The following is a 144179-nucleotide window of genomic DNA, read 5'->3' as shown; positions in this document are numbered from 1 at the left end:
AAATCTTTATGAGCTTTGCGTCACCGCTCACAATTCCCAGTACATGCCTATTAGTGAATGCATAGACTGCAGGGGTTGAAGTCACTTTAACTCTTCTTAATTACCCTCTGAAACCAATGAAAACACAGATGATATACTGTCTGGGCAGCAGAACCCAGATCAGCTAATAATGCTCTGTCGTTACTCATAAACAAGCATGACTGATCCTGGGACAGTTCAAAGACTCTACGTCAGTAACTGCTTTCTGATCCCTGATCTCTGTCAGGTTACACATTAAAGTGCATGAAAGAGTCCAGACTTGCCTTTAAAAGGCCTCTGGAGTTATAAGAGGCCTCGCACAGTTACTGCTTAAAAAACAGCTCATGTTCTTTTCTTTAATTGATTCTGGCCATCATATGGCTCTCATTGTAATGCATGTCACATGTAATGTAAAGTGCATGATAAGCAGAGGTTGGAACACAGTCAAAGTTATTTTTGTTTTAATATACCTCCTATGTGTATGTCTGTCTGTTGGTAAGAGTTGCCTTTTTACAAAGTACTTGACTTCCCTCTTCACTTATAAGAATTTAGTTCCATTGTTTGTTTGTTTGTTTTATTTGAGCCATCATTTCCATGTGACATTCTGTAGCCAGAGGAAATGACGTTCTAGAAACGGCTTTTGGCATCACAAATATGTCAAGAATGCAGTTTCATGCTTTTGAAGTGTCCAATTTTAGGTTACGAAAATGAATGTTGGTATTAAGCCACCACGAGGGGGCGACCTACTACATGTGTTTAACATTTATTTTACTTGACTCTGTTGGATATTTTAGACGTAAAAATGACTATTCATTTCCTTATCTGTAAAACGCTTTACAAAGAGAAATGTTCTTCTTTTTTTTAAGAAAAATACAAATACAACCAACTAAAATGTCACATTTGATCCAAAACACGCAATAGTAGTTTACACGCGTTGACTTAACTCAAGAAAAACGCATGGGTCTTCATTTTATAGCGTAATAGTGATATCTAGCGGTATGTTTAAGGTAGTTGTGATATCGCAGGCAAATATAAATATGTCTTTTACTGTCCACTGAAACGTTTGCCCGAGAAATTCCTGAAAAGACATTCCTGGACAGAGCAGCTGTCGGGTTTCGGCGCCTGAAAGCCGCTTCCCTGCAATGCTACACATCCGAACATTACGCATGAACGACATACAATTGATTTACGCATTTGCACGTTCTCTCCTGTGTCTAAACATGTCATGTCGTATTCCACTTACACATGGGATGAATTTGGCAGCCAAGTTACGAATCCTACTATGGCGAAAACTTAATTTAATGCGTTTGCTCTGGCGTTGCTGGGTAACCTGGGTACGTGACGTGGCCAATATGCATGAGCCACGCCTTCCACCCAAAATCAGCACGAAAAGAACCGCCCACATGTGGACTAAACCATAATTTCACATTCATTTCAAAATAGGGAAATACACATTAGAGGTATGGAAATCAAACCTTAACTCTGTTTTGTTCTCCCTGCTAAAACTTTTTTTTATTTATTTTTTACAAATATAAACATGTTCTACTGTTTGCCATTAAAACCATTACCAATTTCTTTATGTGGTGTGGTTTAAGCCTTCTTTCATTTCTTTTGGTTTCCATTCTAGGGAAAGCATACCACCCAATACATTGTTCTTTCACTTGCAAATCTTTGAAAATTACTTCTTATTTCGACGTTTGACTACCGCCCACTTACTAACGCTTTGAGTTTCATCCAATCAGTTACGCCTGCCGGGCGAACGTCATATTGCGTAATGAATATTCACAACCGACCCTTCATCATACTAGGATTATTAAACTCGGTTTTCGGGAGAGTCGAAAAGAGGGAGGGATGATGTCATTCGTGAAAACTCACCCCACTCCCCCCAGTGAGAGAGAGGCGCTGATTTGTCTTTCGCATATTTTTCTCCAGAAGTTTTGTGAAGTGATCGAGACACACTGCGACGACAATTTACGAAAAAGTGACATTCCGAAGACGGACTTTACCGCGTCTTGAACTCAAATACCGGACGTTTAATAAGGGGGGCGGATTTGTAAACCGAGCCCCTCATCCTGGACGGGCTAAAAACTTTAAACCGAGCGAAATGAACCGGAGCTTTAATAATAAATCGCAATCTTTGCGTACCTTGAACATGAATGCCGTGGAAGTGAAAAGCAAGGTAACTCCTAGATTAAAACCACGTACTTGTACGTTTTTGTGTAACGTTAGTTGTTTGATGTTTTACGATATGTACTTTGGGAAAAGTATGGATGGCTAACTCTGGTTAGCCCTTGTCAAGTTTTCCCAATGAAAACGTAATCTGATCTGCTCAATGAACAACTGAACCTACGTTTTAACATGTTGGTAACCGTGTTGCATTGCATTTGGTTTCATTTGCGTTTTATGTTCATTTTCATTTGAGTCTAGTATAACCGTCGTTTTGGCGCTTGAACTGTCATTGATATGGAAACCCCAAGAATTTGCTTAAATTATACATAGATTTGAAGATAAATGTTAAATGACTGTTTCAGTAGTGTGGTGTTGCTTGTCTGCTAATCTGATCATTCCTGTATTCTGCTTATTACTGTCTGAAGTTGTTTTTTAATATTCACACCAATTTAGGTACAATACGGTCTTATTATCAGAAAAAGTATCCAAACAGCACTGGGATATTTTTACACATTACGAGAACAAACGTGAGAACAAGCCCATTGGGATTGGCTTTCTTAATTTGTTTCAGTTGGACAAATTAATAGTTTTGTTGTGCTCTCTCTCTGGGTATGTGTACACCTCTTTAGAAGTTGTTTTAAATGGATACTTTCTTTTGATGCTACTTTATGTGATAAGGATAATTGCATTGATACATTTTAAGTATCAGTAAAGTGCCTTTCGTGAATTCATTCCCATTAGTAATTAATAGCAGGAGTTTCATTTAAAACACCATGGTAGGTTTACTATCATCATGCATATTGCACAGCTTGCCTGGTTTAACCAACCATCTCTATCGCTTTATATTTGACATTGCTTGAGCTTATGATACAATGGACTCTTAGAGTTGACTTATAGGAGACAGTATTCCAAGAGCTGTCAAAATGAATTGGATCTAGATGATGTAGTACACATCCTTTGAGTTCCGAAACCATAAACCAATTCACAGATTTAAACCTTTATACAAAACTGTGTGATAGTCAATTGTGAGATCTTGTACTAGGCATGGCCTAGACAGTTTTTATAATGTGGATGTGATGCTCTTAATTGCTGGAATGTGTGGGCGACGTTCCCAGATCCAGACTCCGTTGCCATTGTCTTATTATTCAACCTTGCTCTAATTCATAACAGCGTCTGAAAAGCCCCGCTACTGTTGTTAATGAAAGGATCCACTGTTTGGGATCTCTAAAGACAAGATGTGCCAATTACTTTTACACTCTCTTGAATGAGGCAGATACTTCTATACTTACCTACTAAAACCTAAAGACCCAATACTTGGAGTAATTGGAAAATACCCAACTCAAGTCTCAATGGACGAATGTGTGAAACTAAAACCTGTGTGGCGATAATGCTGACGGGTGGGTCTGGACAATCTCCACACCGGGATGGTCAGTACATTGCCTGTCAATCACAACACTGTATCACTTGGCTGTCATGCAATGAGTCATGCATTGTGATGTCACTAAAATCTCTAGATCGCATGTAGTGTTTTCATGATGTCATCGCTCAGTTCCTGTATGTCCCAATCAAGGAGCTGTTGTTTTTGGAGGAACTCTGTTGGTGATAAGAATGTGGGAGAGGGTTTCCTAAGTGAACCATGTCACCGTGTTCTTTTGTGAGAAACCGGTTTAGTCTCCAAACACTTTACATCTAAAGAAAGCACACTGATGTGTCTGGGGCTTTGTACGTCTTCCAGAAACACTCCCCCGACTGCTCCTCCACTGCCAGATTCTCTTGGATTTCAGTTGGAAATGTACTCGCATGGAACGCTTTGCTGACACTTGATAAGATTAGGTTTTGGGTACTGGTGAACGTCAGACAAGTATTTAACACAAAGAGCTGTGTATTTGGCTGTAGCACATTGTTTCGGCTTGCCTGAGCCTGCCTGGGTTAGTAGACCGATGAAAAGTTTTTTTTTATTCTCATATTACTCAGGATTCAATCATTGGACCAGTTTAGGCTCTGCTTAGGCCCGTACTCTCAATGATCTGATGTCATGTCACGGGTTTAGGACAGCAATGATCACAGGTGGTGCAAAAGTAATGTGACCGAGTGCACGATAAACTCCTGCGTGCCCAGAAACGTTTGGCACAGATTCAGGTCCAACTGAAACAGTTAGTATTTATTACAGGGGAATTCCTTTTGCTTGATCTTTTAAAATGAAACTGTTGAACGCCGCTGTATGGTGAAATCCTACTGTACGTTTTAGATTTCATCTGCAGTCCAAAAAGATGGATAGATGCTAAACATTCAGTTGACAGATTCATGAAATTCTGTACAGCCACTGTCCCTTGTTTGTTAGTATATTAGTATTTTTTTGGCATATCTAGTAATGCTTTCTGTTACCTTAAAGAGGGGTACTATCAGTTCTGTTTAACACATTTACCCACTCTTATATCAATCTGAGAGATTTTTTTGTAGTTTTACCTCCAAATCGGTGCAGAAAATGCAGTCCCACATAATGCCTGTGTCTGCATATAGCTAATAATAAGTAGGATATTGGGAAAGTCATCATAGTGTCCTGCTGTTTTTGGCACCCGGTGTTAAAAACAAGTGGCAAATGTTTATGTTTGACAAGGTCCCTGATAATTTCAGTTTGACCTTAACAGTTTCACTGATGCACTTATTGAAGGATAGGTTGGCACAAAGTGTGCAAGCTGTAAGCCCTGTGCAAGCCCTGATTGGTACATTGTCACTACATTGCACTTACTTACAGACAACATCACAAAGTTACGTTGCGGCAACGAATCCAGGAATTTCACTTTTCCAGTTGTCACGTTGCCACAATGAAAGTTTGGTCATCAGATTACGTGCAGTTACATAGCAATCACGTATTATGGTTAGCTAGCTGCGTTAATTTGTTTGTGATGGGTCACTGCTTGTCATCTGAAGGTGATGAACATATCACGCTTTCACACTTTAGGAGATGTGATCTTATTTGCTCGCGTTTAATTGTGCTTGTTTCACATATAGTCAACATGATCACACGCTTGCCCTTCAGAGACCCTCAGAGTATATTTCTGCTCCTGCGCTTTCATGTTTCGTGTGCTAATAACAGGTTGCCATTGGCTAATTTAGGACTCTTATCCAAGAGCCATAATTACAGAATACAGCAAACCCGTCCACAAATGACTGCTGGGATGTTGCACATGTACCGCTGTTGCAGAAGACAATGCGAGGCCTGTGTTTTTCAGACTGGATGGGACAGCCCACGCTTTCAAGAGTCAAAACTCATATCTGCACTGCAGTCACATGATCAGAGATGTAACCTCAGCCTGACCTCATAGTCTGTCAGATGCCCATGATACTGTATGTTGTTCTGAATCTTCATCACAACCTTTTCGTTCGTTTTGTTCTACTCATTTTTTATTTACTGAAGAACACATCCTACATGAAAGTTTTGTCATGCACAGTTCAGCTGCAGATGAGAATGTTGCGAACGTAATGGTGATTTCATCTGGTGTGTCGTTGTTGAGTTTTACTGTGCTTACTCATCATCCTGCATCGTGTTTCATGCTATTGTGTCTCAGGCCCTTGTTTGCCTCCGTTTCCTTATAACAACAAGCAGGGCAGCCAAGTTCATGACAGTAGAGCCGAGCGGTTCCTTTCCATCCACACAGTCTTTATCTTCCAAAGTCAGTGTTTTCTGATTCCTCATGCGTTTAAAGACAAAATAGATTAAGAGACTAAAAAGCAAAAACAACAAGGTTTTGTTTTGGTAAAGTGGTGTCACAGCCAGACATAATCAAGATATATTATGTCTACTGACAGTTTTCCCAGTCTTTATACAAGGTGCTTAAGTTGGTACCGTGATCATTGAAATCAAGGACCTATGGTGAGATTTTAACTTGTATTTTGACTTTGCTCTGAAATATTTAGTTGATTTGGTTTTGCTTTTGTGTAGGAGATAACATTTGCACTAGGGGTGTCCCAGACTAAGAATTTACATAGTCGAATCAGAATTGTCACGTCTTGCCTATAGTCGATTCAAGTCAAGTCACAATGTGCAAAATAAATGTGTTTAGGCAAAATGTCTGAAATGCAGGCGAACATAATTTTGAAAATACAAGCCACAAATACAAAAATAAATTTTCCTTAAACATCACGTAACAATGCTGTGCCATACAATACTAGACCAGATCTCGCCTCAAAACTATTTTTAAAACTACTCTATAATAATTAATAAATTTTTACAAACGAAATACAGCACATTCATTTCCAATGAACTACCAATAAAGTGACTTTATTTACCGCATGTAAAGGAGGAATGCAATAAAGCATCTTACCATTTAAACAGTCAAAAAATCCCTTTCACCTTTTTTCCTGCGCACTCTTTCTCCATCCCCCTGACACGCACGCTTGCTTTCAGTTCCAAAAGTCTGCGCCGTGCTTGCTATATATGGTGATTTTGGTTATTTTACTTTATTTTTTTATTGTTTATCATGCAGCGCAAAGTTCAGTCTAAGTAACGTACGTGCATTTAAAGAGAAGGTGTTAATTCATATTTAAATGCCCAGACATTCAGTAAGTGACAAATAGGGCTGTCACGATTATTAAATAATCGTCTCATCGCGATTGTTTGACCTCATCGCGATGATTTCGGATCATCGCAATTATCGCACATCTCTATAGAAGACACTAGTGGGAGCTGTAGTGCATCTGCATATTGCATATTTTAGTGTATATATTGTTACTAAAGCATGGTAATACTTGTAAAATGTACCACCACAACACAATCACTTAAAAAAAAAACTAAAACATATACAAATTACCTGCAGTACAATTTAATATTATTTAAGCAAATCTCAGTGTGAAAACCAGTCTACCAAAATTTCATTAACACACAAGTAAAATTTTACTGTAGTCTTGCAAGTGAGAAAAAAACAGACTAGAAGCTTTTCTATGACTGATAGTATTTTAATGGTGGCTTCAATTCACACCTGATAAATTTACTTCATTTACAAGTATTTGGTGGTTGTATTATTGACAGGTAAAAGCCTAAACCTTAAATATATGATGACCCATTTTTTTCCGATGTATTTCCAAGAAAAAAACATAGTCTTGTATTCAGAACAATATGGTCATTTCAATCGCTGAATCAAAAATGAAAGAGAATTAAATGTCAAAGCTCAAAAACAGACAATTAATCGTCATAATCGCCAAAGCCCTAAAACAGACAATTAATCGCCATAATCGCAATGATTTATTAGACAATTAATCGTCAATCAAATTTCATAATCGTGACAGCCCTAGTGACAAATGTTTGGAAACGGTGTACACATTCATTTGCGAGTCATTTGCAGGTGCGTGCGGAACGTGCTGCTTCTCTATACCAGTCTCACAGCACAGAAGACACGGATAGACGCGATCCTGCGCTGGGTCATAGCCAGACCTCGCGCTCATATGCGCCAGGGGTTTCGGTACCCAACCCTAAAAATGTCCCATTTCTTTACATCATAAATAGCGCAGTGCATGCCATGCCCGTCTGCTACGCCATATGACCAAAATGACATGATCCCCATTTCATAACACCTCTGCGAAGATTCGACTGTGAGATTGGTAGTCGAATCAGGCTCCTCCGATCGAAGCATCGAATCGTCGACGATTCGGGGTCACCCCTAATTTGCACCAAGCATAATGATGTCAAACTTGTGAGAAAATCAATCTATTTAGTGAATCAGCTAAACTAGTGTAACAATCGTTTCAAATGGCGAAGTTGGCCTACAGTGTTTTATTTGTTTTAATATGTTTAAAATGAGTCTATTATTTATACTTAAATATTTCTAAAATGATCAAATAATCTCGAATGGTTAGAAAAATCTTAAAGATTTATTTGTGTGGCACCCCTCTAAACCACAAATACAGTACTTGTTCTGATGTGACTCAAGGACTATTCACACCAAGGATGATAATGATTACAATAACTACATTTATAATAAAGTATAAAAAATTCTTAATTTCACTTTTACAATGTGAAACTGCAATGCCTCGGCCTTTGAATAAACGTAACGTTATTGCCTGTTGGGATATTTCTCTTTCCAATAAAATTAATGCAGTCTTTAACTTTCTTAGTTCGAACAGATGCACTTGTTTGTAGCAACATACTGACTTCTGCTTTGACTTTGCAGTATGGGGCAGAGTTCCGGAGGTTTTCCGTGGATCGGCTAAAACCCGGCAAGTTTGAGGAATTCTACAGTCTTATTATGACCATCCACCGGATCGCAAACATGGAGGTGATGATCGGATACGCTGATGTCCACGGAGACCTGCTTCCCATCAACAACGACGAGAACTTTGGCAAGGCTGTCTCCACCGCACACCCCCTGCTGCGAATCTTCATACAGAGACAAGGTATGGCCTTTCTCTCTTTTCATATCCTTCCCGCCCACATCCTTTTGTGTCCCAGTTTTGCTTTCTTTTGTTTTCTTTCTTTCAAGGTGGATGTTTCACCTATATCTAAAGCATTGTTTGTTGTTTCTGCTCTGCATTTTTAGTTGTTAAAAGAATTGGCCACGAAAGTTAGTCATGTCAGTTAGTTAGGGATTAAAATGTAACCGAATGTAGAATTAACTACATATTTGCAAAGTGATCCAGTCAGATTTAGCCCAAAGTTTTTGCCTCATCCTGTGGTCGGCAGAAAAATACAGGGTAAACACAGCCATGTGATCTCTGATTGTATGCTTTTGAATCACACAGATACACGCAAACAAACACGCGGTCCTAAGTGCAGCTATTATGTTGTCGCATTTTCCCTCGCATGGGCCAGCACACACTGATCTGTGTGTGTATGTGTGTGTGATAGAGACGCTGTGGTCTGAAGATAACTTTCTACAGGAAAGGCTGCTGGTTTTGATGGTAGGGAAGAGAGTGACAGTTCTTTCCTGTGGAGAGACTCGGACTCTTCCTGTAAATACCAGCGCAAGACGAATCAGCATCCTGTAGCCAAACTGTTTGTGTGCTGTTAGATAATGTTTCACCAGTTTCAATGTCAGTCGAACAAACTGTTTGTTCAGGTAATGCTTCATCTTCAGTTGCTATCGTTGCTTTTCAGTCGTGGTTGTCAACCTTGACAATAGATTAAGGTACTTTTGTGATTTTCAAAAGTGGAGTGTCATTTACAATTAAAGGGGTCAAATGACAGGGCTAAAACGAATATTATTGTTTGTTTCAGATAAGGCAATGTGTATACACGATTTAAGGTTAAAAAACGCTGTATTTTCCACATGCCGTGCATGTTTGTATCTCCTCTTTGCCCCGCCTCTCTGAAACGCGCAGATTTTTTACAAATCTCATCGCTCTGAGGTGTGCTATGATTGGCCAGTTAACCAGTGCGTAGTGATTGGTGGAATACTGCAAGCGTGTGACGGAAATGTAACGCCTCTTACCATATTTGGAACATCAGCTTCCAAAGCAATTGTACTGACAGGTACGCCCACCTTACTTGCGTATACATTTGGGCGGTCTTAGTCAAATCATACCACGAACTGATGTAGATTTGTGGGGGTGTGGTTACACGAGGCGTTTCAGGCAGGTCTGGGTGAGCATTCGCTTTTAGATAGAATGCATCTTTTGTTTCAACACTTTCATTTTTGCAATTTTACGTGTCTAATACATGCATGGGAAACTTGTAACACACCAAAGACACAGAAAAGCACGTGTTCGCGCTAGGGATGGGCGATATGGCCCTAAAACTTTATCACGATAATTCCTGGTATTTCTTGCGATAACGATAAAAATGACGATATATCCATAACGCCATCCATCTCTGTTTTTTGCCTCAAGTGATAGTAGCTGCATGTAGTCTAGACCCTCAGAAAAACAAATATCAAAAAGTAAAATTTACCCCAAATCAAACAGCTCCTAAAATATACCTACAGTATTTTTGTAAATATAAAATATAATAGTGAGATTAGACTTCAAAAGGTTGTAGTAAAGAAAAGTTAAATAAACTAAAGCTCAATAAACACATCATGTCATACCTAAAACTGTATATATTCTATTGTTGGGTGGAAACGATCGATCGCATCACGCTGTCAATCACTCTCTCTTGATCTGTGTGAACCTTCTCTTCTCACAGCAACATACACTGAATCTGTCTATGACTCGCGCTACAGAAAGAGAACAGAAAATGCGGATAAAAGAAATCTAATGAAATAATCCATGCTTTTATACGCTCATAAACGTATTTAAAATAACGTAATACAAACTCGCATTCGTACTGTATGTAAACAGGCAGCAGTGCTGTGCGCGCTGTGTCGCTATGAGAGCACATGTGGGCGCGAGCTGCACACGGGACGCTCCGTTCATCCTGTATATAACAGGCAAGAAATCATACTAAACTATTTGCGCACGCGCGCATAACATCTAACGAATGTTTAAATAAATACTTTTAGCCAAACTAAATGTTGTGGTGTAACGCATTATGACTATCAACGAATACTTAACAAACGAATTAAATAAAACGAAAGTGAAACTAAACATGAACTCGGATGCATCTACAGTGCCAACCTAAACGAGATGTAGAGCTCGTCTTTTAGTGCAAACTCTTTCTCAGCTTCACGTCCGCCCTCCGCTATACCCGTTTTCGCTTCACATATGAGCTGTGAATGGGTCTCACAAAGAAATACGTCATCAACTAGAATTTATCGTTTATATCGCGGGAAGACTAATTCCTATCGTGTGGGGAATTTCTACCGGTATATCGCAAACGATATAATATCGCCCATCCCTAGTTCGCGCCATATGACCCCTTTAACACTTTTATTAAATGAAAAATTGTAACGGTTCTGTTCCACCAATTTGATTGGACAAGCATTTTGTTATTAGTGCATGGACCAAGCAGTTTTAGTTTGTGAAGCAAAACAAACAAAAAAAAATACATTTTCTCATCATTTAATCTCACGATGTCCCAGATGCATATGTCTTCCTTTAGTTTAACAAACAAACAATTTTAATTTAAAGTTGAAGCTCTAGAAAGCACATCCATCAATAAAGTAATCCAAACAACTCCAGTGGGTTAATAAAAGTCTTCTGAAGTGAAAATATATGTTTGTTTGTATAAAAATATTCTTGTTTTGAGCATATTTAGCAATTAAAATTCAACTTCTAATCTTATTGGGTCTTGCATGTCTCATGACAAAATATTATGTGACAACTAGTTCATTTTTGAGTGAACTATTCCTTTAAATAAGCATATTAAAAAAAACAATACTGAGAAACATGACTAGTTGCTAGAAAATTGTTGTGTGAACGTTATTGATTTTGATGATTTTAGTTGTCTTATTTTGGGTGAAATAAGCTTAGCTGTTCATTTGTGGGTTAGATCTCTTTTCTCAGAGGGACTTTAGCCTAAAGAAAACAAGTCACAGGTGACAATCATTCTGTCTGCTGGCATGGCATGGCATGGCAGGCATTTCACACAAACAAAAGAGCCACGTGAAAAGAGACAAAAACAGACTTCAGTAGGCCGAACTGAGCTCATCTCGACACGTCAACAGAACGTTTCTGTCACCACACATTTGAGGATGAACGCTACTCTGCAATATCTGCATACTTTGCATCTCTGCAGTTGCACAACTGGAGACCATTCATGCCTTAAGGAAGACACACAGTAAAACTTCAGAGAACAGCCTTTAAGCTGTTTTGTGTCTTGCTAAGGCAAACATGAGTATTATTTTTGCTCAAACTTAGACCTAGGGATTTGAACAAACCTCAAACCTTTCTGACCCCTTTTGTGTTACGAATATGAATGACATGACACCTCAAATTTTGGGGTGTGTTGAGGCGTGTTTTGAATAGTGGGCAATAAAACAGGTGAAAAAAAATGTATCTTGAAGGAAGGACCCTAGCAGCCATACAGAAATGTGATAAAAACACACCCTGGCAACCTTATAGCAACACCCTATAAAGTACCCCTGAAACATGTTGGTGCTAGGTTTGTCACGGGCAAACACCACTCAAAGTAAAATGTAAACATTTAGTCTAGTCTCAATAAGCTAATATTGGTTAAAACAAGATTTAATCACTGCCTAAACAAAGTTTATCCGACTTCATAAGGGTAGATTAAATATTGATCTGTTTCAGTGATGCTTCGGTGAAATGAGTGGAATGTAGTCAAACCGTTCAAGCACGTAATGTTCAGTTCTGGGCTTCAGCCGTGGATTACGTAAGTCGCGTTTTCTTGCGACAGCACAAGCTTTTAAGTGGTCAGTGGGGTTTGTACTATTATGCTAATTAGTTTCTTTGCTTGTGGCTGTGGCTGCCATTCAGCTCTCATAGTGACCATTGTGAACGTGGAACAATGAGGCGCTTTCTCACGCTTCGGCTTCTCTTAACCTGAGCGTGAGTAAGGCCGTAACAAGCAGCGCTCACTGGGCGGTACCAGCGAGTCTTAGCATTCCCATCACTCATGAGTTCCTAACTTATAGACATACTTGGAGAGATAGACGATGAGTCAGAAAAGTGTCAATGGAAGATTATACCAGAGCAGAGGTTTACACACACATTGACTTTAATTGTTGTGTTCGAGCTGTATTGGAGACCACCTGTAATGTTTTATATGGAAGCTGTAGGAATAGATTTCTTGTCTTTATGGTTAAAGAGCGCCATTGTGTTATAGAGACGTAACCAGACATCTCTTATCTTGCAATAGACACAAGGTGAAAAGACAGCATGCAACGTTCGGAGCTATTTATAATATCTTTACATTCATAACTAGGCATACTGGGGCCACAAAATAAAGACCGTGTGCTACCCATTGGCTGCCTGTTTAGCACTTTTGTTCTAATAAAATAGTCTTAATGTATGCAGACAAAACAATCATTTTATAAGCCCCCAAAGCCAACAAAGCTCTGTGAACTTCAGTCTTTTAGAGAGGTCACCAGTTGAGACTTCCTTCATTTAAATACACCATAAAGAACAGAAGGCAAAAGGGGCAGGCAGTCTGGCTTAATTTCCTTTCTTGGGGTTAGACAGACACAGACTTGATCAGACACTGACTCACGGGATTCTTGACTCGGGTTAGCTCAGTTAAGACCCTAAATCAGACCTTGCTCCTGCAGAGACAGACGCTGCACTTCCATTCCAGTTTTGTGGGAAAGACCCACTTGATGTGCACCTGTCCTGGCATGTGGTTGGGCAAAGGCACAGTGACGCTTTGTAGATTTCTGGGTAATGGATAATCAGGGGTCAGAACAAATGAATGCAGTGGATTCTTGCACCGACTTAATGTTGGCGAGTATCTAAATATAACCAATGCTACTAAATGATGTTATTTTTTAAGTAGACTGCAGAGAAACAACTCTGCTTTTTAGCGGCAAACTTTTTTTGTACAACAAATAGCATTGCTGTTTTTGCTGTCACATTGTGTGGCATACGCAGCCTTAGAATAGAGTGAACTCTGTAGTATCTTAAAATGCAAACATGAAGTCTGATTCATAACCCTTTTGTAATCAAAAATATTAGGAATTTGTGACACAAATAATCAGCTTTATGAAAACACTGCCGCCCTGTTGTGAAGTTCTCGGCTTCTCCAGCATCACCCGGTTCATCTTTCTCATGCAACATCTGTTTATTTGATTCAGGAGAGGGTTTGTTTTTTGACGTTACAGTGAAAGTTTTGTGGATGAAAACACAGACACATGTTCTTTGTTTATTCAAGCCCAAATTAGAAATGAAGCTGATTGAGAACACATGTCCTGTCTGAAGTTCTGGTGCGCTAGATGGGCGGCTTCCACTTTTAGGCCCGAAACATTAAGCAAGTACATAAATACAAGTGCTAGAAGGTATGCAAGCTCGATTTCATTTGTTGTTACCTTCTGAAATAAATTGTAAGTGAAAATACACCTTGCATTCTTGGCGTTGCCACAAGGGGTGCTATAGGGGCAGTTTCCGCTTTCAGGGCAGCTACTACATTTTGAAAACAATCTTGCTGGAAAAATTAAAGTTATTTTGACGTTGTTACTGAGAATGAACTGAAGTGTTAGGTCAGGCAGATCACTTACAGTATATTTAAATCTTGCAACAGTATCAAGGTTTTATTCAAATATATATGAAAACGGGCTGATTCGACCGACACAAAGGATTGTTTTGCTGTGATAGTTGCATGTCTTGGAAATCTGTATAAATGAGATTATTTGCATTCATAGTGACCTGCGGAAAATACCCAAGGGCAGAGACCAAATACAGGACACACTGAACATCAACAAACATAAAGGTTCCTTTCCTATTTTTGCTAGAAAAACTTCTCTCTCAAAGTGGAATTCATTTATATACTGAATTTCAGTAATGCCAACATAATCACTCCTGAGAAAATTGGGTTTTCTGAAGAAACCACTAAAATAGCATTCTGACTTGCTGTTAGCGTAAAAATATAAAACAATGAGCACATTGTGCTATTCTTTCATGCTCAAAAATGAATGGTATTTGACAGTTCACAAATGCAATTAATAAAAACGTCTTTGCATGCACTTGTAAATGTGCCTTATAATCTGTACAGCAATGATCTTCAAGGTCTGTCTGCCAAAACAGCAGGAAATTGCTTTTCAAGGCATTCTCTGGCATGGGGCGGTATGTGCACTTTTAAAGGCTAGTATCAGAAAAAAATCTATTAGTATTTTACACAGAGTGAGAAGTGAGAGAGAAATGGTCTGAAAACCATTCAGGAGGAATGGAGCTGTAGACAGTGCGTCGTAGAGAGGTGACAGGGAATGAACGACTGTGATAATAAAGAAGCGTGTGAGAAAAAGTTAGTATAAGGGTCTTTCTGATTCTTGGGTGGGTCTTTTACAGTAAGGGTGAGCATTCAAACACAATCTATGCTGGTCTCCTGGATTTGCTTCTGTAGGTGGTTTTGAAGTCGATGTGAAATTAGAATTAACTTCTTTAAAGAATGACTGGTTCTTTGTTAAATCAAAAATGGTTCTTCTATGGCATCACTGTGAAGAACCTTTTAAGCACCTTTATTTTTAAGAGTCTACCCTTCATAAATATCTTCTTTCTCTCGGAAATGTCACATCTAAGACTTAATGTATTTTTTATGTTCTGTGGCTGATAAATGTTGATTTTATTCACCATATGACGTGTCAAACTTCACCTTTCTTTGCTCTTCTCTGTGTTATTTTTGGAGGAGAATATCAGGCGTCCCACCACTAAATCTACTACTAAATCCTGTAGTATTTAGCTTTTGTTGTTCGTCCTAAATCTCAGCTGCAAAACATTTGTTTAATGTCTTTTACAATGCGTGTGCTTTTAAAGAAGTCTTTTTGGAAATGCTAACTTTAGCCTGTTAGCAGTGAAATCATACGGTCCCTCCCTACCTGCAAATCGCCATCCAAAGCCACGCCTCCTCCTAAACGTTGGCGAACACTTTTTTTGGTCCTACAGCATCCACAGACATTTACATTTATGCATTTGGCAGACGCTTTTATCCAAAGCGACTTACATTGCATTGTATTATACGTTTGTCTCTGACTATGTGCAACCCCCTGGGATCAAACCCATGACCTTGGCATTGCTAGGTGCCATGCTCTTACCACTGAGGTAAGAAGAGACTTGACCAGCGTGACAAAAACAAACATTTTGGAAAGAAATGCATATCCTGCCTTTAAATAAGTTAGTTCTCATAATGGTTCATAAGTAAATCACTGAAATAGCTGTGCTTTCTATAGTGTAAGGGTCATTCTATCCTTCTAGAAGATCCTGCTGTGTTTTTTCTTCCTCCGTCTGCTGCTGCAGCCAACTGCAGGGAACCGTTCGCACATCTGGCTGGACGATGCAGAGGAGCCCAGGGGCTTCTGGGAACTCTGTAATGAGAGTATGCCTGGCCTTCAGCGCACACAGCTCACCCACAGCTGTTTGTTCTCACCGTGTTGCCGCACCACCACAAGCAGGCTTTAAATCTATTTTGCTTTTGGGATCACAGAAGCAGAAACTAATCTCCCCTCGCTGTGAGATTATGTTTCATCCCTGACCGTTTTGATACTGAGTTTATTTGTGGAAAAAAAAATGCTGTTACGCAAGGACGTGTGTGGATTATGCAATTCACATGCTGTTAGTGATCAGAATTGGAGTCCCAGGTCCCTGCTGAGATTATTTTTGGCACTCATCGTCATCGTACCAGCAGGACCATGTGTTGAATATAAATGATGAAAAGCATCACTGGAGGTTGTTTTCCTTTTATTCTCACTGAGTTTAAAGTTGCAGTCACAGTAGCACGGCTTCACTCTCTTTTGTTAGCAGTTACTTGGATAACACGCTCCTTTTGTCTGCGCAGCCAGTGGAGCTCGAGGCCATGCCATTAACAGCAATGATTCTCTGAAACCTCATACAATAAAGGTTATTCATAGATTGCTGTTATTTATTTTTTGAAGCAGCTGTCAGGCCTCTTTTGATACAGCAGCTTTTCTGTCTCTTCTGAAAAAGTGCTGACCTTTTCACAACACTTAGGGGTCCCGTCCCCCCTGCTTTTAAGAATTTCTTTTTGTAGATAAGTGGTTTTCAAAGACCTGTGACTTCACCCAAAAATGAAAATTCTTTCTTTATTTACTCCTCACTTTATTTCAAACCTGTCCGACTCTTTCTTTTGCAGAACACTAAAGATGTTTTGAAGGACGTTGGTAATCAACCAGCACCGGCCCCCATTGACTTCCATTGTATGGACACAAAATCATACAATTTCTTAAAATATCCCAGTGGTCATGTACAGGTTTTGAACAACACAAGGATGAATAAATGCCTACCCTGTTGGTTTCTGTGCTAAACTATTGTTGTTTCGCCTTTCTTCAATTCTTTTGGATTAGTAAGTCTTCCATAACACTTCAGACAGACACCATTTGTTATCCATTCCCCCGGAGTGCCTGTTCAAAGTCAGTGAAGCCACAAAATTTTAAATATTAAAAGAGGAGTAAACTATTTGGTTAAACTGATGTCCAGCCGTGCCAGGCCACTCAAACAGGTTGCGATTCCAGTTGGTGTTGCTATAGGCAAAAAACAGTTACATCTGTTTTAAAGGTAAAACACTAAAATCTGTTCTGTGATGTTCTGCCAAACGTAGTCTGCACTGGACGACTGCTGTAAAATATGTCGCTGTTGTGTGGTCCAGCATGTGTGGTACAGTAAAAGATGCAGTAAAAGAAAGAGAGAGGGTGGTAGGTGGGGCACAAGCTGTGCGAGTTCTTTGTGTCGTGCAGGTGGATTGTAGCGGAAACTCTGACACACATTTTCCTTGTGCAGTTTTTGAACAGGCCAAGGAAGAATGAGATTTCAGATGCACCTATTGGTTCACAATTTTAAAGAATACTTTTTCCTTCTTTGGAATGTTTGTTCAAGAAGGCAGGGGCGTCGGAAGCGCAAAAATGAGGGTGGGTCATCACCCAGAAAAACCTCAAGTAAAAACAATGCCAGTTGACTACCAGCTTCAATAGTGTGGTGAGAAAAATACATGAATAGTAGTTTTGGTGCTATTTGATGCAGGTTTGAATCCCCCTTTTGCCAATCTCATCTCTCTCTCTCAATCTCTCTCTTCTTGATTTTCACATCACATATCAGACCGTATAGGCATTAAATTTCATAAAAATGAAAATAATATTTGAAAAATGGCTAGCAGGTGTTTAATAATAAAGTGTATGGTAAGGTTAGGGTAGTAGAGAGGTATTTTGTCCCAGTAAGCTTCAAATTTACACTCTATTATTATTGTATAATAATACTTTGTTAAAGGGGTCATATGGCGCGAATACGTATTTTTCTGTGTCTTTGGTGTGTTATAAGTTGCCCGTGCATGTATTAGACACGTAATATTGCAAAAATTTAAGTGTCGGAAGAAAAGATGCGTTCTATCTAAAAGCGAATGCTCACCCAGACCTGCCTGAAACGCCTCGTGTAACCACACCCCCACAAATCCACGTCAGTTCGTGGTATGATTTGACTAAGACCGCCCAAATGTACACGCAAGTAAGGTGGGCGTACCTGTCAGTACAATTGCTTTGGAAGCTGATGTTCCAAATATGGTAAGAGGCGTTACATTTCCGTCACACGTTTGCAGTATTCGACCAATCACTATGCACTGGTTAACTGGCCAATCATAGCACACCTCGCTTTTCAGAGCCATGAACTTTGTAAAAAATCTGCACGTTTCAGAGAGGCGGGGCAAAGAGGAGATACAAACATGCACGGTATGTGGAAAATTCAGCGTTTTTGAACCTTAAATCGTGTATACACATTGCCTTACATCTAAAACAAACCATAATATTCGTTTTAGCCGTGTCATATGACCCCTTTAATCTTCCTGTGTCGAAACGAAATGGAGTTTAATATATACGGACTCTGAATGAGCCAGGTGACATGGATTTAAGGAAACAGCAGCATGGAAGTCAGGCAGTAGCTAAACTGCGAAATGGAGTTTAATTTATCAAGCATTCCTCAAGGTGGAATGGATTTGACTGACGGCGATCTGCGCTAAATGAAAGACGCTAAAGGTGAGTGGGTCCTGTCCCACCCACATACAATGGTTGCTACGCCCATGCAAGAAGGCGCTGTTTGTAACTTTCTTCATGACGGTCATTGTCTGCATAATGGTCAGTCTATGGTTTGTCTAAATTTCCAAACAACTCCATGCCCTTCGGGTACTGGCAAAAGGAACCTTTTCCAGCTTTTAAAAGGTTGTTGTTCTTGGACATTCCGTTTGGTCAAAGTATTTATTTGATTTAGGAAATAATACACATGCCTGATACTATACACAATAAGAAACCATTTTTAGTTTAGTTCAGCCTCCCGAGAGCTTGAACTAGCGTCTAACTGACCTTTCAGCTTACATTGTTCATGCATATGGATCATTCTACACCACCCTATTGGAGACACACCGAGCCTTACAATCCATATCCCTGGAGCCCATTCGTCAAAACAGAAAGTGACTCAGAAAGAATGAATCTCACGAATGTCCAGCGTCTTGGTATTTTTGCAGAGGGGGAGGAAGTGGTCTTCCTCAGTATTCTGGAGGCTAGTTGTTTATAGCCTGAAGCGGAGCTTTGTGGCCTCTGGAGTCGGCCCAGTACCGTGCGGTTGAACTAAGATTTGAAGCCACAGCCCCATTCAGGGTGTGTTCACCCGAAGAGGTGCATTCTGGGTGACGGTGGTTTAACCACTCTACAGAACTTTTGCTGGAGGCGTCTTACAGAGCAAGAATAGCTGGTTTTTGCAAAGCTAAATCCAGTTGCTTGCCAATTAGGGCTGTTCTTCAAGACTTGACCAGACATGCGGAGCACATGAGCTGTTTATCCTAACAAGAGTACAGCTCTTCAAGGGATCTGCTCACTTTGATTCAGAGTTTAAAGGCATGTGTGTGCTTGTTTATCTGGGATTATGACTGTGCCGTTTAGGAAGCAACTGGGTCAGGCGAATAGAAAAACACACCTGACGTTTCTTTTAGACATGTGACTAACATGGAATTCTTTACCCTCACAATACCCTCACAAAGACGTCTTTGTATCATTTTGTGATTCTTATCAACAAGAAAAATTCCTGAATAATAACATGCATATCATTAGAGCATTTTTGCCTCATATACAAATCAAAATGTTCACGAACTTGACAACATGACATGAATTCTTTAGCAGTCTCATTTTGTAGACTGGGAGTCTGGGCCATTTCAGCCTATTTTTTTGGTAACCAGACAGCTTTCTTGTTTTTTTATGACAGTCTTCCCACCAAAACTATTCACCATTTTTCATTCAGAAAACTCCACATTTTGAAAAATACACAGAATATTCACATGCTGTGTGACTGCTATATAATGCTGTCTTTTTTACCAAAATTACCATTACGTGAAAGAAACTACTTTGTGCCAAGTCTTCTGGAACATATTTTTGCATCCAAAAACCATAAATTACATGTTTGTGGGCAGTTTGATTTGTTGTTCGACTCACAAGCTTGTTGAAATACAGGACCATTTTGTGGGAAGATTCTGCAGATTGTTTGGCCAAATGCTGGAGTCAGCAGCACTGACTTCATTGGCTGCTTCTTGTCCAATGGGATAAGGGATTACAGGTTTGCTGGGACCACCTTGGTTCTTTGTTTTTGGCCAATTTCAGTTCGCACATGCTGTTAGAAATAATTTTCAATAATCTGCCTTGTTTTAAGATAAAGCAGATTTGATATCTTTCATGTTTAACAAATACTGAAGTCCGTTATCTTTGAGGAACTCCACTAGATTCAGGAATATACCGGACCCTGTTGTTTTACCTTTGACAGAGGTTGCTATTTCAGTATTTGTTTCTCATGACCCTCAGATTTAAGGCAGTTTACTTTGTACTGATTTAGGCACTAAATTGCAGGGTCAGTTATTATTACAGGGACAATTCCAATGGAGCATCTTGAGGTTGAACTCTTTTTATGGAAACTGTAATGATAGCTTGCAAATTGTCCATTGTGGTGCTTGAAGGGAAAGTTCACCCAAAATGAAAATTCTGTCATCATTTACTCATCCTCTTGTCATTTCAAACCTCTATGACTTTGTTTCTTCGCAGAAAACAAAAGATTTTTTTTTGAAAAATGTTGTTAACTGGACCCCATTCACTTGCATTGGTTTTGTGTCCATACAATAGAAGTAAATGGGGTCCAGTGCTGTTCGGTTACCAACTTTCTTCAAAACATCTTTTTGTGTTCTGCGGAAGAAAAAAGGTGATAACGGTGTGAAATGACAGGAGGACGAGTAAATGTTGACAGAATTTTCATTTTTGGTGAACTATCACTTTAAACCTATGACTTTCTGTTTACCAGCACAGATTTTTAACCCCTGTGCCACACCATCCTCCGTGTCTATCATGTTCTCCATTAAAGGTCATTTTTGACCACTTGAGAACTGCAATATGCTGTCGTAGTACCTATGTTTACTAATCTCCAATTCTCTCGAATAAATCTGAAGTCTGAATGTCGGAGCCACATAAAGTCATGAGAACCGCAGGAGGGACCCTGCCTCCATCTCAGCCAACAAGCTCATTTAGGAAGACTTAATTACAAAGAAAACGCTACACCCCCACACTTACACAGACACACCCAGCCAGTGAGAGGGGTGTTTACCGACGGTTCACGGACCGTTCGGCTCACCCTGTCCTCCTCAGTTCTGGGTTTTGGGAGGCTCTGAGCCAAATCTATATTAATTGCTGACTGCAAAGTCTGGCTACATCCCAACCACAGCAGCTGCCTCTGAACCCCCCACAACCCCAGTCCTCAGTTTCTCTGTCTCTCTTCATCATTCCAGCACATGATGATTGCTCCTCATCATCCTGATGTCTGTGTCAGAGCAGCCGTGCGGATGTGAGTGAGTTCACAGAAGTTCACAACATCTGTTGGGGAAGCTACTTTGAAATTGTAGTTAGTAGGGATGCACCGATACTATTTTTAAAGACCGAGTACGAGTACCATTTTTTTTCTGGTACTCGCCGATACCGATACCTATAACCAATGCCTGTATAATGTACAATAATGTTAATAAACCAGTATCTTACTGGTACATTTTCTTTTTTTCTTTTGTTTTTAGGTCTACTTAAATTTAAGTACTACTTTTTATGATAAGTAGTACAATTTTACTAGCACATTTACTTCAGTTTACTAAAGTAAACAATATACTCTGTGGTCAAATTATAAAAAATTTAAGGGGGGTGGTGTGGTAAAATGTGAGTGTATTATAACTTGTTCAAGTCAACCGGACTTTTATTTTGATGGGACGCCACAAAGAGCATTTGTTTAAGTTAACCGGACTTTTATTTTGACAGATCGCCACAAATGGTGTTTGTTTATGTGTTCGTGTCCTCAAAAGCTCCACAAGCACAATGCGTTCAGTACACGCAACCGCACCACTCTTTCACACACGGTAACGCAAAACAAGCAGAATACATATTTAAACAGTATCTGAATATTTCGTTAACTGTTACGTTAGCTGTTCAGCGCTAATTTCTTGTTAGGAAATGCCTGGATTCCTCGATTCCGTCCACGTTTTCTGCATTGCGGAAATCATAGGGCTCTATGTATGTCACGTGAGGTATCGGTCTTTGGTGTCGGTGTGTCATTACGAGTACGAGTACGAGTACATGAGCTTGGTATCATCCCTAGTAGTTAGATAAGCTACAAGCTACTCATAAATAAAAGTAGCTAAGTTACAGCTTAGCTACCCATCTGAAAAAGTAGTTTACTATACTACAAGATACCATAAAAAAGTAGCTAGCTTCTTTGAAACTACTTTATTTTTTACAATCTCACATGAAAAAAATACAGGGTTACATGTTTACAATGTACAAAATACATATTTAAATATTTACCCACTCGTGTACGTCCTTTACGATCTCTTCTCAGTGAAGCTTAAAGCTGCAATACATAGTTACTGCAGTAGAGGGCGATAATGAACCACTTCAGTTTGTGATACAGTAAGAAGACGTTACACAGCACTGCTCTGAAAGCAGAACGGAATGTAGCTTTTGGTCGCGCTACACCGCTGCTTTCTTAAAAAAGTAATGAACTACTGGGAAAGCTACACTGTTTTAAAGGTAGTTGAGCTACCGCCAAGCTACTGAAAAATGTAGTTAGTTAGTTAGTAGCGTCGCTACTTGTGGTTAGCTACTCCCCAACACTGCATCTCACACACACAAAAGATGATGTTAAAGAATGACAATTTGGTGCCTCATTGACTTCCAGAGACATTTCTCAAAAAGATTTCTTCTGTGCTTCAGATGAAAGAATCACATACAGGTTTTGAACGACATGAGGGTGAATAAATGCTGACAATTTTTATTTTGGGGTGAACTGTCCCTTTAATAGATTGAAAGGAGTTTATAGCTGTCATACGAGAGCAACAAACTCTTGACTCGCAACAGATATATACACGCATACATATACAAGGGCTCAAAAGTACTCTAAAGCAGTGGTTCTCAAACTGGGGGCCCCAAGATGGATCCAGGGGGCCACAGATTTTGTGGCATTTTATGAAATATAGAAATTTATCATAGATTTTATGCAATAAAACATCAGAAAAATGACACCACCAACCAAACGAATTGAGGTTCCAGCATTGTATAACTGAATGTTTTTGGTTTAATTAAAATTCTAAGTTTAAGATTATACGTCTTTATATGGGGGGCCGCAAAGCGATGCACTTAACACAAAGGGGGCCTTACAACGAAAATGTTTGAGAACCACTGCTCTAAAGTAATGTTGTCTGCACGGTTCATGCCTCACAGACGGTAGCCCCCTTGTGAGCAATCAGGGGAAATGAATCTGAACTCATTGTTTTGTGTTTGGTTTGTCTTGGTGTGTAAGGGGGATGGGAAATGGCTTTAATCCTTTCATCTGTAGTGGTTCGACAGACCACTTTCCTTATACATTTTCTGTCGCTTTCTCTGCAGTCTCTTGTTTAAAGCTTCCTACAAGATGTAATTCTAAAGTTATAAAGACCTTATAAGTGATTTGCTGTTGGATTTTCTGTAAACCAATTTGGCTTAAGACTGTACAAAAAGGGGTGCCGGGGAGTGGACGCATTGTCGACGTTCGTTTAAAGAAACAATTAGACTCATGTGAATGGCGGGACACCAATGGAAGCCACGTATATGGGTCAAAGATCTTTAAAACAATGAGCTCCCCCTCACTGTGAGGGCACCTGACAAATAATGGCACCGGAACTCTGCTCGTATCTCATTGGTTGCTGGGAGACTGGTGAGCTGTCACTCAGGGTAATTTGATGGGTCCTGTTCCATTTCCTGTCACAGCTGCTGACAACCAAAAGTGACGTGGGAGTGAAATGTAAAGCTTCATCACTGTATATTAGCAATCATAAACACACTCTGTGTTCACAAATAACTTTATCTTAAAGGGATAGTTCACCCAAAAATGTAAATTCTGTCATCATGTACTCACCCTCATGTTATTTCATACCTGTATTAATTAATTAAATTTTCTGATGAACACAGAGAAAGATATTTGGAAGAATGTTAGCAATTTTCAGTTCTGGACCGTCATTGACTACCATAGTAGGAAAAATTAAATGGTAGGCAAAGGTGCCCCAAAACTGTTTGTTTTCCTAAACTCTTCAAAATATCTCATTTTGTGTTTAACAGAAAAAAAATATACAATATTTTTTAATATTTGTTTTCTACTATGGTAGTGGATGATGTCACAGAACTGAAAATTGCTAACATTCTTCCAAATATCTTTCTTTGTTTTTATATTTCTTTAACAGAACAAAGTTATTTATACAGATTTGAAACAACCTGAGGGTGAGTAAATGAGGACAGAATTTTCATTTTTGGGTGAACTAAAACCCGCTGAAACAGTTTAAAAGTAGCCCAGTTCTGCAGGAAAACAGTGGACCTGGCAACACCGAATAGAGGTGCAATTATAGCTACATTCATTTCAGATTAATTTCACCTTTACGTTTATGCATTTAAAATCTCCTCACAAACAACTCTTTTGTTGTGAACTGGGATGTGGGCAATAATACACAAGATATACAAAACATACACAAAAAAAGCAAAAACAGTTCAACATCTGGACAATTTCAGCATCCTGTTTACAAAGTACAATGATTTGGGACTAACTTATTCTAAGTTCGCATACCGTTTAGTATAGCGCAGACTGTAAGAAAAAACTGCTTTCAGAATTCCTGTCATGTGACTTATCACTAGCAAGAAAGTGTTTTTCCTCCATACTGCAGGATCTATAAAGCGTGAAGAGGGCCTGTTCAGTCATAAAGTCTAAAACACTGCCCACCCAAAATGTGTTAATTGTTGTCTGCCATTTAGCAAACACCTTTTTGTGATTTTACAGTCTACTGATTACAAGGGCGGTCTCACCAAAGCAACCTTAGGTTAAGTGATTTGCGTTAAAACAAAGACAGAGCACAATGGTGATGCTATTGCTAGCTCATTTTCTCATTTCTTCTCATTTTCACTTTTGTAGCCTTTGAGTTACTTGTCAAGATCGCTAATAATTGCTTTCAGCTAACTGTTTTGAGTATGAGTTTTTAGTATGTGTCAAAGCTATTTTAATTTGAAAATAGAGGATTTGGCACAGTTTATGTGGACTCCAGGGATTTTGAAATGGGCAGGGCTGTACAGTGCGACATATATGCCGCACATGCTACGAAAAAATCTGTCTGTGCTACGAATAAATTTACCAGCGAAGCACGCGTGCGATACAGTTTTGCACGTGTTTTAGACAGAGCCGCTTGTTTGTGTGAAGTGTGTTTGTCGCGGTGCTTGTTTGTGTGTGATGTAAATCAATGGTGCACCGCTATTTTAGTTGTTTATGCTTTAAAACTTGTTTTCCTGCTGCACTGAGTCCATATTTAGAGCCCTGTGATTTCCGCAAAGTGGAAACAGGGAAGGAATTGCGGAGGCGCTGTCTGGCTCTTTAAATATGTTACCTGGTTGTTTTGCGTGAATGTTTTTACAGTTTAACGCACGAGTGTGACACGAAGTGACTCGCCAGAGCTGATCTGAGAGTTTATTAAATAAGCATTTCACTGTTAGATAAAAGATATCGTCAACCACACACACTTTGCGACGACCCGTCAAAATAAACGTCTGGTAAATTTGAACATCCCGATTAAAAACCCTGTATTGTATTATAATATTTACTATAGTAAATTGTAGTGTTCTAGCAGTAAATTGATCAACTATAAACACCTAGATTATACTTATATTTACTCATCTAATTTTATTTATATATATATATATATATATAATATGTCAGAAACACCATTGTATCTTCAAAAGGATGAATTTTACTGCAGTTTACCATTTTAAATAAAATAATAGTATAGTAGCCTACATTATGTGGACTAATATATAATTATTGTATAGTAAAAGAATGGAAGACACAGAACTCAGAAAAATTCAAACAGAAAAAAGGCACTTGGGAAAAACTAAATTATATGGCCCTAATTTACCCAACTGTAACATTAATGTCCTTCGTCCGTTACCTGCCTATTTATGTGATAATCTACACAAATATTTTTATGTGTTTATTTTTTCTAATATAACAAGACACGGAGTGATGACATATGTCCGATAAAATGTCAGCCAGCTGTTACATCCGGCGCACGTAGCGCCCATAGGAAACAATGGCGTTTTTCACTCGGCCGCTTTAAGATGCACATAAGATAACGGTCAATGACTTGAGTCAAATTATTCAAACACTACGTCATACGCTTCAGGCTATCTGTTTCAAGCTACAAAATATGAAAAAAGTGAAGTAAACTTTTGCACTTACTTGAGGCTTGATCACAAAGGCATATAGCAATGTTCCGCCGTAGTGCTGTCGGTATGCTGAAATCTGAACCTTTTCTTACTAAACACATCTTTATCGCTTTATTAAAAATTACTCCCGCTTTTTTAGCTAAATTTAGTCATCGTCCCGTATGCATATACCCCATTGAAATGAATAAATAAATTAGTTTTTAATAAGAAATTGGACTTAATTAACCGTCTTCGAGGTTGAAGAATACATGACAAGTGCTCTTCGACTTCCTTTATACAGAATTTCCTCATATAGTTTAAATGCTGGTGCTCTCTTCTCTTCAGTTCACAAGTTCAGTATGTGCTATACGTGTGGACACGTCAGGGTCATCGCACCACACAGAACCAGTGAAGCGAGGTGCGATCTGAGATCTTGGCACACGTTTTTCAGCAGCTGTCATTCAGGAAGTGGGTTGTGAAAAGGTGTGTGTTTGAGTGCAGGTGTGGAAGACCAGCCCGAACCTGCCCCGACATTCAGTCTTTCTCAATAACTGACGAGACTGCCTCATGAGGCCAGTACTCCTGGCGTCAGCTATAAATCTATTTTACATGGTTTTACAAAAGTTGTCGTGTTTTTAAAGTAGAAGATTTCTGATGCTTTTACCTGCAGGCCTGCATTATCGGGTGGAAATGCGACCCCAGATTCCCGCCAAAAGTAAACCAAAGAAAACACTGATTCATCCATATGAGTTTTAACTTGCCATGGATGCAGTATTTTCTCATAATTTGTGTAAAGACTGCAGTGTCGTTTTCTCATAGACCGCAGTATAACTCAATGCTTACAGTCTCCAGATGAGCAGATCGCAGTGAAAGCATTTCTTACTGTGGTTTGGAGTCGACTCGTTTTTTGCCTGTGAATGTGAAGTGTGCCTTTAAGGTGCTGTGTGATATGTAGGAGGATAAGGCAATATAATGTGTTCAGAGGTGTATAAAGACCTTACATAATGAAGTGTTATGTTTTTATTATCGTAGAATGAGCTATAACTATCTACATACACCTTAGATCCCCTTACAAGGAATTCGCCATGTTGTTTCTACAGTAGCCCTAAACGGACAAACTGTTCCACAGAGCACGCTTCGTAAATTATGTTATCTCCTTTAGCAAAGAAGCAAAAACGCAATGGCATCTTAGTCCTGTGAGGGCCGCCGTAGTGCTTCTAAAGGGAGGGGTGGAGTGAGCCGTTGGTTGCAATTCGCAACCTCACCGCTAGAAGCCGCTAAATTCTCCTCATTGCTCCTTTAATGGAGGATGAAATTTAGTTAAGCCTCATTTTTTATTTGAATTAATGTATTTAAACCCAGTAGCCTGTAAATTCAATCCGCTCAGCGGATTCAAAGTTTATATCTTGAGCTGTCAGTTAGCTTGCCTTTGGTGCAAGAAATCTTTGCACCCTTGGTTATCTCCTTAGCTTAGTTTCTCTTTCCTCCACTAACAGCTTTTAATGGACAGATTGTAAGTGTCATTCACACCTTAATCCTCCCTCATTCCTGCATCCCCCCTAAACCCACTGCTGTTTGGTGTCACCCATGACAGTGAGAGATTAGAGAGCAGATCTGGAACATCTCACTTAGCAGCTTGTTGGGGGGTTGGGATCATCTGAAAACACAGGATGAGGTGAGAGCCAGATGAAGACGCATCTATTCGAACGCACATCGTGTGACCCCTATGGAAACACTGCAGAAGGACAGTAGCCTATTTTAAAACGTTTTGACATTGTATGATCAGCAAAGTAAAGCTCTCTTAAATATAAAAATTTGAAGTTGCATTGTCATAATTGTGTCAAATCATGGTCTTTGAATAATTTTGTATACATGTATTAAAATACAAAGAACAGATAATCAGTGGAGTCAACAAAACTTTAAGATTTCAGTTTCCAAAAAAAACAATACAAACCTGGACAGTCCCTCAGTTAGATTTTACTCGACAGTGCCATGTGGCTACAAACATGGTGCTTACATCACCAAGCATCTCTTTCCTTTGATTCCAAGCTTACCCACAAGCTCTATCAGGTTCAGACCCCAACACTAAAAATTAAATATGATCTTAATAGGCGAGCAATCTTCAACGTGGACATATTTTTGTGCATCAGTTTCCTCTTACTAGTGTGAACGGACCATAAAAAACCACCACAATGTAAGGAGGTCAACCAGTGCACCCTGAACCGTGTCCTATTTCCTGACATCCTCCAGTCACCCTCAGTTCCACAAGTCCTTTCCATCCTGTCTCTGTTGTTAACACACATTCTGCATAACCAAATATTTACTTTGATCCTCTGCTTTTAATAGCCTTTGTTCTTTTTGGAAGTTACATGCTGGCAACCACAGTGTTTATATTATGTTTATAAAATGATGGTTTATTGTTAGTTATTTGTTGGCCGTAAAGAAGGCTTGTTGCGATAGTCTGTCACCGGTGATACACGGTGTCCACCCAACATAAACGTTTTCCGTTTTGTATTCCTTTCTTATTACTCGTTTTGTTAATATATAGGAAACATATTTATTTTTTGCTTGATGTGTGAAGTGATTATTCGTTTTGTTAAAGGCAACCTATCTGATGTAAAGGTTTTTTATATTTGTTTCTTATTTTTTGCATGGTGTGTGCAGTGGTTATTCGTTTTGTAAGGTCTGTGTTTAATATAAGCAAAAGTCATTGTAATTTTTTGTAGTTTTGTGTGTTTTTATTAAGAAATGCATTGAACCCACCGTTAATTTTAAGCAATTGCCGTTCCCAAATTGCCGCTAATTCAAAACTGAAAGAAAAATCTGTCATGCGCACAGCTGCATCTTCGACCACCCCACAGCAAACCCCCACCCCCGGTGTCACTGGTACTACCGGTGTTTTTACACGTCTATTAACCGGTGGGAAAATTTCATCACCGCCTCATCCCTACCATAAAGACTGTTGGCAGACATGTCCTAAACTTGGCCACGCTTGCAGAACATATGGGGAGTGGAGAACAAGGTTAAACACCAACCATGTTGGTTTTTGCAAAGCATGCAAATTGGAATCAAGAGGTTGAATTGTGCTAACATTTGAGATGTTTCATGTTTAAGAAGTGTCTTGGATTCTAACTGTCTTAACAAATTCTGTAGTGTGTATACCTTTTATAAAATCCATCCTTATGCAACACTGCAAAACAATAGAGCTTAATAACAAAGTTTCCACCCTTCATCGCAGCCGTCTAACTTCTCCCAGATGTGTACGTCAGGGCACCATGGGTAACGTGAGTTAAAAACCGTAGGGGTGAGCAGGAGCCAGAATAGAGAGCTTTGCTGAGTATGCATTAGCAAAGGAGGGGCTTCCTTCTTTAATCTTACTCAGGGCTGCAGAGAGAAACCAAACGCCATCGCACCGCTCATCCAGGTAAGTTTGAGTGCGACGGTTTAAACCAACTAGAGAAAGAGCTCTGTCTGAGAGGACACTACCCTGATCCTGCACTTGAATTAACCTCAAAATACCTGTGTCTATGTGCATAATCAGATGATAATATATGCAGTTTCTTTTAATGCACCAGGCATCTTTAGCCTGGAGTTATGTAAATGAAATCTAATTGTGTGAGTTCTGTATAGTCTTCGCATTGTGAGACGGGTGGCCCTTTCGGCGACAGTGCAGGGTATTGTCATGCAGAAGTACGTTAGTGTTATCTGCCTCTCAATGCTACTGCTTGTCACTTTCTTCATGTCGTTCTGCACATGGTGTCAGTGGATGACTCCCACCAAGAGTACACTTCAGCAGCAACCCAGTGACACTGACAAAATAAATCCCAGAGAGGAATTTACCGAGGGTGATGTGCAAATAGAGAAGCTAACACTGAACAAATTGGTAGTTTCTCCAGAACACCGGAGAAAATGAGAAAATAAACTGTGTTGGGAGGTATAATGATCGGTTGTAAAAGTCTTTTGAGGCCCACTTTTATGAGCGTTTGTAAAAATCCACCAGAACTTGAAAAGGGTCCCATTCAGTGTGGAAGTTAACGAGAGGTGGGACGCAGTGAACAAAGGACCGAGTCCTTGCCCAGTGCACTTTCCCACACCCGGCCAACTGAGGGGAACCGTACAGTCACGGTCAACTGATGAATTATGCTGAAAATATGTCTCGGTTTGGATGTGAGGCAATTTATGCACTCCTAGTTGAGGCACCTTGTTGGTGGAACCCATCTCATCTCCAGTGACCCCTGACTCTGGAGCCGGGTCCCTTCCTAGTCAGATGACTGCAGGACCAGGCATCTTTAATCCTTTCTTTTTTATTTTGTTTTGTATCATGGACCACAACAAATGGAATAACCCTTCTCAATTGCAGTAATGGCTTGCTTTTAGCTTGTTGCTTTTTTGTTGTTGTCATATTACTCTGATGTTTAATAAAACATACTAGGACGGACGGTATTGCTGCTTTTCTTCCACCTGTAGACTTTATGTTCTGTCTGGTTGGCATCGAGCCATTCACCTTCCTCTAAAATGCCTGGAACAGCCAGCTGGCCCTTGATCAGAAAGCTGAATTTTTCCCATCATGCATCGGTGCACTGAGGATTACTTTGTCAGTAGTAGTTTGGGCTTGGTGACTGAGCCCTCACACTCAAGTCCTACTGAAGGAATCTACTTTGCAGATGTATGTCTGGATATGCTGTGTCCATGCCGATACCAGCCTGGACGGGTCACTAGCAGCCAGAATGACTGGAAAATCCAGTGGAGTCTGGTTTCTGCCATGCACCCTGAAAAAACATCTCTGTTGCTTGGCTCCAAACCTTTCCAGGTTTAGGATCAAGTTAAATAAATGTCTTCCGTTCAATTGGAGCTGAATTTTAAACTGAAAGTTCTGTTAGGTGTTCATGCTCTCAGAAGAAGAATTAAGGAGGGTGGACATTTGGGGAGAATAGTACACTAATGAAGGCCAGAAGCAGAAACACTGCAATGTGTTTTCTATCAAGAGACTTGCAGTTGTGGCTGAAATTCCAGGGCATAATAAAGGTCTGTCTGGACTCAATCAAAATAATCAGACTGCCACAGAGCTAAACTAAGAACAACTGCTTTGATGACCATTCAGAAGTTTTGTAAAAGCATTTCTAAAATAGTTTAACGAGTAATTGAACAGAAAGTGAGTATTTTTGCCAGATTTTTTTCCTGAGAACCCACACTGGGGAGTAGCTTGACCTGTACCGTATATCTGCAGCAAATGGACCATCTGTGGTTTGTAGTTTACTGATTCACGATAGAAAAGTGGTTGTTGTACCAAGTTGTGTACATTTTCAAGGAGTACCTTGAAATTCCATTATCATTCCAGGGGTAAGCATGCTCCCTGTTTGTCATTGAGGCCTTTGGGATATTTCAATAAATAACTTTTAAACCAAACCCAAACCTGCCTGTTTTGGGAGAAATGAATGCCTCTGCACTGCACTACCATGTTTAGGCATTTGATCTCCTTATCTACAACAGTAGCGTGAAGTTCTAGCAGTACTTATCGACGTATATATCAGAACACACAGCCACCTTCATTTCTGCTGCATACCTTCAACAGAGACTGAGGTTATGTTGTTTGTAATATAGTGTAATATAGTAAGGTGCCAGATAAAGCATGTCACGTCATAATCCGTTGAGAGAAGTTTGGATTCATCCCTTTCTGTGCCATGTTATCTATTCCCACAAAAAAATGATCCCTTGTTTGCTCTCATGAGTCATGCTATGTCATTAGATGATAAAACTTTCAGTTGTAATGAATCATAATTTCCTTCTTTAATCCACCCTTCAAATACAATATTTATACGTATTAATGTCTCTATTTGTGTTTATTTCTCTCGCAGAAGAGGTTGACTACAGCAGCTTTGGCACCAGCACTCTGACACGGAAAAAGAAGGCCGTGGTCACTCTTCGCAATGACCTGAACCGCAAGCGGCCCCACATCCGCATTGGCATGCCTCAGGACTTCCGCCCTGTGTCGTCCATCATTGACGTGGACATCCTTCCTGAGTCCCATCGGAGAGTCCGACTCTATCGACACGGCTCAGACAAGCCTCTGGGCTTCTACATCCGTGATGGCACTAGTGTCCGTGTTACACCCCACGGCTTGGAAAAAGTCCCGGGTATCTTCATATCCCGACTTGTACCCGGAGGCCTGGCGGAGAGCACGGGCCTGCTGGCTGTCAATGATGAGGTCCTGGAGGTCAACGGCATCGAGGTAACCGGGAAAACGCTGGACCAGGTCACTGACATGATGATCGCAAACAGCCATAACCTGATTGCGACAGTGAAGCCGGTGAACCAGCGCAACAACGTTGTAAGGAGCAGCCGCAGCTCGGGTCAGTCATCCGACAGCAGCGGTTCAGTGGGCTTCCCTGCCATGACCTTACCCACTGGTGCCACCGCCATCAGCCACGGTTACAGCCCAGAAGATCTTGAGAGCGACGAGGAGTCCGACATCGTTATCGAGAGCAACATCAAGCGGCCATCCCGACGCTCTAACGCCTCAGTAGCGTCGACAACATCCCGGACACACACGCAAACCGCCACGGTGACCCCGCCCAGTCCCCCTACACGGCCCCAAACGAGACCCCCGTCCACTGTGTCCACAGCCTCTTTCCACTCCCAGCCGAGCTTTAATGGCACAGTGCACAGTAGTTTGAGTTATAAGCTGAACAAAGACCTTAACCTCCAGCACCACCCCTACCACATCAGCAACCCCACCATGCGAGATAGCAATGGCAGCCTGCACAAAATCCTCAGCAGCCTGAGAACAGACCCCCGTCACAGCTTGGCGTTACCCAAGGGAGGGGTGGAGGAGGACGGCACGGTCATCACTTTATAGGACACACATTCACATATATGTACAGGCTATAAAATCTGGCATCCCAGAGACTTTGCTTTTCAGCCTGGCACATCAGACTCGACTTTGAACCTCACCGAATGGGTTTTGTAAAAGGAATAATTTAACAGAAACGTTATCTGGAAATTTTACTCTTTTTAAGTGTTCACTATCCATGTGTTACGATGTCTTTTCTGTCGAAATGCATTAGAATTAGTGGTGTGCATCTCTTCATTTCAAACCACTGATTTTAATGTGTCTCTTGAGGTTAATTTTAATCATGTTTTCTAAATGGGACCAGAAAATTTGTTTAGTCCTGTGTGTGACGCTTCATTGTGTTTACAGTTCACACCCGGGTGTAAAGGACAAACTCATTACATTTTACAAATTGACACTTAATCATGCACACAAACTTTTTGTTTGTCCTGCCCGAGATATGTCAATAGCCAAAAAGTACAAGTTGTTGTTATTATGAATTCCCAAATATTAATTTGTCTGTTGTATGTTTTCAGTGCTTTAATACAGTAAACAACTGTTTGGCATATTTTCTCAATCGACAGTTCACCGTGTCTACAAAATAAACTGATATCAGCATTGAAATAATATTGCAATTCCACAAATTATGGATTTTCATCATCTGCTGTAATCAAATGTAAACTAATGTTGACCTGGTAGGTTTGAGTTTGTTTATTTGACTGCAGTAGAGCGTAATGAGTCACCACATATAGGCATTTCACACTTTGATGTCTTCATAAAAGCCTCTGGGATCCAGTGGAATGCGACTGCCGGTTCTCTGTGTTTTAGTCCGTACACATATTTTCTGTCACCTCATTGTTAATGGACCCTCACCTCTGACCTCCACTTTTGTCCACACAGCTGAGCCCAGACTGTTGTCTCATAAGTAAGATGTTGGTGGCTCTCTGATAATGCAGTCACTGACCATACATAAACCCAGGCAAACCTACCAAAGGTATTAAATATGCAGTTAATTTGAGTCTTAAATCCTGCTGTTTGCATAGGGAGCAATTTATTTTTATATCACACCAGTTTACACCTATCAATGTTGTTTATAGACGTACTCCTTATTTGGTTTTCTCACTTGTCTTACTGAAATCAGTGGAGTTTAAAACCACTGTGGATATGCTTTTATTTTGCTTTAACGTTGACTACAATGTTTTTTGTTTATTGAACAAAGACATTTATTTCTAGCATTTTTGTGCCTTATTGCTCATTCTTCAGGCATTGTTAAACTCAAACACGCGGTTTTTGGATCTGACCACTGGAAATATAATATTATGACGTTTAAGTACAATAAGGGCATGGAGGAACACGCGCGCGTTTGACTTGAAATAGAGTTTGTCGCCATCTGCTGGACTTTCTCTCAACTGAGTCTCTCCCATTCTTTTTATATGTTGTGCATTAAATATTTGATTTATTTGTTTTTTGTATGTCTGTTTTAAAATCGCGTACATTTTATATAAATTCTAACCAAAACCATATTACTGAAGTAATAGGTACGTCAGTCGGGATAGAGCATCAAGGACAGTTTCAGGGTCACATTAGTGTTTTGACAGTTCAATTCATGTCAAATGTATGCATGTGATTGGATTTTTAATTCGGAAAGTTCTAAATCTGTCATGTTCAGTGTCTGAACATCCTCACGAGGGAGTTCGTGAGGTTTTAAGCCATTTTAATACTAAAAGACATGAAGCATGTGAATATTGTCTATATGTTTTTTACACTGATGTCGAACTTTTTATGAAAAAAATAATAAAATTCAGAGACAAAACCCACTGTTCTTTTTTCTTTTGCACGTACAAACCATGAAATGATATAAAATGCACTATGTTTTAATGTTATTAATAACAGATTATGTTATATTATATCATATATTTTAAATCTAAAGGACTTTTGTTTGCTCCTTAAAGTTTGTTGAATCTTAGTCACATGACCAAACACGCAGCGATGCGCTTCTCCGATTGGCTCTTAAGCCTGCGCATGCGCGCATGGAGAACTGCAATCACTTCCATACAAACAAATCCTTACGTTGAGTGAGGAGGAGAGAATATGGAGCATCGCTTTGACAGGGCACCGGCGGTGCTGTCACCGCTGGAGGAGTCCAGTGCGGAGGTGAGCAGAGACAGCGGTATCGTGTCACAGAGCGCCAGCAGCTTGTCTATGGTAAGTGAGGCCCTGAGCAGCGGTACAGTGTCTCAGAGCCCGAGCTTCGGTGCTGCTGTGGCCCAGAGCCCGAGCTCAGCCGCGGGGGAAGCCCGGGATCAGAGCGAGCAGGAGCAGCCGCAGTACGACGAGTTGCTGAGACACACGGCGATCGCGTACTCTTCTTATATCAGAGCCAACGCTGAAGAAGAGGTGAGGATTCATATATTCGCTCATTTATAGTCATGCGTCTCTGTACTCGTGCTGTTGATAAGCGTAACAGTTAAAGCGTGACGGGAGTCATATGTAGACTCGCTTTTTCGTATTCTACGTCATATTTCACCTTTCTAGACATGTCGTGTGTTTATATCACAGGTGCTGTGTTTAGAGAAAAGTCTGGAGGAAATGCTTACAAGAGTCGATGAGTTTGTTGGAATGCTTGATATGGTAAGATCAATGTGAATGGTAGTTTTGTTGCTGCATCATCAAATCATTTCATTGAACGTGCATTGGATCCACTTAACACACCAACATTATATGGGGCGCATATATGCACAAAGCAAGACAAAATAGTCAAAATACAAATAAGCCAACCTTCAGTTTTTTTCTCTCAAAATTTAGAAATTGCAACATTAACTTCTATTTTTTCTTTATTAAAACTCATTAACAAGTCATTCCAGTGCTGGTAAGCCACCAGCACTGGAATGACTTTTAGCTAAATCAGATAAAGGATAATTGTAAATTATAAACTACTGTTTTGTTTTGTTATATTCTACCTTTTCATCCTATAGCCTATCTATGCCAATGATTTTAATTGTAATACATTTAAATTGCTTATTGGTGCATCTTTACAACATACAGTTATAATTCTTTAACAGAAGTAACATTAACAGTTTTTGCTTAGTGTTTGTATATTTTGTATTCCTAATTTTGTAAACATTCAGGCCTTGTTTTCCAAGTCTGTGAATGAAGTATTCAAATATAAAGCCACAATGCTAAATTTGTTTTTTTGTTTTATCTGTACTTTGGAATGTAGTGCATTAATCTTTGATCCCGTGCAGAATCTGTTCAGCCGTCTATTTCTAGTATTAATATCTGTTCTATGCAATCTAGTCACAAGCGGGCAGTTGTGAACAGATTGTTATGGACAGTTTGTATATGAATGTGTTAACTGGCACAGAACAAGAATAGGAAAGAAGAAATGTATATTATCAGTAAATAAGCTATGCAAATGTGTAGTGTCATTTCAACTTGTGTACAGTATGTACGTATATACATGTATACTGATCCAATCTCAGGCCTGTTTCACACAGCTCATATAAGCAGCACTGCAGCGTATTTGCACCAGCAGTCTATCTTTCAAATTCCAAAGAGCAGAACTAACTACATCATTGTCTGGATTTGGTCAGACAGACTGAAATAATGGTGCCGTTTATGTGCCACTAACTGCATGTGATATTGCACTGAGCCTTACAGCCTCTTTTTATGGGTGTGTAGTTCTTTATTATTATATGTCGCTTCATTAAATCCTTTCTTTCCAAAAAAGTCCAAAGTGCATTTTCATTGTGTTCAATGCCGATTTCCTCATTGCTGTGCACTGCCTGTTAAAATAGGAAACGTACAGTAAATAACACCACATTTGCATGCTGCTTACATATGCAGTGCAGAACAAGACTGAGGGTGAAAGCTTTTTATCCCAAGATAGTTTAAGTCTGAGAATGTTTTGGCCAATTGAACTGGATTTTAAATGGTTTAGGTTATAATATCTTGTCCCTTTGACTATGCATGCGGAGGTGCAACTAAGGCCACGTTTACACAATGAAAAATGGAAACGTTTTTCCTTTGCGTTTTTGAAAAGTTCCACGTACACATGACAGCGTTATCAAAACGGTCTTCATTTACACGGATAAAAACGCTGTAGTGTGCACGCCAGGCCAGTGGATGGCGATGTTGTTGTGTAAAGAAACAGGACGTGCCTTGGCACATACACATGTTGGTCAACGTATGTGTGTTTAAAGTCTGGAAAATGTAAATAGTGTGTCTCCGCTGGTCTTATTGATGCAGCAAATCCAAATTTAGCTAGGGAAACGTTACTACATAGTCGAGCAGCGAGAGCTCACCGTATGGGAAGCCGCCATATTGTCTATAGAGTTTATGCATTGACGTCACTTTCCCACGTGAACACGCCGGGACACGCTCCCTTGAGTGGTAAAACTAAGGTAAAATGGCTGCATTCAATAGGACGAACAAAAACCGGAACTAAAACACGCAAGTATTTGCTGAAACTACAAGCAGGTGGACTCGACGGTGATCCGTACGACTACTTATGACATACAAAGGAATCAGGTGTACTTAGACACTCAAATGTTGCGCGGAATTGCGTTTCCTGATATTGTAACCATTCATTTTGCCCAGTGTTTTACCACTCAAGCAGGCGCGTTCCGGCGTGTTCACGTGGGAAAGTGAAGACACCTGCATACCCTCTATACTCGCGCGACCGAGCGCGTAATGCGCATGCGCCTGACGTCCTCGGTTTCAGAAAGTTCCGTCATGTTTACATGGAAACGAAAATGGCTGCGTTTTCAAAAAGTGGCACTTTGAGTTGCGTTTTCAAAAGTGTGCGTTTTCAGTCCCCAAAAACGCTGTTTCCATCTAAACGAACGGCTAAAACGCATAAAAAGTTTTCCATTTTCGTTTGAAAACGGCGTCGTATAAACGGCCTCTAACGTTGATACGTGTATGTGTGAAATATTTTAACAGATTCGAAATGACACCTCTCAGATTGTGAATGAGAACCTACCACAGATTCAAAGAAAATCCGAAGAGATGAGAGAGATTTACAGAAAAATCGACAAATTGGAGGTACTTCTGTAAACATTGGCTAAACCTCAATGTTAATTTACATTTCTCTAGACATTCTGAGTCTACCGTCTTATTTGCAGGTCTTCGTCAAAATGGTTGGAGCCAATGTTAGTGTGATGGAGGAACAAGTAACTCAAGTTGAAGGTGAAGTTGGAACCCTACCAGGTGCCTTCAAAAATATCTTTCGCACAATGAGCGTCCCAGGATTTTTAAATGTAAGCATAGGCATTATATGTCATCCTTCTATCATTAAAATAATACTGATAATTGCAATTTTGATCTTTTTTTTCAGAAACCTGCAAGAAGGCAATCACAAAGGCATCAAGACGTTCCCAGTGTATTTAGGACAGACGAATATTTTAAACCTCAGCCTGAGCAGTAAAAGCGAGACTCTGGTCTTGGTAAATGCTTTATGAAATCCATACAAGAGTTCTTCAACATCAGCAGTGCTGCCTGCTCTCAGACGCACCTACCTGGGATTGCTAACACAGCATTTCACAGTCGCTTCAAATTCTTGAAATGAATCCTGATCAAAGCCAAGTGTTATTTTAGTAGACCCTTTAATGGCAGCTAGTTTTATAACCAACAGAAGCTTTGGTTTTAAATAACTTGATTTCCTTTTTTCAAAGTGCCTCCAGTGAGTCTGACGCTGTTTCTTAAATGAGAAAGCATGCTTGCAAAATGTCAGAACTTTAGTTAAAATGTTTCTATGATTTTTATCAAACGTGTACATAGATTTACAACTTTACACATTTTGCCCCTAATCTGTTCTTCCAATGCTTGATATCTTTTTGCACTATATTCACTGTTGTTTTAATGATCCTTTTGTCTTGTAAAGGTCTTATATCAATGTCTGGGCACATGTTGACATTGGATATTTAGTTCTTCATGTAACCAGTGAAAATAACTGGGATACTCTGGGTTCTTATGTAGCATTCAGTGGCACACTTCTAGTCAAACAATATCACCACAACAAGTCAATTTAGTCTTGAATCATTTGCTTTTATATTTAATGTCCATAAACAACTGTATTCTATATGATTACATTTGTGACTAATGATTGTCAGTTTTTAATAAATTTCAAATTTACGGACTGCTTGGTTGAACTGAAACTGCTTACCGTAGCTTTTAAGGATATATTCGAGCAATGTTTGTCCAGTTAAGATGATCTTGAAGCCTTCAATGTCAAAGCACACAAACATTATCTGATTTGGGTTGAGCATCATGCATCTTGAAAGAAGCATCAACCTCCTTACCATCCCCTTTAGAAAAATGTTGTTATGAAGTTGTTATTTTACAAATAAACTCTACACATGAAAACTGATAAAAGGGTTATCACATAAATAAATAATTTTTGAACTTTTTCTTAATACACGCCACATATGACTGTTGAGTTACTTAAAGGCGCAGTTCTTAATTAACAGCGGCCACTAGCGTTGTATTATAGATTTGCTACAAATCGCTCAGTCCAAACACGACGGTGGCCACCACAGTACAAAAAGATGTCGTTCTCATGTTGACGAAGGGAAGAGATTTTGCGGGCATTAGAAAGACTGTAGAAAGAGCTATGTATTACATAAAATAAAAGGTTTGTGGATTTTAAGTTTAAAAAAGATAAAAGTCAGGCAGGAGCTAGGACCTGCGTTAATATTATAAAGACTTTCCAGCAGAGACACGTTAGGACCCGTGGCACTAAGGCTTTTAGCAGATATGTAACGTTACTCACAGATATCTATGGAAATACTTTCCAGCAGAGACACGTTAGGACCCGCGGCACTAAGGTTTTTATCAGATATGTAACGTTACTCACAGATATCTATGGACATACTTTCCAGCAGAGAGACGTTGGAGAGAAAGATCGTCTTAAAATCACCCCCGAGGAGGTTGCTTTGATTCGGGTCAGTATTTGAGTATTGTAACCAGGGGCGTAGCTACATGGTGGCCATGGGTGGCCACGGCTACCCCTGAATGATGGATGGCCACCTCTGTTGTGCGAAGCAGTTTTAAGATGCGTGTCGGAGTGCTGCGCAGATCATTTAGCGTATGCACTGAAAGTAACGCGAGAACATTACTCTTGCGTTAATATGATGTCATACGCTGACGCACTGACGCAAACAGTCTGAGCACTACAGCTGAACAGCTGCTAACCGCTTCCTGACAGTGACTGTCTGTGTACCATATAATTTCATCACGAGCAGAAGGATCAGGTCAGGTCTTGTTTAACTGGATTTCATTCATTAATTACATTTTCGCGAAAGTTTAAGTTGGGGTACTGCAATGTTTATTTTCTATAAAAAATGCTAACTTACTGTAGGGTTGTTCCGATAGACGATACTATCGTGTATCGACGATCCTGACCTATCGGCGATAGCTGATTCCCTAGACGATAGTTGGCTGTTTGCCAATATGTTGCAAATCAATATTACAAACGCACATTGCGCATTTCTTCATGCAAGAAAGCTTGCAATGCACGCGGCTTAGGCTTTTCCTCACACCAGAGAGAGTTTATAATGTGCTGGCTTTGAGTTTTCAGTGCACGAGAGAGCTTGTGATGCGCGCGGCTTTGGCTTTTCCTCGCAGGAATTGCTATGCGCGTTAGGGTTTAAATCCATTGCACGAGTTGTTCCCGTTTGGCAATCAAGTAATAACAGTGCACGCTGGCATCAATGACGCATTTGGATGAATGATATTGACTTATAGCAATAGTTTACTTTCTCTTGTTTAAAAGGTTGCGGTGGTAAGTAACAATGTTGCCAACTGCACTGAACTTAAACTCTGATAGAATGCTAATTGCAGTCACACATGAGCATTTTCTAGACACATAAGCTTCTGTTTTTGTCCACAAATCCAGCTTGTCATAGATAAATGCGTAATTGCCCCGCCCCTCGATACTATCGTGTATCGGCCACAGGCTGGCGATAGAACGATCTGACTATATTGAATATCGCCCAACACTAACTTACTGCAAATGATAGCTAGCAAATTATTTTAAAATAATGCTAGCACATGAAAGCATTGCAAATAAATTGTTTACTTTACATTCTTTGTGTATGTTTTTGACAAGCAAACTATGTGTAATGAAGAATTTGTGTAAATTACAGTAGAAGTTTAAAAAATTCTGTAAGGATTTTTTGGGCACCCTAATAAAATCACTGGGTCTTACCTGGCCACCTCTAAAAAAAGTTCTGGCTACCCCTCTGATTGTAACATACTAACATACCAAGATATGTTGTTGTTGTAATATTATCTGTGTGACGGAGTAGTTTTGAGCGTCATTGTTTATCTGGAACCGCTTTAATATTGTACTCGTCCAGATACTTGAGAGAGAGAGAGCGCGCTCGTTGGAGCCGAAACTGGAGAGCGAGCGAGAGTGCGTTATGATGAATAAACTTTCAGTTAATCCGCGGGTCACATGCGTTCCGCACCGGAGAGCACGATCCGTACGGATTATGGATCTTCCCGCGATCTGTTTCACCACGATACCGCAGCGGAGAGGAAGAGGAAACGCGCGTTGTAGAGTTGTTTGTCCCTTTAGGGCTGCTGTACAAAACATGGCGGCGAATTCAGTGTATGTCCGCTCTGTGTGTAGATATAAACAGCTTATTCTAAGGTTTTACAAACTTAATGGTTCATTACGTAAGGTCTTTATACACCTCTGAAGAAATAGTTTTGTATATTATATTGTATTTCTGTCAATAGATCCTCCTAAAAATGCCGTATTGTTTCTTTAAAAGTGAATATGAATTTGTTTTCTTTGCTGTATTTGAGGTCTGAAAAAACACAGAGCATCCTTTCTGTTATTTTGACCTGTTTCTGCAGTTTTCAATTTCTGCAAATAGAAGAAACGATATTTTTATTTGAAGTTTGGGAGAAATATTGTTAGTATAGTTCACAGATTGCAACAAAAATGTAAATTTGACCTAAACACATACCTATAAATAGTAAATTCAGAAAAACTTAAAATAATTCTGAAATGGTCTCTTAATTATTTCCGTGGCTGTATTTACTGTTATGTTTTGGTCATTACCATAGTTAAACACTGCGCATTCACTGAACATGATTAAACTCATTTCAGTTTTCTGACTGACCAAAATACAGTTCAGACTCATTCTTCGGTCTGAATCTTACAGTTTAGATTAATTGTTTTTTTCATTTGGAATGTTCTCACTCTGGAAAAAGTTGAGTAAACAAAGTACTGTACATATTTTGTATTTGATGCGACAGAAGTTCTGTTTGCATTAGGGTGTGAGTAATTAATAGTAATAAGTAAGTAGTTTTATGTAAAAAACAGTTTACAGTTATTACAGTTTACATTACAGTTAAAGTTTGGGTGTAGATACAATCTTTTGTAGGACGAAGTATTAGTAGCTCACAATTAAAAAGTTTTCATTGTACAGAACAAATAATAGTAGGATAGGATGTAGACATATTTATTTGTACACCAAAACAAATGAGGTTCTGGCTGAATATGAGAGTTCATTAGTAACTGCATATACAGTGGGGCAAAAAAGTATTTAGTCAGCCACCAATTGTGCAAGTTCTCCCACTTAAAAAGATGAGAGAGGCCTGTAATTTTCATCATAGGTACACTTCAACTATGAGAGACAGAAAATCACATTGTCTGATTTTTAAAGAATTTATTTGCAAATTATGGTGGAAAATAAGTATTTGGTCACCTACAAAAAAGCAAGATTTCTGGCTCTCAATTCTTCTTTAAGAGGCTCCTCTGTCCTCCACTGGTTACCTGTATTAATGGCACCTGTTTGAACTCGTTATCAGTATAAAAGACACCTGTCCACAACCTCAAACAGTCAGACTCCAAACTCCACTATGGCCAAGACCAAAGAGCTGTCAAAGGACACCAGAAACAAAATTGTAGACCTGCACCAGGCTGGGAAAACTGAATCTGCAATAGGTAAGCAGCTTGGTGTGAAGAAATCAACTGTGGAAGCAATTATTAGAAAATGGAAGACATACAAGACCACTGATAATCTCCCTCGATCTGGGGCTCCACGCAAGATCTCACCCCATGGGGTCAAAATGATCACAAGAACGGTGTGCAAAAATCCCAGAACCACACGGGGGGACCTAGTGAATGACCTGCAGAGAGCTGGGACCAAAGTAACAAAGGCTACCATCAGTAACACACTACGCCGCCAGGGACTCAAACCCTGCAGTGCCAGACGTGTCCCCCTGCTTAAGCCAGTACATGTCCGGGCCCGTCTGAAGTTTGCTAGAGAGCATTTGGATGACCCAGTAGAGGATTGGGAGAATGTCATATGGTCAGATGAAACCAAATTAGAACTTTTTGGTAAAAACTCAACTTGTCGTGTTTGGAGGAGAAAGAATGCTGAGTTGCATCCAAAGAACACCATACCTACTGTGAAGCATGGGGGTGGAAACATCATGCTTTGGGGCTGTTTTTCTGCAAAGGGTCCAGGACGACTGATCCGTGTAAAGGAAAGAATGAATGGGGCAATGTATCGTGAGATTTTGAGTAAAAACCTCCTTCCATCAGCAAGGGCATTGAAGATGAAACGTGGCTGGGTCTTTCAGCATGACAATTACTTGGAAAGGCTAAATCTCATTTATTCCGACCGTTTTCAATTTGTAGCAATAAACAATGAGGTGTCACGCAAATCGCAAGTCCAGTACGGTGTACCACAGGGCTCAGTCTTAGGGCCTCTGCTCTTCGCATTATACATGCTACCTCTAGGAGATATAATAAAGCGACACGGAGTTAGCTTTCACTGTTATGCTGATGATACTCAACTTTATATTTACTTAGGTTAATGCCTCATGACACACGTTACCTATCGTAAAAGGAATCATAGCGATATAAAAAACTGGATGAGTAACAACTTTTTATTACTGAACTCGGACAAAACGGAAGTGTTACTTATTGGACCGAAAACTGCTATAAGTAACAACCAAGAATACTGTTTAACTATTGACGGATGTTCCATAAAACCCTCGTCGTCAGCAAAGAATCTTGGCGTTCTATTCGATAGTAATCTGTCATTTGAGAGCCACGTCGCCAACACCTGTAAAATTGCGTTTTTCCATTTTAAGAATATATCTAAACTACGTCATATGCTGTCAATCTCAGATGCAGAGAAGTTAATTCATGCATTCATGACATCAAGACTAGATTACTGTAATGCACTGTTAGGTGGTTGCCCTGCAGGCTTATTACAAAAACTCCAATTGGTCCAAAACGCGGCAGCTCGAGTTCTTACACGTACAAAAAAGTATGAACATATTAGCCCGGTTCTGTCAACCTTGCACTGGTTACCTATAAAGCATCGCGTTAACTTTAAAATCTTGCTTATTACCTATAAAGCCCTACATGGTTTAGCTCCTCAGTACTTGAATGAACTCCTTTTGTATTACAGTCCTTCACGTGCATTACGCTCTCAGGCGTCCTGTCAGTTGGTAATACCTAGAATTTCAAAATCAAGTGCAGGTGGTAGATCCTTTTCCTATCTAGCGCCTAAACTTTGGAATAGTCTTCCCTGCACTGTCCGGGAGGCAGACACACTCTGTCAGTTTAAATCTAGACTAAAGACGCATCTTTTTAATCTTGCATACACTACTCTTCCATAATATAAATCTTCGAGGGTTTAGGCTGCATTAGTTAGATCAACCGGAACCAAAAACACAACTGATGTACTTGTTGCATCAAAGAGTACAGAACAGTACTCTACTCTCAGCCAGTCTTGTCTCATTGTTCCAAGGTTACCACAGCGAGCAGGATGCAGTTCATGGCCTGACCTGATGGTAGAGCGGAGAATGGGAAGTGGGGACCTGACAAGAGCTGAGATGATAGAGCTGGATAAAGAAGGACGCGGTCTCTTGACATGTCTTCACCACAAAATTCAAATGCTATTAGATTATTAATGATAATCTTAAAATATAATTTATTTTATTATTAAGTTTATTTATTTTATTTAGCCTTGTTGTGCAAGTTCTCTGGAGCTTGTGCAGAGGCAGCAGCTTTTGCCAGAGGGGAACTGGAATCCCCTGGTTGGGCCTGGGTTCTCCTGAGGTTTTTTTTCTCGATTAGAGTTTTGGGTTCCTCGCCACCGTTTGCATACTGTTTTTGCACTATCTGCCTGACCGGGGGGGCTGCTTTAGAATCTTAAAGTTTTACTTAATTAATATTGCATATAGGAATTTATTATCTGTTATATTTGACCTGTGCTTCTCTCTCCTTTATCCTAAATGTGTGCTCTCACTGAGCGTGTGTGTGTGTGCGTACTTGTCTGTGTACGTACTGTGTGTGTGTTGTGTGTGTGTGTGTGTGTGTGTGTGTGTCTGTGTCTGTGTGTGTCTGGTGTCGTGTGCGTGTTGTGTGTGTGGAGTGTTTTGTGTGTGGGTGTGTCTGTCTTCTGTGTTTTCAACCTTTTCTTGTTTTTGCAGGTACAACTTTGATTGTTTTGCTTGTAGTCAATGTGTCTCATGTCAGCTGCTTTGTAACAATGAAAATTGTAAAAGCGCTATATAAATAAGAAGTATGATTATTGATGAGAATGAAATAAATGTTAAATAAATTAATAATAAATAGTACCACACAAAAAGAACCCACAGGACCTCTGAAGGCATAAACGGTGGCTTATAAAAGACATTCAAGGGTCCTGGAGTGGCCTCGTAGCCAGGTCTCCAGATCATCAACCCGAGCATCAGAAAATCTTTGAAATTTGCCTGTGTGTGCCTACAGGGCGACAGATCACGGCCAAAACATCACTGCTCTAGAGGAGATCTGCATGGAGGAATGGGCCAAACTACCAGCAACAGTGTGTAAAAACCTTGTGGCGACTTACAGAAAACGTTTGACCTCTGTCATTGCCAACAAAGGGTATATAACAAAGTATTGAGATGAACTTTTGTTATTGACCAAATACTTATTTTCCACCATAACTTGCAAATAAATTCTTTAAAAATCAGACAATGTGATTTTCTGGATTTTTTTTCTCATTCTGTCTCTCATAGTTGAAGTGTACCTATGATGAAAATTACAGGCCTTTCTCATCTTTTTAAGTGGGAGAACTTGCACAATTGGTGGCTGACTAAATTTTTGACTTATATTTTTTCCTGTCTTAAAAAATCATTACAGAAGAAGTGAAGAAGCGTTAAATAAGACTCTTAAGGTCTTCTGTAATGGTCACTTAACCTTGTGGTGACGCAGTTTTATTCTTATGAAAAATAGGAATATTCGAATAGCATTTTTAATATTCGAATAGTTATTGCGGATTGAATATTCGAATTTTAGAATATTCGTGCACATCCCTAATATATATAATGCTGATCATACAATAATACATAATGTAAATGTTTTCTGTCAATGTGTAACATCGCCTTTTAAACATTTATTATCAGGATTCAAAATGCACTAAATAGTATGTCAGTGTGCAATACAAAACTATTGACTTAATATGGAACACTATATCTGCAGTTAATGTGCAATAATATACAAACCCGATTCCAAAAAAGTTGGGACACTGTACAAATTGTGAATAAAAAAGGAATGCAATAATTTACGAATCTCATAAACTTATATTTTATTCACAATAGAATATAGATAACATATCAAATGTTGAAAGTGAGACATTTTGAAATGTCATGCCAAATATTGGCTCATTTTGGATTTCATGAGAGCTACACATTCCAAAAAAGTTGGGACAGGTAGCAATAAGAGGCCGGAAAAGTTAAATGTACATATAAGGAACAGCTGGAGGACCAATTTGCAACTTATTAGGTCAATTGGCAACATGATTGGGTATAAAAAGAGCCTCTCAGAGTGGCAGTGTCTCTCAGAAGTCAAGATGGGCAGAGGATCACCAATTCCCCCAATGCTGCGGCGAAAAATAGTGGAGCAATATCAGAAAGGAGTTTCTCAGAGAAAAATTGCAAAGAGTTTGAAGTTATCATCATCTACAGTGCATAATATCATCCAAAGATTCAGAGAATCTGGAACAATCTCTGTGCGTAAGGGTCAAGGCCGGAAAACCATACTGGATGCCCGTGATCTTCGGGCCCTTAGACGGCACTGCATCACATACAGGAATGCTACTGTAATGGAAATCACAACATGGGCTCAGGAATACTTCCAGAAAACATTGTCGGTGAACACAATCCACCGTGCCATTCGCCGTTGCCGGCTAAAACTCTATAGGTCAAAAAAGAAGCCATATCTAAACATGATCCAGAAGCGCAGGCGTTTTCTCTGGGCCAAGGCTCATTTAAAATGGACTGTGGCAAAGTGGAAAACTGTTCTGTGGTCAGACGAATCAAAATTTGAAGTTCTTTTTGGAAAACTGGGACGCCATGTCATCCGGACTAAAGAGGACAAGGACAACCCAAGTTGTTATCAGCGCTCAGTTCAGAAGCCTGCATCTCTGATGGTATGGGGTTGCATGAGTGCGTGTGGCATGGGCAGCTTACACATCTGGAAAGGCACCATCAATGCTGAAAGGTATATCCAAGTTCTAGAACAACATATGCTCCCATCCAGACGTCGTCTCTTTCAGGGAAGACCTTGCATTTTCCAACATGACAATGCCAGACCACATACTGCATCAATTACAACATCACGGCTGCGTAGAAGAAGGATACGGGTACTGAAATGGCCAGCCTGCAGTCCAGATCTTTCACCCATAAAAAACAATTTGGCGCATCATAAAGAGGAAGATGCGACAAAGAAGACCTAAGACAGTTGAGCAACTAGAAGCCTGTATTAGACAAGAATGGGACAACATTCCTATTCCTAAACTTGAGCAACTTGTCTCCTCAGTCCCCAGACGTTTGCAGACTGTTATAAAAAGAAGAGGGGATGCCACACAGTGGTAAACATGGCCTTGTCCCAACTTTTTTGAGATGTGTTGATGCCATGAAATTTAAAATCAACTTGTTTTTCCCTTAAAATGATACATTTTCTCAGTTTAAACATTTGATATGTCATCTATGTTGTATTCTGAATAAAATATTGAAATTTGAAACTTCCACATCATTGCATTCTGTTTTTATTCACAATTTGTACAGTGTCCCAACTTTTTTGGAATCGGGTTTGTACATAAACAAGGTAAATTTAAAATGATTTCTAATTATTTCATTTTAAAACGTAAATTGTAAATGTGGATGTTTTAGCAAACATAAACTTAAATTTGCATTAATTTAATGTAATTTCATTTTTACTGCCACAACCTGCCATTTATAAAAAAATAATTTGTTCAGTGAACACATTATAATCTTTTTGTTAAATCCACCTTTATTATAGCGGACCCTTGCCTAAATATATCCCAGTGTTGTTTCATTGTCAAGTCAACTTTATTTGTAGCGCTTTTTAAAATTTTATTATAAAGCAGCTGTACATGAAACATATTGACTATAAGCCAAACATTAAAGTTATACAAGTTAAAACAACAAAAAAAGTGAACACACACAGAATACAGACACACACACAGGTTCATACACACCCACATGCATAAAACACAACTCCACACGCACAGAGCACAATATACACACGCACTGACACACACAAGCACACACGCACATGCACACACACACACACACGCACACACACACACACACACACACACACACACAGCGTGGTTATCTCAGAGAAGCACACGTTTAAGATATAAGAGAGAAACACAGGTCAAATAGTATACAGACTATAAATTCCTATATGTAATAATAAATAAATAAGCAGAATGTTACATTTTAAAGTTCTATTAATAAATACGAAATCTTTAAATTCTAAAGCTGATGTCAGCAGCCCCCGTGATGTCAGGCAAACAATGCAAAACAGTATGCAAACAGTGGCGAGGAACCCAAAACTCCAATGGAGAAAAAAAACCTCGGGAGAACCCAGGCCCAACCAGGGGAGCCAGTTCCCCTCTGGCAAAAACTGCAGCATCTCTACAAGCTCGACATTTCTTGCACAACTAGGCCAAATAAAAATAAATTGTGTCTCCTTGTTTATATAACAGAAATATTACAATATTGAAATTTTATGTTATTTTTTTAAGTAGGTGTTTAAAAACAATAGTCCAAACATTGGTAGAGAACACAAGAGTAATTGGCCTTTCAGTCAACAACTTAAAATGTTTTCTGTTTACTGTGAAACATGTAATGGGTCATTCTTCAATTGGGGTGGCAAATGAGAGGCAGAAATTGTAAAAATGCTTGCTTGTTTTCTTCTAATAAAATGTATTGCTATGCATTTAAAATTAGTTTAATATGCAATATCCATTAAAATCGAGTCTGTGGTGTTATCAGGGAAGAAAGTAACACCACAGGCAAATTAGCCTAAATCCAGACTTTTCTAAAATGGAGGCTGCCATCATGATGATTTCAAGATCAGGGGTCATTTTGGAAATATTAATAAGATATATAAAATATGCAAAACCTGCAAGTTACCAACAAAACACCACAGACACTAATAAAGTGTGACACATGAAATTGTCAGAAATTTTGCTAACTTTAAGAAAAATAATAAGAAAGAATGTACTCACCATGCACCCCTCAGATCAACCAGCACCTGCAATGACCTTTACACACAGGAACTCTTAGATATTACAAAATATTTATTTTTAAAAACAATTTCATAAAATTGTACATGTTAAATAAAATCTATATTCACAATATAAGCACTTTATTTGTGTTAAAAATTTTATATTGTTGCAATTACATTCCATGATACCTCTCTGAGGTATGGCGGAAACATGCATATTTTGTTACAAATGCAATCTCTCAAACTCAATTAAATATGTATTTGAAAACAAAAAGTAACCATTAATTATCTGTGACTTTGTTGTTGTTTTATTTTGTTAAGGGTTTTGTACAGCACATTGGTCGACGGTAGTTGTGTTTAATCGTGCTTTATAAATAAATTGAAATGAATAGTGCACAATTATCCTACAGAATACAAACATGCAAACATTTGATCATTTATTGGTATTTAAAGTTTATTTTAACTGTTGTAAAGTATAAGGGCACCAATTGCCACCACAAATGAAGAATGACTTCAGCTTTCAAAAGGATTCATAAACAGCATTTCTTGTTTGTTTGGCTATTTGTGGACAACTCAATGACTAGCACGTGGACAACAAAATGTGTTTTAACCCATTATGACCTCTCTCAGCTTCCCCTTGTGCTTACACACAAACACAAGGATTTTTCTTCATGGGGTTGTGAAATTGTGAGTACATTCCTGTAGTCATGTGTTCTGACTGAGCTGAGTCACACGCTGAGAGAGAAAAAGAAAGCACAAAACAAAGTGGAAGGGCAATAAGGGGGCGGGGCTAAAAGCTGGCATCACAGTTTTACATGCACATAAATAGGAAGAAGCACACTGCACAGAGAATGAAAGAGAAAGAGAGGGGTTTGCGAGAAAAGGTAAGTGTTAGAGAAAATAAGAAGAATGTTTGAACAAATAGCTGTGAAAAACATAACAGATTAATATTAAAACAGTGGGAGGGGCTTGACAGAGAGAAGAGCGAAGGTTGTTGCAATAGCCGGGGTGCTTTGGCTGAAGAAATGAAGAGATCGACATGCCACATGAAGATTCTGCCACGACACTTCAGTTCAATATCATGTGTTAGCAATATCATTTGGGAGGGGTTGGGTCTCTAAAGCTCTGCGTTTCTTTTGCCATTGCTGACCGATTGAAAAGGAGTCCACTGTGCAGGTTTGTTGAAATTGCTGTAAAACTAGCTTGATCTCTGGGACACAAGGGTAAAGCATTAACACTTCTCTGAAGCAGTAGGACAATATAACACATGCAAATGTTGATTGATGTTGATGTATATTGTGTGTATTTACAGAAATATCAGTTTGATATCACAATGACCAGAGAGGCCATAGAGACTTTATACAGAGCATTGTGAAACGGCTTAAGAAATACTTACAGTAACTGTTGAGAAACTAACGTCTTCCTCACTGTCTTGTACATGAAACTCTAAAACAAGAAGTTGTCTGAAAGCTTGCTGTTTCCTGTTCTTACGCAGATTGTGCCTTGCTGCAAGTATTGGGCCAAACCTCCTGTCTCCATCTGAAGTCTTCATGTGAGTTGTTATATTTTGTGTCTGTTCTGATCGCAAGATCTGTTTTGAATGAACCTCACATTTGTATTCACGGAATTACTGAATATGTTTACATAACACAATGAATTTGGCATTTCTTGAACTCTATTTTGATCATTTTAGACAGCGTTAGTTAGTCATTCTGGCTTAAAGCATCATTATTGCTCATCCACAGGGTAGTATGGGCATAATAGTAAAAGAATAAAACCATCTGGCAGCTTTTAGTAGAATTATTCTGTTATACGTAAACGATGCTGTGACGATCATGTTCTCACTTAGAATTAGGGGATTTGTACCAACCTTAAAGGGACAGTTCACCCAAAAATGAAAATTCTGCCATGAATTACTAAACCTCGAGTTGTTCCAACCCTGCATACATTTCTTAGTTCGGTTGAACACAAAGGAAGATATTTGGAAGAATGTGAGCATTGACTAGTAGGAATAATTAAAATGGTGGTGCCCCAGAACTGTCTGCTTTCCTAATTTCCTCAAAAGATTTTCTTTTGTGTTTAACAGAACAAAAAACTACACTTTTTTTTCCTACTATGGTAGTCAATGGTGCCTGTCAAGAAATGTCAGTTGCAAACATTCTTCCAAATATCTTTCTCTGTGTTCATCAGAACAAAGAAATGTATCCACAAGTTTCCACTTATAAACTACATCAGCATTCTGTCCACTAAAGTTACTTTATAGAGGAATGGGATGATGAATTTAATACTTGACGGTGGATGTTTAGCAACTTTATTGATTCAGTTGTTGTGACAGTAAACCAATGAGCAATTTTTACATGATGTCGGTTGTGTGCTATTTAAAGGTGTGGTAAATCATATTTGTTTAGTATTTAAAAGCGAACTGCAAGCGTTACACAGGCCGTGTGCACATATCATAAAGCTGCTGTATCGTCAGCTGGCCATTAATCTGATAAACATTCTACTAAAGATCATGTTCAAAAGTTGCCTTTTTACATTTTTAAACACTCTCTCTACGTTTTGTTTATAAAACCTATATACATACTTTTACATCAAGCATATCAGATGAGAAATGTAGTCCACATGATGTGATATATTTCAACATATTTTTGACAACAAGTCGGTAAAATACAGTAAAGAATCCTTTCCTTGTCAATCCAGTTTACTGTCTCGTGATTTTATCGAAGACCACACAGTGTCTTGATGATTACATGAATCTATTTGAACTCCCTTTTAAAACAGCTTTTTCAACTATGAGCACAGTCAGTCTAAGTGATGTTCAATATTTGTAATCTATTTGCTTGATATAAGCGGTCTTTATACAGTCCCTCACAGGAGCAGTCCGTCTTAACTTTAGATCTGTGAGTGTGTTAAGCGCACTTTTTTACGACGTGAAATAAGCTATGCCACCAACAGCAGGTGTTGCTCATCAGTTTCGAAATTATTTTTTAATAGATTCCCACATGAAAGTGGGACAGTATTACAATTCAAAACGTGAATCACAGTCTCATTTTCTGTCCTCAGAATAAGTTATTTGAGGTGCTATAGAGCTCCGGCAGTCACGTGTCCTTTTCTGTTTACACCGCCACCCTGGCAGGCAATGACAGCCGGGAGCGAATATGAAATGAATGGCGCCAGCATGAGTTTCAAGGCAACTGAGTTCACTGCGCACTTTAATTCAAAAGACATGTGCATAGCAAAACTTAATAGATCAAACATAACAGATCCCTATAATGCCCCAGGGTGCTTTTAACGTGTATCAATAAAGAAACGGATACATTTCCTGACCTGCAGGATCCTAATATCTACAACTTTTTATCGTCCTACTCCGGAGACTCTTTAAAAGCCTGAGTGGTAAAATTGATTGAATTTTGTAATGGATATTCAACTTTGGAGTCTGCAGGCTTTAACCTGCTTTGTCGTCATTGTAAGGGTAAGTCATTTGTGTTGTTAGCTAACGTAATCGACCCTAGCTGTCCTTGTTTGTAGGTAGCCAGCATAGCTATATCACTGATCTTGCAGGTTAAACATTCCCAAAAAAACGAAATGACCCTCCATTGAAGCCATGGGTGGTGGTCAGACACGATGGGGTTGTGTTAGGAGCCTACTGCGATTGTACAGCTGGACTAGGAGTGCTGCTCTCATGTGTCTTGTTTAGGATTTGGCAGCATAACGACAGAGAGCGAGAGATAGCGGTGACATGTGTTGGTTAGCACGTTTTCATGCAGTCAACCATTTAATCGTCTATCGGGGATTCGGGATCCTTGGGAATATGAAAAAATGATTTGCCCTTTGCTTTCCCCCAACATGTTAAAATTGTACGATTTGCCAAGTCTATACAGCCTGGTTTTAAATTATTCTTTGACCACTGCCAATACCAATGCTACCGCCGCTCTAGCGCTCTCCTGAATGCCTGCCAAAATGGCAGAATTCAGATTGCGTTAAGTCATCCTCCGGAGCTCTCACCGGACGTTCATTTTTACAGTAGCGCCCTCCTGAAACTTGTGGATAGACCTATAGGTTTGGTACAACTAGAGGATTAGTAATTCAGGACAGCATTTTCATTTTTGGGTGGACTATCCCTTTATTATTACATCAACCTTTTAAAAATGAAAGTCTAATTTTGGCTAAACTAATTATTCATAAATTACAGTAGGAATGTGTTAATAAAGCATTAATTAATACACTGAGTAACTATTATATTACTACATAATGAAATGCATAAATGTACATTGAAATAGTTAAAATAATAATAATTTACTAACACTTTCTAAATGCTCTTATGAACCACTGGAAACTTCTGAATAACTAGTTTGTAAATAATGTATTATTTAATTTAGAAATGATAAACTGAACATTTATAAAGTATGAAAATAACACCACTAAGCACTTTATAAATGAATAAATCAAGAAGTATTTATAGCTGTATTTATAAACTGCTTACTAATGTCTAGTAAGGTAGGGACAATGCTTTATAAAAGATAACCAATATAATTAATATATTTATTTTTTAATTCTTGGGCGAACTATTACTTCAGTCATTTAGTGTCTCTCCACAGCACCGGGATTTTGCACTGGATATACATGATGACTATTTATTTACTAATGTTAAACAGTTAAATACTAACCTAAATCGTTATTATAACTATTTACTAATGCTTAGTGATGCATAGCATGCAGTTATTATAAAATGTTACCAATTTTGCTTGTGCAACCTGTCTGTTTTACAGACGTATATCCCCTCACATCGCCTTGGATAAAGCATCTGCTAAATGAATAAATCAAAATGTAATGTAAATGTCATTAAAGGAGGACCTGATGAGGGCATTCTAACAACTGCATAGCAACAAACACAATTATAGCATCTTAGCAACCACATAGCAACCACCCACATTTTAACTATTTGATCAAAGGCATATTGTGTTTTTATATGCATCTTATTCTCTTAGGGTTTCCTAATATTTTGTGTGTGTGTGTGTGCGTGTTTTCTAGCAGGTTCAGACAACGTCTGTCTCCATGGAGGGGAGGGAGGGGCAGTATAATGGAGAGGAAAGAGGTGATGTCGAATCCCCCACAGGACATTCAGCCACAGCGGATGAAATAAGCGTAGCACCCACATGGACGAACGGTACATCTTTAAACAAACCATCAAATCCACATGAATCAAACACACACAATGTCACTGTTATTAAAGTGCACTGTGATTTTTACTGGTTTGAGGGTTTAGGCATGACATGATATTAATATCCTTGAAATGATGCCGTGATACAAGTGTCTCTCTGCAGTGGGTTATGAAATAGAAGCATGTGATTTCAACATTTCTTCTTCTTAATGAATTTTGATCAGTCGTGTACTGTATGTCCAGTGCAAATTCTCTGTGATGGGAATGGGTCACGCTGGGTTAATAAAGTGATCATTCACCCAAGGATAAAATTTATAATTTCATCATATAGTTCAAAACCCGTAAGACTCTTTTAAATGTAAAACACAAAAGATATTTTGAGAAATGTTATACAATAAAATATTCATATTAATTCATATTAATGCAAATTAAACCTTAAATAAATTGTTATATCAAAACCAGGTGTGTGCATCTGATGAAACCGTCTATACAACGGATCTGATCTTTTACCTCCAGGTCAATGTGTGGCTTTTGTGTCCACGTCCTCTGTGTTCGTTCCAACATTTGACTTGGCAGACTGCAGGACTCTGTTGGAGACAAAGGGCTTCCAGGCTAGCAACATATTTAACCTTATAAACATCACTCACTTTACACATTATTACAATATAAACAATAAACACGATGTATGTAAACATTATTTTTACACATTTCTTCATGAAGATACACTGTTTTTACTTGACAATAAAGTTAAAGGAGTAGTTCATCTTCAAATGACAGTTATCATGATGGATGTTATGTCAAACAAGTATGACTTTATGTCTTCCGTGAGACACAAAATATGTTTCAGGAAGAATGTTCACATCAAGTTTTGAATGCCATTATTAATGTGAGTGAACAATAAGCGAATTTCCATTTGTGCAATTTAACATTGATTCCAGATCCCATTAGAGGATTTTGAGGGTCCACTTCATTCAGCTCTGGACCACCCGTCCGTCAGAAGATATCTGCTTTTCAACTCATCCTGTTTTAATTGTATCATGGCGGCGGTAAGAAAAATCACATTCTGCTCGCAATACTGACCAATTCCAAAATGTTTTATTTTCTTTATTGAACTTTACTTTCTTGAAACTTGGATTCACATGCATTACCAGCATGACAGAATCACCTCAGCACTAAACAGCCAGGAAGGAATTTCCAGAAATCAGGTTCTGCTTGTTTTGTGTCAACCACAGCTTTTGTATCTGGTGGTTTGGTGCGCGCTGTTCTCAACCATTCACATGTACCTCAGAGAAGAAACGACAGACCTCTTAGTGCTCGGTCTGTCTGTCAGTGTGGTCTCTGTAATCCTCACCAGCACCATAATCCTCATCTTCCACTACAACAACAAAGAGGTGGGCTGTCACATGACATCATCGTTTGATGATGTCATTCACAGATCATTCACTCAAACATTCATTTCAGGTCACTTTTTATATTCTGTCTCATTTTATTCCCTTTTATTTGAAGTATCCTGCTATTCCAGGGTACCTTAAAGCCGAAGGCTCATGGGTGTTTGTGTTTTAGATAAACATGAACACAGATGTGCGGTTGGTGGCAGTAAATGAGCGGTTGGTTCGACACAGGCTGCTGTTGGGTGTGGCTGACTGGATGCAGAAATGCAGAGGAAAACTGAAAGTAATTTCTTTGATATTTTAAAAACCTTCATTTTTTTCTGTGAGGTTTATCTGTAATGTAAGTCAGGGTTGTATGCATTAGTTATCGTCTCAATTTAGTTTTCCTCCTTCTCTCTGACTTTGCTAATCAAACTGGACTTTTGTGCTGCTGGGCTTTTGAGACATATATATATATATATATATACATTTTGCGATTGGCCTACAAAAAGAGGAAAAGGTTTACTCAAGAGTTTTGCCATTATGTCCGTTATAGTTTACACGGCTGCATCCTTAAAGGGACAGTTCACCCAAAAAATAAAAGCCATTTATTCATCCTCATGTCGTTCAAAACCTGTATATCACGCTTTTTTCTGTGAAACGCAAGAGATACTGTAACACAAGATATTTTGAGAAATGTCTCAGTGGTTTTGTGTCCATACAATGGAAGTCAATGGCTGCCAATGTTGTTTGGTTACCAACAAACTTCAAAATATTTTCTTTTGTGTTCTGCAGAAGAAAGTCACACAGGTTTGACTGATGATGAAAAAACTGGGTGATTATTCTTAGAAAGAATATTCTTAGTACGAAAGGTAACAGCTTCTGAGAAAACCTTGCATTACATTTTCACACGCAAAATACAGTGGTTTCAATAGATGTTTTTGTTCTTTCAGTTCTTAAGTTAAAGGAACAGTTCACCCAAAATGAGTTGTTATAAATGTCTTTGTTCTGATGAACACAGAGAAAGATATTTGGAAGAATGGTTATATCCAAACAGTTCTTGGCCACCATTGACTACCATAGTATAAAAAATGCTCTCTCTCTCTCTCTCTCTCTCTCTCTCTCTCTCTCTCTCTCTATATATATATATATATATATATACACACAGTATATATACTGTATATATAAGAAGAATTTGGTTCCAAAATGAGATAACTCCGTTTTAAAATATTTTCGAAAAACATGTTTTTTATTGTGCATTCCAATTAATATCAGTCAAACTGCAGTTGGTTTGTTTTGATTTTAAACCATAATAACTAACACAATAAAACACAATAGAAACATGAGAACAATAAAAATATGATTTTTTTATCTCATTTTGGACCCAAACTCTTCAATATACAGTATATGTATATATATTTATATATAGTTCTGTTGAACACAGAAGAAGATAGCAAACAGTTCTGACTACCATTGATGTTTTTCCTACTATGGTAGTCAATGGTGGCCAAGAACTGTTTGGTTCCAATCATCAGAACAAAGACATTTATACAGGTTTGGAACAACTTGAGGTAATGATGACAGAACTTTTATTTTTGGGTGAACTGTTCATTTAAATGTTTAGTACATCAGTTCACTCAGTTTCATTAGAAAACATCCTTGAAGAAGGCAGCTCAATCCTAAAACTTGAAACCCACCCTCCCTTCCTGGATAAATTGTGGGTATATAAGAATAGAGGATTCAGGAGAATAGGCCGGAAATTTGTGACTGATAGGTATATGCTAGCATGACGACTGATAGAACAAGTAAAGAGACAGTCAGATATGCTCTTCGATCAGATAACTGAATATCTGTGTTTCACATCCTCATTTGCAGCTTATCTTATCATGTTCAGAGCAGTGAAACCTGCTTTAAAGCTGTCTCTTCCTCATACTCATTTACTTCAAGTTCTTGATGTGTTTTTCTTCAGCTCTTCTGTGTATACTGGGACCTGTCTCCATGTCTGAGATCTCTGACTGAAGCTCTGGAGGAGATGAGTTTTGTCAGGGATCAAGAACAGGTTTGCTTGACTTTGTTCATTCATTTATTCTAATGGGGTCGTATCCTGGTTCTAGTAGCTAGCTGGTGTTTGAAAACAATCAATACGGATCAAATGCTTTGTACTCTATATACAGTGGTACACCAAATAATGAAATGATATACAGTAAAACAAACGTTACTGCGCATGCATGCTTTTGTGGCCTCAACGTAACTTCCGGTACACATTCGCAAAGAAAAGACTCCCTGTAGATTATTTCTGAAAACAAGCAAAATAAATAATAAGTAAATGACATTAGCTAGCTAGTTCAAAGTATGTCTAGCCAGTATTATTTGGGGTTCCTAGTAGAAGAACCGTTACTTGGTTAAACTTGAATGCGATAAAGTTACCCAACCCATCCAATAAATTGTTTATTTCATAAAGTGAATGTACGATAAAATTCAACAAATTGTTTGTTTAATACAATTATTATACAATGAAATATTAATATCAATCGATTAAAATATAAATTGTTATTAGACACTAGCCAGACCAATAAACAAACACAGACCGGAAGTTAACTTCGGGCCAGGCGTGTGCGTCCGATCTATAGCACAGAATTAAAAGAATTTTTTGACGAATTGACAAAATTCTGCCAAATGTCTTGAGTGCTTATTAATTTTTTGAGCTTAATAGCCCCAATCCCCATTCACCTTTATTACATAGGGGAAACACAGAAAATTGTTCAATGAAGTATTTCTCTAAATAAAATTTAGACTGTAGTTTAATCTTACTCTGTTTTAAACTTCATAAAGTAGAAGGAAATGATTGCAACAGAATGACACCATGACAAAGTTCCCATTTTACCCTGCAGAACAGACTCAAGAAAAGAATGTCCCACCTAGTTCTGGTGACCGAAGTCAAGACGCTGGAACCTGAAGGTGGATTACAGGACGAGGAGGTCCCCGAGGAAGAGCGCCCCCTGCTTGTGGACAGAAGCGAACAAAGCGCATCGAAAACACAAAGAGATGACTCTAAACTTACAAAAAACGTCAGTTTGATGCCTGACACCACCCTTTCACATCAGGTAAAAATCAACATTTATACTTATTGGTCATTGTCCTGGCAGTCTGTATGTAAAATAATAATTTGACATAATTTGCTCAATCTTAAAGTTCATCTTTCGTTGTTCTTCCATTGATTTAAACTTGATGTGATAGTAAACCTTATTTTATTATCGCATATTATATGTAACTGAATACACACTAGTAAGAGAATAATAATGAAGCATAATTAAGTATTTTAATTTTTAAAAACACACAATTTAAAACTTTTAAGTATGTTTAATCGAAACATATGTAACTGTATTTCAGGTGATTGCTCACCAGCTCCTGATGTCCTACAGTGCACTTTATGTCCGACTGCTTGTATCAAACAAGCTCCCGACATCTTCACAGCTGCCTTTGGGTGCGGGGAAAAATCATTCCGCTTCCTCTCTGTGTCTTTGTGAGTATGTAGCGTTAAAAGTCCTGCAGTAGATGGATCTGATTCTGTGGGACGCTGTCAGCTGTAATATAATTACACACTGTTCTTGCTGCTTTTGAATTTCTTATGATTTGTTTAATAAATATATATTTTTGTGTCTTGACTTTTATGTGATACTGTACGTCCTAATCGGTTGTGAAGCAAAGAGCAAATCTCTTAAAATTAATGTAGGATCACACATCTGCGTAACAGGTAAACTCTGAGTGACATTGTTGCATCATAAATGATTGATAATCTAATGACTTCCAGTAGCGATTAATCGTGCGATTCTTATGCTCAGTTACTCAATGAATTACGGGTAAATGCCGCCACATCCAAAAGCCATAAGTACCTACCTATCGGCCATTAAACCAGTACGTTCTATATAGTATGAGTGGTTGTAGTATGAATACATTTCGGACATACTCATATGTTTTATGGTCACGTGACCCGTATGCTCTTTGACCTATGACGTTTTAACAACAACCTACACGTGAGCGTTGATAAAAACTTAATTTAGTCACGATAAATTCATTTAATGACACTTACATTAAAAACGGACGTCCGCCTTAAAGTTTTCCGCTATAGATATTTGATTTACTTTTGAAATTTGACCGTTGCTCAGCTCCCGTGGCATCATGGGATAGAAAAGTGTCCATCCGATCCACACTCACGAATCTCGGCGGACGTAGTAATCCATCCGGGTATTTCTCGCCTACTGTTTTTTGCATACTGAGGTTTCGGACATACTATTCATGAGTCATACTCATTTTCGCCTACTATATAGTATGGAAGTAGGCGATTTCGGATGCAGCACGTGTTTCTCAATTCCAAGAACGCAAAGAACGGACTTGTGTTCTCGTGGAGACCGGTCTTGCGAGGCAGCCTCGCAGTGACTTCTGGGACTTCAAGTGGGTTCCGTACGCGCGCAAGGCTGCATTCGATGCATCCTTGATATCAAGAACACATCCGGTTACTTCCATGCGTTCTCTGTTCTTGAGTATTGGAACCAGACTTTGGCGGTTATTGATGATGTAGAGCGAGAACACGAGGACACGATGTCATGATACCCTCGGGAGAGAACCCAATTGCAGGCTGCAGGGAATTAAGGGGTTAACAAATAAGATTTATTAATAAAACACAAAACAGGAACACAGACTGACTACACTAAACTAACAGAGACTATACAACACTTGGTAAAACTACAACAGAAATAATACTAAACTAGACTTACTTGACTTGACAGAATAATCACAAACAGGAACACGAGAGTGGGTAACAGTAAATGGCAGCGAACACAGCACAAGGCACAGGGGTATATCCACACTCAAGCACGAGAATGAAACACACACACACACACACAGGTGCGGGACATGAATTAATTAACAAGCAATAACGAGACGAAAGGGCGGGAACAGAGACGAGACCTGGAGAGAGAGAGTATGGCAGTCCAAAAGATCCAAGACTGTCTCTCTCCACATGAAACAAGGGATCCTGCCAAGATTCTGCCACAAGACCAAGAAATACCTGACATGATGAGGCAGAATCATGACACACGAGACCGCTGAAGAACGCATATTGAGAAACGGACATAGTTTCAGGAAGTGCCAATGGGCATATTCTATTGCTGTTCTTCAAAACTTTTCAGGTATTTTCATGAAAATAAAGTGTTTTTATAATTATGATGCTTGACGAGTGCTGCTTTTTTAAATGCACGTTATAAACGATTCAACCTCGTAGTGATTTAAGATTAAGCAGTACTTCCTACTGATCGAAGAGCCGTAGTTCACGGAAGAGCTGTGCATAAAACACAGAATCGAAGCCTTTGCGATTTCAAAATCGAAGCAGAATTTTATTTGAGGTCCCCCAATACAATCGACTATTGTATTGTCAATGTTTGATTATTTGCACACACACTTTAAACCTAACACAGCCAAATCTATTAGTTGTTGCTGTGTTTGGGATGTAGGAATGTCATAAAAACAAAAACACATAAACCTTGCATTACAAATGTATTGTGATTGTCAAAACATTTGATAATTTCATTACTTCCAATTTTAGGTGAACTGTACCTTTAAATTTTGAGCAGAGACCATACAAAGGCTGTGGAATTTATTGTTCAATGCTTTTAACTATTTGCAAAGATTTTATTTAAAAAATAAATTTGAATTTCTTTTAACCACAACCTATAAACCCCCTTTTAAAGCAACACAGCCCTTGAGGATGATTTGATGTTTGTTTATTTAGTCTATTTACTTAAATACCATTAAATTAATTTACAATTTACACACAATTATTCTTAACCTTATTAAAAAAAAAACGCTGAATTGACAGATAATCATAAATTACATGAATCACGAAAATTACATATTTTCTATATAAATCAGCATTTTGTCGTTTGCATCAGAGAATGCTGTCGGATATTCAACATTTCTATCGTTAAACACTAAACAGTTGTCAAATATTGAATGTTTTTAGTCACTTACAGTGTGTTGTGTACAAGCTTTCCTATAGCTAAGTGGTTAGAGCAGTGGTTCCCAACCTGGGGTCCGCGACCCCCTTAGGGGGGCGCCAGAGTTCACATGAGGGGCGCGGGAGCTGACATGCTTTGAGGTTAAATAAAGCTGTATAAATGTTCCACTAATCATTTTAAATAAAAATATTTTTGTATGTTTTAAAAAAATCACGTGCTTACAATGCCAAGATAATGCAGTCAAAAATAGTTATATCTTGTATAAAATAATTATTTCAATTTTTCCGGCTCCATCGGCAGACATTCACACTGTCATTGGCTGTTCTCGCTATGAGACTCACATGAAAATCAAAAGGAAAAATAGCAGAGAAATGTAAATGCGGTGATTCTTCGTCAGAAATAAAGGAAAAAGTTTAGACGCTATGACAAAACCCACGTAAATTTAGGTTTTATTGAAGGACAAGACAAGTCTCGGCCAGAATGTGTGTTCTGTGGTGAAAAATTGGTAAACGACAGCATGAAACCAAGCAAAATGAAAAGACACCTTGTGAAAATAAGCAGTAATTGACAGTAGCCTACATATCTTCATGCAAGTACAGCAATGTTAATGTTTAACAGTTCTTTCATAACGTTCAGTATACTCTGTATGTTCATTCAATAACCTGAAAATAGACTGAAACAACCTGAAAAATAACCTGAAAATTTATTTGAGTATTCAAGTAAAAATGTCATTAAAATCTTTTATATTACTCATATTTAACCATTTCATTTAATTTATTATTCAATTATTTCATTTAATTTATTTATATTTACTATCTATATATGTGTGTTTGAGTAGCAATTATGTGTGTATACACACACACACACACATATGAGGGTTGGGGGGGCTCCGATTGTCATATATGTGGGGGGGCCCCAAGGAAAAAAGGTTGGGAACCACTGGGTTAGAGCATATCGTTGGCAAATCCAACGTCACGGGTTCAATCCCAGGGATTGCACATACTCAGTGTAGTATCATGCAATGTAAGTCACTTTGGATAAAAGTACACTGTACAACTTTTCTGTAGTTTTGCAGCAGGTTTGGCAGTAACTTACTAACTTTAACAGTAACTTTAATGGCTACTTAATACTACTTTACTATTAGTACTGTTTTCAATTACTTTAATCAAAATTAAAACACTTTGACTTTTGAGATTCAAAATGAGCAAGAAGAGACTGGCATTAGCACAGCAACACTGCAAAAAAATGACATTCTTCCTAAGCATGTTTGTCTTGTTTTCTAGTAAAAATGATTCAAACTTCTTAAATTACGACACATTTACATAACAAGAAAAGTGACCTCAGATATTTAGTCTTGGTCTATGAAAGAAAAATATATAAACTAGGTAAGTTTATGCTTAAAACAAAATTGTAAATTAAATCTACAGTAAGTTACTGGCAAACCTGCTGCGAAATTACAGCAAAGTTTTACAGTGTATCTGCCAAATGCATAAAGGTAAAAGGTTGTGTGTTGCACAGCACTCTTTCAACTTTAAAACTGAAGCGTCTTGCTGAACAGCTGAAGAAGTGACAGTAGCTCTGTCTTCTTTGATTTGATTGGTCGCTGCTCGGCTCTGTAACCAGTAACTCCCGCCTCCTTTCATTTGATTGGCCACCTCACTTAATTTGATACTGCAATGTTGCGTTTAGTCAGTAATTTCACAAATTTTGACACACCACAGAAAAAATAGTGGGTATGGCCCTACGTGAGAAAATTGATGTGTGTCGTGAATATATCACAAAAAAAACCTGTAATTTTATGTGCTCTTGGGGGCCCCGTAGTGGTGGCAGGGCCCTAAGCAGCCGCTTTGTTCGCTTATAGGGAGGGCCAGCTCTGATTAGTGTGAATCGCGAAACGTATCGTCCCATCCCGCTGTCTGTGTGAACGTCCAATAACCAGCTGCGACCGCATCAAGAAATTAGCAGCTTGGTTTCTATTTCTGTCTGCCGCATCACACCGAGAGGGGAAATCACTCATGATGAAATGTACCCAGTGATCGTGTTTTTGCTAGCACCATTTTTTAGCATTCGATTCTCTCAAGTCCCAATGGACTCTAAAATGCTTCTCCTGGGATGTCTCGTGTTCAGATTTTGAGCTGAAAGTCTTTGATTTTATACCTGTGTCACTCCAGTAAATTTTGTCCTGGTTAAGTGCATAAAGGTAAAAATGAAACCACAACTGCAAGTTTGCAAACCGGTTCTGGTGCTTTACCACGGCTGTGCGCTAAAGTGCACTCATTGGTCCAAACACCTGATTCACTTAATCACTAAATGTGTTCTGTAATTTCACTGCTTTTTTGCTTTCGGTGTGGCGTGTACTTGTCGTGCCTAGTTAGGATACAGCGAGACGCGGCGGTCTTACGTAAGTGTCTGGTGAGGGCAGAACCCAGAATCACTGCACCAGAGATTGGAAATGACAGGAAGGGTGTCAACATGAATCAACCGGCGAATCACTGAATCTACTCCAGCCTGAACTGGCTGAGCAGCTTGGAATATTAAAGCGCTGTTCCAAACACCGGGTGTGTAATGCTAACCGAGGCAGTGCAGAACAGCTGAGCAGTGAGGGATGTGTACATCATGTAGCTAAGCAACAGAGGTCGTTAATCAGACGTGATGGAGCCAGGGAGGAGGTTGGTGGGCGAGTACACGGGCACAGTATGGGTGACACAGACTCGCGCTGTGAGCCCGGCAGTGAGGGTCAGAGCGGAAGAGACAAAGCCGTGTGATGGAGGACGGCAGGCCTGCAGCGTGACGCCCGGTTAAACTATTACCGAAACGATGGGTCTCATAGGGAGGCTAAATGACCATCTGTGATCCAACCGACTTAGTCTGGCACACTTCCTTCTTTCAAATCCATGTCTTTTTTCTCCAAGAGAGTGAATTTTAGGAATAATGTTTTATTTTGGGTCATATTTCATCTAAAAATTTTATTAATCTAATTAATTTGGTGAAAAATATGATAATTTGGGATTATTTTAGGACTGTGACATGACGTGATGATTTTTATTCCCTTCTATTTAAAAAGCCTTAGAAATTCAGAATGATTTTGGAATTCTTAGAGATTCTACAAACTATTACTATTGTGACAAACATAATATCAAAATGCACGGACATATTTATTGTTCTGTACACATTTAATGTCTTATTTGTGATTTTATTCTGAAAAATGAAAACAGAATGTGTTCTGTAAGATTCACTTTTTAATTTTACATCTCATAAAATTACCTTTTGTTATCTGTCTCTCTTGCACCTTCTATTCTATTCTATTCTATTCTGTTCTGTTCTGTTCTGTTCTGTTCCACTCTATTCTTTTCTACTCTACTCTACACTCTACTCTACTCTACTCTACTCTACTCTACTCTACTCTACTCTACTCTATTTGTTTCTTTTCTACTCTACTCTACTCTACTCTACTCTACACTCTATTCTTTTCTTTTCTACTCTACTCTACTCTACTCTACTCTACTCTACTCTACTCTACTCTACTCTATTCTATTCTATTCTATTATGTCCTTTCAAACATACAAATCAAACATACAAACATACAAATCCAGAATAAAAGTTTGTGTTTACATAATACATGTCTGTGTACTGTGCATATTAATTATGTATTCATAAAAACATACAAATACATGCATATATTTACGAAAAATATATTTAAAAAAAACATTTATATATAATTTAAATGACTGGTAAATATAAATAGATACATGCAAATATATTTTCTAAATAAGTATATAATATGTGTTTATAAATACAAAATTAATATGCACAATACACAGACATATATAATGTAAGCACAAACTTTTATTCTGTATGCGATTAACTGCGATTAATCGCTTCACAGCCCTGTTCTATTCTATTCTATATCCTGTGCTGTTGGCACGGCAACGATGATGTACATTTGATAGCTATCTTCCCTCTCACTGGCTGAGAATCACATTAAACTTGATCCACAGAGCGACAGATAAACCCACAGATTGAGATAAAACTGCAGCCCTGGGCATTTGTTGTCCAACGCATAATAGAAGAAATATGCAGATAGGAGGGTTTTATCAAGCACTGGCGCCCTCCTGCAGTTTATCTGATGTGAGAGATATGCCGAGTAACACGAGAGAGAAACAGATTCAGAGATGGAAATAAAACAGGGCAACTATAAATAGCACCTCTGAGACAAAGGGAAATGTCAAGCGCGAGAGAGAAAACAACACAATCGATTCTTGCACGACCAGGTATTCCTCTTTAATTCAAATCAATGAAGTCATACACATCAAATCCATGTTTGGTCTCTTTAAGAAGCACACAAACACAGGGGAAATCGCTTGAAATAAACCGCAAGCTCAGAGAAACCGTGTGCAGAAACTATATCCAGACATCTGGGGCCATGTTTCAATGAAGCATTAGCTTTACATCACAACCGTGTGAAAAAGCATATTGCTGCGATGCTTATAAACAGGAGAAAAGTTCACATCGACTGTACAGAGTTCGCAAAACCTTAATACACCCAAAATAATTTTAGCGGTTTGTCTTATTAACAGACATGAACAGGATTTCAACTGAAACTATAGTCTCTCAAATAGTTTGTAGATAGAAAACAAGGGCCTTGTTTTTGGACAAAGCCCATATAAAGACAATCATGTGCAATCACACCTCTGACAGCTATAAACAATTCATCAAACAGGTCAGTGAAACACTGTGATTCATTGATCCAAAATAGATTATAAATTGATCAGAGAGCAGGAGAAAAAAGATATGATTCTGTTCAAATTACATAAGCAAAATAAATACTTAAAATTCAATGACATAGTGGAAAAGGGAAAAGTGTGAATGAATAATAAAGGCAAATAGATTTTCTCCCATCTTTCCAAATGATCTCAAGGACACATTCACCTAATAAAAGCAATGATACACACTTTACTCTCAGCATAACTGCCAAGCCAGAAATATAGAAGTTGTGGCAATCCTTTTAAGAAAGGAAAAGTCTTTGTTACACCAAACATGTACACTGTACTTTTTACAGTTTTTCCACGTATAATGTAAAAATCTGTAATTTTTCATGTATTTTTAAAATACGGTCAAAAACGTAAAATTACAGATAAAGACCGCAAATTTACAAGAAAACGGGGAACCATAATTTTACAGGGAAAACTGTTATTTTACGGTTTATTTGTGGCTCCCCAGCTGCCAATTTTTTTTACAGTGTACAGTTTAGTTTCTTCCGTGGAGCACAATTTGGAAATGTCCTGGCTCATTTTTCCATATAATGGAAGTGGATGGGACTAGAGCACTTGAACTCCAAAACTGACTCAAACGCACTATAAGAGTAGTCCGATAGTTCAAAAGCCATCAAAATATGTCTTGAGATCCTCAACTGTGATACGACATGTCTTGACATGCTGTATTTGATATACAGGGGTCTCATTTATAAAATGTTGCGTAGAAACCGTCCTAAATGTGATTGTACGATCATTTCTTAAAGTGCGTACGTGTGATTCATAGAACGAACGTACGCACAGAAAACGCGTGTACGCCTCTCTATCAGATGTGAAATCTATAAATCCCAAATGATCGTGAAATTGCGCGCAGCTTAACAGTTTCAGATCTCCACCTTTTAATGATGTCTAATTAATGTCATTGATATATGAAAGAGCACCTAACATCCAAATCCTATACGAGTGGCAAGAGTGATTTATATTTCCATATTCGGACAAGCAAAAGTGCGTACGTCTGCTCAGACCATGACATGGCGCTTTTTATAAATATGAACGTTGACGTGGGTTTGTGCGTACGCACGCTTTACGATAAAATCTGTGCGTACGTACGTTTTATAAATGAGGCCCCTGGAACGTGTTTGAGAAAGGCTACAGCAGAGGGGAAGATTTTAAGCAGTTCCTCAAATAAATCTGTCTTCAAAAGGTTAGTAATATGTAAGTCACATTTATGGTTATTTTTGGCTACTTTATAGCTATGAGCGTCTTTTATGGGTTTGTTTGGAGTCTGACAGTCCCAGTCCCCATTCACGTTTATTGCATGGAAAAGACCTGCATAACAAGTCTCCTTTTGTGTTTCACAGAAGAAAATCACGTTACGTTTTATATTTATTGATTAATTTAGCAGGCGCCTTTATCAAGCATTTAACAATGTAGGTTTACAATGACAAGAGTGATATTTGTTGTTGTTGAGGGATTAGAGATTGAAAATTGAATTCTCACAGATCAGAGTCTGTAAAGATTCATTCATCCTCATAAAATATGAATTTATGCTTGAGTCTTTAAATAAATACATAAAATAATGCATATATGTTTTGGTATAATCTATACATCTGGTCTCTAAATTTAACCAAAACTGCATTAAGTGCATTCACCTGACAAACTACAGCTAACTGACAGCAGTATGTGTAGAGTTTCAATGAGGTCAGACCTTGAAGCAAGTTATGCTCTCATCGACGATAAAGTGAGACACACTAGCTACTCGCATACTGAGTGTAAAAGTGCATATTTCCACATGCCAGAGCATCCATCTGTTATGACTGACTGTTATCCAGCAAAGATAACCAAATATTTGAGCACAACAATTAGACCTGTGATTACACATCTCAATAAATATAGACATTTAATACACAAATGAATAATTTAGTGATTCAACAATAAATAATACAATACTTTACACCACCGTAACGTCATGACTTCCTTCAATGAAAAGCCATAATGAATAAATTGACCCTACAATACAGTACATTCTTTTAGCATCTCTGAATCAGTTGTTCTGTTCTGGTTTAAAACAGAACACATGAAAACACTTAGGCTTGAAACATGCTCAACACAGGCGTTTTTAGCTATGCAAGCTCGGTTTTACGTGCAGCTGCATTTAAAAAAACAAGACAGAATTGAAGTTCCACAGTTTTCCACAAGGGGCGCTATAACGGGAATGACTAAAAACAGGTCAACGCTGTCATGAAAGAGCAAAAGAATCCTGCTGAAGAGTCAGTTAAACCTGACATGGTTTTATTTAACTAACCACTCCAACAGGTAATACTGTTTACAAAAACAAATCCATTTTAATACAAAACCCTTAAAGGGATAGTTCACCCATTGACTTGCATTGGTTTTGTGTCCGTACAATACACGTGAACGGGTGCCGCCGTTGTTCTTTCACTGTCATTCTTCAAAATATCTTCTTTTGTGTTCTGCACAAGAAAGAAAGTCCTACAGGTTTGAAATGACAAAACGATGACAGAATTGTCATTTTTTGTGAACTATCCCTTTAAGTTCAATTCTCCACTTTTGTGTAGAGTATGTTTCTGGCCTCAGGTTTCAGAAATAAAGCTGATGAGCGAACAATACTAATATACGCACTTCCGAAATATGAGATAATAGATCCTTTGGAAAACGCAACAAAAACGATTATATCACCCAAAACGTGTAAAAAACATGTTATGCATTTTAACTGATGTAATGTACTACTCTATTTCATTTGAATACATTATTATTATACATTATTTGCAATACTAGAAAGCAATACAAAGCAAATAACTTATCCACACTGTCAGTGACCAAATTTGGCAAACCTTGCAAGACAACAATTGATCATTTCTGTTGTACAAGTTGTTTCTTAAAAGAGAAATGGCACAAATAATAGACTGAATGTCCTGAACATCAAGAAACATTATTCATATCAAAATAATCAGTACTATCATTGTTATCAAGCACTCTTTTGTTCCTGTAAGACTGTTTTGGGCAAATTTTAAGAGCAAAACAATAACACACCTGACCTGACTTTAATACACTAGAAGCTATTAATCTAATACAGGCTTTTAGGATAAAAGAGGAATGTTCAGGCAGGTTCATGTGAGTGTATGTATGTGCACGTTCACGTACAGAAGTGGCTCAGATTTACCGTACCATCGATCTGTAACTAATACACGGTCGATGGCTGTAATATTGACTGATGGAAGATTAGGGATGTGGTGGTTTGAGCCCTCAGATCTGTGCTGTGTGACAGAATGAGCAGAATACCGGAAATGATGGCCAGGGGGTAGGATGGGGTGCACGTGGGTTCCTACGAGATTCTCTATGGCTCCCAGTCTTCATCGTGGTGCTGGGAGGCGATGATGACCACAACGGTGAGGATGGTGCAGAGCACGATGGAGGCGATTCCCACTGCCAGACTGATGAAGGAGAAGTTTCGAGCCTCGCGCGAGGCGATCTCTGCCGTCACCATGTCGCCCCGTGCAACAGCAGTACGCACCTACACAAGTACAAACATTGATAAGATACAGAGACGGGTGATTCTCACAAAGTCTTGGTTCGAAGATGTCAAACATGAATGATTCGTTTAAAAACTTGCATCAACGAACTTTCTTCTATGGCACGAATACGTGTTTTTCCACATGCCCATGCATCTATTAGACACGTAAAATTGCACAAATGAAAGTGTCGGAACAAAAGATGCATTTTATCTAAAAGCGAATGCTCACCCAGACCTGCCTGAAATGCCTCGTGTAACCACACCCCCACAAATCTACGTCAGTTCGTGGTCTGATTTGACTAAGACCACCTAAATGTATACGCAAGTAAGGTGGGCGTACCTGTCAGTACAATTGAAGAGGAACCTGATGTTCCAAATATGGTAAGAGGCGTTACATTTCCGTCACACGCTTTGCAGCATTCGACCAATCACTACGCACTGGTTAACTGGCCAATCATAGCACACCTCGCTTTTCAGAGCCATGAGCTTTGTAAAAAATCTGCGCATTTCAAAGAGGCGGGGCAAAGAGGAGATACACACATGCACGGTATGTGAAAAATACAGCGTTTTTGAACCTTAAATCGTGTATACACATTGCATTACATCTAAAACAAATGATAATATTTGTTTTAGCCATGTCCTATGACCCCTTTAAAAACTTTTACTGACATTTTACAGAAACACATTTTTTTAAAAGCGGAAAACTAACTGTAATGGTAATGAGGACAAAAAAATCGAGTACACAGCATGACAAGAGAATATTAAGTTTTCAACTAGAAAAATATAAAGTAATCTGTTAACCTGGTAGCCATTTGAAAGGTACTGGTAAAGGTAAACGTAATGTAAATTCAAACTTAATGTAAACATCGTTGTGTTTGTTTATACAGTCTTTTAAAAATGTTACGGAGGATGAGAATATCAGTCTTTTTTCCACTATTTATTCATTTTTATTATACATGAATATTCTGTCACGTTTTTTTTTTTTGTCATTTAAAAAGTAAATCTAGTAGAACATCCAATCGGTTTTTCAGAACGTTTTAATGTTACTCGGCCGTGTTACGGTAATGATCATTTTTGCAGAAAAAGCTATAAAATAGATTCATAATTATGATTACGCTTTCTGCAAGGTTTTACAATGTTTATTATGATCATTTTTAAGTTAAACAATGATATGTTTTATAGGCTAATTAAAATCTTTACTGCCATGATGTTTCAGTGGTTTTCGTTTCATCGAAACATTGTACTATGATGATGTTTTGAATGTTTAAGAAACTAGTGTGCATTCATTATGTGTGCAAGACATTATGAAAGTCTTATGAACAAAAGCATTATGAAAGCATCCTAATAACAGTCTATATGACTCCTTCACTACATTGCAGATTTTCTGCATCCCATATTCAGCTCTGTATGATAAACAGGTCGACATATAAGTCAGAAAACCTCAAATATAACACATGAGTAGTCTGGACAATTTCTGTGAAACTCGACAGCTTGAGTCTCCATTCACTTCCATTATGTGACATTTATAATGGAATTTATGAACTGCTAACTTTAAACTCACTTTCATTCAGGTTGTCTATCATCTTCAATGTTTCATTTCATTTAGTTGCATCTGACTGAGGTGTAAATAGAGCTCAGAATGAAACAGAATTACATTCACAGGATTTGCATGACATTAACGCTATGTTTGGACTCGCTCACCTGCACGGCTTTGATGATGGCGATTATTCCTGTGGGCCAGAAGCAGCAGACAGTGGTGAGGACAGCGATGGGCAGGTAGTCGTGAGGTGGGCGACGAGGCTCCATCAGAGCGATGCCATTTGGCATGTGCATGGCCATCTGGCCAGGAGCAACACCTGGATGGTGGGCACCGTTGGGCAGGTACGGCTGCCCCTGAGTAAAGGAAGCGCATTCAAAGATGAAAACCATCCATCTGATTCCATATAGTACATCCTGATTATCATAACACCTCACACGCCCCATCAAACGAAACCTCACTCACCCCTGTTCCTATAGGATAAACGGGCACATAGGCCGTGCAGGGCTGCAGCTGGAGGGGGTATCCCGGATGTAGATATCCCACTGGAGGATGAGGGACGGTGCCTCCCGGTCCGTGCGTCTGCACCGTGTAGCCGTTCGGAGCTCCCTGGGGCCCGAGGGTGCCGCAGTGGAACTGGGTCTCCTGGAGGTACCCGTCTGATCCAGGAGGAGGTGGTGGAGGGGGGTAATTAGGCTGTGGGGCACAGCCAGGTGGAGGAGGATGCGGCGGCATGTTGGGGTCCTGAGAGGGCAGGTAGGGAGGTGGGGCCATCTGCGCCATTGGCTGAGACATGGGCTGCCTCCCTGCTGCCTCCTCCAATCCTGAGTCACGAGAGAAAGAGAGTCACACACCACAAATCAAGAGTGATGGAGTGTTGGTTCTTTGCTCACTGGGAGATTGCAGACATTAGGTTTAGAGTCAGGGTTTTATACTTTTGAATACTTAATCCTGTGATGTTAAAGACCCTTCTCTGTTTTTTGTTATAATGTGATGGTAATGCCAATGTACAAAATTACATTATACTGTATTATTGAAATTATGCATTATAAACGGAAAGACCTCGCAGGAAAAGACAGACAGGAAAGACAGGTTGAAATTTGCATAGGTATGTCTGATGTGCGTCCATCTTTTTGAAATGGACTGAATTTGATGTGGTCATCAATTTAGTCATCTTTCTATAAAAAAACGATTATCATCTTATGACAATTATTTTTATGGTAATTGCTAATATACATCATCAAAAACTTGATGCACATACTTGCTTTGTAGCACTGTGAAAATAACAGTCCGATTACAAACCTAGAGACATTTTTATCATTTAGTCTGGTCAATGATTCGTACTATATATTCTAAATAGTTCATAATTTATTGTCCTCCTGTGTAGAGCATTTTTCATAATTTTCCCGTTTTTATGTGTTATAGTATGCACAAACTGACATGGTTGCCAGATCTGCCTAACAAAACTAGCCCAATGATCCTAAAGCTCAAAAACAAAAATATGTCACTCCCATATCTAAAATACATATATTACAGTTAGTTTAGTGTTACATTCGATTCTTTTGGAATATATACTCACTGTATAACTTCAATTTACCTTAAGAATGACACGCTAAATGTAATCTATAGCCTTCTTTAATCCACAGATACAAAACAACCCACCCCCACAGTTTAAGAGGTAGCCAAATTCCACAGGAAAAACAAAGACCTGGCAACCCCGCAAACTGATTTCCCATCTCACTTTTTCGAGTTTCATTCCACACCCGCCCACTCCGGTGAAATTGTTTAAACTCCCCGTTTTCTCACAGGCCACTCTTTGCTCGCTCCCAACAGCAATGCAGAAATTCAGTCCCACGTGCACCGTGTTGAAGACATCTAACGTGTAGTGTGCTTGGTACACCACCTGCTGCTTTAAGTTTCTGTATCTTACATTTTTGTAGAGCATTACATAAGCAACACCAAGGTCATGGGTTCGATCCCAGAGAAAACACACACACACACACACATGTTGGGTTTGCATGTTTTATGGGGACATTCCATAGACGCAATGGTTTTTATACTGTACAAACTGTATATCATATTCCCTACCCCTAACCCACCCCCTAAACCTAACAATCACAAAAAACTTCCTGCTCTTTTAGATTTTCAAAAAAGTTCATTCTGTATGATTTATAAGCTTGTTTCCTCATGGAGACAAAAAAATGTCCCCACAAGGACAAGGGTATTGGATATTGCCAGCTTTGTGGGGACATTTTGTCCTCATACCGTAGGGTTTACCCTTCCCACGCACACACACACACACACACGCACACACACACACACACACACACACACACACACACACACACACACAAACTGATAGAAAAATGTACAGCAATGCATTGTAAGTCACTTTGAAGAAAAGTCAAATGCATAAGTCACTGTTATGCGAATGACAAAATGATTATTACCACTTATATAATAAACTACTCCTTTAACTTGTATCATTTCATCTGGAATATTCCCTCAAAGTAGAAATGTAATGTCATGTCAACAAAAGAATTCAATTCTGTGTGTGTGTTCCTATACTGTATGTGGTAGAGATGCTAAAGGGACTAAATCATTATGTAATCCTCTACAATGTCTTCATGCTTATATAGTTCAGTATGAGATCAGGGATTTCAGAAATGCCGTATATGTTAAATTTTGACATATTTTTATAAATAACCTTTCGGTATGAGTTTTCCTTTCAGTTAAACATCCTCTAAATACCTATATGAAATATTGAAAGAACATGAGCAATAAACGTACTATCATTCTTTGTTTGAATGGGTTGACAAAGAGGTGAGATGGGGCACTTAAAACTATCAAATGAGAATAATAGTCGTAGTATGAAGTGATTTTGGAGCCCTCCATCTCACAGCTTGCCGAATCACAGATCCATGGCTCCAACCTACAGAAACTGGGCCCTATACAGTCCTATATATGTATTTATTTGATTAAAACGACACCCCGCGTATTTAAGATGCTACTTCCATACACTACATGTAGTTATAAATAAAGGACACCGAGGATGTCTTACAAATCCGAGTGTGTTGCCTACCTAGACTGCATTTATAGGGATTTTAATGCCCATAACTGCAGTAGACTGTATATGATGCTGAAACGGCTGCGCGCTCCCATGGGCATCACGCGCACACGATGTAGGCAGCTGGCTGGAATTGAGCACACATTCAGAATACACCGCAGTTTGACACATGAAAACTGGGACAGATGTGAAAAATGAAAACGAAACGTTATTTTCACGAATCTGTGTGTAGTAAAGGGTTAAACATTTCATGCGCTGATCTTTTGCAAAGACTTTTCCATTTCGCGAGTCGCTCTTTGCCACACGTTGACTTAATTAGCCGAGGTATAAATATAACATTTACCGTGTTTTTCCGAAGACATCGTGTTTATTTATCCGTTTTGACGACCCTCCAGTAATACAGAGAATATCCAGTGCGTCCGTCTTTGTGTCAAATGACAGACGATGGTGATGATTTTCAAGGCTAATGATAACGCATCTTCGTCTAAAATCCTCGTGTATATTGTATAAAGGCGATGTTATTTGCGTGGAAATCCACTGGATATCGTTTTGTGTTCGTCCACAGCAGCAGCAGCAGCAGCAGCAGAAAACAGGTTTCAACTAACGCATCTAGTTAGACTGAATTAAACGGACTGTCTTAAAGAGACAGCGAAGCCACTACTGTGACATCACAACGTGTTTATTTAATGCATTATAAATAATCATGGATCGTAATTAAAGACAAAAATACACCAAGCAGCTCTTACACATAATTATCATAATAACCTACAATAGATTCTGCTAGTACCCTAGTTTCTCCCGTTATTGTTACTACAACAATGGAATTAGAAAATATCACTCAATTAAATTATATAATTGATTAAATGTAGAATATTCTAAAAGCTTTTAGGCTATGTTGTTTGAAGCAGATGTGAGTTCACTATGGTTTTACAGTAGTAATAATAATTGTAGTGTGAAATATTTGCAAAAACTACGATTATGGCATGTTTTATATATTATTTCTGCAAGTTATTTTTGGAAAGTGTGATTTTATTGTTAAGTGGGCAACCAAGCAAACAAATCTGCAAACTTTTTTTAACCAATTTAAAGAATTGTTGAAAACAGACACATTGACTGTGATACGAAACACCTTCAATCATTTTATAGAATTAACAAGTTAGAAATCTTAAAGGAACAGTTGACCCATAAATGAAAATTCTGTCTTGATTTTCTCGCCCTCAAGTTTTTCCAAATCTGTATACATTTCTTTGTTCTGATGAACACGGAGAAAGATACTTGGAAGGACACCTGAAACCAAACAGTTCTTGGCCACCCTTAACTACCATGGTAGGAAAAATTGCTTTGCTCCGTTTACCGCAAAAGAAGATATTTTGAAGAATGTTCTGGGGCACCTTGACTACCTTTGTAATTTTACTACTATGGTGAAATGCATAATGTCCTTCACATTAAAATATCACTGCAGTTATTTTTAAGTCACCGTGAAATAAAAAATGCTGATTCTCATTTATAACATTGCTGTATTTATTATAACTGATTTATCCGTGCGGGTCTTTTTTATGTGCCCTCATAATCTTTAATGAAATAAATTCCTGAAGAATGAAACCAAACCCCGCCCCACATTTTTCTCATTACGCTCAGATGTACGTCACAATTCATAACAAAACATCATCACAACTTCGCCAAACCTTAGACCTTTTCATATGGATGAAACCAGTGTCCAACAGCACTTCATTCACAGCTTATTTTATTGCTGTATATAAATACTGTAATAACAGTTCATCATTGACGTCAACAACCATGTCAGACTGAGTTCACAACTTTGGTCAGGAGTGCAAACACAATTCATGTAAACATGCACTCAGTAGTTCAAGTAAAGTTTTGTAGGTACTTATTCTCTACACTCCCATTTCATACACGCACAAAATGCCACAATATTTTCTTCTCTCAGTGTGTGTAGAGCGAAGCAGTGAACACAATGTCTCTGCGTATGGCTAGCGAAGCTTTTTCCATCTTGCTGCCGAGGACGGAGTCGCCGACGATGCGAGCGGCCTGCCTCACTTCCTTCAGGACCTCATCCAGCCTCTGAATGCAGCGAACGATCGTCCCCTCCTGCACGTCTGTCAACTCAGCGATCTCAGCAAATGGCTACAAGACACACAATCACAACACCAGCATCGAAAACTGTTAAAAGGTGTGTTCGAAATCATAGGCGTAATTTGCGGGTGGATGGGTGGGTCATGTCCCCACCACTTTTTGCCAAAGTCAGTTTTGTCCCCACCACTTTTAAGAATATAAATAAGAATATATAATAAGAAATAAAAAATACGGAGCGTCTATTTACCGTGCAAGTAGCCCGCTTTGTAAACAGAGACTATTTATACTAACTCCGCCCATCAGTTTCAGATTAGAATAGACAAAATGTAAGAAAGGCGCATGAAGTTTAACTGCTCCGGTGGCATAGAGCGTAACGCGAGTGTTACCTGCTTCATGTCGTCGTGGGTTCGCGACTTTTATTTGCTGAACTTTTTCCGTATCAGATTGTAAAGGTATTTATTTTTAATAAAATGATGAAAATATTTGAAAATGGCTGTTCAAGTCATACATGTACCAAACATTTTGCGCTTAATTGCACTTTGATGCTATATATTCGTCCTTATTGTTCTCGACATGCGGTTGCTATCGCCTATTGCAAGATTAATTACATTTTGATACTTGATAGAAAACTCCAATAAATGGAAAAAGTCACAACTTTGTAGTTTCATGAGTTCAAAACAAAATTTAGAAAGTTTGTTGTATATTTGTAGCCTATCAGGCAATTTCCCCTGTATACTTGAATGTTTGTCCTTATTAGCAGGGGTTGTCAGACACCAAATCTTTAACATGGGGAAAACACACATTCGTTTAAGTAGTTTTTGTTTCATCACGAATTAATACGTTTAATTACGTACGGCAACAGGGTCCGTGTATCAATTCAATTCAATTTAATTCAATTCAATTTTATTTATATAGCGCTTTTCACAATGTGCATTGTTCCAAAGCAGCTTTACAGGAGCAAATAAGAAAACCACAGAAAGGTAAAACACAGCACAGTGCATGGTGTTTATAGACCAAGCAAGATCATTATAATAAATAATATCGAATAAATAAATAAATGCAGTCTCCCGGTGAGCAAGCCAACACTGCACTGCTCTGCTGTGGCGAGGAACCCAAACTCCAATGATGAATAATGGAGAAAAAAAATCATCTGATCTGAATCATCTGAAACTATCATCTGATCATTTGATTATTCCATTCAATATAACAAACGGAAAAAGAAAAAAAACAGTCGATATTTTATTTTTGTGAATAAATAAATAAACCAAAACGAAATAACGACCCTAATTACTGTTTTTCTCATTTTTGTGTGATTTTGCACGGATTTCAGCGCGCGCAGGCGCACTGTGTGAGCGCGGCAGCGCGCCTAGAGCTCTTCACGAATCTCGCGATCGATCAGTTATCATTTACAATGGCTTCACTCGAGCTGTACGTGTTTCATATTCATCAAATGTTTATTAATAATATGACATATCACGAGATGTCGGAAAAGAGGCCATGCTCTCTGGGGAACACTGCAGCATTATTATGGTCCCTCCGTGAGGTACAGGCTCTGGCATGTTACCTAAAAACAGTAGCCTAATGGAAATTATTCCCTAGATAGACATAGGCACATGACTACAATCATTTGGCAGTTTACTTGGTTAATTTAGCTAAAACTGATGTAATGTAATAGTGCAAATGACTAGCCTACACAAAAAACTCACAGTTTCTTTCAACACAAACTGAACATCTTTTAGCTGGGAAGTTTTAGCTGGGGGAACCTAATGAACTCGGTTGAGTGAGGTCATGGGGGGGAGGGGCTGTTCGCATCCCATAACTTCTAAATTACAAAAGTAATTTATGGATTTACACGTTTGCTGCTGCCAACGAGCTGTGGCTACTTAACTGTTCACTTAAATGTCACATATTAAAAGCAATAATGCTAACAAACTTCGACTGTAAGCTCTGGAAAGTATTGCATGTGAACGGCATTGTTCAATATACAGTATATATTTGAAATATTTTCCACCGTCATGTCCTCTCTCAGTGTGACTCTTTTAGTGGGAGTGAAAAGTACAAACAAAGCATATGCAAATACATTCATTTCCATTTCGAGCTTCGCAAGTTCGCATGCACTTGATCCCGGTAAACCGCTGTACATTGCGCATGCGCAAAGCGTACGCGCGCAGAAGACCCTGGGAAATCACCAAAAAATGAAAAAACTATAATTAGGGTCGTTATTTCGTTTTGCTTTATTTATTTATTGGATTTCCCCTTTAAAGCTGAAATAAGAAGAAAAACATCGTTTTTTTATTTTTGTGCATACAGAAAAACGGAAAAACGAAATATCGACTGTTTTTTTTCTTTTTCCGTTTGTTATATTGAATGGAATAATCAAATGATCAGATGATACACGGTCCGGGTACCTTCGGATAATTCATTTATTCGTTTTTGTTTTCAAAACAGAAAAACGAATAAACCGTTAATTTTTTACATATTCCACCGTATACGAGACTAATTTTTGGGTTGTTTTCCTCAATATTTCTTTAAGTGCATCAAATTAATATACAACAAAACCAAAACGAAACATCAAGTATTTTTCTCAACAAAGCGCATTTTAGTCCACCGGAAGTTCAGCTGCACTGCTGCCTCTGGCGACGAGAGGTGGTAGCACAAGACCACTCTCTGAATTATACATATGTTGGTGTGTGCCACTAAATCCGTAAACATCCATACAGACACATAGGTAGACATTTCTGTGCAATGTAGAAGTATACACGCAGTTAATGAAACGGTGTTTTACGTGCAATTAATAATTATATCCTCCAGATAATACACTATCTATTTTTATACAACTTTTCATGTAAATTATATTTCATTCATTCTGCTGTATATGTTTAGAATATTTTTTTATTATTATTACGTCATCAAAACAACCCAACTGCAGTTTGATTGATATTTACTGGAATGCACAATAAAAAACAAGATTTTTCCAAATTTTTGAGAAAAAGTTTTTGCAATTAAACTATTCAACAATAATTTACCACATTGGTGGCTAAAATATTCTTGTTGGCTGGAGCTCCACTCCCAAATTATTATAATAGTTTGATCCCTTTTTTTGTGACCATTTTATCTAATTGAAGTCATGATCAAAGCCACGCAATTTAAAGTATCAATAAAGTTCATTGTGTAAAAGTTATAAAAATACTTAAATTCAAAGAATAAGCAGTTTAAAATGAATCAGTGTGCATTATATACTGTAGTCTAGTCTCTGTGACATTATATTTTGAGGGTATACAGTATACTCATCATTTGTATTTTAGGTTCAGTGCTCACCATGCCTCTTGCCCAGCAGTACACAACTTCAGTCAGGCCAAACTTGAACTGGGACACAAAGTCTTCAGCGGTCTGAGCTATCCCACAATCCCTCTGGAGCTCACCAATACGCTGCGCCACAGAAAGCACTTGATTGATGCCCTGACAATGCAAGAGAGGGAAGAAATAGATTCAGGGAAGAAAGACAAAATTCAGGTGTCATGTTTGCTCAGTAAATAGTCATCCATGGCATTTCATATTTTGGGCTTTCATCATCATTTAAATACTGTACGTCTTTCTCCACAGAAAGAATGATTCAATTTCGATATTTTAGAGGGGGACGTATCCAAAATTTGGCTGATTTGACACGGAATGACCCAACACAACATACACAAGTGACAGTCATAGTCGCTCTCTTAGTACAGCAAAGCATCAGTCCACCTCTGCTGTCTAAGTGCTTACAAAACTAGAGCACAGCAAAAAATGTAGCCACATCACCTGTGCACCCTCACCTTTCAGCGTTTGTAGAGTAAGAGTGTTTTCACATCGGTACATAAGACACTATGGACTATGAAAAGTCTTGGGTGCTTCTCACTCTTGTGTCATGACTTATTTACAGTCGCTTTAAAGCACTTCCATGCTTCTGGGCATTTCAACACACACAGACATGGCGTGTGTGACTCAACACTCCGCTAAAGGCATAAAGCGAGCGGCCGTGCTGCATGCACTACTCTGATATACACATCCCTTGGGTGTTGAAATCAGAGAACCGTACAAATTCACATCCATCCATAACCATGGGGACGAGAATATTTGATGCTATTCTGTTGGCAGTGAGGGCAAATAAAATGCATTTCAGATGTGCATAATGTTTTAGATTAGTAATACAAAGAATTCCACACCTTGTGTTTTCGGGCATAAATCCTTTTGCTTGAAAATAACATTAGCTTGAATTATTTAAAGGTGCTGTGCGTATTTTTTTGGAGGATCTATTCACAGAAATGCAATATAATATACATAAATGTAACTTCAGAGGTCTATAAAGACCTTGCATAATGAAGCGTTATGTTTTTATTACCTCAGAATGAGCTATTTCTATCTATATACCCCGCGGGTCCCCTTGCATGGAATTCGCCATGTTGTTTCTACAGTAGCCTTAAATGGACAAACTGCTCTACAGAACGCGTTTCGTAAATATGTTATCTCCTTTGGCAAAGAAGGGAAAACGTGACGACATCTTAGTTCTCTGTCAGCCACCGTAGTGCTTCGAAATGGAGGGGTGGAGTGAGCCACTGGTTGCAATTCGCAACCTCACCACTAGATGCGGCTAAATTTACAACCTTTAATGCTGTATGCCAATGATATACTATATTGAGTTTTGAGGCACTGCATTATTTTTAAGGTTTATGATGTGTGTTCCGGCTCAAATAATACTCAGGATGATTCGCTCTGCAATGCATTACCTCCTGTAAAGTGTTGGTGATGTGCGGCTCTATCTGGGTATTTTGTGTAAAGATGAGGCAGGACAGCAGGGCGGCGCTCTCCTCGGGGGCAAGAGGACTCAAGGTGTTCTCGAACAACAGTTCAGTGAGTAACAGTTCATGACTGCTGATCTGACACGCCACACGTCCCTTCAACTGAACTGCCCCAGTGCTGTCCACATACTTCAGAGCCTCCAACACCTGTTATTATAATCCATAACGACAATAACATTGCTCAATGGAACATAATACATCCGAGAATGCACTGTAAAAAATATTTGTGATTATATCGTACCTTGATTCTCTGATGGTACTCAGGCAGCAGAGTCAATGACTGATCAGACACCAGGAACATGAGCTTGTCCAGCTCTTCCTGAACACTCATCCTCTCTTGCACACGTGCAAACTGAGCCGGACACAGAAAGAGAGAATTTATTAATAACAGTTTATCGCACCGCTCCATCAGCACAAGAGGTCTAGTGCTAATGACACACATCCTTATCCCGCCCCATCACCGTCATAATCCGTAAATGCAGTCTGGGAGCCTGGAAGAGTTATTATGCAAAATGCATACAAAATGTGAACCAGAATGTGCATCAGAACGGACATTTGGAATAGAAAAGGAAGCAGTTATCAGAATAAAATAGAAATCTGCATAAGGAAGGCAGACCTGTGCAGTGAAGGTGGGCGAGTGGATGCAGTGGAAGTTTTTGATGCTGTCCTGTAACACTCGTTGTCTCAACACGCCTTCCACCACATCCACAGCCTTCAGGTGCAGGTCATTCACGGGGTCAAAGGTCACTATGCCATTGGGATTGGCCTCCGCTAAACGCAGGAGCTCTTGGGTCGCTGTTGAAATGGCCTGACCTGGTGGATCAAGTCTGGGAATGGAAGGGTGATTTACATTTATGCACAACAAATGCAAATGTACACATGTTAAAAAACGCGAACAGACATACTTGAAGCGTGGCTGCAGTCTTTTATTGTAGTTGTCAATGATTCTTTCTGGAATGACCTTGAGGGTTTTAGTTGTGATGGCGGAGATGTCCTGCAACTTCCGTTTCTGCACTGTATGACTGCACGGGCCTACACACACGCACACACACGCACACGTACATTGCCATTTACTTTAGTTTAAACATATCAGAATTCATTTGCTAGTGTAGGCATGGCAATTCATATTTTAACAAAATAACACATTTATAATGTGTATATAATAAAATAATATAATAAAAATGTTATTGGATAAAGCAAGTACATTGGTGTTCAAAACTGTCTCTTTATCTTATGCCGATTTATAATGGTAAGCTTATAATGATGATTTATTTTGATTTAGTCAAAAATGTCTGTTTGACACCATGTGACCTCAACCTATTTAAAGATTTGTACAATAACAAAGTAACCTGCAATTTTATCTTTTAAACAGAGATGGCGATATCAAGGCAAAATTAATGATTGCCGTTTTTTTTTTTAAATATTGGCACCAATGAAGACATATACCGAGGAACTATACTCCCATTCCGGCGTAATAATCAAGGACGTTTGCTGCCGTAACATGGCTGCAGCAGGAGCAGTGATATCACGCAGCGCCTGAAATGTCTCCATGGTTGCAAGGCACGCTCCTTTTGCAAGCAGTTGGTCACGTTGGATATGTTGATGGAAGTTAGCCTATTTCCACATGCGCTGCGTGATATCACTGCGCCTGCTGCGGCCATGTTACGGCAGCAAACTTTCTTGATTATTACGCCGGAATGGGAGTTCCTAATCATATCGGCCTAGAAAATCGCAACTTTTCATTTTCCGCCGGTCTTAGCACACGATATAAGTACAGAAGAGTCAAGTTTTAAATAGGAAAAATATCAAAACTCTTTGGTCATTTTTGAACGCGATGCTACTGGTCTAATTGGATTCAATGATCTATGCTAAGCTATGCTAAAAGTGCTATCGCCAGACCCGGAGATCGGCTACATAGATTCCAAAACGGTAAAACTCAACTTATGAACTCTGGGGGAGTTGGAGAATGAGCCTATTTCCAAAAAGAGTGGAGTGTTCCTTTAAAACAACGACAAAAAAATGATGTAGTTTACGAATGTGAATAATATTATGCATAACAATGTAAACATGGTTTACGGGACACTTCCTGTGTCTAAATCACTTAAAGGTCCGGTTGAATGCTGCAGTTTCTTCCAATCTCATATTAATCTTGAGTACCTATAGAGTAGTATTGCATAATGCGCATCTTCGAAGAGTATTTAGTTTGATCACATTTATAAAAGATAGATACAGCTGTACGATTATTTCCAAAAATAGACGACGTCCTGGGGGTGCTTGGGGGAGGAACTAAATCACAAACACAATACATCAACCCATTATCCCTGCATAACTGTTTTGATTTACTATAAGTTTGTGTTGTTTACATTATGCACGTACGCGCCGATTGCCAACAAAACCCTGACATATGACTTAGTTTCACCACGTGCGGTTCATGTCCGGACCGCTCCATCTATCAGTTTCAAACGATCTGCAAACCCAGCGTTATATCCACCGTTTATATAACATCCATCACTGAAATGCCGTGAACAAACAAACACACCTCAACTTCTCTCACTATCGCAAGAGTAACGAGCTGCACAGCGCAGCCAATCTTGATGCAGCGGGTCTTGTTCCTATCGCTCATCGGTTGATGTGTGTTCGGGCTATTTCTTTCGCCTTGCCGTGGGCGTGCTTTTCCGGGAGAATTGCCCAATAAGGGACTAAGAAAAGTTGTTACGTAAAGGTTTTTCATGTTCGAAAAAAACTTTCCGAAACCTATACGAACGCTGGGGGAGTGTATCGAGAACAGAAATACTACGTAATACGTCCAACTCATGTTTTGACAAGTTGACCATGTTAAGCATGAGAAGCCAGCACGTTTAACCTTTTAAAGAAGTCAGAATGCATGAAACAGCGTTAAATCCCCCTTTAAAACTAACCCAGCATATGCTGGTTTGGTATGTTTTGATGCTGATTTGTGCTGGTTTAAGCTGGTCATGTGCTGGTTTAAGCTGGTCAAACCAGCATCAAAACATACCTAACTCAGCTAATGCTGTTTTTTTCAACAGGGAAATCACTTAAAAACATAGTAAATGTCGATTGTTTGGTAATTACAGAAAGGTTTCTATGATGGTTAGGCTTAAGGGGATGGTTAGGTGGGGGCTAGTATATTCAGTTTGTACAGTATAAAAATCATAAACCCCATATGCCAACATGTGTGTGTGTATGTGTGTATGACTGACCCTCTGGAATAAACAGTGTAGAGCTGTAGATGTGAGCTGTAGATTTATTAGACTGATTATCTGAAGGCTCCTCGTTGCCCTTCTCACAGATAATGAGAGTAGTGAACGTCCGATTTACAGAATCACTGGACACCTGTGGGAGGAGAGGAAACAAAGACTGAATACTGGAGATCTGTGTTAATGACTAGACCTTTTACATTTATGCATTTGGGAGACTGTACATCTGGTTGCGATCCAGGAAAAACGTATTCTTCAATCTACCGTGAAGTTTGTTCTTCATGCAATATTACACACACCTGTAGAATGACTCCCAGGGCATTGTGGTGCTGGGTGTTGTTCACTATCACCACTCTCCCAACAGACAGCGCTTTGAGTCCATTCACTGACTCCAGAACAGCTTGCTAACAAACACAGTGAATCATATAATTAAGTGTGAATTCCTCAAACAAGAACAATTTGATCAACTAGCACCAATAGTTTAAACTACTACAACCCATTTGAAGTAAGTTTGGAACTCGCATACTTAAAATCAGAACATATATTATTTGTAAAAGAATAATTTTCGAATGTTTTTCTCACAACGACCACTTTGCGCTTATACTGTATATTCATGGGTTGCATTCTAGTTTTCGGCCAATGACAGATATAGATAAAAAGTGTTGAACCATTAACAGGGTTGAACAAGACACGAGGGACAAAATTATGCATTTTCTCAGAAAACAAACAATTCCAATCTGGTATTGTCTGGTATTCCAATAATAAACCAAATGTATACATTTTAAATGTGCAGATTTGTTTGTTATACACTGCCCTTCCAAAAAAAAGTCACCACCTGGGCAGTGCTTTGATCTGGTGTTGGCTGCAGTTGGTCAGGTTATGTGCCCAAAGAATGAGGTCAGCTGACTACCTGAATATACTGAATGACCAGGTTATTCCATCAATGGATTTTTCTTCCCTGATGGCACGGGCATATTCCTCGATTTGTGAAAGAGTGGTTCAGGGAGCATGAGACATCATTTTCACACATGGATTCTAGAACCCCATTGAGAATCTTTCGGGTGTGTTGGAGAAGACTTTGCGCAGCGGTCCGGCTCTCCTCAATACAAGATCTTGGCGAAAAATTAATACAATTCTGGACGGGAATAAATGTTGTGACACTGCAGAAGTTTCTCGAAACGATGCCACGGCGAATGCGTGCCGTAATCAAAGCTAAAGGTGGTCCAAGGAAATATTAGAGTGTGTGACCTTTTTTTTAGATGGGCAGTGTGTATCGCTGCTGTCAATCTGAAACTTTGTATCTCCATATTTTTGTGATTTTTATGTTTTTACCATAAATCATTATTATTGGTCACCCTTTATGTTTGTCACTGGGTTTTTATCTAAGCAATAAAAAGTGCTTGTCAACACATTATTGAATGATTTAAAAAGTACAGTGTTTTTTCCATTTCCTGAAAAACAGCAAATTTGGTGATATGTTTTTGTTTCTTTTATAAAAAGGTTCATTATATCAGCATTAGGTCACAGGGTATTCTAAAGACCCCACTGAGTTACTTCTGTTGTGATGTGTGCCTCTTTGATAATTGTGTATGTTGTGTGTGTGTGTGTACCAAATCTGCAGGGTGTCTGTGTGGTGATGCACAGCTCTGTGATAGGTACCTGCAGGGTCTCTGTGTTGGTTGTGTTGTGTGTGTGTGTGCGTACCTGCAGGGTTTCTGTGGTGATGCGCAGCTCTGTGATGGTGTGGTAATATGACAGTATATCAGATAACTGTCCCTCTGTGTCCAGTGGAGGGAGAGAGGAGAGCGTGTGTCTCAGCTCACTTATTCTCTTCTCATTGGCCTGAATGAAAAAGGCAGAAACTTTCACAATGTTGCATATTTCATTCGGTCTATAAGATTGATCAAGAAAATGTTATAACTGGAGCCATTCGATGTTCATCCAGTGCTGCTGGGAAATGAGTCCGTTTACCTGTGTATCTCTATGGTTCTCAGAAAAGCTTCTCCTCATCATGTCTGTGACCCTCAGCGCCTCCACACGGAGCAGGTTCAGGATCATCGTGTAAGTCAATCTGAACTGAGACTGAAGCACTGTCGGTTTCCCCTAACAACCAGGAAAACATCCCACTTAAATGGCATCACCCCATAATAACCTCAAGGCCCATTAGAATATTACAACACTGTGTCCACACACTAGACATGACGTCGCAACACATTTGAATCAGAATCTTTCCATGTTAGTTATAGTTTGTCCACACCAGCCACAACAAGCTACAATTGATTCTAGGGATGTAACGGTATTGTAAATATCGAAGTATCGCGATAGCATTTTTTTCGATACTATCGTGGTCGCATGACGATAGATCTTCCAGGCAAAGTGTAGTTTTTTCAGCCGAATGGAGCGAGTTGAGGGAAGCGGGAACTACAATTCCCATCAACCCATGCGTGCCCATCATCCTCTGCTCTCTGCTGCCGCCCTCTACAGATCAAGTTGAGCGAAAATGGCGGATGCCGCTAGTGGCAAAGAAACGGATTTACAAATTGTTGAAGCTAGGGCTGGGCGGAATGACGGAATATTCCGTTACCGCGGAATAAAATGTCAACCGTAAGAGATTTTTCTATTCCATGTATTCCGCGGAATGTAAATAAGTGGGCGTGGTTAACTCGGCGCTCTGCAAATTAGGCGCTATTCTGAAAAAAACTAATGAATTAATCCACCCGTAACAAATGAACGTATCAAACATTCTTTTGACCTTCTTTCAGTCTGTAGTTTAGTGATCCACTCCAGTCCGGCGCTTCTCTCACCCGCAGTGCTCGTGCAGCGATCTGCGCCAGCATTTAAAAAAGCTCATTCTCAACACGTATTTCAGAAGTCAGGTTGTTTTGAAAAGCTGTTAATAGTTTTATAAAGTTTAACTTCAGGCGAGCCAAGGTGAAACTTGCGTTGAAATGCGCGATGATGCGCGTGAGCGCTTTGATGTGACGCGCTTCTTACCTCCAGTTTTTGGGAGACGCGTGAGGAGTCACCAGAGACTCACAGTGCAAAAACAAGCCCGAGAATAAACTAACCTAAAGACAGAGTCGCAACACACTAAAGGTGCTCATCTAATAGAGAGCGAAGAGCGATAAAGACCTACAGTACAGACCCCATGAACACCAGTTTAGTCATATACTGTACTCTCATTGTTTGTGCATATTCATACTTTATTGTTATATATGTTGTCTATCTTCCTACTGTATACATATGATATAGCCAGAAGATAAATATGAATAAATAATACATCTGATTATCAGAACTTAATTTGATATCTTTAGTACATTTTCATAACTTACCTACATTTTAACTATGGTGAGCATTTAAATGAACTGTAATAAATAAATTAGTTAAATCAATCTAAGAAAAATGAGGTATAAAATATAAAATTATAATGGGAGATTGTTTCATGAAATATATCGTTACCGTGAAATAAAATTACTCATTCCTTGAAATAGATTTTTGGCCATTCCACCTCTAGTTGAAGCTAAAGCGAATTATAAATCGCATGTGTGGAAGCATTTCGGTTTTCCCGTAACAAGAAACGAGAAAAGGTGACGGACAGACGAAAAACAATATGCAGACACGGCCAGACTGCGGTGAAGTACAATTCGGGGAATACGACTAATATGAAGAGCCATTTGTTACATCACCCCGAAAAGTTTCATGATGATACAAGGAGAAAAAAAATAGCAGTGAGTGAAGCAGTGAATGAGGCGAGTGTGTGAGTGAAGCAGTGAATGAGGCGAGTACCTGACTGGTTGTGAGTTGTTAAAAGTTGACAAACAACTCAAACTTTTTTCATTTTAATTTTTTCATGTTTCATGTTCTCAATTTTTATGTTATTAATTTTTATGCTATTATATTACTGTTCTTTGCACTTTAAAATTACCTAATCTAAAAATAATAAATGTGATCTTTGTTCAGTCATAGTTTAATAAACACTTATACCACATTTTTCCAAGTCTTCATTTGTTTTGTTTTTTTTCCTGCACAAAATTCAATAAAAATCGTATCGTAGTCTTCATATCGAGGTACTATCGTATCGTGAAATGTTGATACCGTTACATCCCTAATTGATTCTATGTAAGAAACATTCTTTTTTTAATGTTACATGTCACGTCACGTCTGGTGTGGACAAGGTGTAATGTGCAGTCTGTAAGCGAGTTTGAAGGTTATAGACTAAAAATATATAGCATAAGAACGATTACAAAAAAACATCAAACATAAATAGTACAAAACAAACAAAGAAACTGTGATTGGGATTGACTCTTCGGTGTAGTCCGAATGAGGAAACGGGGTTGACATACAGCGGCACTTGACAACACACTGTGTTATTGTTGCCATGGAGCTGATGATGATACAGACCTGATGAGCACTTAGATATCAGAGCCATCCGAGAGACAAACCGTACTGATCCTGCTCTCATGGGGTCAAATTCATCAACAGCAGGAATTATAAATGTTTTAAAAGCCAGCTGTATCATTTAAATACTTGTATTTAAATTCTGGTCATTCTTGTTTTCTTATACTCTCTCACATCAGCCTGAAAATCACAAGTCAAATCTACTTGTACAGTACAAAGCTACACTTGCTATTGCCCGTAAGTGAGGCTTTCAGAAATGTCCAATCCAAAATGCTCATATTCCTCATAAATGGGCACATGAAAATTTAAATATAATAACTATTGTCTATCCTATTTTCCTTAAAGGAGGATTCCCTTCGGTGTCTGTTGGGTATTATTGCTTCTGTTTTGTGCATTTTAATACACAGAAAATGTCGCGTCTACTGGGTATACTCCACCCGAAAATGAAAATTCTGTCATGAATTAACCCCCGCCCCCCCTTTTGGTCTTGCATAAATTTCTTTGTTCTGTTAAACACATAGAAAGATATTTGGAAGAATTTTAGCAACTAACAAGGACATCACTGACCACCATAGTAGAAAAATGACAATGGTAGCCAAAAGTTGCCCCAGAACCGTTTGTTTTCCTAAATTCTTCAAAATATCTCATTTCGTGTTCAACAGAACCAAAAATGCCACAATAATTTTTCCTACTATGGTAGTCAGTGATGTCCCAGAAATGTCAGTTGCTAACATTTTTCCAAATATCTTTCTTTGTGTTCAACCGAACAAAGACATGTATACAGATTTGGAACAACTTGAGGATGAGTAAATGATAAGGATGTAAAAATATCAAAATCTCACTGTACGGTAATACCTCGGTATAACACCCACGGTACGGTATTTATTGCAATGTTTCAACAGACAAACGATGACTTGGAAACGTGCCATAAGCGTCCTCTTTTCTTTATCCTCTAATCATAACTGTTGCTTAGAGGTATGAGTTATAGTATGAGATGGGTCAAATGACCTAAAAATCCCTTTTATAAAATAAAATAATTGCACCAGATGGACTGTGCCAAAGTCTATTATTTTTTCTAACATTCTATGTCGTTTCATACAGTCATGTGACCACGATAATATTGAGACAATTTTTCTATTGCGATAACACGATATCGATAATATTGTTACATCCCTAGTAATTGATGACAGAATTTTCATTTTTGGGTGGAGTATCCCTTTAAATAGAAAACTATGCGTAGACTGATATTTTCCCATTGTCTAGATTCTATTAACAAGGATTTAGGAAACTATAAACTGATGATTTAATATATTGGTAATAAATACATTCTCTGAGAGTTTATATTTCAAGTTATGACTGCAAATGTCACATCTATAACGCTGGAATTGCCCTATAACTAAAATTCTGCATTAAGTGTACACGATTTTCCCCTGGTGGAAAATAAAACAGTTAAGCAATGCAGATGTATCTAAAAGTCTCTTAACTACTATTTTTGTTCATTCAAATATAAGCCAATTTTGTGACATGCACCTAATGCGTAAATTCATGGCAGATGTGTCTCATGTGGTCTAAATAAAGTTTAAAAAAAAAGGATAGGAATAAGAATCGACATCTTGGACTTTTACACAGACACAAAGACGGGTGCAGTACTGACCAGCATCATGGTGTGAAGATCAGCCATATCATGAACTCCAGCCTTACAGAGGATGATGACAGTTCCTGTAGCGTCCAAACCTCTCCTGCCGGCCCGGCCCGCCATCTGAATATACTCACCTACACACACACCAAGTTTAATTTGATCCGGTAGCTCGACAGGTAAAGCACTGTTACCAGAGCAAAGCACACATTCTGATAAATAATGTACGCCTTGAACGCACTTGCTTTGGATAGAAACATCTGCATGTAAATGTAATTTGCACCCTTTTTGTCAATATGCAAAGGGAAATTGACATATACAGGTGCTGGTCATATAATTAGAATATCATCAAAAAGTTGATTTATTTCACTAATTCCATTCAAAAAGTGAAACTTGTACATTATATTCATTCATTACACACAGACTGATATATTTCAAATGTTTATTTCTTTTAATTTGATGATTATAACTGACAACTAATGAAAATCCCAAATTCAGTATCTCAGAAAATTAGAATATTACTTAAGACCAATACAAAGAAAGGATATTTAGAAATCTTGGCCAACTGAAAAGTATGAATATGAAAAGAATGAGCATGTACAGCACTCAATACTTAGTTGGGGCTCCTTTTGCCTGAATTACTGCAGCAATGCGGCGAGGCATGGAGTGGATCAGTCTGTGGCACTGCTCAGGTGTTATGAGAGCCCAGGTTGCTCTGATAGTGGCCTTCAGCTCTTCTGCATTGTTGGGTCTGGCATATCGCATCTTCCTCTTCACAATACCCCATAGATTTTCTATGGGGTTAAGGTCAGGCGAGTTTGCTGGCCAATTAAGAACAGGGATACCATGGTCCTTAAACCAGGTACTGGTAGCTTTGGCACTGTGTGCAGGTGCCAAGTCCTGTTGGAAAATGAAATCTGCATCTCCATAAAGTTGGTCAGCAGCAGGAAGCATGAAGTGCTCTAAAACTTCCTGGTATACGGCTGCGTTGACCTTGGACCTCAGAAAACACAGTGGACCAACACCAGCAGATGACATGGCACCCCAAACCATCACTGACTGTGGAAACTTTACACTGGACCTCAAGCAACGTGGATTCTGTGCCTCTCCTCTCTTCCTCCAGACTCTGGGACCCTGATTTCCAAAGGAAATGCAAAATTTACTTTCATCAGAGAACATAACTTTGGACCACTCAGCAGCAGTCCAGTCCTTTTTGTCTTTAGCCCAGGCGAGACGCTTCTGATGCTTCCTGCTGCTGACCAACTTTATGGAGATGCAGATTTCATTTTCCAACAGGACTTGGCACCTGCACACAGTGCCAAAGCTACCAGTACCTGGTTTAAGGACCATGGTATCCCTGTTCTTAATTGGCCAGCAAACTCGCCTGACCTTAACCCCATAGAAAATCTATGGGGTATTGTGAAGAGGAAGATGCGATATGCCAGACCCAACAATGCAGAAGAGCTGAAGGCCACTATCAGAGCAACCTGGGCTCTCATAACACCTGAGCAGTGCCACAGACTGATCCACTCCATGCCACGCCGCATTGCTGCAGTAATTCAGGCAAAAGGAGCCCCAACTAAGTATTGAGTGCTGTACATGCTCATACTTTTCATGTTCATACTTTTCAGTTGGCCAAGATTTCTAAAAATCCTTTCTTTGTATTGGTCTTAAGTAATATTCTAATTTTCTGAGATACTGAATTTGGGATTTTCATTAGTTGTCAGTTATAATCATCAAATTAAAAGAAATAAACATTTGAAATATATCAGTCTGTGTGTAATGAATGAATATAATATACAAGTTTCACTTTTTGAATGGAATTAGTGAAATAAATCAACTTTTTGATGATATTCTAATTATATGACCAGCACCTGTATGTGTGCCATGACTTAAAAAGAAGCCAGCTACAATATCTATCTTCCTGTGTCATACAAACACACATGCACACACAGACATCAAAGGCTGCCCGCTTATTACCCATGTGGATGCGGTCCAGTCCCATGTGCACAAACATCTGCAGCACCCCAGCATAACGAATCAGCTCATTCATTAGTCACTAACAATTCATCAAACACCTGGCCATCATAACGTCTGCCTGCCTGTAGCGTCTCTGCCAACTAATAGCTACTTTCTAACTATATAACATCTATTGTTATGGTAAGAATTGGTTATAATTTGAAATAGGAATAAATGCAATAAGTGTTTAGATACAAACATTTATACAGACTGCCTAATTAAAGGGGTCATATGGCGCGAACACGTGTTTTTCTGTCTTTGGTGTGTTATAAGTTGCCCATGTACAATTGCTTTGGAACCTGATGTTTCAAATATGGTAAGAGGCGTTACATTTCCGTCACGCGCTTGCAGTATTCGACCAATCACTACGCACTGGTTAACTGGCCAATCATAGCACACCTCGCTTTTCAGAGCCATGAGCTTTGTAAAAAATCTGCGCGTTTCAGAGAGGCGGAGCAAAGAGGAGATACAAACATGCACGATATGTGGAAAATACAGCGTTTTTGAACCTTAAATCGTGTATACACATTGCATTACATCTAAAACAAACCATAATATTTGTTTTAGCCGCGTCCTATGACCCCTTTAATAAAACAGGGTTTTACCAGGCAGCAGGTTTCTGAAACCCGTGCCGTCGTGTTTTCGGATGCTGTCGAACACAACTGTTCTGGCGGGCATGTTTACGCCCATGGCGAACGTCTCAGTTGCAAACAACACCTGATGGAGAGAGAGAGAGAGGTGAATGACACAGAGACTGAGAACGATTTTTTTATCAGATACAGCTCATCGCACAAACCTTCACTAAACCTCGAGAGAAGAGCATCTCTATAACCTCCTTCAGGATCGGCAGGATGCCGCTGTGGTGAACACCAACCCCTCTCTTCAGCAAGTCCCGCATTGACAGGATCTAAGAGGACGAAAAGGCAATAGCTTTCCAATTTGAACAATACATCTCAATAGTTTTGCTTTCGCTCTAAAAAATTACAAACATTTGATTTGACAAGAAACATACCATCATAACCAAACGGATTGATCTTGTGTACCTGCGGCAGCTGGCGATCGCCTCCTCTCAGTCTGTTCAGACTCTTCTGTACGAAGGAGTGAATCTCGTTCTTCTCCACTGAGCTGGTCAGATCCAGAGAGGTCAGCGAGCGGGCGTTTTCATCACAGCGCGTCCGTGAGAATGTGAACGCCACCACCGGAGTCTGCTGCCGCTGAGACAGATAGTTCAGCAGCGTCTGCCACACTGCTCGATCCTACCAGAACAACACGGGATAAAACATTACAGGACGACCTTCTGCATGTATGAAAGGATGTCAGAAAGGTGGACAGGAGCTCAAAACACACTGACCTGACTGGCTGTTGTGTTGTGTGACGCGTTCTTGGCGCCGAAAGATTGTGCGTGTTTACTGGTGCGTTCCTTTTTGGCCTCCACTGCGGCATAGTAGCTGATAAACAAAACGAAGTTTACATTTAATGACAGAAACTGTCGACTGTCGCTCTCTTTTGGAACGGTTTTGCTGTACTTTTATATGTAAATGACTTCTAACCCTTTGGTGAGGAAGCTTCCACTGGCATCAAGCAACAGGAAGAGCTCTTTCTGAGTCTTGGTGCTGTTGCCGGTATACAGATTGTGCTCCAGAGGGACAGGCCTCTTAACTGTGCTGATCACATAGATGTGCCGCTTCTTAATACGACTGGCGACAGAGAAAATAGAGATGTTAAACATAAGAAAAAACAGGAAGATGAATAAAACAATAGTTCATTCATTCGTTCATAGTTTATTCATCCTAGTTCATGTTCATTTCAGCATTTACAAATGCATTTTTAAAATCAAATGTTGTAAGTGTTGTTTATGCACCATGAACTAAAATGAATAACTGTACCAAGAATTAATACATGCTGAAAAACTATATTGCTCATTGTCAGTTCATGTCAGTTAAAGTGATAGTTCACCCAAAAATGAAAATTCTGTCATTTTTTACTCGTCCTCTTGTCATTTTAAACCTGTATGACTTTCTTTCTTCTGCAGAACACAAAAGAATATATTTTGAAGAACGTAGCACTGGCCCCCATTCACTTCTATTGTATAGACACAAAACCAATGCAAGTGAATGGGGGCCAGTTAACAACATTCTTCAAAATATCTTTTTTTTTTGTCTTCTGCGGAAGGAAGAAAGTCATACAGGTTTAAAATGACAAAAGGGTGAGTAAACGATGACAGAATTTTCATTTTTGGGTGAACTATCACTTCAATGCATCTAGTAATGTTAACAAACACGAGCCTTATTGTAACGCGTTACATTTTTTAAAATAAAAATGTATTTAAGTTCATGTATAAGCCACATACATCCACCATAAAAGTCATTCAAATGACTTCTAAATGTCTTCTAAAGCAAAAATAAAGGGGTGAAACGATAGGTGGAGCTTATTTAGCAAATCTAAAACGAATTCAAAATGGGAACATGTTAAAAAAACACGTGTCCTGTGACAAAATATCATATGACAACAAAACAAGAAACACACAAGATTTTAAGTTTTCAATATGTAACTAATAACCATATTAAAGATGTAACACTTTTATGGAGATGCTTTGGTTTCAATTTTGCTAAACAAGCTCAAAATATGAATTGTTTTTCATTCACATCAATCATATTACTTCTGAAAAACATTTATTACCACACAGTCGATTAAAATGTAGATTACTTTAAAAACGGTTTTTATGATGGTTGTAGCTGATTTTGGATATAGTTTTAAATCTTTGGTTGTGTTTAGCTGAAGAAAGGAAGTCCTAGTCATTTATGTGGATGATTGTGGGTGAATTATGAGAGAATATTCATTTTCATGCAAGCATTCGAGCAGACCAGAATAATGTCAATATTTCACACACCCGATCCATTCACTGAACTCCACTGCGTTGGGCACTGTAGCACTCAGCAGGATGATGCTAACATGCTCTGGCAACATGATGAGCACTTCCTCCCACACCACTCCCCTCTGAGGACAGAAAAAGCACAGTCACATGACTACTAGTACTGAAAACAGAAAAACTAGATTTTGACATTTTCCAAGGAAAAAATTTGCTAAGAAATATCACCTCTGCGTCATTGATGTAGTGAACCTCGTCGAAAATGACCCATTCCAGGTCTCGAATGACCTCTGACCCGTTATACAGCATAGACCTAAAAAGAAAGGTTAACGGCCTGCTTAAAAGATTGTCAAAAATATTCACACATATGACAAACTACAGATTACATGTAACTGCTACAACAGCTTTTTTTATCACCTCAAAATCTCAGTGGTCATAATAAGACAAGAGGCCTCTGAGTTCAGCTGGACATCTCCAGTCAATAGCCCTACGTCACCAAATGTGCTCTTGAAGTCCCGAAACTTCTGATTGGACAAGGCCTTAATGGGAGACGTGTAGATGGTCCTACCAGGAAAAACAGACATTTAACAATGTGTCAAATGTAAATATCAAGCGTATAGCTTTAGTTCTGGCAGGTCACGTGAGTCAAGCCCGCATCAGCTGATACTCGTCTACCTAAAGAAATATGACGCCATCACAGCTTTCGTTTTAAAATGATTTCAGCTTACAGCAGCTTATCGCATTGCTCTGGAGCAAATTACCCTCCTCCTTCCCCGGCTCCACCTGATGTTCCAAATATGGTAAGAGGCGTTACATTTCCGTCACACGCTTGCAGTATTCGACCAATCACTACGCACTGGTTAACTGGCCAATCACAGCACACCTCGCTTTACAGAGCCATGAGCTTTGTCAAAAATCAGCGCGTTTCAGAGAGGCGGGGCAAAGAGGAGATACAAACATGCACGTTGTGTGGAAAATACAGCGTTTTTTAACCTTAAATGGTGTATACACATTGCTTTACATCTAAAACAAACCATAATATTAGTTTTAGCCCAGAACAGTGTATACTAATTGTCAATCATTCTTGATGGTAGTGAACCTGACAGAACTAATGTAACTGTGGATATTAAGTCTCATGTTCACATACCTGGTCATATGTTTCTGAGAGAGTGCAATCGCGTACTCTGCCACTACAGTCTTGCCAGCTGAGGTGTGAGCCGCAACGAAAACAGAATCATGTGCCTCCAGACGAAGAATAGCCTGCTTCTGAAACACGTCCAGTTCGAAGGGATACTGACACAAGACACGCATAGGAAACAAAAATGATTCTGAATAAAACGTTTCACCTGCACTTTACATCGGCAGCACCTTTGTGTCTCGTACAAACAGTGCTCTTCACTTGACGTTCAAGAGAGATTCTGGCTCTCATTTGACTCTTTTTATGCACCACCTTTAATACTTTTTGTATGAAATTGCAGTAACAATACAATCAAGATTTTTCCCCTAAACTCCAGCTGGTTCAGTGTTGATACCTTGAATGCTGGATCAGGGATGCGTTTGTAAAAGTCCCCACAGGGCGAAGAGACATCCACAGGAATGGCCCATTTTTTCTTTTCTTCCTTCTCTTCTGCTTGTGTTTTCTTCTTCCGTTCAGTTCCGCCAACGGTGTTTGCAGAAGGTTGAGAAATAGACAAGTCCAAAACCTGTGGAATACAGGTTTAAAAGATAAAAACATGCCATGTATATGAAAAAGATTGTCATCTTTTTAATAATCATTTTAAAAAACAATAACATACCTTAGTTTCCAGGTCCTCCAGGCTGTTGGTTCTGGGAAGTTTAGGGGCTTCTTCTTTTAGTGGGACTTCGTCTTTGTCCTCCGTGAGGGTGTCGATGACATCATCGAAACTGGACAGGAGTGATAGAAGATTCACCTCGCTCTTCTTGGGTTTGGTTTCTAAACGCATTGAAAGAGCACAGTGCATCTATATAACACAGTGATGCAAAGTCAGAAATCGGGAAATTGGAAAGCAGGTATGAGATCAGACCTTTATTACGGAAGTCCATACCAGCCTTCATTCCAGGAGCGACAGTCAACAAATCTAGAATCAAAAACAAAGCCGTCACATTTTATTTCCCACACGTACAGATGTTCATTGGTCTCTCTAGACACTGCATGGGTTTACCAACCATTTTCAAAGTCAATGTCCTCTTCCTTGTCTGATTTCTGTTTGATCTGCTCTAATGTCAGTTCTTCCATTCCACCTGTAAACAGAACAGTAGGTTTAACCATTTCTGAACAGAAATAAAATCATTGATAAAAATATGAATAACAGTACCTGGCAGAAACGGGTAGTTTGTGTTACTCCCTCTCAGGCTCTCTGACGGAGGTCCTGGCTGTCTTTGTAATGACAGTGAATTCTTCGCAGACAACCCTGTGTTATCTAATGGTACCTGACAGAATGGAAAAACTCATTCACACTCAATGGGAAGTCATCCTACAACCAAACCCCTTTAAGGGGGTCTCCACACTCAGTAGCCATATTTGCAACACCTCCGGAGTGCTATTACAGTCATACAAGACCAAGTCCTATCTACTTGGGGGAGACAGACATTTCTTCAACTCTTGCTAATGCAACAATAAAATGGCATATTTCCAGCCAACAATTAAACTTGATATCAACACTTAAATTGTATTTCTTAAAGGTCCAGTGTTTTAAATTTAGCGCCGTCTAGCGGCGAGGCTCTGAATTGCAACCAATGGCTCACTCCACGCCTCCCTTTTGAAGCACTACGGTGGCTGACACGGGACTAAGATGTCGTCGTGTTTTCACGTCTTTGTCGAAGGAGATAACGTATGTACGAAACATGCTCTGTAAAGCAGTTTGTCTCTTTAGGGCTACTGTAGGGCTGTGACGATATAGTGTGTTATTTTTATGTTCAGTTTCTCAGTGAAGCCAGAGGGCGCTCTCGCGCACAAACTCAGAATATGGGACACAGAAGAAGAGCGATTTACACACGTAGTTCCAGGAAATACCAAGGTGATAATGATAATAACGTATATTTATAATGATGATGTTTGACGAGTGTTGCTTTTTCAAATGCACGTTATAAACGATTCAATCTCGTACTGATTTAAGATCGAGCAGTACTTCCTACTTATCAAAGGGCTGTAGTTCATGGAAGAGCTGTGCATAAAACACAGAATCGACCTAGACAAGTATAAATAGTGTGAACGGATACAGCCCTTGAAACAACATGGTGAATTTCATGTACGGTGTATGTAGATAGAAATAGCTCATTCTAAAATAATTCAAACATAACGCATCATTATGCAAGGTCTTTATACACCTCTGAACACATAGTTATGTATATTATATTGCATTTCTGTCAATAGATCCTCCAAAAATGACACATTGGACTTTTAAGCTCAAATTCCGCATTTTTACAAGAAGTTCCAGCTGCTGCGCATACACAAAAGTTGGCAAGTACTTGACAGAGACCCACCCACTGAAAATAGTCTTTAATGACTGATGATTGGCTGTTTATACTGGAAGGCGGGACTTTCTTCACTACAGTGATCATAATGAGAGTAGCACTTTCCCTCATTCATATTAATACCACTGTCATGTTATCATCTATAGTCTTCATCCTATTATCTATTACAGTTTGTGTTGAGACTGATTATTTCTAAAAAAGTTTTAAAATGTAATGTATTTGTCATAAAGTCTGGCATCTTTTTAAATGTTGACACAAACAGTGAATATGAATAGAACAATCTGTTACAAACGTTTGTCCTACATCGTATTGAGAACAATTGCAAAATTGCGATAATACAGATTCATGTTTTTTTAAATATAATTACCTCTCTCTCTCTTATCTGTTTCTACTACCTTTATGTATGTAAAGCCGCTAAGCAGTAATGCAAAATTGTGAAAAGTGCTATTGAAATCTATTTACTGTATGTTAAACTGAATGTTCTCGTTACCTCAGTGAAACCCAGCAGCATTCCAGTAGTGGGGTCTCTGACCACAGACAGTTCAGTGTGAAGTGGAGTCAGAGGAGCGTGCAGAAGAGAATCCACATCTATGTTTCTTTTGCATACCCTAAGAGACAAAACATCGGCAGACGTTTGACCATGACCAACATATTAGAGTAAAGACAAACGTTGCGTTTCCTAAACATTCCCACTGTCGTACTTGGAGAACTTTTGAAAGGCTTCGTCTATATCATGTATCGGGAGCCAACCGGGATCACTGAGAAAACGCTTCTCCACCTCTGCTTTTAAATCCAGACATACAGGGGGCAACCCATGGGGGAGCTGATTGGATGAAACATTGCAGTACATAAATGTTATAGATACAGGTTGGTTTATAATTACGAATAATGTCTTATTAAACGATATACCGTGTTCAATGGAGGTATTGCCATGTTCTTAGGCAGTGGATGTGTGATGAGCTCGAAATTTCCAGAGCATCCCACCTCCAGCAGATGCAGGGGCAAGTCATCAGGACCCACGGGGGGCAACACTGAAGTTACACACAGGAGGAACAGATCATCACTACCTCATCAAATATGATGTGACACTAAAACAAAGTTAGTCTGAATGTATTGCATTTTATGTTGAAGTTGCTAGGCTGGCATATATGTTAAGCGATTACAAACATAAAGCAATCATGATGATACCAGACATACTCAGATAAACAATACAACACACTATAATTCACATCACATTCAAAAATATGAATATATTGATTTCTCGTACCTGTTCTCTTCATGTCAGCTTCTGCGGTAAACTTTCAGTCCTACAGGAAGCGGCGCGTCACTACAGCGACGGAAGTTTTTTATTATTTATTTTTATTTGGGTTTTGAATATTGTTTTTGACGACATCACTTGCTCTTTTGTGTTTGGCCTAAGAAAACAAATGCATATTATGTAGTTTAAAATTTTTAACAGCAAAAAAAGATCGCCAAATATTTCATTTTTTTTTTTAGCTTTTTAAAATAATTAATCCAATCTATTTCTTAATTTAGTTTTTTAACCTAAGAAAACCAAACATTTTAGAACAAAATGGCTTTATGTCAATCAGTTTACTCCACACAAAAATAAAGAATCAACAACAGGGAGGTAAAAAAATAAACCTAATAAATAAACAATGACCTTATAAACACAAAACATTCATAGCCGTTTTTATACATGTATCACTTCTTTTTTTTTCAATTTTATCATCGCATGTATTGATGCCAACAAATGACGTCATATTCGTGCGACACGCGAGGCGTTACTGCAGCTGACGTTCATGCTTACAATTTAATCTTCTAAATATAAGGTAATGTAATATAAATACTGGTTTTACGTACGCTGCACATAATAACAAGAGTCGGACCCCAAACCATATCATATATACGTACTTTCATCCTTTATACGCACTGAATTCTTTGACTCAACTCTAAATGCGTTACATTGGAATGTCTTGTCGTTTCGTTCTAAAGGATGTGCAATAATTGGGAAAGATAACAGACATTTGAAACAACTTTTTCATAGAGATCTAGCAAAATGGCGATATTTCCCAGCTCACTTACAGAAGAAGAGGAAGCACTGCAGAAGAAATATGCCAAGTTAAAGAAAAAGGTGAAATCTATAGAAGAATGAAAGCTTTAACAATTACAATAGACGTTTACCATACTACATGCCCTGTTGTGTACTATTTGTAGTGTCTAAATCCTTCATTTTGACTAAACAATCATTAAAAGTAACAGTACACACGTGTCTGTTTTCTCTGTTATGTAGAAAAAGGCTCTGTTAGCTCTAAAGAAACAGAGCTCCACCAGTCAGACAAGTCAGGCAGGACTGAAACGCAGTAAGTCCATCTTTAGATCACCGAGGTTTTCTACAGAAACAAGTTACAGGTACAGAAACCTTAACTTGAAACTGTTTGTCAGCTTTGTCAGATCAGCCTGTGGTGGACACGGCAACAGCGACAGAACAGGCGAAAATGTTGATCAAGTCTGGAGCGATCAGTGCTATCAAATCAGAGAACAAGAACTCAGGCTTCAAGCGCTCTAGAACACTCGAGGGTAAACTGAAGGTAAAACACTTCAACCTAATCATTACGCTGCTGTCAATAACAATAATAATCACATTAAAAAGCAAAGCCACAATTTTGATGATTTAAATTCTAAATTGTTTTTCAGGATCCAGAGAAAGGTCCTGCACCAGCATTCCTTCCTTTCCAGAGGAGTGTCTCTACAGATGAAGAGCCCCCTGATGTAATGTTGCTTTAAACTTTTATATTCAGACATTTGTGTTTTTAATGTACTAAATCTTTGTGAATAAGTCAGTCATGTTCCTTTTGAGAATAACAAATAGATCTAATTCTAATTGCATGAATTTGCGCATATCATGTTTCTTGACTTCCCATTACAGTCGGGTAAACGAGCCAATAGGAAATCCCTGTATGAGAGGTGAGACTGTCAAACTATGCACAATAATAATACTGTTCATCTAAAAATCCTTTTCGAAACAGCAGTTATTTGAGGCTGATTTTCCTCTGCCCATTCACAGTTTTGTTCTTGGAGATCGTGCCCGTGATGAGGAGGCGGGAATGTCGTCGAGTCGCGATGCCGAGCGTGAACGAGAGAGAGAGATGGACTGGGAGAGAGAACGAGATAGAGACAGAGAGCGGGACAAAGAGATAGACCACGAGAGGGGCCGTGAGCGAGAACGAGATCGCGAGCGGGAACGAGACAGGAGCCGGGAAAGTGAGAGAGACAGAGAGAGAGACGGGCCATACAGACGTAAGTGCAAAAATACAATACATTACTATTGCTCTAGTCTGTGTGTGGCGTCCCGTCCTTATCAGAAATGAGCTCGGGGTTGAAAAACACACAGATTAAAATAAATAACATTTGCTTCAAACATATCACTAATCAAGTCAAAATCATAGAAATGATATACATGTATGTCACAAAATTTGGAGAAAATATCATAAATAACTGTTGTAAATGTTTTTATAAATTATATAATAAACATTGTTATTTATCAGAGGTGGACGAAGTACACAACTTCCTTACTTGAGTGAAAGTACAGATACTACTGGTCAAATATTACTCCACTACAAGTAAAAGTTGTAAAGACAGATTCTTACTTAAGTAAAAGTACAGAAGTACGTGCTTTTAAATGTACTTAAGTATTAAATGTAAATTTCCTTTATGTCAGTTGTGCATTGTTTTATTGTCGTATACCTTATGCCTCTGAAGCAACCTACTGAACACACTGAGTAACTCACAGTATCAGTTGTATTAAAGGATTAGTTCACTTCAAAATTTGCCCCCATTGACTTTCCATAGTAGTTTTTATTCCTACTATGGAAAGTCAATGGGGGAAAATTTTGCAGTGAGCAACTCCTTTAAGAGCTTTATATGTTTAGCACATATATGTTTAGTTTAGATATAATCCTGTATGATCATTTAGCCTAATTATCCTCATTAGCCCCCTAGGCCTATGTATTTATGAGCAGTGTTCTTTTATTTTGTATATTCCCTTTACCAGTTTTAGCAGCAATTTACCAGTAAGTAATAAGGTTCTTGTAAATAGTAAAGTGTAGAAGCCATGTGTTTGTTGGATTTATTACCGTTTGTATTACCGTAATTTAACTACAAACATACTGTAAACTATAGCTAGTATAATGAACTATGTTCATTATATGTTTAGTTGCTGTGGTTTTACTAAAGATTATTAATTGGAGTATGGTTCCCATATATAGAAAATGGTAAATATGTTGATACTGTGGTTTTACTGCAAATACCATCCCTGCTGAAAAAAACAATGAATTTTTGAATTAGAATGAGATTTTTAAATTAAATTCCTCTTTGTAGTGTGTTTTGGGTTTTATTCCAATAGGATTTACCATCCCATCAATAGAATCCATCACATACAACTAGACAACAAGTATCCATAGTACAAGTCCCATTATAACCATTAAATCCATTACATTTTATGTTGTATTTTGGGCAGGGTTCTATTGTTTTTATTTTAACAGGAATACTTCAACTATAGTTACTTCAGTAAAAACATCATTCATTCTCCAAATCGCTTTAAATGGTATAGCAGCAGATCAGAAGTTAACACGCACGTGTAGCTCAAGGTGTATGTGATGCTTATGCTTATTTACCGTTTAGCCGTTATGCCGATCATTTTCATGACAATGTTTCTACGATCTTTGACTGATCGTAACCCACAGATGATTACACCACACTTTAACATGTGCCTTTTTCGTCTTTTAATGTTCTATTTGTCTTTTTAGAGCGCTATCAATGGTGTAGCAGCGCCTACGTTTACATTAGTTTAGCGGGGAAGATCCCAGAGTTGCCAGATTTCCGTTAAAAAACTGCCAAATGGCCATTCAAAGCTTGCCGGAAAACGGCGAGCATAGAAAAACTGAAATACTTGGCAACAGTAAAAGGTCCTGGCAGATCGCAAGCCAGATAAATTGCGCACACAGGAAACCCCGCTGCATAGAAACCATTTTCTACTTGTGGATCTTTTTTATAAATGTAGTGGAGTAAAAAGTATAATATTTGTCTTTCAAATGTAGTAAAGTTAAAGTACAAGTACTCAGAAAAAATAATACTTAAGTAAAGTACAGATACTCAAAAAGTGTACTTAAGTACAGTACTCAGGTAAATTTACTTCGTTACTGTCCACCACTGTTATTTATACATTCAATTAAAAAAATCATATAATTTATGTAATAAAATTATTCTATTTACATGTAATTTGTAACTTATGTAATATTCATACAATATTTTTGTTATTTACTGTTTATTTAAATATATAAAACATTAAAATATTGTCACTTTTGAAGTTTTTTTTTAAATAACCATAAATCATTTCTCTGCTGTCCAGGGTCAGATTCATTTCCAGATCGCAGAGGTGTGCGTAAGGGAAACACTGTGTATGTGTATGGTGTGGGTTTGGTTGAGGACAGCTTACGCTCAGCATTCACTCAGCACGGCAACATTATCGACCTTACAATGGACTCTGTACGCAAGTATGGCTGATTTCTGATCCTTTCTGGAGCATTGGAATGTTAACATCCTATAAAATGTTATAAGACAACTGATTTGTTTATTCTTCATACATTAAAATAAGCACAGTTTACATTCCAGTGCTATACATTATTTGGGTTTCATTGTTTTATGGGTAAAACTGGGGCAGATATGTTGTATTCTATTTTGTAGTCTTCAAGAGACACACATCTAGAAATGTTTATCATAAATCTTGCTTTGAAATTAGGGCTGTCAAATGATTCATCGCATCCAGAATAAAAGTTTGTGTTTACATAATATATGTCTGCGTATTGTGCATATTAATTTTGGATTTATAAACACATACACATGCCTGGATATATTTCAGAAAAAAAATATATACATCATTTAAATTATTGTTGAATATAAATAAAAACTTAAATACTTCCTATATACTGTATGTATGTGTTAATATGCACAGTACACAGACATATATTAGATAAACACAAACTTTTATTCTGGATGCGATTAATCGCGATTAATCGTTTGACAGCTCTATTTGAAACAAGTACCAATATGTGTGTGGGGTAGTACGCATTTCTTTGAGAAATCTAAGTACTGAACAATAGTTTTTTTTCTGCCCATGTGTCTCAGTTGTGCCTTTGTTACCTTTGAGAAGATTGAGTCTGCAGATCAGGCCGTGGCAGAGGTGGGTTCTTTACACATATGCAGCATTTTTTTTTTCCTGACCATTTTCCATTTACTCTCTGACCCTAAGAATTAACGAAGAATACAATTTTTGCTACTGTACCTTTGAAGTCACCATGAAATTAAAAGTGAAAATGTGTATTTTTATAATATATTGCAGTATTTATTATACATGATTTATCGGTGCGGGTCATTCTTTTTTTATATTCATATGCCCTCATAATCTTTAATCAGAAACATTAAACGACAGCTCTTCTTTGCATGCAAATGTTTTAGTGCAGGGGCGGGACTATATTGACTGTCCAATGACCATTCACCAACACGACAAAATCAAGCCCCATCCTTAATTTCTCATTTAAAAAGCTATTTTGCGCCGATGTATGCCAAAATAAGGAAGAAGGCACTATCGTAGCTTTCATTTCATACTTTGAAACTTTAAGACTTCTGTTTGTAAATGAGCTCTTTTATGTTTGGCTAAGTTCTGGCGTAGTTCATACTGGCATTTATTAGGACCCAGTGGCTAAATACTAAAAAGCCTGCTAATATGTTAATGTGCTCTTATTACACGGCTCGTTGGAATGCTTGATTCTGATTGGCCCGTCGCAACATTTGCAGGTTCGTTATTCCCAGATAACATTATCTCAAGACGAATAACACACGGTAACCTGGATGCAGGAAATCATTTTGGCAGGTTTTTTTTGACAAACTTAATATAAATGTCTTTAAATAACATATATGACATTATATTTACAAATGATTAAATCAAATTGCCTGTTCGTGACATTTGAACGTAGTTTCTTACCTTAAAACCGAAAGTAAACAGCTTTTCCTTTCCTTTATTTCATGTCGTTTTTTTCTCATGTTTTTCTCATTTTTCGGCAAGTAGCCGTGTAATAAGCGGGATAATGTACAAGCAGCCGACTGTTATGGCGAAATAAGCAACCGGCTGCCTGTACATTATTCCTTACTTGGTTGTGACGTCAATACATAATGATTTTACATTTTGCAGCTCATTCTCTATAAATAAAAATCTTCATGACCTCTTTAAAGGCATCAGGATGTAAAAGAATCTTTATTTACTCAAAGAACCGTGTGTGCTACGTCAATGTTTTCCACTCTTTCATCCTCCCAGCTGAATGGCGCAACAGTGGGTGATGTCAACATCAAAGTCAGCATCGCCAGGAAGCAGCCCATGCTTGACGCCGCCACAGGGAAATCTGTCTGGGCTACTCTTGGTAAATAAGCACGTTACATAGGAATAAAACAGTCAAACAGTCTTGAGTTTGGCACCCATTTCCATTTTTGTCTCTTTTTCCATCGTCTCTTCATCTTCCACTTCACAGCCGTGCAGAACAGCGCCAAGGGCTCGTACAGGGACAAACGGAGCCAAGTCGTCTACAGTGAAGATTATCTTAAATAACTAAGCTTGTAAAAAGGTTTAGCCTTAGTTTTTGTGTACTTACAGCAAATGTATTTGTTTATGATGAAGTGATTAAAGTCTTATACTTTTCAATATCTGTACAAAAGCATCAGCTGTCGATTTTGAGATTAGAGTACTCCGCAACTGTTTATTGTTGAGTAGATGGACATTCAGCTCAGTGGTTTACGTTGTTGTGATCAATAAATACATCAATAAAGTTTTCCATCAGCCTGTGTGGAGCAACACTCAATAACCATGGCTGAAAAATGAATGTATGTACTGTACAGAGTTTTGCTTTTAGAAATGATAACATTCCCTATATTAAGTTCATACACAATGCAGCAAGCATATGTAAACACTTGCTTTGGAGTGTGAAGTGGTGTCTATATAAATAATGGCTGATTTACTGTATAGCTCTTCTATTTGCTCCCCAGCAACAATCCAGAGCATTAGATGCTATTGAGTCAACGAGATCTGGTTCAGAAACTGCATTTTTTCGGCTTTTGCCAGAAGGCAAACAGTATATAGAAATAATGAGGCATGGGCTGTTATGTAAACCTCAGCGTAATGACAACAATAACATTGCATCAGATTCAAGTGCAGAACTAAGGTTTATGATTATTAGACTTAGACGTTGATTTGTCAGTTATTCATTTCAATTGACATACATTAACGAAGCAAAAAAGGAGAACAACTGAAGTACCTACTTATGGACCATTAAAACAAAACATTTGGCCTCATGAGAATGAAGTGCCCAATGCATACTAAGAAATCTTGGTGGAAGCAGTATTGTGCATTTTTCTCCTACTGTTTGCATATTGAAGTTTTGGACATACTAATTTTGCATACTGATTTGTGCCTACTCGTATAGTATGGAAGTAGGTGATTTCGGATGCAGGAAATATACTCAAATAAAAAAGCCAGTCACCTTTTTTAAAGGGATAGTTTAACCAAAAATGACAATTCTGTCATCAGTTACTCACGCTCAGATTGTTCCAAACCTATAACCATTTCCTTGTTCTGCTAAACACTAAGGAATATATTTGGAAGAATGTCAGTAACCACACAGATCTCATTCCCCATAGACTTCCATAGTATTTATTTTCCCTATTATGGCAGTTAATGGGGGATGAGATTTGTTTGGTTAGTGTCTTCCAAATAGCTTTCGTTTTGTTCATCAGAACACAGAAATGGTTACAGGTTTGGAACCACCTGGGGGTGAGTAAATGACAACAGAATTTTCATTTTTGGGTGAAGTAGGCTATTCCCTGGACAGTTGTGCAACTGGACCAACTTGATTTTTTTTCTGCTTGACAGCCAACAGCCATCTGCTTGTACATTATCTCACTTATTACACGGCAACTTGCCACATGAGAAAAAAACTGGACATGAAATGTGAATTTGAAATATTTTATTAGCACATTTTTACCGAATGCAGACGTACGGCGAGGAAAAGCTGTTTACTTTCGGTTTTATGTATGTTATTAAAATATATTTAGATTTAATTCGTAAAAAAAACCTGTCAAATGAGTTGCTGCATCCAGGTTACTGTGTGTTATTAGTTTTGAGAGGTTGTTATCAGGAAATAACGAACTTGCAACTGTCGTGACTGGCCAATCAGAATCAAGCATTCCAACGAGCCGTGTAATAAGTATTATCAACTCACAGCAGGAAGCAAATGAGACATTTTTTTCCCTTTTTTTAATGTAATAATGACAAAAACACACTTGCATTTCACAGCTAAAATGACAGACTATTACTTTCCTCATCACAGTACTAATTCATGAACACGTTGTTTGCTCGTCATCTTTTATCCATCCTTCTACAAGCCCCGCACTAGACCTTCCCTTCTCCTCACCTGAAGTAAGTGACCTTCACTTTAAAATGGACTAAAACACAAATTCTCTGATGTGGTTGTCAATATAAGGGCACTCTCAGCATTCAAGATGTCAGGACTAAAAAAATCAAACACTTTGGCAGTATTATGATCCGCACAGTGATATTACTAATGCGCAACACTTCCTGTATCACTGTGAAGCCACTGTGTAGTCATTATCTATCACACTGCTGTTAAAGTCAACATGAAACGCCAACCTATTTGACTTTTGTAATGTAGCTGAACAAAATAAGAAATTCAACTTAAAAAAACTTGAGGAGGCTTTTGAGAAGCTGAAATGCAAGTTCACCTTTGAGAGCATACAAACACATCCATAGCCACGGGAACGTATTTTGAGCAGGGGGTGCTGTGATATATATATTTTTTTTTGCCAGGGCAAAAGTTATGATTGTGCCATGGGCGAGCCACTTAAGTTTAATGGTGTAATGTTGTAAAATAGCTGTATTTTCTGTGTATTAGGTAGAAATAGTCTCTGCCTTTAAACCGTTTCCATTTTTCTTTTGCTCAACACCAGGGGGTGCTGCAGCACCCGCAGCATCTCCACCTCCCGCGGCTATGAACACATCCCAAAGGCAATGCTTCTTTCTCAAAACTACTGTCATTGAGAGTATTGACGAAAACTATTACATTTACTTAGAATATCTGCTTTTAGGGAATAGTTTGCCCAAATATGAAAATTCTTTCAAGAAATCCAGTCATGTTACCCTCTTCTGAAGCAAAACGATACGTTTGTGAGAAAAAAAATAGCGAACATGTCGCATTATCACCAGTAGGTGTAAATGTCCCAGTAGCATTTCTAATGCTAAAAAATATTTGTTGAATCCATGAATTTTCAAATTTACTCTTTTACAAGAACGGCATAAAAATAGAGCACTTTATTTTTTTTATTCAGATGCCCAGTTACAGAGGAGTTGAATAAAAAAAATTATGAAGTGCACAAATATACAGTATCTCCCATAAAAAAACACTACAATATTCCAACAAAAATATGATTTTTCGATTTTGATTTCATGTCGTCTTTAAATTTGGGTATAAAAACGACTATGATAAATTACAATAAAAGTTCTAAATTGTATGTTTGTTCCTCTCTTGATTGTGACGTGGCCTAGTAAATTTGTTAAAGTCCCCGTGAACCGGAAGTTGCGATCGTTTTTACTTCCGTATTTTTGCGCAGTGAAATGGAATTTTGAATGAGAAAAATAGGCTGTCATCTTTCTCTGCGATTTGATTGGATGTATAAAAACAGCCGTTGCATTTTGAAATGGAACTGGCAGCAGACAGACCATTGAAGGGGAGAAGTTGCTCTGCCCAAGCCATCTAACATACGTCATTTAAGATGGATAGTCATTACAGTAAGGAAGTGCATTTTCAGATTTTAACTTAAGATTATGAGGGCACACACATTTTAAAAAGAGAATGACCCACATTGATAAACTATTTACAATAAACGCTGCAATTTTTCATGAAAAAGTAGGCATTGTAATTTTTTATTTCACTGGGACTTTAAGCACTATAAGTGCAGTTAATTTTAGATATAGCAACCTGATGAAAACAGCAAATCTTGTTTTTGTGTATTTTTCATCACGAAACTCAAAACGAGATTTGGTGTTTTCGACGTGCCACCATATTGACGTTTAATCTTTTTGTGTTCAGCAGAAGAAAAAAAGTCATGTACACCTGGGAAGGGGGTTGAGTAAATTACAAAATAATTTTCATATTTTGGTGAACTATTGACCTATAGGCTGATCTTATTAAGTCTACATTTACTTACAATGAAAGCCTAAGAGGATGCTAAAAAAGCTGTTGAGTGATGTCAACCAAAAAGGAAAGTTGCAATAATGTGCACTCAGGAAAAGTACACAACGAGAGCAAGAACTTCAAGTTAACCGGTCAAAATTTCATTTCATGTTGACTTTAACTGTAACTAAATTCCCTATAACTGTAATCTAAACCCCTTCCCCGACACCTCCAGCCACACCCTCATTATTTCGCTGCATCTCCAGGTAGTTTTGGGCAGTGGTCCTTCCGTGTTGCTCCTTCAGGTGGCGCCGTAGAGCGGGCTTGTGGGCGAAGCTCACGTGGCAGTAGGCGCACACGTGCGGGCGTTCCCCGCTGTGCAGGTTCATGTGGTCGCACAGTGTTGACTTCTGAGTGAAGGTCTTGTGGCACAGGGGACAGCAGTGGAGTTTGGCGACTCCGCGGTGGACGATCATGTGACGGTTGAGGTTACTGGAGTGGCTGAAGTTCTTCCCGCAGCACGGACACACGTACAGCTGGTGCGTCGCCAGGGAATGCACGGCCAAGTCCTGCGTCGAAGAGAACGCAAGTCCGCAGTCCTCGCAAACCACCGGTCCCGTTACGCAGGACGTGGAGCCGACTACAGCCACGGACTCGTCGGGTGCGCCGCGCTCGTTCTGCGGTTCCCCAACTACCATCGCCTCTTCCCCTCTGGAAGCTTCCACTCCGAAATGAGCTGGACCCTGGTCCTCATCTTGTCCCTCTGCCACCCTGTACTCCACATGGAGGGAACTGTTCGAGAGATGCTGATTGGAGAGGTAATCTGCCCCGAAGTCTGTTCCGAAGTTACCCATGATCTCATCCGGGGTGGGAAAGCGCCAAGCTTCCTGATAGTTCCCCAAAAGCTTGCGATCCTTCAGAGTGTAGCGTCTTCTGTTTTTGAAGCCCCTTCCTCTGCCACCCCTGTGCTCACCGTGTCGTCGCCTCCACGGGCGGACTGCGCCTCGAACGTTGTTACCTTTTGCTCGACCCTCCATACTGGCTTCCTCTCCACCCATGTCCAGCTCCTGACAGTGGTCGTCTAACACAACGATGGATTCTCTGTTGACATCCTCAGCATCAGGGTTCTTCTCTGGGTCTTGATGTTCATCGCTGATCTGCACCTGAAAGACGTCGGACTCACTGCTGCCCTCGAAGTGGCCAGATGGCTCCGATGCCCTAACCTGCAGCAAAATCAATCTAGTTAGCCAGATATAGAAACTGATGAATGTGCAGAATTGCATCCACAAGCGCTAACATGGACGTGTTTTCTAATATGAAGTCAATTTTTTTCTGTAGCAGCGCAACGTCTAAGAAATCCAACACATTCATAGATATTTACATGGTGCATCGACAAATCACTGGCATCTCTGGGGTGAACGACAGAGTGTTCAGCATCCTTTCCAGAACTGTGAGGGTGTAATGATGCCGTGTCAGACGGGGGCGACATAGATCCCAATGAGTGGGTACTTCCACTGACAATGACCGGCATGGACTGTGGGTCTTCTGTTTTTACAGTCTGAACAGAGACATAATGGAAAGTGTGAAGAAAACGTGGAAACGTGTCCACATCTTTACAAAAGAAGATATTTCAAAGCACGGTATTGGTAACCACACACTGGCAACCAAACACTGGCCCCCACTGACTTCCCATTGTATGGACACAAAACCACTTGTGACATTTCTCAAAATATCTTCTTTTGTGTTACACAGAAGAAAGTGTTTTTATGCTTTTCAGTGCTTTGTGGAGTTTGACAGTCCCTTGTCACTAAATACTTAATGATTTTTACAGGGTTGAGAGGCTCACCATCGGGCTGCGATTCCGGGGCTGCATGTACTGGCTCAAGGCTCCTCTGCATTTCTCCACCACATGCTCCATCTGCAGGTAACTGGCTGCTGTCAGGTAGTTCACGATCTCTTTAGCGCTGAACTGCAGCATCCCTGTGTAACAAGACTGTAGGAGCTCACACACCACTTTTGAGCTGTGCAACATCGACACCTGCTGGAAACAGAAGAGAAGACAATGACTGATGCTTAGAAAGAAATCTGAAATTTATAACCAAATATAAACCTTGTTTACAGGCCTGATCATTTAGGACACAGGTAGCTGATTTTGTGTAAATCTCCATTTGAACTTTGTTTTTATGGTCTTCAGGGTGGTAGGGACAGTTCACCCAAAAATGAAAATTCTGTCATCATTTATTCACCCACATGTAATTTAAAGCACAAAAGAAGATATTTTGAGAAATGTTTCGGTGGTTTTGTGTCCATAGTCAATGGGGCCAATGTTGTTTGGTTACCAACATTCTTCAAAATATATTTTTTGTGTTATGCAGAAAGAAAGTCATGTTTATTGTTTAGCGGAAGTTCAAATTGAAATCAATGATGTCACAGTAACAAGGGCATTTCAACTGTCACGTTCTATGCTGCGTTCCAGACACCTCTGATTGAGGATATTTTCCACCTCAAACCTGGAAATAAAGCCTGGATTAGTCAAATTAAAAGTATTGCTTCTATTGTTTACCTCACGTGTAAGTCGCTTCGGATAAAAGCGTCTGCTTAATGACTAAATGTAAATTTTGTAACATTAAAACATGATTTAGTCCATTTTAAACATAATGGCCCGGTTTCACAAACAAAGCTTAGCTTAAGCTAGGACTATGCCTTAGTTAAATCAGGATAGGTCGCTTTTATTAAAATGCCTTTACTGGTGTGCATCTTGAGACAAAACAAGCAATGATATATTTTAAGATACCGTATGTCAGGGCAATTTATTTTCAGTTAAGACAGCTCAAACTTTCATTTTAGTCTGGCACTACCTTGTTTGTGAGACTGGGCATATAATCATTTATTAACATTAAAAGAGCACAGTTCCAGAAATGATTTCCAGGTTGGGGTGGGAAATGTCTTAATGCTGCATTCACATGCTCTCGGTAATATGTAAGTTCCCACTATAACCCGGAAATAATTTATGAAACGCTGCTCTTTTAAGGTTAACAGATACTTGTGATGTTTTAATGCTACTAAATCATTAGTAACATTAATGTTTTAATGTTACTAAACACTTGTAATGTTACTAAATCCAGACATTCCTTCCGCATTTGTGGTGGGAAATATCCCACTTCCGAGGTGTCTTGAACGCAGCATAAGTCCTGGGTGGAATGCAGCATTAGTGTTCTTTTGTTCACGTGTTTAGGCCTCTTGTGTTTACTATTTAGTCAAGTTAATGAATTCCCTCTTATGCTTATAAGATTTTAAATCTTATAAGAGTTTTAAATGATGAGAGACCACAAACATGAGGAGAAAAAATCCTAGATTTAATCATTTTGCTCCTATAATGTGTGGTGCGTCCGTGACAAAGAAAGCACACCACACGCAAACAGATTTTCAAACAGAGTCCTGACTGTGAACACAGGAAATCTCGCAAATTCTCTCGAGATTTCAGAATAAGCTATTTATTATTTCACCGTAAGCTTTGTTTATTATATATGTGTTCATAAACAAATGTGTACATATGACGTTTTATGTCATTTAAAAAATATTATTCATCATTGAGAAATTGCTCAAGCAGCATCGTCTAAAGCATTTAAAGTGGCACAGCACTAGATATAATTTTATTGCAACTCAAATATTGTTGTATTTATGTCTTCACAGTAATTAAAAAAGAATATTAATACAGTTTTGTAAAAAAATACAGTAGCTGCTGACATGATCACCCGAAAGAGTCTACTGGCTCCACTGGACCTATTTTTTTCTGTTCCACCTTAAAGCATCCGCACACTCGGACTCTAACCACTACCGTCACTTGCACATAGCCTGGTTTTTATTGAAATTATTCGTAATTGCGATGATAGTGTTTGTAATGCTTTTGACAGAAAATTGACAGAATAAAGAAAAGGGTTTGTTGAAGTGATAACAACGGTTGTTATACTTCTGTCAGCTGGCTTTCTAATAGGGTATTGTTTTGTTTCACGTGACAATCAACAGAGTTCTTGAGCGTTTGTCCTCGGGGTTTCCCCCACACATCAGGGTTTCTGATCGTAAATATTTAAGATTCGCGATCGGGGCGGCTCCGGTGTTCTTCTGATCAGGTTCATTCACTACACTCTCATTCACACATCACACCACAGGGAAATCTGATAAGATCATTAAGCCTGGCTCAGATTACAGGATTCTCAGATCTTACCCCGATGTTCCCCTCCTGAGAATCATTGAAAAAATCTTATCCATGGCTTCGATCGGGTCGATGTTCGGTCCAGATTATCACGTAATGTGAGGCATTCACAGATCAAATCTTAAACATCCTGACCTGCTCCGAGAACAATCGGGGCCGCCCCGATCATATCAAACATGTTTGATATTTAGGACTTCAAATCGGGGGGGATGACGTTGGTACTTTTACAACAACCAATCAGAGACAAGACTGCAAGATGACGGAGTGACTGACAGAACAGTAATAATGTAAACGCAGTGCGTTGGATAGCAGAGATGTACAGATTTCAACAGCTTTTTGAAATGTGGCAACATAACAAATACCTCTATAATGTGTCCTTAAAGTTGTTGCTTCGCAATGTCCATTGTGTTCTGTTTTTTACATAGTGAACACGAGCTGGTGCTTCCCCACACAACTTTATTTAACTGCTACCAGAAACAAAACATCCCTGCTTGACCACCAGTTGACATAACGCCATACTACCACTAGATGTCCCCATCATGTCATCACATTATTTACATCTGCTTTCTGGTGAAATCACGTGATACGCGTGTCCTCTGGTACGATAAACTTAAAATGATCTTGTAGTGTGTGATGTGACAGAAATGTCAAATATTTTGTCCGAGCATGGTTAAGATTTTAAANATTATAAAAGACTTAAATTGACCATGCCTGTGGGCAACTGAGTGGCATCAGTCGCCACTGTAAATTGTAACTGCAGGTTTTTTTCTTGTCACTTTCCTCCGTTTTCAAAGAGATATATTATTATGAGGTTAATTTGTTTGAGTTGAACCAACCCAATATTGACAGGGTCTAGAGTGTAATACCAAAACCCCCGGGTCAAGACTTCCTGTTTCTGACTTTTGGTACCAGGTCAAGACTTTTTGGCAGGCCCAAGTACAGAGGCAGTGGCCTGGACAGGTGGAATGACCAAAAAGGGCACTAAAAAAAGGAACATAACCAAATGTACTTTTTTTTACAGAATTTAAACTTAATTATTTGTGAAATCACCTGTATTTAAACCAATATTCATCTTTCTACTGTCTTCTTAAACATTTCAATGACTTCCTCACGATTAATTGGAATGTCTCGCGTCAGTACATAGATTTCAAAGACTGGATTTCAGAAGTTTTGACTTTGAAAATGACCTCTGAACTCTAGAAGTGGATTCTGGTAATGTTGACTAAATAGCTCAGAAAGAGAGGTCTAACAGACTAAATCTCATTGTCTTTTAGGCAGTTTAGCATGTCCTGGGCCTGTATTCACAAAACATTTTCTCTTACCACCAAGAGTTATCCTAAATAGCAGTAAAAGTTTTTAGCTAAGAGTTTTCTCTTAAAAAATATTCACAAAACAAGACAAACTTTTACTAAGGAATAGAGAGTTCAGCATCACCGGGTTCTACTCCTTTTGACCATTTGGATGCTACTGTCATCTATTACTATTTTGCTTACCCCTGCCAGTGGTGTAAGCAAAATTATCTTGTTTTCTGTTTGAAATAAGATTATTTTTCTTACCCCATTGGCAGATTATTTTGCTTGTTTAAAGCAAAAACTCACTTAATTTTGACTTGTTTTTTTTTCTGAAAACAAGACAATAATTTTTACCTGTCTAGAAAATCCTCCTTGATTTAAGGATTTTTAGATGTTTTGGCTGAAAACAAGACAAAAGTAAGAAAAGCATTTTTTTGCAATGTATGCTAGTGCCGTTTAATGGCCTTGGATAAAAACAAATGAAATGTCAATGTCAGAAATGTGTCAGCAATCGAGTTATACTTTGATTATAATTAAACATAACTTGCATGCTGCCGCATTCACAAAGTATACAACAACATTATTTTAGGATAAATTTCCATTTTCTGTGTTAACTTACCTGTCTGCTGCTCATGTTTTGAAGACTTGTGGCAAGAGACTGCTGCATGATAGCGCTGTAAAGGAAAGTCTGCCTACTGCTCCACCTCCGCCTAATATGTCTAGCAAATCAAAATATCTTATTTTGTGTTTATTATCATTGTAAGTGGCCAATGGTATAGAAGTGTACTGGTATTTATAATAATAATAATTTACTATGAACTCTAAATATGCCAATATAAAATACAGGATATAACTACACTCATAATATATGAAAAAAAAGAGTAATATTCCAAGTCTTTTGAGGCAAAACGATTGATTTGTGAGAGGAATTGGCACTTTACTTCTTATGGTTTACTCTGTTCTTCGCATAAAGACATTGTATGGCTTCGGAAGACTTGGAATGCAACATGAATTGTTTGTAATACTTTTATACTGTTTTTAATGGTCAGTATTCTCAATAAATACCTGTGTTTTTACGTGTTTTATATTGTTCAGAAGTGGGTACTTATATAACATATAAAAAATAAAATAAATAAAATATACATTTAAAAATGTTCTTTGGTCTAATAGGATCAGCACATGTGATAACTCTTCAAAACTACTGCCCAAAAGCCTTAAAAACCGTTTATGTAACGGTTTTAATTTGCCTAGCAACCGTCTGGTCCTCATAGCACCCACCAACTTCATGGGTTTTGTGAACATCATGTGTGTAAACATTTGAAGTGATTTTCTGTTTGTCTACTCCCCCCTAGTGGCAAAACATTTTTTTCCAGTCTCCTAGTATCAGCAGAAACCAGGGTCCTCACAACATGCTGTGTAGTCATGGTCCTCACAAGTATAGCAAAACACGTATGTGTGTGTGTGTGTGTGTGTGTGTGTGTGTGTGTGTAACATGGCACATACAACTTTACATGAATACCTTGTACGCATAAAAATGTCACAGAATTATATTTAACGTTGCCTACACACAGATGCCATTACACTGTGTCATTTCTATCTGTTTTAGGTGATGTGACTTATTACAATAACCATTACATGTTTATAACAGTGTTGTTGTCAACACTGGGCTAAACAAGCAGACACTGTAGCTTTTGTCTCAAGCAGACTAGTCGGTCGGTATAATGTGCAGCCCTCATCATACTTCTTCCGTTTAACTGATGCAATAATGATTATAAACTTACTCGGATGATTTGGAGTTGAAAAGAGATCAATAATCCTGCATAGCAGATGAACACGCGCTTTTATGAGCAATCCGGCTAACGTTAAATCCACATCACTGGCGACCGATGGAGAGCGACGAGCGGAAATACCCAGCGGAAAACAAACTCTTCACACAGACCTGTTAATTGTACTTTTTAAATTTTTATTTCTTTTTCTTCTATTTATATATTCGATTATGCTTCGCGTGCTTCAAAAATAGTATAGCTGGGATTTGCAGAAGTGAAGTCAGAAACTTTAAAAATACACGTTGGGCGGAAGTATCGTTTACAGAATAAAAGCCCAACACATTCGCTACTCCGCTAGTCTGCATAGTGCCGTGAAGCTGCTCTATTCAGTAAAGTATTTTTTAAATGAACAGCTTACCCTTTTTATTGTATGTAATTGGCGTTATCGTGTTATGCAATATGATGTATACATATAGAATTAGATAGTACACCATAGTACTGTAGTGCTAAAATGTATTTGTAGTACAACATGTAAAGTTAGTTCAAAACTAACGTAAATCTTCTAGTTGTATAAACAATTAATGAATGAATAACCGTCCCATTACATGCGAATGTTTTCGTGTTGTCCAAGTCCAAGTAAATATAAATTAACAGTCCATTTTCTTGCTTTCATGCTAGAATATTTTGACCATCATCAGATCCGCGCACTGTTGAAAGTCTGACTATTGATAACCACCAGGAGGCGCTGTGTATTTAGGATTAACCTGCGCACAATATTCTCACGCATTTTATTCTTAGAATAGGCTAAACAATGATTTACATTAGTGAATAGTAATAGAAAAGTAAAACTTATGTTAATGCAAGAACAAGGCGAGAAAATAAATCAAAGCCCCAAATGAAGTTTAAAAGCAACACTACTAACTTGTCGAATTCATTGTATAGTTTGGCTAAAATAAACACCTTCCAGGCATATGCATATGTATTTGCAAATCAATAAATAAATGTTTATGCTCTATATGGTTTCAGTGTTTTCGTAAATTGTTTTCTGTGTGTTCTTTATAAAGAAGGGATGGATTGTCATTACATGAGATTGACTACAATACACATCATCTCAATTATTAAAGTACATGTTCAGAGTAAAATTTTGTTTATTAAGCGTAGATATCATAAGTATCAAGCTCGCATAATTAGTGATAAAAAATCAAATTGCACCATTGTTAACTGTTAACAGTCGTTCTTGTGAAAATAAACCAAACAAATGACACTTTATTCATTGATACCATTTATTCCACAGTTGCCACTTGGCATCCCAATGACTTTAACCCAAATGATATCTGCATTTTTGTAACTGACCTAGAACAGTGTTAGAGGACTCACTATTTAAATGATGTAATGTCTCACAAACTATTTGAAATCATGGATGAGTATACTGTTCTCTACTGAATTCACAATGACCACTTTACAAGTTGACCATAATGAATCAAATGTCTTGCTGGAATGCTAAAATATACTCTTATAAATAAACAGGAAGAGGGAGAAGTAAACATGATTTAAAACACTGTCAGGATCAAGTCCAAAAACACAATTAATATTGATCATATGTCATATATCACACTTCAATATATCACACTTCAAACTGAGTGGACTCTGCTAGTACAAGAGCTTCAGAAATCTAAGAAAATAAAAACCGTATTCATCGAACCCTGTGATGAAAAAATAGGATTATGACAACATCCTCCACACTCAAAACTGCCAAAGTATGCTACTGTAAACCGCACTGTAAAGCACGTTATTACAATAACATTCTTATTTATATATTCTTAATTTCTTCCCAATGTACATTTTACACATCAGATTTACAATTAAACAAACAGAATTGAATGATCTATAACATCAGAGTGTTGAGCATCATTTCTGTTCAACAGTATCATTTCTTCATCCTTGCACAAAATAAAAGAATAAATGTTTGGAATTCGATATTATTGTTTCATATAAAGATTGGTCTCCTATACCTTACTATAAGACTTTCATTTCCATTTATAGATGATTCAAAAACACACATAAGATTCCAGAATTACATGAACATTTCCTGAAATTTCCGGAAATATGTCCAGTTTCAATGATAGCAAGAAATTCAAACGGAAGACTTTAAAGAATTCACAAGCCCACTCAGCAAAAAAAAGAAAGAACAAAAATCCCCCGCCCCAAAACACCTCCAAAACCAACCGTGTTACTCTGTAAAAGGACGAGAAATGGTTAACGGTAAGCCATTATAAAATACACCTTCATAAAAGTGAACCTAAAAAACAGCTGAAAATGCCTTTTATGCTTTGAATTTCTTCTGATATATGATGTTCATAAAGTTGTCTAAATTATTTAATCAGATGCAAATATACGCCCCCAGTTGTCAGTACAGGTGAATTAAAAGTGCAAGTCAAATTGGCGGATATTCTGAAATAAGCCATTAACAAAGTCTATTTCTGTCTAATGAACTGCCACTGTACTGGTAACTTTGGAAAAAAGTCAAAAAGCCATTAAAGAGTGAGTTTATGTCTTTCTTTTAGTGTTTATTGGTCCATGAAGAGACATGAAGTGGCTAGACAGAAAAGTTCTGTTCACACAGCTGTCTGTAAACTTACGAAGAAACAGTGCTTAAAACTTCCCCCCTCTCCTTGTGGCTCCCTAGCTGTCCAATTTCATAATTTATGAGAGAACAAAACCATAAATACGCTGGCAGGACAAAAGGCAACTACATTAAAACCCAAACTGCCACCGCAAAGGACAAAAAATAAACCAAGGTAAGGCAGATTTGAGAGGACAGAATCACAGACCGAACCGACGGTGACCTGTCTCGTATAACTTTTGCTCGTGTCACAATCTAATTTCAATGGATCTTTGAATAATCAGTCACGATAGACTCAGACGGTATGGACATATTTCAGTGTTGAATATAATAAAGCCAAAAATCAAAACCAAATGCTAACTCTGATCATTAAGAAGTAACAATATAGCAGCCTTTGAAATAAGATGCAACTTCCACAACACACTTAAAGGGAAGTTCACCCAAAAACGAAACATTTTTCAAAATCATTTCCTCAACCTCGTGTCATTTCAAACCTGTATGACTTTCTTTCTTCTGAACAACACAAAAGAAGATATTTTGAAGAACGTTGGTAACCGAACAACATTAAACCTCATTGACTTCCACTGTATGGACCCGAAACCACAGATGCATTTTTCAAAATATCTTCTTTTGTGTTCCACACAAGAAAGAGTCATACACATGCTTTTAATGAAATGAGAGCGAATAAATGATAACAGAATGTTGAGCTGAACTGTCCCTTTAACTGGCCTGAGATCTTGTGAAACCCATGTGAAATTCTGAACTGATGCAACTAAAATGTAAAGTTTAAGGAATTTTCATGAAAGTTGGTCACTCTGTCCCATGATTTAAAGGACATTTGTAGTGTTTGACCATACGGGTTGTTTTAAAGGTTCCATCTATGAGGCAGGAGACATGGGAATCCTTGCTCTACAGAGGTTAAAGAACAGTGTGAAGAGCAGGTCAGTATAAACTCCAAGCCTGATGCATTTGAGAGGACACTGAGGAGGAGATTTGAAGGGGAGAAGGGAGAAGAGGTCTCATTCAATCCATCTTTTCCTTTTGGACCAGTTTGGGAGCGTCCACAAACTCTCGTCCATTGACAATAATGACGGCAGCTGTGACGGCACTGGCCATGCCCCAAAATAACACGTACGCCAGGGTCTCGGTCCAAGTGTCACCTGAAATGAAGAGCAGATCATTTGCCACGCTGTATCAACAATTTACCATACTTTCTATATACAAGGCTACATTTTCATAACACGAACATTTTCGTTTCGCTTTATATAACATTGCATTGCATTATAATGTCCGAGCTTACCTGCCATTAGAAGACTGATGATACACATAGAGAAAGCCACCACCATAATAACGGGAAGCTACGGGAGAAAAATAAGGGACACAGCAATGTAAAATAATATTTTTCACTTCAATAATCCCATTAACAGCCCCATCCATCTCTAATTGGTTGTCTCTCTTGCTACGATTAACATTTAAAGGAATAAAGAAAAAGCACTGACCGTGAGGAACTTCCAATCCTTCTGCATGTGCATAGCCATCAGCCCATCGGTTTCATCCACCGTATAGTTTCCAAGGAAGAGATCAATAGAGTCCTGGAGGCAAAGCACGCTACTTAACATTCGGCGTGGCGAACAGAGCCTGACTGAAGGACATGAAGACAGAGAATTCATACGCACTTGTCTGAACCCATCTGAGAAATTGTTCTTGTAGTAGCGGATCATTGAGTTCCAGCCGTCCATTACCAAGCCCCAGTGAGTTCTCTTGCCGGTCCTGAGGTCAAGGGTGAAGGTCAAAACGTCACGCTTACACCGCTGCATGTATATTCTGTCGGAAGTGCGAGATCATTACCTGGTGAAGTCGGTTTTCAGGGCTCCTGTTCCTGCATATTGTTTCGCACAGGCGTTGGCATTGTCCGCCCACGCTGAGAGAAAGAAAACACTGCAGTTTTTACTGTGTACTGACTTATTGAGCCTTGGCTGGCATTGTGAATATCCAGATTTCAATTTTACCCACCGTTCTTATAGATTTTCTCGAAATCTGCTTGCTCCTCGATCTTCTGGCCAACGTGGAGGACGCCCATCCTCTGAAATGACATACAGGTTCACATGTTTTAGACACCACATAACTAAGAATGATGTGTTTGACGTTTTTTTGTTTGTAAACAAATTCTACAAATTAAATGATAATATTATAGATCATAAAAGATTTGATGTTTAAAGAAATAAACAAAAATTAAGCAAATATTTCAATTTATTTAGACATAAGAACTTGTGTGATCGCATCGATGTCTCATAGTCAATCAATAGAGATCAGTCTATGTTACAAATAGTGACATCATGGCATGTGACCAATCAGGAGTTGCCGGGGGCGTTTTAAAATTCAGCGTAATTCCCGAATTTGTGAAATACGGATATGCGCTCCTACCTACTCCCACAAATACGTAAATATCATCGAAACGAAAAATGATACGTTAAGGAAACTAACACGTTACATGGTTGAATAGTTGTGTTTAATGTTGAGATAGATATTGTTTGCGTAGGATTTCTAGAAATTAGTGAACATTGTTGCTGAAAAATGGTGTGGTCATATTTGATCATATGCCTCCCGTTCAGGTAAATGACAAAGTGTCCATTTTTAGACATACGCCCGATGCATCTAGTAAATCATACGTTTAATAATAATGCATTGTAACATAGGGCAATCATATTTATTAATGCATTGAATATTGCCACAGGTTTGTATAACATTATACAGTGATCCAGTGTGAAAATTCAAGTTATTACAGTTAGTATTATACCTAAATGGCATATATTTGTGTATTTTTACTGTGAGCCTTACTGCTGCTAAATTAAGTGGCACCAGCCGTACTCAGTGCTATTTTTAACTTCTTGTTATATATTTACAATTTATATGTCAATATTCTTTGTTTTCAGTAGATCTACACTTCACTGTCACGATTTTGAGAGAGTGTTTGTGTTCCTAAATAAAAGACTAAACGTTCCTAAATAAAAGAAAAATGTTCCTAAATAAATATTCTATGAAGTTTATACTATATGCTTTAGGGATTTATTTATATTTTATATATCTGTCTTATATTTTTAAATATATAAACGTTTTGGGGAGAAAATATGGTAACTTCATTGACCTTGATTTTCAACATTTTTTTTTTTTCTTTTAAGTCACAAAAGTCTTGTAATAACCTATAATAACACTCCAGGGTTGAAATTTTGAATTTCTAAGTATTTCAATGAGTGCCCTATAAAGGTGAAAATAGGGGTGACGCACTATAGTCAATGATTGTGATATTAATAGCCTTGATGATTGATAATGTTTCGATGAATATAGTTATAATACTATACCAATTATAACAGTGGTTCTCAAACTGGGGACCCCAAGATGGATACAGGGGGACCACAGATTTTGTGGCATTTTATGAAATTTATCATAAATTTTATGCAATCAAACATCAGAAAAATAAGCCCACTAACCAAAAGAATTGAAGTTCCAGCTTTGTATAACTGAATATGTTTTTGGTTTAATAAAAATAAAAAAAGTTTAAGAGTTTTTATTTGGGGGGGCCGCAAAGCGATGCACCCAACACAAAGTGGGCCTTACAACGAAAAAGTTTGAGAACCACTGAATTATAATATTCTAAATAATTAAATGCCAATATCCAACATAGTAAGTGTTGGTTTTCACCTTTCCCACAAAGGTTCCAACTTTCTTAGTCTCTTTCTTAAGAGTTATTGACCAGATAAGAGGAAACTCAAAATAAAATTAAAGGTGAATTTGACTTTATTGTGAATTCTTTTGGGCACGGTAATTGTGTAGAGAAATTCAGGTTTTGTTGCATGTCAAAATGTATTTACTTTTTTAAACTGCAAACACAACAGCACTGCATTTATATACAAAACAAACATAAAAGAAAAGCAGATTTAAGATCAATGCACTACAATAAAAAAAAACAGAAATACAAACGTTTAAGGGATTCTTAATCATGTGACAGTCCTATTTTAAATATATTTTTGATGATCTCATCGCACAGGCTGCAATAATATGGTTAACAGGCCGCATGGTTGAGAGGTTGTGATCTCACCTGTAGTTGGCTCTGTAGGGAACGCCTGGCCAGCAGGCTCTGAATGACGTTGGTGCGATCTAAGCAGTCCATACAGTTACTGCGGAACATTCCGGACTGTTCTGACATCACCTTCCTGTCTGACCCCAGCATAAAGTACCTGCAGAATCAGTGCTTAGGAATTAGATCAAAACTGGTGACATCATCACAGACCGCAGTCATCCCCATTACACATATCCGACATTCCACCCACAACTTACAGACATTTGATCTTTGTTTCTCCAATAGCATTATAAGAAAAATATTAAATGAAGGCGTGTAGGAATGACAGAAATGAACATGTATACCCAAACTCATCTTGCATGTCGGCCACAGTGTCGACCAAAATCTGGAGGCGATGCCATCTCATCTTACTGCATTCTTTGTGAAAGTCAAAAGCTATGTACCTCAAAAGAGATGCAAGAGTCACAGCAAAGCAAATGTGCTACAAAAAAGCAGCATATGAACTTTGTGTCTGTACGTGTTAAATGAAACAGTCAAGTACTTGATCAGTCCGTCTTCCATGCCGTTGACCATTTTAGCGAAGGTCTGTTCAAGGGGTAGTTCAGATCCCTTCTGATTTACCTGCAGACAGAGAAATGACCTTGAAGTCTGTTACCAACATTAAGTTTCTTCATTCCGAGTTATTTTCCCACAAGTGGACACAAGGAATTTATTTACCAAATTCAGAATCACTTGTTTCCCATAAACGAGAACCTGGGACTCAAAATGCCTCCTGAATCCATCCATCTAAAGAAATGACAGACAAAAGTATTAAGGTGACTTTCCTCTCGACTGATTTGTAATGGGAAAAGATTGAAAATGCTACGACAACCCGCTCTCTCGACATCACACAAGAGCTCTTACGTGATTTGTGTCTTTGCGGATCTGGGGCTTGGGTTTGTACTTCAGGTTGGGTCTCTGGGACCAATAGAAGGGCATAGAGCCTCGCGTCTGTTTAAAAGAAAGTGAAAGAGCACGGATCGAATCAATAAAGTGAATTATGGGAGGTCAAAGAACAGATATGCTTGCATTTGAGGGCAATAGTGATTTATAGCCACCTGCACAAATGACGCCCGGGCATTACTGTACTGGACTATCTGTTCCGTCTCGACAAAGTTAGCAGCATGTCCCTCAGAGTCAATTCCTGGGGTGCGGGAGAAATGTATGAGTATTGAAAAATAAGTGTATGAATCTTTGTATAGACCGTTTCATCTGACACGTGCGACGGGACTGCAGTTAACTTCCGGTTTGTGTTTGCTAGTGTCTAATAATATAACTATTTATATTTAATTGAATCTATGTTAATCTTAATTTGTATTATTATTTTATAGTATAATAATTGTATTAAATAAACAATTTGTTGAATTTTGTTGTATGTTCAGTTTATTAAATAAACAATTTGTTGAATGGGTCCTGTAATTCGGTCGCATTGAAAGAAACCGCATGGTACATTGACATCTAGAGGTTGAGCTTGGTATTGCAGTCTAAATTCAAACTATTGGAGAGGCAAGTTTAGCCAAGTAACGGTTCTTCTTGGTTTCTTTTGCTTGTTATCAGAAATAATCTACAGGCACTCTATTGTTTGTGAATGTGTACTGGAAGTTAAGGGCAGCCCAGAAACGCGCGCATGCGCAGTAACGTTTCTTTATGTTGTCACTTTGAAACAGTCTATATGTTTCTCAGTTGGGAGGGCATTGCGTAAACGGCGCAGAAGTCGTTGGTTTGATCCCTAGATAAACGAAATGTCTCACCTCTGACGTAATAACGCACCCCAGCTCTGAAACAGCTCCGTCTAGAGATGAGAATCCATTCAAAGACCTTTCCATTGATGCAGCATGGCTTCATCACGATAACTGAACCAGCTGGTTAAGTGTCAACAACAACAGTGCAACTTTTAATATTGACGGTGACTCACATTTTCAACAAAGGCCATCCATCAGGGGGCCAATTGAGGAACAGGGGTACAAAGGGGTGTCAATAGGGGAGGGGTTTATATTATAACCTACCGTGTATCACCTATAGTAGGCTACAGGCCACTTTTTGTTCCCAAAAGTAAAATTGGTCATATTTGGTAAACATTTTTGGTCAAATTTTATTTTACGGTGCCTTTGTTTCACATCACTATAGAATTGACTATAAATTCTGCATAATTTCATGTTACTGATCCTAAATCACACCTATAGTAAGTACATGTAGTTTAAGTCCCCGTGAACCTTAAGTTATGATCGTATTTACTTCCGTATATCTTCCGAGTCATTTCAGACTCATTTCAGTATAATTACACCTTAAAATAAAGTGTAACCATAGTAGGAAACTTGCTTTAGAAATTTCTTAGTTCTGTTGAACACAAAAGAAGATATTTTGAAGAATGTAGGAAAGCAAACAGTTCTGGGGCACTTGTGACAACCATTATCATTTTTCCTACTATGGGAGTCAATGGTGGCCAAGAACTGCCTGGTTAAAAGCATTCTTCCAAATATCTTTCTCTGTGTTCCTCAGAACAAAAAAGTTATATAGATTTGGAACAACTCGAGTAAATGATGACAGAATTTTCTGTTCCTTTAAGGATTTTTTAAACTAGAATTTGAACTATAGTCAATAGAGAAACGTTGTGTGCTTCCTCTGGGAAAATACCGGAAGCTCTTACACAATACACTGAAAAACATTCCACTTTGTTCAAAATTCATAAGCAAGAGTTGAATATTTTGATAAATGATGCTTTAGTGCTCGGCTATAATTTCCCACACTTGATGTTGTTAACAGCTGAATGAAAATAAAAAAACACTTTCCTCGTCTCACTCTACTGTAGCTGAAAATTGCAAAGTTACTAAAAATACTGATAATGGTAAGAATATGTTCGTAATCATTCTTGGCTTTAATAAAAGGCATCTTTGCACTCCTAATTTGAATGAAACATGAACATACGTGCAGCACAATAAACTGACTTCCTCAACACAATAAAGACAACACTTATAAACACGAAATCCAATAACCACAAACAAATCTGTTCGATTTACCACATGACATTAGTTTAAAGGATACATCCGTGGATGACGGGAAATGCAAATTTGTGGAGCTACAGTAGAAAAAAGAAACCAGTGAATTGCAATGCGTCATATACTTTTCAATCTGAATTCTATTTAATGCATCATGTGTAGTTCAATATCTCTCATGTTTTACGAAGTACTGCCATTTATACCTCAGGCTGTTCAATGATTTCCCTTAAAAGGTTTCCATTCCACATAAACCTCTGATCTGCCTGTAAAAAGACACATTTTGAGTTAAGACAATGTCAAATGTGATGCTATGATTAACTTTAGAGTTCAGTGAGTTACTGTCATCTATAACACATTCAACTTAATGGTCTTAAAAACGTTAAGGGAGTCTGAACATATGAAACCCGGCACAACGCCACCAGTTTCCAATGACGAGCTATTCGCACACACTAAAAACGAAAATGCTGCGATGTGCAATGCAACACAACCACAGCCTTTCTGCTACTTTTTGAAAGAACATATGATGTAAACAGTTCCATTTTGGCATTAGGTGTGTTGCCACAGAAGCAGTTATTACCGACGAAATATCGTGGAGCACATTTATTTTAAAACACTGAATTAAAAAAAGACTTGGTTGAGGTAGAGGGTCACAATGATTTGTGATCTGTTTTTGCGGTTTTGCATAAGATAAACCAACTGCAACACCATAAATTGTGTCATAGAGAGAGACAAACATCACAACGCAATGCGAGAGGCAGCACCGTGTGTGCACAGATGTCAGTAGATTACAAAAAGACCACCTCAGCTCCGTCGCTATCATTTTATATAATGAGAGACAGTTGATATGAGGTTTAAAAGCAAAGAGATGATCGGCTGTCTGTATGTGATGCGTGCTAAAAACCTACACCCAGCTGTGGATATTCTTAGTCTTTAAATCACAGCGTTATCTCGGCTCACCCTCTCCAGCAGGCTCATCTCCTGAAAATCCGGGCTGGTGTTGGACAGCCGCTGCTGGGTGTGTGTCAGGTCATAGTCTGTGCAGAAGTAGAAGCCATCCGTGTTGAGCACGTTGTTGATCATAGCCAGAAACGTCTTGTTGTCTTGCATCTGTGAGAGGGAAAGAGATGTTAAATATAATTAGACAGATTTTTCTGAAGGAAATGTAAGCGGGGTTTGTTCGTGCAAAACTAATGTTAGGATGTTATGGTGAGTTGTCAGTGCGTTGCTATGCTACACTCAAAAAAATTATATGTTCTACTTAATTCACTTTTTTATGTCAACAGGTTCCACATAACTGGATTACGTTGAATTTAAGTAACATTATCTATTTCAGTAAACTAATGTTCAATTGAATCAGAATAAGAGTCTTGTTTTTGTTTTACATCATTAACTTGATTAAGTTCAATTATGCTAAAATGTATATTTTACATTAAACCATTTAAAAAAAAACAATTTTATGAATTAGTTTATTCAATGAAGGCATTCAAGAACATTTTATAATTTTATACATTTTTAATAATAATCAGACAAAACTCTCATTTGTCTTCAAGAAGAAGATATTGGGCCCTATTGTACACCCGGCGCAATGCGGCGCAAGGCGCAGCGTGAGTGTTTTTGCTAGTTTCCGCCTGACGCAGTTCTCATTTTCTCGTCCTCGCCGCGTTGTTTAAATAGCAAATGCATTTGCATTCATTTGTGCGCCCATGGGCGTGTTGGTCTAAAAAAGAGGTGTGCTCAGCAGCATTGTTGGCACGTTGCTATTTTGAGGAACTGAAAATCTTCCTCACAATCTTTTTTTTGTTTAAATAAAGAGCGCATTAGTAGAAAATGCGCCTCTGGGCGGGTCCACACAACGCGCTTTAACTTTACATACTACACAGAGGGAAGCGCAGCAGCACACAAACATGCCAAATATAAAAAATAAATGGATTACAATGTAAAAGATTATTATTGTGTACATAAAGATAAAAATCCGGCTTGTCATGTAAGCCTAGATGATCTGCTCGCGCGCTTTAACCTCAGGCACGAGCAGATGCGTTTCCTCTCTAGAGAAGCGACCAGTCTTTGCTCTTGCAAATTCCGCCGTGTAAGTAGCGAATCCGCCATGGCGCGAGCGCAACTGGCTCTTAAAGGGAATGAGAGATTAGACTCTGATTGGTTTACTGCACGTTACGCCCAAAAAAAAAACCATTACTCATTAAGAGAATTGCCCACCAAAGGCGACGCTTTTCTAAACAATGGTAACCACAAAACTCAAAAGCATAAACTCTCCAAAATCTTAAAGATAAATTAACATTAAACACTAACAAGTGTTTCTTTTCACGGAAAAATGCATAAAATAACATTTATTTAAGAAAATAACTCAAAATGCAGTAATATGCAAAGCATGCTGGGAAATATAAGTCCTCTGCCCAGTTGTAACAATTTTATGTTAACACAACACAACTCCTTTATGTTGTCCCAACATGAATGGATTAAGTTATATGACTAAACATGAAAAATCATGTTGTGACCAAATTTTCCAAAAGTTATGTTGACTTAACTTAAGTTAAGTAAATTGGACATGGACAAGTAGCAAAAATATTTTTTTTTCAGTGTAGTTCGCACACAAATAAGAATTCATTCATCATTTACTGTATGACTTTTTTCCTGCGGAACACAAAAGAAGATATTTTGGATGACATGAGGGTGAATAAATGTGAACCTCCCCTTTAAGGTGCTGACAGTGTTTTTTAGTGGCTTGCTATTCAATTTTTAGGTTGTTGTTGAGGTGTTCTATAGTTTTTAATAGTGCTACAATCTGTTTGCTAGCAATCTTTTTGCGTTTTTGTCTGTTGATGAAACGTAAATTGTATTTTCGAAAGCAAATTTCGGAAGAGTTCATCTGCTTGAATGGGTCACACACTTTAGTTCATTCGTTCAAAGAGAAAAGGCAAAGCTTTACTACCCATGCAAATTCCTAGCCAAGGTCTCAGCCAGTGAAAGGTATTTGATGCATGCAAAACCCAGAAGCGAGTTAGCATTTTAGCATTTCCGGTCCCATTGCCCCAAAGTTGATGGTTTTTGGGGTAAATGCCTTCAATAAGGTCTGTGATTAACAAAAACATCAAGTTTTATTCTATGGCATAAAACACACCAGTAACCAATTTGCCAAAACCAGTCCGCCACACAACCTTGCTCTACACAAAGCAGACAATGAATGCAAAAACTAGGTACTGTTTAAAACTTCATTGCTCAATTTCCAAAATGAGGATGGGCAGCGAATTAGTAAAGTGTGACACTTTCATGCCGGTCCCTTATGAGCACTGCAATCCATAGCAGCCACTTCACATTACACTTACACCAAACCTTTTGGAAGTGTAGTGTACTTTATTGGTACACTTGGTCCACCTCCAGTCAAGGCTCTTGTGAACTTCCAATGTCTTGATGAAACACTTCTAGTGCCCATTACTGGACCGTTCACATGCTGCATCCAAGGCAGATGTTTCAGCCGGAGTCTTAGCCTTGTTCAATAATGCACCACGTATGCAACAGCGTAATGAGATATCCGAGCGTGGGCCCAAATTAAATATTTACTGTACGAGAACGCCTCGTTTTCACTAGCTGAGAGCGCACTTCTGAGTAAACTGTACATGGAAAAAGCTAAAAGTTCAAGGCAGGAAAAATCTTCAGTGATTTAAACGCACTAGACAAATCATCAAACATCTTATGACATTTACGGCCCGGAGGTGTTAAAACCATCAGCGTTTGACTGAAAGTTGTGGTAAGGGACTTTGATGACCTGAATATCTGTGAGGTGCAAGATGGTCTTCTTATAAGAAATCACATCAAACTCCAGCGCTTTCCACACAGTGTGGCCAAACAGGTCGCCCACTTTCCTCTTCCTGGTGATGACTATGAGGTACATACCTGAAGAAAGAAAGATAATGCATTGTGGTGACGAGGTATATTGCGTATGCAATAAAATAGAACACCGGAATTCGAAAAATAAAAAAGGGGAAACCTACCAGCCACCAGACGTATAGTTCCCATGATTCCACAAATGGGCCTAGTTATGCCAGATGGGGGGATGTCCTTCACACCTTCAAAAAGAACAAAAATACTGTTTTATGTGGATGGACGAGGCCGATTAGGAACATAAATGTAGTCAAGTGAACATTGAGCAAACAAAGAGCACAGCAACTACCTCAAACATAAAATGTCAGTAGTGATAAAATAACACTGATGGAGAACTAAGATGTGACCTACAATACCGTTCTTCATTTATATTTAACAGATTGAACTCTCATGTTTACAGTCATTGCAGTTGTTATTTTGCATACGTTTGCATAAGTTTCTCATTGCAACAAAAATGTTTTTAAAAAAACTATTTTGCTATTGAATTTCAATTCTGAAAGTTTAATTTATCAAGAGCACCCAGAGACAGTAAAGTTTACATTTAATGAGTCGTCTTGTTTTCTGCAATGTATAAAAGCACTCGGCAGGGGTTTTTCTCTGCTAAGCTCAAATAAATGTTGCTTGTTTACAATGTACATCAGCCATCTGAAACATGAACCCTGCAGCAAAAAATGGTCTAGTTCAAATATTTAAACTAGCATAACCAAATAACTAACCAGAAAGAGTTTAGACAGTTTCATGTTTTTGCATGTAACAAGTAATCTTTAGTGAAGAATAATATATGTGTCGTCACAACAAATAAAGAAAAAAACTAAATGTTTTTTATTATGTGTGTGTGTGTGTGTGCGTGCGAAATTGTTTTTCAAACTTTTATTTTATATTAGAAATAAAAATTACAAAAAAACTTTCTTTAAAGCCTACTTTTGCATTCGTTTAAACTGTATTTAACAATCATTTCAGATCACTGTACATACTGTTCCACTTCGACAGTGAAGCATATATGTAGCTGTGAATGCAAAAACCTAAAAAAAACGAAAAACAAAAATCATTGAGTTTGAATTAATTTTTTTAAAGCTTTCTCAGTACAGTTAATAAATGTGCTTCACGATACAATAGAAGAACCTTTTTTTGTCTAAATGGTTTCATTCCTGTGCTTTTTCACAAGTTCACACATGCACATTTCTGAAGATACGCACACAGGAACTGATACGAGGAATTGAATTTCAATTATCCGATTCCCATTTTTTCGATTCCGATCGGATTCCTAACCATTCGATTCCGATTCAAATTTGGAATTGATTTTTGATTCCCAACCCTAGACTTAACTTATGCTTGGTTGTTCTAACCTATTGTTGGATCAAATATAAACAATTCATATAAACTTGTCTGGGTTAATTTAACCCAACGTCTGAGTTCGTTCCTTTTTGACCCCATCCTTTTAACAGAGCTTTTTTTTTTTTAGAGTTTAATGTTACAATGTTTGGGCAGAGAAATCTCCAGTATGTTTAGCACAGAACTGAAAAAGAAAAGTTCTTTCAGACAGTCAAGTGTTTTTTTATTTAATTATTTTAAACTAACTAAGATGACATATTTGCTCATGTTTAATGCTTTGTAATGTCAAGAATTCTGTGTATTGGGGGTTACCACAGAGGTTAACAGTGAGGTCTTTGCGTCGTCTTTGAATGAGCTCAGCACTGATAAAATTGTATGAATCTTTAATAAAGAGGAAATTGTGAGTAATTTCCAATGTAACGATGACCAGTCTTATTTTCTGTGCTCCACCCATGACACTTCATATCACCAGATATTAATTGAACATTTATAAAATAAATTAAAAAATAAAAGAACGATAGATAAGTAAAATAAGTGAATCTATAAATGTCTAAATATCATAACTATAAATGGATAAATCTTTCTGTATAAAGTACTCTTTATATAAGAGAAATCTCAAAATTAATTCTACTTTCAAAACGGCTCTACTTTCAAAAAAAGGGTTTAAGCATAAAAATCAATAAGTGTCATACTGCTTTACTGTTGTTGTTAAAAAAGTTTTCTGTTTAATTTAAAGGGGACATTTCACGAAAAGACTTTTTCAATGTTTAAGTGCTATAATCGGGTGTCTGGTGCATCTACCAACTCAGAAAATGTGAAAAATGACAATCTAGTAACTTTGTTTATGTGAGCCTATCTCTGCAAGCCTGTGAGAAAACAAGCCGTTCAGATGTCGCTCGCTTTCTGACGTAGGTAGTCGTTCTTATTATAATATTACCGGCCCTTTTTCTGAACGTGTCCACCCATGGTGCTGCCGCCATTTTTGACATATGAATAGAATAGAATGAGCTTTATTGGCCAAGTATGTTTCCACATACGAGGAATTTGTTATAGTGACAGAAGCTCCACAGTGCAACAGAAAGACAGCAACAGGACAGAACACAGATGAAAAAAAATAAAAATAATAATAATATACAATAATATAGAAATAGGCAATGTACAAAACAGCAAAAACACAATATACAATATAGACAATATATGTGAATTAGTTCCGACACCATGGCAAAAGTAAGCAAAGCATGCTAAGTGTTGTGTTGTTGGCTGCACAGAGCACTGTTCCCAGCCTGACAGGAGAGCAATGGATTTATTTTGTTTTCAATGGAAATCCACCAGACTGAACGAGGCAAAGCTGCAAATAAAGACATTGTAAGTACCGTTATTTTTTAAGTAAGACCTCAGGGACCTGTGGCAACTTAAAAGTAGGTAAAAAGTTATTGTAAAACATTTGTCCGTTTACGCAAAGAAAGCAATATGTATGGCTTGTAAACACGCAACGGGATTGTCCTGTGTAACGTTACTTTCACTTAGAGAAAACGCGATGCGTTTGTCTTGAGTATCTTCACTTATAGAAAGCAGTGTGTATGGTCTGTAAACACGCGATGGGTCTGTCATGGGTACTTTCACTTATAGAAAGCAGTGTGTATGGTCTGTAAACACGCGACCGGTTTGTCATGTGTAATTTCGCATGTAGAAAACATAACGCCTTTGTTAGGAGTCTGTTCGCTTTTAGAAAACAATGTGTTTGGTGTTTAAAGACGGAAACAGCGTTTCTCATTCGCTTTATGTGACCCTTCTTTTGTCGATGGAAGCACAGACTCTAAGCCCTGGCTGAGTTTTCTGTGAAAAGGGGGCGGAGACTTGCAGCTCATTTGCACTTAAAGAGACACACACCAAAACAGCGCGCTTCTCCTCACATGCAAAACTGGGCAATTAGGGCATGGTATAATAAAAGATCTGCGGTGTATTTTGAGGTGAAACTTCACAGACACATTCTGTGGACCCCTAAGATTTATATTACATATGTGTAAAAGTAGAAAGAAACCTCTCCTTTAATTGCATTTTTGTTTTTCTGAGCAAAAACATAAAAATCATACATTTTCCCCTGATTTACAAAAGACACCCACTAAAATGTCATTCAGTGTAACAATCTTGTCAGGCACATTTACAACAAAAATCAATTTACGACATTTTTTTTATTTGCCACTATAGGTTTTGCCCATTGTCAAAACCTTTTTTACTTGAATTTGCTATTTTGAAATATGCTCCCTTATTCTTTTATATATTTGTATATGTACAAGTCAGAATAAGCGTGGTTGTTTGAATTTGTACATAAATATTGTGTTACAAACAGGGATGCACCGATATGTAAATTTTGGCCGATAACCGATAATTGCAACACAGGCTCATTGCAAACATGTACCTCTGCCTACATTTCTGCATAACCCGAAATACGTAGCTCCAGGTTCAAATCGCTGCATCTTTCGGGTGGAATGTCCACTAGTGGCGCATGGGTTTTTCTCCGTGTTGATGCAGGTACATTCAAGGTTACAAAGCATACGATTAGGTGCTCTAACCTTTTTACTTTGTGCATGTGTCTGCTTCGTAACTTTTAATAAAACACATTAGAACGGAGAAAAAACGTGCCTCTAGTGGACATTCCACTCGAAAGATGCAGCGATTTGTACCTGGAGCTACATATTTCACGTTGTGCAGAAATGTAGGCAGAGGTGTCTTATTTACATGGATAATTATTTAACATCGTAAGCCGATAACCGATATATTGGCCGATATACAGTATCTAAATATTAATATAAAATTCCCTAAGACTGAAACAAAAGGCAAAAAGTGGACAACTGCTTTTATTTGAAAACATTCACCGTGGAAAACAAGGTAACCATTAGTTCTCTTTTTTCCCCTGAAAATCATGTACCAAGCCTACTTTACACTAGTTAACGATTCTTTAACCTTCAAACTTTTCAGGTATATTTAATAAACAAAATTATAGATGTTCTTCCAGAAAAATGTTTTCAATAGCCACACGTCTAACAGGTCTCAAGACAGAAAGCATTCAGACAGCAGTCTGATTCAAACAATATGCTTCTGTTCCTATAATTTACACATTCATAAATACTGTACCTACATCAGCAATGTTTTGCTAATAGCAGTGAATGATCACGACAGCAAGACAGTACTGTACTGTATTTTAACTGCGAGAAGCATGCAAGAGGAAATGATTTATCGGCTTTAATATATCAGCATAAATTGTATTATCGGCCAATACCAATAGTTACAAATGTTGACATTTTATTCTCCAAAAACTTAAAATAGACATTTTACTTACATTTAATGTGCTTTCTATGGACATAAAATCACCTTTGTACATTTCTTTTGATCGGGACATCTTAACGTATTTAACCCAAAAACATTTTCAGGTTCGGTGCCCTCAAAACAGCTGGATTCAGGAGCCAGAAAGTTATTCATCTTTGAAACCAGATCACAGCTACAAATCATTTCAAATCTTGATTCATATGCTGCGGCTTTCTATCTAACCGTGCAATCATATCCTACCTGCGAGGGTCATCTCGGTGGACACCCGATCAATAACCAGCACATCATTAGCACCATCATCACAGGCCTCAATGTAGAACTTCTCAGGTGTTGCGTGCCTGTGAAAATAATGCAGGCCGAACAGAGAGGAGATCAGTTCTGACTTGAAAAACATTAACTCGAACATAAACGATGGCAATTAACCAAATACTAATGTCGAATGTTGAGCAGATATTAGGAAGAACTTAGGAGGAATAAAATATACCATTGATTTAGTGGTGATATCAACATGACACTGTGTTTTCAGAAACTTTAGATTCATCTTTTAGAAGTTTACGTCGTGTCTCAAGCCATCTGGAGAGAGCAGATTCTCCGCACTCATAAATCACAATACTACTTCTGTTATGCATATTTTTCCTCTTGGAGGAAATTACAAATAGCACTGGATTATCAAAAACCGCTTCATCATGCAAGTTTTGACAGCGTGCGTGACAAATTTGAGAATCTGTTTCGCAAACAAGTCTTATGTCCCTGCCCCACTTTTATGGCTCGACTCTTCCTTCCTTCCTTGCCAAAATGCTGAGCAGCCACAATTTCTGTGCACTTGTCTGATGCTCTTGCAGCCAGGGAGGCATTAAGCAGTCGCACGGTTAACCTTTAGTTCCATTAACCGCGACTGCGCAATAGGACTGTGGAATGTGCTGTCACATGAAATTTACTGGATGGCTCACTGTGTGGTTTGATGATAAAGGGTGGTGGGTGGACACGATCGTAAGACGTTTTGGTGGTCTTGTTCATCTTTAGCCTGCAGATTTCCGTGACCACAACCCACAGTTTTGCCAAAGTCACAAGATTTATAAAACTGTGCAGAAAAAAGGCACATTAACATTTTATCAATATGAACTTGATGTGTAATCACTATATATGATCAAATTCAGCTTTGGAAAATAAAATGAGTAAATGCATATTTTTAGGTATGGGCTGTCACGATAAACCGACGATAAATATCACGTGATTTATGCACAGCTTTTGAGTGAAGTACGGGAAAATGCTGCTGCATCCGAAAGCCGCTCTCGTGTGGAAACTCCAAATGCGCACCGCAGAAGAAGACCATAACACGGTCTAGAATCTAGGAAATGCCTATGGACATCTTTTTATCACTGTTCCTCAAGCCTCATCAGGTATTTTGATGATAATAAAGTATATTTATAATGATCATGTTTGACGGGTGTTGCTTTTTCAAATGCACATTATAAGCGACTCAAACTCGCACTGCTTTTAGATCGAGCAGCATTTCCTACTGATCCCAGAGCCTGTGCTTCACGGACAAGCTACACATAAAAAAAAAGACACATTGCATATCGCTATGGGAGGCAAATCCTGCCAAATTTAAATAAATAAATTAAACGATGAAAATGAAAACCAGATTAGCAATTTCATTATACACAACTGCATGCACAATATGTGCCTAAATGAAAAATAAAATGAAATTATTTTATTTTCATTTTTACACTGGCAATGCGTTGTCCCTGTCAAATGAAAATGAAGCTGTCATACCAAAAAAACATCTAATACCTACAACACTTATAAGTGCAGGCCTGTGTCACCGCGCCGTGGGACAAAATAAACCATTCGAATGAATTAATAGTGCTGTGCGTATTAGATGTTTTTTTGGTATGACAGCTGAACTTCAAGGAATTTAAACAGGCGCATCATTTAAAACATGCTTTCATAACATAGTGCAGCGCTTCGTATAACGATTGGCTCATAATCATAATGAATGAAGTACGCGGGGCTGATTTAAACACATATGAGCCGCTCTTGTGATACCATAAGCGAATTGGTCTGCGCACAGCGCGCATGAAGTTAAACACACCTTATCAACCTCAAACCGAACACTACGATGGATTCTATTGTGCTGAGAAAGATCGCTTTGTTTATGTGTTCTTAAAAGCAGTCACAGTGTAATGATGATAGCTTGCTCGGGTGCGGATGGTAAAGTACAGTGTGAGCGCAGGTCAGCGGCGGAGTGGGGACAATCGCGCTCCGGCATGTTTCAGGGCACGCTAGAGATACGGGCTCTCCAATGCTTTAGTTTGTTCGTCTGTTAACTTATCAGAGATGCAGTACACCACACAACAATTTTCGGTATTGCACCAGGAACAGTCATCGTCATCATTACAAAGCGCTAAGGCCAAGCGCCTGACAAGGTCTACACACGTTCGTTCGAATAAACGGATATGACGTTTTTTGTGGGCGTTCCCAGTAATGCAGACGCTCGTCCACACCCACTAATTAACATGTAATTTGCATGACTGTGAACAAGAAAAAGAAAATGAAAACGAAAATGAAATAAAAGAGAAGAGAAAATAAAATGAAAATCAAAGTTTACATTTTTATTTGAATTGTGTCAGTATTATTGCGTGAACATTAATAAAACCTTTGTAAAAAATGTTTTTACAATTTATTTTTCACATTTGCCTTTTCATTTTCAAATTGGCAGTCTTGCCTCGAGATTTTAGTGAAAATGAAATGTCAAATCACCAATTGCATTTTCTTTTTCAATTTGACAGGGACAACGCACTGTCAGTGTAAAAATGAAAATGAAATAATTGTGCACGCAGTTGTGTATAATGAAATTGCTAATCTGGTTTTCATTTTCATCGTTTAATTTATTTATTTAAATTTGGCAGGATTTGCCTCCCATATATCGCAGCCAGCTCGATTACAATAGGATTTAGTGGTATCACGATAAATTATCCTGCGGCCCTATTTTTAGGTATGTGTAAATAATCATTTTATTTCAGTCAGAGAACTAGTTACAACATTTCTCCAATATTCAAAATAAAATAAAATGTATTTTTATTTGCATGTATTTTTTAATTATAATACCACCACTGGCAATGTTCGGTTTATTGTGAAATGGGCTGCTCCTAAGCAGGACACACAGTGTTTAAGTTAATTACTATAATTGTAAAAAACAAATTGATACCATAATCCAAAACTGGAAGCAATGTCATGAAACATTGTACCAAATGCCAATATTTGTTTTAATTAATTACATTTTTAATCATCGAGTAATATTACAGTAATGAAAAACTCATGGCATTCATCGTTGAGAATAATGAGATTTACAAACAAATCAAAACCAAAACATCTAGAAGCAAAAAGGTTTCATTTAAAATACTGCTACCTACCATGAAAAACAGGCTTATTTTCTTTAATAATAGCTTCTTTATTTTATTTTTTATTTTATACAGTTTCTGGTCAACAACGTACTTGTGAGATTTATTCATTTAGAAACTTTTAAAAATTATTTAACAAAATAAAAAAATAAAGAAGAACGCAGGTGCATAGAATAAAATAATAATATCTAACAAAAAAAGCAAACTGAAAAAAGTATCTTTGGTCAGTTTTTAAGACACTCTGCACCTTTTTCACATACGAGTGGATGTAGACCTTCTTTGGTCTAATTGTGTGTTTTCAGTGTGCAAACCCTGTTTTTGGCTATTTGTTTAAAACTCATTTAACTGCATAACTACAATACAATACAGACCAGTGTAACACCCATCAGTGTCATGTTGAAATCGGATGAAAGGTAAAGGGCTGGTGACATTCCATTCTCTGCTGGTTATTCTCCTGTCGTTCAAGAAAACTTCATGATGATTTTTAAAATATTACTGAACAGAGATATAAAATATTAGACCTGCTCAAACCATAATACTTTATTATCACTATGCACATTTCCATAACATTGGTTTTAAAGAGATAAAGTGCGTGATATCAACTTTACACTCATAGCTCTACACAAAGCAAAAGCTCTCACATCATCATCCTAAAATTTGTTTAGTATGATCACTAATTCACAATATCTGAAAGTTATGCGGTATATTCAGAGGTAGTCGGTAACCCCAAACTCAGACCAGAGTCATGTCACATACACAAGTGTGAATACATCATGACTTTGTCTAAAAACCCTATGAGCTGACTACTCAGACAGCATTGTAAACCATCACAGCCGACACTGATACAGAATATGTATAAATGATACAGATGTATAAAGATTCGATTCATGTGTTTACTGTGTTCATAATGTTGTCGAGTGCTTTTTTAAGACACAGGTTATAGCCCATGATCTCAACACACTGTACGAACGGCTTAACCTGCACGAGCTGTAAACTGTCCTATACAGACGATACCACTCGCTGACAGTGGCCAGAGACGCCGCTTTTACACGAGTTGACCTTCGCTAAAGTGAAACTGAACGGGTGTTCGTGGTTAAATGTCGCTGTACTCAAATAAAAGTTTCAACTTACAGATTGAACCTCTCGTAGGCGGTCGCCATCTTCACTTCCGGGTTTGGCCAATCCGCGGTGACGTATATGTGGGAGTGGCGAAAGAAGGGCGCGGCTTCCGGTTAAGTCGATAAGGTGACGGTTGCCTCGTTAGCATCCAAATTATGGTAAAAACTCAAATAATTGTGAAGATTAAAAGGTATTTGTATTATATGATGATCTCATAACAGATTTAATATAATTTATTTTATTTTTATTGTTTATTTCGTCTATCCTATTTGTTACTCGCACAACAAATTGCAATATACCATATTTTGATATGGAAGTGGTTGTCTTGCTTATTGATCATAATGTGACTAGCAATAAAGGGAAATACTAAAAAACTAAAATAATAAAGCACTTATAATATTTTGAATCATATAATAAAATAACGTTTACTTCAAAACAAGAATATAATATTTTTTTTGTCTGTCCACTCTGCCAATTAAGGCACTTAGTATTCCAGCTAAATCCCCATTTTTAATATTTTTTATTTTATTTTACTTTATTTTTTTGCCATTTGCGATCTATGTTTTCACAAAAGAACACAATGACATATAAAAAGTTTAACTATAGAATATACATAGAATTTTGAGAGAAGGGCCATATTGAAGCCATTCATTGAAGCCTTCATCTGAAAAAATATGCAATGTATATAGAGGACTAACTGATAAAATGGTTGTGCATGACTACAAAGTTGCCAGAAACGATTATCTTTGACAGGATAAAAAAGACGGGAAATAATCATTTGCGCAGGATTGCAAAACTGAGAAACACTGTTCAGAAAAAAAGTATGTAGGTTTGGAGACTTGTTGGAGGTTCACCTTTGTGTCAGCGTGTATATGCTTTCCACAGCTATTCAAACAATCATTATAAAAAATTCCCAAAGTCTTTGACTATTTAGGGAGTGTGATTTTATCATAGTCCCCCACCCACTATCCCAACACAGACATGAGTCAGAGATACGGGCGGTAAGCCCCCCACTCACAAAGGTAAGTAAAAGAGAGTGAGAAAACCTAGTTTCAGGAAGGAAGGAAGGAAACCCTCAACAGGAAGTCAACCCTGAAGTCAAATCAGGTCAAGACAGTTGTAGTTGTTGCAAAGCATGTTACAGGAAGGTCTTCATTGAGCAGCGCTATTAAAAACATTAGGATCAACAAACTTGAGCAAACCATTCAGACCAAAAAATATCACAAACAATGAGTTGACTTTTTGAGGTTGTTATCTTCAATGACATTCATAAGCTTTAATTGTAAAAAAAATAATTGTAAGACCATTGTACAGCACATTGCAAATCGAGAAAAAGCCACAAAAAAAACCTACTCCATGAATACCTGTCGGATGGGTGTGCAAAACCAAACAATCTGTGTATAAGAGTACTGTTATTTGTTAAATGAATATGAGATTAGTCAGAAAAGTTTTGTGATTAGTCAGATGTTAAAATTCCCCGTCTATGTTCCACTTCTTTTAACACCTAAGTACAAGTACAATCACTGTCCCACTGTTAGTCTGTGCCAATACATGTGTGGGAGTCTTATGAAGACATTCATGCCATGATGCCGCATATGGAGAAAGACAGTTGTCACATGGCTTTGTCATGAATTACGTCATGTTATGAATCCAAGGATGGGTGTCCTCTGACAACAGCATGACCAAACCTTTTGAGGTTTGTCTTATTTTCCAATCTAGGCCAAAATCCAGTTTCACTTCCTTTATATAGGCTGAGAATATTGTAAAAGAGTTTATAATGTCATATTGGAGAGACAATAACACTTTCAGTATCAGCAGCTCTACATGAAGAAAAAAGTAAAACGATGTATAAAAAACAAAAAGGATATTATTTTATATTTACTCAATTACCCAAATAATAAGCTAAAATAGAAAAAGTAATGTAGCCGAGTCAAAAGGGGGCTTTACCTTGTTGATCACCCAGCACAAATTCTACTGAAATGTGACCACAGGAACCATTTGTTAGTTTTCAATTCTCCAGTTTCATGCTGCTGAAGTGTACAGATCTTTCACCTCTCTACAGCCTCTCAGGTGGTGGGCCTTGCATCATTTTACCCAGCAGAGTCTACACACTGGAATAAAAAAGTAGTTTTTTTAACACTGTGTTATCAAGTGTTACAAGTGCTACATCACCACATGTTATGACACAGACAATTTTTCCCAAAAAGTTGATGTAATTATGTAATTTTTTGGTTACAAGAGTCCAAAAAGTTCTAAACGCAAAATGTAAAAATGACAGTAGCCTATCAAAAGTTTCACAGTATTTTTTTGTTTGTTTGTTTTTGAGAGACGTGTGTATGTTCATATGTGCAGCGAACTACATTATTTAACAAACTGAAGAAATAACAATATAAATACAAATAAAAGATATGGCCCATCAAAATACTGTACGCCAAAAATGACTCCAGCCAGCTGTTTGCTCTGTAAATAATACTTGCAGAGCTTGGATGTATGTTTTAAGTCATCGTCTTGTTGTGTGGTGGTAAAGTTGGCTCCAGATGGGATTGTAAGGTGCTGAAATATGGTAGCCAAGTTTGTTCAATATTCTTGAATATCTTGAATATTCCAGGTTCTTTCACCTGGAACTAGTCTCCAACTTTCCCTGCCTTTAAAACCACCCCAATCCAATACACCTCCACCACCATGTTTGCCACATAACACTCTGACTTGTATTGTACACCTTGAGTTGGTATTCATGTTGACCGTGTTTTCTGAATTTTCCTTCAGCAGGAGATTTTAAAGGAAACTCCCTGGAGTGGAAAGACAACCATTCAGGCGTTCTTTCAAGGTGGCCTGAAATTAGTGAAAAATTAAATTGTTCACTTTGACGACCCGCCCCAGCAAGTTTACAGAAGTCGAAGAAGAGCTGGGGAAAAACCTCTTTGGAGCATTTGCACTGTGAGAAATGTAACCAATCCAACACTATCGAC

The 144179-nt window shown here is 38.3% G+C and overlaps 8 protein-coding genes across 15 annotated transcripts; 4 read left to right on the top strand and 4 right to left on the bottom strand.

The window, feature by feature from the left end:
* The first annotated feature begins 1889 nt into the window (after nucleotides 1-1889).
* On the top strand, nucleotides 1890-35083 carry pard6gb (par-6 family cell polarity regulator gamma b). The gene is made up of 3 exons (XM_057355079.1): nucleotides 1890-2197; nucleotides 8355-8577; nucleotides 32300-35083. The coding sequence occupies exons 1-3, from the start codon at nucleotides 2123-2125 to the stop codon at nucleotides 33298-33300; spliced, it is 1299 nt and encodes a 432-aa protein (XP_057211062.1). The 5' UTR covers nucleotides 1890-2122; the 3' UTR covers nucleotides 33301-35083.
* Nucleotides 35084-35290: 207 nt separating this feature from the next.
* On the top strand, nucleotides 35291-39632 carry bloc1s4 (biogenesis of lysosomal organelles complex-1, subunit 4, cappuccino). Its single transcript, XM_057354808.1, has 5 exons — nucleotides 35291-35670; nucleotides 35833-35904; nucleotides 38218-38319; nucleotides 38400-38534; nucleotides 38612-39632. The coding sequence occupies exons 1-5, from the start codon at nucleotides 35365-35367 to the stop codon at nucleotides 38699-38701; spliced, it is 705 nt and encodes a 234-aa protein (XP_057210791.1). The 5' UTR covers nucleotides 35291-35364; the 3' UTR covers nucleotides 38702-39632.
* An 11007-nt stretch (nucleotides 39633-50639) lies between these two features.
* On the top strand, nucleotides 50640-60030 carry LOC130567495 (transmembrane protein 268). Of its 5 annotated transcripts, XM_057355624.1 has the most exons (11): nucleotides 50703-50718; nucleotides 50794-51010; nucleotides 51330-51386; nucleotides 54866-55001; nucleotides 55512-55606; nucleotides 55934-56041; nucleotides 56228-56386; nucleotides 56559-56669; nucleotides 58335-58424; nucleotides 59257-59469; nucleotides 59756-60030. In XM_057355624.1, exons 4-11 carry the CDS (start codon nucleotides 54890-54892, stop codon nucleotides 59918-59920), a joined length of 1053 nt encoding a protein of 350 aa, XP_057211607.1. In that variant the 5' UTR covers nucleotides 50703-50718; nucleotides 50794-51010; nucleotides 51330-51386; nucleotides 54866-54889; the 3' UTR covers nucleotides 59921-60030. The 5 variants fall into 5 exon arrangements, with proteins under 5 accessions (XP_057211609.1, XP_057211604.1, XP_057211607.1 ...); XM_057355626.1 differs by lacking the exon at nucleotides 50794-51010 and having other exon boundaries at nucleotides 50640-50718; nucleotides 54869-55001; XM_057355621.1 differs by lacking the exon at nucleotides 50794-51010 and having other exon boundaries at nucleotides 50641-50718.
* Nucleotides 60031-66615: 6585 nt separating this feature from the next.
* prrt1 (proline-rich transmembrane protein 1) lies at nucleotides 66616-75901 on the bottom strand. The gene is made up of 4 exons (XM_057355527.1): nucleotides 75613-75901; nucleotides 72668-73026; nucleotides 72367-72558; nucleotides 66616-70665 (listed from the first exon to the last, which is right to left on the bottom strand). The coding sequence occupies exons 1-4, from the start codon at nucleotides 75629-75631 to the stop codon at nucleotides 70489-70491; spliced, it is 747 nt and encodes a 248-aa protein (XP_057211510.1). The 5' UTR covers nucleotides 75632-75901; the 3' UTR covers nucleotides 66616-70488.
* A 391-nt stretch (nucleotides 75902-76292) lies between these two features.
* Nucleotides 76293-101176, bottom strand: skic2 (SKI2 subunit of superkiller complex). Of its 2 annotated transcripts, XM_057355017.1 has the most exons (29): nucleotides 101098-101176; nucleotides 100740-100861; nucleotides 100532-100653; nucleotides 100321-100438; nucleotides 98672-98786; nucleotides 98523-98597; nucleotides 98381-98434; nucleotides 98132-98289; nucleotides 97868-98038; nucleotides 97483-97628; nucleotides 96753-96899; nucleotides 96564-96648; nucleotides 96357-96463; nucleotides 95017-95163; nucleotides 94818-94914; nucleotides 94510-94722; nucleotides 94263-94373; nucleotides 94072-94183; nucleotides 91466-91584; nucleotides 87385-87516; nucleotides 87118-87255; nucleotides 85713-85817; nucleotides 85417-85549; nucleotides 83101-83227; nucleotides 82812-83022; nucleotides 82437-82547; nucleotides 82124-82342; nucleotides 80682-80822; nucleotides 76293-77414 (listed from the first exon to the last, which is right to left on the bottom strand). In XM_057355017.1, exons 1-29 carry the CDS (start codon nucleotides 101108-101110, stop codon nucleotides 77214-77216), a joined length of 3750 nt encoding a protein of 1249 aa, XP_057211000.1. In that variant the 5' UTR covers nucleotides 101111-101176; the 3' UTR covers nucleotides 76293-77213. The 2 variants fall into 2 exon arrangements, with proteins under 2 accessions (XP_057211000.1, XP_057211001.1); XM_057355018.1 differs by lacking the exons at nucleotides 100532-100653; nucleotides 101098-101176 and having other exon boundaries at nucleotides 100740-100852.
* A 420-nt stretch (nucleotides 101177-101596) lies between these two features.
* nelfe (negative elongation factor complex member E) lies at nucleotides 101597-107882 on the top strand. 2 transcript variants are annotated; one of them, XM_057354754.1, is made up of 11 exons: nucleotides 101597-101662; nucleotides 101878-101964; nucleotides 102124-102193; nucleotides 102276-102421; nucleotides 102528-102602; nucleotides 102760-102797; nucleotides 102898-103130; nucleotides 105241-105385; nucleotides 106017-106071; nucleotides 107203-107305; nucleotides 107414-107881. In XM_057354754.1, exons 2-11 carry the CDS (start codon nucleotides 101890-101892, stop codon nucleotides 107488-107490), a joined length of 1017 nt encoding a protein of 338 aa, XP_057210737.1. In that variant the 5' UTR covers nucleotides 101597-101662; nucleotides 101878-101889; the 3' UTR covers nucleotides 107491-107881. The 2 variants fall into 2 exon arrangements, with proteins under 2 accessions (XP_057210737.1, XP_057210738.1); XM_057354755.1 differs by having other exon boundaries at nucleotides 101634-101662; nucleotides 101826-101964; nucleotides 107414-107882.
* A 1290-nt stretch (nucleotides 107883-109172) lies between these two features.
* On the bottom strand, nucleotides 109173-115940 carry LOC130567452 (zinc finger and BTB domain-containing protein 6-like). Of its 2 annotated transcripts, XM_057355551.1 has the most exons (3): nucleotides 112971-115933; nucleotides 112506-112682; nucleotides 109173-112347 (listed from the first exon to the last, which is right to left on the bottom strand). In XM_057355551.1, the coding sequence occupies exons 1-3, from the start codon at nucleotides 113154-113156 to the stop codon at nucleotides 111334-111336; spliced, it is 1377 nt and encodes a 458-aa protein (XP_057211534.1). In that variant the 5' UTR covers nucleotides 113157-115933; the 3' UTR covers nucleotides 109173-111333. The 2 variants fall into 2 exon arrangements, with proteins under 2 accessions (XP_057211534.1, XP_057211535.1); XM_057355552.1 differs by lacking the exon at nucleotides 112506-112682 and having other exon boundaries at nucleotides 112971-115940.
* A 3608-nt stretch (nucleotides 115941-119548) lies between these two features.
* On the bottom strand, nucleotides 119549-141278 carry sacm1la (SAC1 like phosphatidylinositide phosphatase a). The gene is made up of 20 exons (XM_057355222.1): nucleotides 141223-141278; nucleotides 136928-137025; nucleotides 132139-132213; nucleotides 131913-132040; nucleotides 129089-129238; nucleotides 128335-128394; nucleotides 128178-128211; nucleotides 126887-126988; nucleotides 126194-126279; nucleotides 126000-126086; nucleotides 125814-125882; nucleotides 125638-125717; nucleotides 125441-125539; nucleotides 125115-125253; nucleotides 123032-123101; nucleotides 122867-122939; nucleotides 122695-122788; nucleotides 122518-122610; nucleotides 122319-122376; nucleotides 119549-122178 (listed from the first exon to the last, which is right to left on the bottom strand). The coding sequence occupies exons 1-20, from the start codon at nucleotides 141249-141251 to the stop codon at nucleotides 122042-122044; spliced, it is 1761 nt and encodes a 586-aa protein (XP_057211205.1). The 5' UTR covers nucleotides 141252-141278; the 3' UTR covers nucleotides 119549-122041.
* Between the last annotated feature and the right edge of the window lie 2901 nt (nucleotides 141279-144179).

Source organism: Triplophysa rosa, linkage group LG16, assembly GCF_024868665.1.
Source record: "Triplophysa rosa linkage group LG16, Trosa_1v2, whole genome shotgun sequence".
NCBI classification, from domain to species: domain Eukaryota; kingdom Metazoa; phylum Chordata; class Actinopteri; order Cypriniformes; family Nemacheilidae; genus Triplophysa; species Triplophysa rosa.
Note: the sequence above shows the minus strand (reverse complement) of the source record. Positions and strands in the feature narration are given on the sequence as shown.

Excerpts from the sequence above, each read along its gene's own strand:
- LOC130567495 (XM_057355626.1), top strand. The coding sequence starts at position 54,890 with ATGGAGGGGAGGGAGGGGCAGTATAATGGAGAGGAAAGAGGTGATGTC. Across the intron at positions 58,425-59,256 it reads TTGTCAGGGATCAAGAACAG|AACAGACTCAAGAAAAGAAT; the intron begins GTTTGCTTGACT and ends TTTACCCTGCAG. Across the intron at positions 59,470-59,755 it reads ACACCACCCTTTCACATCAG|GTGATTGCTCACCAGCTCCT; the intron begins GTAAAAATCAAC and ends ACTGTATTTCAG.
- bloc1s4 (XM_057354808.1), top strand. The coding sequence starts at position 35,365 with ATGGAGCATCGCTTTGACAGGGCACCGGCGGTGCTGTCACCGCTGGAG. Across the intron at positions 35,671-35,832 it reads GAGCCAACGCTGAAGAAGAG|GTGCTGTGTTTAGAGAAAAG; the intron begins GTGAGGATTCAT and ends TTTATATCACAG. Across the intron at positions 38,320-38,399 it reads GAAAAATCGACAAATTGGAG|GTCTTCGTCAAAATGGTTGG; the intron begins GTACTTCTGTAA and ends TCTTATTTGCAG.
- skic2 (XM_057355017.1), bottom strand. Across the intron at positions 94,723-94,817 it reads ACAACACAACAGCCAGTCAG|GATCGAGCAGTGTGGCAGAC; the intron begins GTCAGTGTGTTT and ends TTGTTCTGGTAG. Across the intron at positions 85,818-87,117 it reads TCACCACAGAAACCCTGCAG|CAAGCTGTTCTGGAGTCAGT; the intron begins GTACGCACACAC and ends TGTGTTTGTTAG.
- pard6gb (XM_057355079.1), top strand. The coding sequence starts at position 2,123 with ATGAACCGGAGCTTTAATAATAAATCGCAATCTTTGCGTACCTTGAAC. Across the intron at positions 2,198-8,354 it reads CCGTGGAAGTGAAAAGCAAG|TATGGGGCAGAGTTCCGGAG; the intron begins GTAACTCCTAGA and ends TTGACTTTGCAG. Across the intron at positions 8,578-32,299 it reads AATCTTCATACAGAGACAAG|AAGAGGTTGACTACAGCAGC; the intron begins GTATGGCCTTTC and ends TTTCTCTCGCAG.
- prrt1 (XM_057355527.1), bottom strand. Across the intron at positions 72,559-72,667 it reads TTTATCCTATAGGAACAGGG|GGGCAGCCGTACCTGCCCAA; the intron begins GTGAGTGAGGTT and ends TCCTTTACTCAG. Across the intron at positions 70,666-72,366 it reads CCATCATCAAAGCCGTGCAG|GTGCGTACTGCTGTTGCACG; the intron begins GTGAGCGAGTCC and ends GTACTTGTGTAG.
- sacm1la (XM_057355222.1), bottom strand. The coding sequence starts at position 141,251 with ATGGCGACCGCCTACGAGAGGTTCAATCT. Across the intron at positions 122,377-122,517 it reads AGGATTGGAAGTTCCTCACG|CTTCCCGTTATTATGGTGGT; the intron begins GTCAGTGCTTTT and ends TTTCTCCCGTAG. Across the intron at positions 122,179-122,318 it reads CATCAGTCTTCTAATGGCAG|GTGACACTTGGACCGAGACC; the intron begins GTAAGCTCGGAC and ends TCTTCATTTCAG.
- LOC130567452 (XM_057355551.1), bottom strand. The coding sequence starts at position 113,156 with ATGTTGCACAGCTCAAAAGTGGTGTGTGAGCTCCTACAGTCTTGTTAC. Across the intron at positions 112,683-112,970 it reads CCCGGAATCGCAGCCCGATG|ACTGTAAAAACAGAAGACCC; the intron begins GTGAGCCTCTCA and ends GTCTCTGTTCAG. Across the intron at positions 112,348-112,505 it reads GTGATTTGTCGATGCACCAT|GTTAGGGCATCGGAGCCATC; the intron begins GTAAATATCTAT and ends ATTTTGCTGCAG.
- nelfe (XM_057354755.1), top strand. The coding sequence starts at position 101,890 with ATGGCGATATTTCCCAGCTCACTTACAGAAGAAGAGGAAGCACTGCAG. Across the intron at positions 102,422-102,527 it reads CACTCGAGGGTAAACTGAAG|GATCCAGAGAAAGGTCCTGC; the intron begins GTAAAACACTTC and ends ATTGTTTTTCAG. Across the intron at positions 107,306-107,413 it reads ATCTGTCTGGGCTACTCTTG|CCGTGCAGAACAGCGCCAAG; the intron begins GTAAATAAGCAC and ends TCCACTTCACAG.